The sequence below is a fragment of the Microcaecilia unicolor genome, unplaced genomic scaffold, assembly GCF_901765095.1.
Source record: "Microcaecilia unicolor unplaced genomic scaffold, aMicUni1.1, whole genome shotgun sequence".
NCBI classification, from domain to species: Eukaryota; Metazoa; Chordata; class Amphibia; order Gymnophiona; family Siphonopidae; genus Microcaecilia; species Microcaecilia unicolor.
The window spans coordinates 1,265-145,443 of record NW_021963161.1 but is presented as its reverse complement, the minus strand read 5'-3'; the positions used below and the strand labels follow the sequence as shown (position 1 = coordinate 145,443).

The 144,179-nt window shown below is 43.8% G+C and overlaps 2 protein-coding genes across 2 annotated transcripts in view; both read left to right on the top strand.

Moving 5' to 3' along the window:
• Positions 1-1,179, top strand: part of LOC115459025 (proton channel OTOP2-like) — a 13,139-nt gene extending 11,960 nt beyond the window's left edge. Inside the window, exon 5 of the mRNA XM_030188886.1 lies at positions 162-1,179. Within this exon, the coding sequence (XP_030044746.1) occupies positions 162-1,179 (1,018 nt within the window). The remainder of the gene's footprint in view (positions 1-161) is intronic.
• Positions 1,180-41,351: 40,172 nt separating this feature from the next.
• LOC115459024 (PDZ domain-containing protein 7-like) lies at positions 41,352-142,295 on the top strand (the record flags this gene model as incomplete). Its single annotated transcript, XM_030188884.1, has 13 exons — positions 41,352-41,553; positions 43,513-43,653; positions 50,780-50,954; positions 54,514-54,690; positions 56,206-56,353; positions 62,084-62,144; positions 65,231-65,731; positions 72,114-72,296; positions 74,981-75,022; positions 79,751-79,932; positions 99,602-99,693; positions 128,119-128,210; positions 142,224-142,295. Coding segments are annotated over exons 1-13 (2,068 nt in total), but the record flags the coding sequence as incomplete, so codon positions are not given.
• Between the last annotated feature and the right edge of the window lie 1,884 nt (positions 142,296-144,179).

Below are 144,179 nucleotides of genomic sequence, written 5' to 3'. Positions count from 1 at the left end.
ATTCAAGTTAAAATTTTCCCCATTTTTTTTAGGGGAAAAATGTTATCGCAGCTTATATTTGGATGGGTTTATATTCAAGTATATACAGTAATTATATTTTCTGGTAGCAGAAACCTAACACTTCCTTTATAAACTGAACAACTCATCCTTACTTAACTAACTTTTATTTCCCCAGGTGCTAGTTCAAACACAAGTAATTGTATTTGCACTACGAACCTTTGCCACATATTCCATGAAGGAGCAGATTATTTGCACCCATTCAATATAGAGTTCAGTCTCTTTTCTTCCACCATGCTGTATGTTATATGGAAGAATACTGGGCAAACCACCCATGCTGCTGAATCCAGGGGACACATCAAGGGCAGCTTCCACATCAGTGGGGTCTTTATTGGTCTGATTTTTGGAGCTCTTGCCATTTCAGCAACCTTCGGCGTGCTAATCTCTTTCGGTGTGCTTGCCAAATCATCAGAAACTGTTCCTCAAGCATTACGGACCTACTATATCTTCAGCTCAGTACTGCTTTCTGCTATGTTCATTGCTTCTCTGATTGGCATTGTTGCATACAGATTCAAGAAAGGTCCATCATGTGTTGATAATTCCAAGAGTGTGGTCAGGAGTCTGGACATAACTCTTCTGTTGGGGAGTTCCTGTGGGCCCTTAATGGTGTCGATTTTCTCCTTAGTAGCCATCTTCTTCTTGCACATTGATGGACATTTCCATCCGTTGGACCTCTCCTTTTCTCTTTGCAAAACCATCCAAGTACTAGGACAAAATATCTTCATAACCGAAGCTCTGTATTCTGGGCATAACAAGAGGCACCGTAGCATGGCCAAGGAATGGGTCTTCTCCATCTCCGAAGAACCCGCCAACGATTGTTTACCAACTAGGGTGAGCAACATGTCTGAGTGCAACAGCAGTTACTCCTGTTCAGTCAACGAGAGCAATCTACAGATGAAAAATTTAGTGGACCTAGAAAAAAATGACCAGAAGAACTTGCTAGCCAGGGGCAGCGTCTCTGACATTTCTCTGAAAGAGCACTTCTGCACACGTGAAGGAAAAGAGGAAAACCTGAGCACTCGGAAAAAAATATTGCAAAACATTTCAGTTCTCTTAATTTTATACAACATATCTGTAAGTGTTGACCCACTTCTTTACACAATGGACATAGTGATTTTATGAGAAGTATAACAATTGTTTTATCTTTACTACAGCTGCTGCACATCCCATTTAATGATCAACTATTTTGTACATGGCCATGAATTCAATGCCTCAATAATACCAGTATAGTATGATTCTAGATCTGTGTTTAATATCAGACCATGAAACATACAAATGGTAAAATCAGTCTATCTGGTACCAGAACCCTGGAACATCTCGCCATTATAGTGTAATTAGTCTGAGCCTCAAAACCAGCATTTCTAATGAGTTGAAACTGACAGCATGTCAATGGTTAGTGTTGTTTTGATGATATATTAATTTTTTGTACAGCAGGACACATAAGAAATTTAGAAAGTGCATCTATTTTATATAGGTGTCAAACAGAGGTTGCCCAAAGTTGGGAATGGAAATTTGAGCACAGATCACAGATCTGTGTTCAAACTAACCCCCTTTTTACAAAGTCAGCATTACTGCACCGGCAGCCGCGAGCGTGGTTTTGTAAAAAGTGGGGTAATTAGGTAATTACGTGTAGCCTAGTGGTTAGTGCAGTGGACTTTGTTCCTGGGGAACTGAGTTCGATTCCCACTGCAGATCCTTGTGACTCTGGGCGAGTCACTTAACCCTCGCTATGCATATTCTGTAACGCGCAGTGCCTAAATTCTAATGCATGGTGTGGTTATGGGTGGGGAAATGGACATTTTATAGCTTATTTTCGAAGGAGATCGCCGGCCATCTTCCGACACAAATCGGGAGATGGCCGGCCATCTCCTGAAGCTGACGAAATCGGTATAATGGAAAGTCGATTTTGGCCGGCTCCAACTGCTTTCCATCGCCGGGACAGCCAAAGTTCCTGGGGGCATGTCGGAAGGGTAGCGAAGGCGGGACAGGGGCGTGCTGGGGCGTGCTTAAGAGATGGGCGCCCTCGGCCGATAATGGAAAAAAGAAGGGCGTCCCTGGCGAGAATTTGGTCCACTTTATTTGGTCCCTTTTTTTCAGGTCCAAGTCCCAAAAAAGTGCCCGAACTGACCAGATGACCACCGGAGGGAATCGGGGATCACCTCCCCTGACTCCCCCAGTGGTCACTAACCCCCTCCCACCCTCAAAAAAACAACTTTAAAAACTTTTTTTTACCAGCCTCAAATATCATACTCAGGTCCATCGCAGCAGTATACAGGTCCCTGGAGCAGTTTTAGTGGGTGCAGTGGACTTCAGGCAGGCGGACCCAGGCCCATCCCCCCCCTACCTGTTACACTTGTGGTGGAAAATGGGAGCCCTTCAAAACCCACCCGAAACCCACTGTACCCACATGTAGGTGCCCCCCTTCACCCCTTAGGGCTATGGTAGTGGTATATAGTTGTGGGGAGTGGGTTTTGGGGGGGGTTGTGGGGCTCAGCACCCAAGGTAAAGGAGCTATGCACCTGGGACCAATTTGCACTACGAATCCTGGCCCCTCCCACGACCAAATGCCTTGGATTTGTTCGTTTTTGAGATGGGCGCCATCGGTTTCCATTATCAGCAAAAACCGAGGGCTTCCATCTCTAAATCCGGCGATCTCAGCATTTAGGTCGACCATCTTTAATGTTGACCTAAATGTTGAGATTTGGGCGCCCCCCCCAACCGTATTATCGAAACGAAAGATGGACGCCCATCTCGTTCGATAATACGGTCGGTCCCGCCCATTTGCAACGCCGTCTTCAGAGATGGGCGCCCTTAGAGATGAGCGTCCCCAGTCGAAAATGCCCCTCTATGTGGGCGTTCCAAAATTTATGCCCACTGTTATAGAATATGGCCCTTTGCACCTAAATCTACATGCCAATTATTTATGCCACGTTTCCCATGGTATAAATGGAGGCACGAAGTTCTAGGTATTGGGATGTCAACTAAGCATATTCTATGTGCCGCGCCTAAATCTAGGCGCCGCTTATAGAATATGCTTAGGCAGAAATGTATTCTGCATGGATTTTTCTGGCGTCATGTATAGAATCTGGCCCTCTATGTACAGGTGTTCTTGAGGGCATAGTTTTGGTAGTGTGGAGGCAGAGCTGTAGCCCACGCATCTACTTTATAAAATACACACGCAAGTGCACATTACATGCACATACTCCATGTTCAGTGCAAATTTGGGCAAGAGAATTTGTGTACAACTGGTGTCATTTTAGCAGCCTGTGTTACTTTTATAAAGCACAGTAAAGAGAGGGAGCAAAGTACAAACAAAAGTCCAAAAAATAAAACAGAGAAGTACCAGGAGCCTTCAAAAACAGGAAAAAACAACTTTAATCATGCGTTTAGAGGAACATATCTTTGAATGGACCCGACACGGTCCGTGTTTCGGCACGTAGCACCTGCGTCAGGGGTCGCAAAATGTAGCAGAGTGCGTACGGTTATGTTATAAGTCAGTACGTTTGATGGAAACAATATGCTCAGCCGCCATGCTGTACCCAGTGGCGTTCCTAGGGGGGCTGACACCCGGGGCGGATCGCCGATGCGCCCCGCCCTCCAGGTGCAGCACGATCCCCCCCCCCCCCGGCGAAAGAACCCCCCCGAGTGCACGCCGCTGGGGGGGGGGGTGCCGTGCGCCTGTCCGCTTCGTTCGTTTCCATGCTCCCTCTGCCCCGGAACAGAAAGTAACCTGTTTCGGGGCAGAGGGAGCACAGAACGAACATAGCGGACAGGCGCGCGGCACCCCCCCCCCCCCCAGCGGCGTGCACTCGGGGGGGGGGGGTCTTTTGCCGGGGGGGGTCGTGCTGCACCCGGGGGGCAGGGCGCATCGGCGATCCACCCCGGGTGTCAGCCCCCCCCTAGGAACGCCACTGGGCACTAGGAACTATGGCCGGCGGCCACATTGGGCTGGCGGTAGTCCCGATTTAGCGTTCGGCAAGCCCGCGTTGGGCTTACCTACATTTTGTAAAAGGACCCCCTAAGTGTTTATTTAAAAAGTAGATAATGCGAAGTATTTGGCTATATTGGCAAGAGAATGGATTACATGAAGCTGAAGCTTATCCTGGTCTAAAATTACTATATACTAGAGCAGCCAGCAGAGCTAGCGTATGAAGGAAAGGAAGGACCTCTTAAAAATCCTATCACCTCTGATTTCTGAAGGTCATTTTATTGTTTAATGAAATGCCATATTCTGACATTTAAAGGTCTCATGCCTTGAATACACATAGGATTAGCATTACATTTTTTATAACTAATGAGGCTTTGACCTTTCCCTGTATAGGGCTAAACTTGTGGATGAAAAGCAAAAAAAAGTAAAAAAATGCTCTTGCTGGTTTTCACATGAAACTTGAAAGAACAAAACCAAGGAACCGTCGGGTGCAGCTATGTCCCGGTCCTTGATCAATAACATTTTCGAACAAGAAAAGGAGTGCACAGAAGATATGAATATAGAATTCTGACACACAGCCTAAGGATGTAACCGTAGCAGTAGAGATGCTCTTTTCAGCCTGGTGACCTTCTTAAATGCAACTAGTAAATTGCCCATTTTTGCTTTTTATTCAACTCTGTGATCTTTCCAGTCTAAGAAATTCCCTCTTGTTTCAAAGACCAAAAATACCAGGCTTTGGAACTGACATTCTGCTTAAATGTTCCCAAGAGGGTAAATGATGATTCTTGTGTTAATCACAGAGCGGTAGTGGAAAATTCTTCATAAGAGAGTGTGATATCATGGATATAGCATAGAGGACCAATATTCCACCTGGTTTGTTTACATAAAGTCATCCATGCAACTTTGGATGATTTTCAGCCAGATGTTACTACTACTACTATTAAACATTTCTATAGTGCTACTAGACTTACGCAGCGCTGTACAAATTAACGGCTCTGGCACAGACCCCCGTATAAATCTGCCCTCCCCTATCCTAGCCTCTCAACCACCAACCCCTCTTCCCCCCCGCCACCCAATTTCAGCTAAGCTTCTGTGGATCCATTCCTTCTGCACAGGATTCCTTTATGCCTATCCCACGCATGTAACTATGTTACTATGGATGATTTTCAGCCAGATGTTACTACTACTACTACTATTAAACATTTCTATAGTGCTACTAGACTTACGCAGCGCTGTACAAATTAACGTGAAAAAGACAGTCCCTGCTCAACAGAGCTTACAATCTAAATTGGACAGACGAACAGACAGCTAGGGGTGGGGAAATTGCAGTGGTAGGGGTGATAAGTGAGGGTGTTGAGTAAGAGAGTCATGGTTAGGAGTCGAAAGCAGTAGCAAAGAGGTGGGCTTTAAGCCTAGACTTGAAGACAGCCAGAGACTGAGCCTGACGTACCGGCTCAGGGAGTCTATTCCAGGCATAGGGAGCAGCGAGATAGAAGGAACAGAGCCGGGAGTTAGCAGTGGGGGAGAAGGGGGACGACAGGAGACATTTACCCAGCGAACAGAGTTCACGGGGAGGAGTGTAGGGAGAGATGAGAGCGGAAAGGTACTGAGGAGCTGCGGAGTGGATGCACTTGTAGGTCAAAAGGAGAAGTTTGAACTGTATGCGGAAGCGGATAGGGAGCCAGTGAAGCGACTTGAGGAGAGGGCTAACGTGAGTATAGCAATTCTGGCGGAATATAAGACGCGCAGCAGAGTTTTGGACAGATTAAAGAGGAGATAGATGGTTGAGCGGGAGACCAGCGAGAAGCAAATTGCAGTAGTCTAGGCGAGAGGTGATAAGGGTGTGGGTAAGGGTTTTGGTAGCATCCTCGGAGAGGAAAGGGCGAATTTTGTTAATATTATAGAGAAAGAAACAACAGGTTTTGGCAATCTGCTGAATATGAGCAGAGAAGGAGAGAGCGGAGTCAAAGATGATTCCAAGGTTGCGCGCAGACGGGACAGGGAGGATGAGAGTGTTATCTACCGAAATAGAGAACAGGGGGAGAGGAGAGGCAGGTTTAGGGGGAAAGAGGAGAAGCTCGGTTTTGGTCATGTTTAGTTTCAGGTGGCAGCGAGACATCCAGGCAGCGATGTCAGACAGGCAGGCCAATACTTTGGTGTGGATTTCAGCTGAGATATCCGGTGCGGAGAGGTAGATCTGGGTATCATCAGCGTAAAGGTGGTATTGAAAGCCATGGGATGAGATCAGAGCACCAAGGGAAGAGGTATAGATGGAGAAGAGGAGAGGTCCTAGGACAGATCCTTGGGGTACACCGACTGTTAGCGGGATAGATGTGGAGGAGGAACCACCAGAGTATACGCTAAGAGTACGTTGGGAGAGATAGGAAGAGAACCAGGAAAGAACAGGGCCCCGGAATCCAAGAGCGGATAAAGTATCAAGGAGTAAGGTGTGATCAACAGTATCAAAAGCAGCAGATGTTCAGCCCAAATCCTACTACTACTACTACTACTTAACATTTCTAGAGCGCTACTAGGGTTACGCAGCGCTGTACAAAATAAACAAAGAAGGACGGTCCCTGCTCAAATGAGCTTACAATCTAAAGAACGAAATGTCAAGTTGGGCAGTCTAGATTTCCTGGGTAGAGGTGTAGAGGTTAGGTGCCGAAGGCGACATTGAAGAGGTGGGCTTTAAGCAGAGATTTGAAGATGGGGAGGGAGGGGGCCTGACGTATGGTCTCGGGGAGTTTGTTCCACGCGTGGGGTGAGGCGAGGCAGAAAGAGCGGAGCCTGGAGTTGGCAGTGGTGGAGAAGGGTACTGAAAGGAGGGATTTGTCTTGAGAGCGGAGGTTACGGGTAGGAACGTAGTCCAAAGTGTAAGCACTCCCCAGGAATGCCCACAGTACTGCTTTTTATTTTTTTTAATCTGTCTAAAATTTGGTTGGGTAATAGTTTGCCTGGATAAAATGTACTCAGTGAGTGCTAGGAGAAAGGGAAATGATGAAATGTTTAATATTGGGTTGTTTTGTTAATTCCCAAAGTTAGTTAGACAAATCTTTTGAATATGGACTACTTTGTGTGTCTTTTGGTTTGCTCTTGAATGGTTGTACAACCATTTAAAGATGAACAAAAAGCCCCCCCCCCCCCCCCCCCCCACACTGCAGGTACTATGTTTAAACCTGATCTTTGGTGTATGATACCCTTGGAAACGTATTTAGAGGCACATAAAACTACCTGCAGTCTGGCAAACCCTGGGGATACTTTTTACCACAGAGATTTGCGGCAATAATCGATGCAAAACTATTCAGTCTTCCATGGTTACCCCCTTCAGAAGCAAAATTTGTGTCTGTCTTTTCTTTCAAAGGCATATAAAGGTATATAAAATATTGAGTGGAGTGGTACAGGTGGATGTGAAGCGTCTGTTCACGCTTTCCAAAAATACTAGGACTAGGGGGCATGCGATGAAACTACAGTGTAGTAAATTTAAAACAAATCGGGGAGAAAATTTTTCTTCACCCAACGCATAATTAAACTCTGGAATTCGTTGCCGGAGAACGTGGTGAAGGCGGTTAGCTTGACAGAGTTTAAAAAGGGGTTAGACAGTTTCCTAAAGGACAAGTCCATAAACCACTACTAAATGGACTTGGGAAAAATCCACAATTCCAGGAATAACATGTATAGAATGTTTGTACATTTGGGACGCTTGCCAGGTGCCCTTGGCCTGGATTGGCCGCTGTCGTGGACAGGATGCTGGGCTCAATGGGCCTTTGGTCTTTTCCCAGTGTGGCATTACTTATGTACATATATTTACCTCCACCCAATCTATCCCTGACTCGAAAACTGATGGGTACAAGCGCACAACTTGTTGAGATATGCGCATACATTTACCCAGGCACAGGGTGGGTAGTGCTCAGACGTTATATTACATTACAATTTTTATTAATTTGCTGCCCCCTTTCATAAAGGACCAGGGCATTTTACAAGATAGCAGCAAACAGAATAATATATTTGAATAACATTAAAATACAAAACACACTCATTCTCCCCCCCCCCCCCCAATATTCACAAAAGACAGTGACAACTAAACCCAATACCATCCTCCCAAGTCCCCAAAATACTCCTAACCTCATTAGACCTCCTTCAGCAGTGTCACAGCCCCATGGTGAAACTACTTTATAACTGGCCTCTGAAAACAGGGTGGGAGAAGGGGAGACCAAAACCAAAAAAGAAGCAGGGAAAGCTAAAACTGAGGATATCTCCAGTAATACTGGGAAGGAAGGGAACATAAGTGACAAAAAGCTTTTTACCCATAACATCAGCAGCTGACGTCTTGCCAACTGGAGATAACTCAAATTCTCGGTTGCTCCAAAGGGGCAACACCCTTTGGTTTGCCCCTTTGGGAACAACCAATCCCATGCGGCAGTCTAACTCTTGTGGACAGCCTGCAGTGATACCAGCTGGAGGGGTGGATACGAGGAAAGCCTCTCATGTAAGGGCCAGGCATGTCCTTCACATAGGGTGAATAAAGATGGCAAATGTAGAGGCCCTTTTACAAAGGCGTACCAAAAAGTGGCCGGCAGAAGTTTGGGCATCTGTATTGGGCACGCGCTGGACCATTTCTCCAGTGTATCTGGAAAAAAGGTTTTTTGGGGTGGGGGGGAGAGGCAGCAAATGGATGTGCGTCAAAATGAAACCAGCACTTCTATTTACGGCCTGGGCCCTTAACGCCACCCATCAACTTAGCGGTAAGGGCTCATGCGTTGTCTGCGCATAACCGTCCAGCACGCACCAACTGCTGATTACCGCTGGGAACGCCCCTGCGGTGGAAAATTATTTTCTACCGAGCGTTTTCAGCGCACACCAAACTTGGAATTAGCGCCAGGCGCACATGCTAGCTGGGTGGTAATGACGATTTGATGCACGCTGCATGTGCGTAGGCCCTTATACACCTTTGTAAAGGAGCCCTGTAGCCTGGGTGGCACAGAATTCTTTTTTATTAACTAAACTCCTAAGATTTTTGCAAGGCATTAACTAGCAAAAATTAAATTGTATTAGCCACAGAAGTGGCTTACATTATTGAACTCTCATTTATTATACACGTGGAAAGAAGGGTTAGCAACAAAAATATAGCTGGTAGCACTAACCTGATGTTGGGAGCACAACGTTTGAGAGTTGATCAGCAGATGTATTAAATTAAAACCATATTTATTGAGTCTTGCCTCTGCATATTCATGTGAGCTAACAGCGATCTGAAAACTTTGCTCAATGTGTTAGACAGAATCACCAGTGTTTCAGTACTTAAATGTGTCTTTTATTTTAACAGGTGTGGATTCTCAATGCCTATGGGACTCGTCCGCATTTGGTGAGCCAGATAGAGCAGACCTTCTACGGTTTTACCCTTTGGGTTATTATTGTAAAAATTTCCCTCCCGTTAGGAATATTCTACCGTATGCATTCCGTTGCCAGTTTATTTGAAGTTTACTGTAAAACCTGTTGAACCCTGCAGCACATTTTTTCCACATGAAAAGATGGGATCTGTTGACAATGGCACAGAAGTGACGTGGTCTTGCTTTAGCACTGACATTGGCCACTGTGGCTGTAAGCAAGTCACTTCTCTTCCCTGTAAAGACTTCACTAGGTCACAGTACCAATGAGACATTTTAACTGCAGCTCCTTATATAAAGTGATCTACTACATTAAAGCTCAAATTAGTTTCTCTTTATTATCAACAATCATAAAAAGAATTAAAGAGGAATAAAGGAGGCAGTCGGATAGCTGAGTGGCAGCGCACCACCATGCGGGTGGACGTCGATGTGCTTATCTTTAATAAACTCAATATACCACTTATGTTGTACACAATCAATAAATGATAAATAAAAAAACAAACATTATATGTGAAATGCCATAATTCGATAGGAAAGCCTACCACAAGCAAAAGACAACACTCATACCCAACTGTGATTCCTGGTTAGGGTTTTCTACTACCCAGGTCAGATGGGACTGGGCCTTTTGCAGATGCAATGTTCATAGCACCTGGCAGAGAGGATGCCACAGTCATCATGAAATGGCAACACCTAGTGGCTGAATTTAGGTTCAATGATTGGAAGGTTAAATCCCTGGGTAGCCACAAATGAAGGCTCCTGGTGCCAGATCACAGCCCTGGTTCCAACTGATTTGGAAGGCCACAGATGCAAGAGCAAAAAACTATTGGATCAATATTTAAAATCCATACTTGGCATTTTTTTAATGCCAGCTGCAGTGTTTAAGTGGGGCTGCTAGATGATTAAAATTGCAATTAATCTCACAATAAAAAAAACAACAATCTTGAGTTAGCTGTATTACTTGCCTGGGTCGCGGGCAACATCTGCAATGCGAGCAGGCTTTCTCTGCCCACCCCGAGAGCCTTCCTGCAGTTGCATCCCGCCCTCCTAGAAACAGGAAGTTGCAACAGAGGCGGTGGGACACAGCTACAGGAAGGTTCTCGGGCTGGTAGATGAAAGCTGCTTGTGCCTGCAACCCAGGCAAATTAAAGAAACAGCTGGAGGAGGGAAGGGAGATGCCGGACTGCTGGGGGTGTGGGGAAGGTCAGAAGTACAGAGTAAGATGCTTACTAGGTTGTGCCAGCCCTAGTATGATTAAAATTTTTAATCCCACACAAACTTAACATGTTAATTGCATCAGTTATGATGATAAATCCACAGCCCTAGTTTATAGAAGCTGAAATACAGCACCACTGTCTGGATTGTGAGCTGCACTGAACATTTGGATAAAGCACTGAGTACTGCCACTATCCAGGTAGTGGGTAATTCTATAAGGGGTCCTTTTACTAAGGTGCGCCAAAAAGTGGCCTGCACTAGTATAGATGCGTGTATTGCAGGGGTGTAACTACGTGGGGCCACGGGGGCCTGGGCCCCTATAGATTTGGCCCTGGACCCCCCTGCCGATGACCCTCTCGACCCTCCTCCCACCATCAACCCGCCGTCGCTGTCTGCTACCTTTGCTGGTGGGGGACCCCAACCCCCGCCAGCCGAGGTGCTCCTCTTCCTTCATTCTGTTTCCGAGTCTGGTCCCCCGCCAGCAAAGGTAGGCAACGGCAGGGGAGGGTTGGCGGGAGGGAGGGGTCACGAGGGTCGTCGGCAGGGGGGGTCAAAGTTGTTGTTAGTGGTGGCGGTGGGGGGGTTGGCGGGGGGGGGCTAAAATGTGCCCCCTCACCTCGGGCTCTGAGTCTGGACCCCCCCTCCCGCCAAAGTCTGGCTGCGCCCCTGGTGTATTGGATGCACACAGGTCCATTTTTCAGCGCACCTGCAGAAAAGGCCCTTTTTTTTGGCCAAAAATGAACGTGCGGCAAAATGAAAATTGGAACACATTCATTTTGGGTCTGAGACCTTATCGCCACCCATTCACTTAACGGTAAGGTCTCATGCATTAACCGGGCGTTAATCATCAGCGCATGCACATTGCCAATTAATGCCTGGTTAGCACCGCGCGCCGGAAAATAAAATATATTTTCCAGCGCATGTAGTGGACAGGCGTAAAAAATGAAATTACCACCCGGGCCACTTGGTAGCCAGGCAGTAGTTCCGAATTGGCGTGCAAAGCGCCTACGAGGCTCAGTAAAAGGGCCCCTTAAGTAGGTCCTAATATATACATGCTAGTTGCGCAATAAGTGTTCAGCGTACTAGCATATTTTCCATATACGTAAGAGCCCGAAAGTAGATTTGTGTTAGGCTTATCCTGTGGTTCTTGCTCACATTTTCTTGTAAATCATTTGTAAATAAGACATAATGGTTACAGCATGCATTATTTTACATAAGAGTAGAGACGGAGGAGTGGCCTAGTGGTTAGTGTGGTGGACTTTTGTCCTGGGGAACTGAGTTCAATTCCCACTTCAGGCACAGGCAGCTCCTTGTGACTCTGGGCAAGTCACTTAACCCTCCATTGCCCGCCACATTGAGCCTGCCATGAGTGGGAAAGCACGGGGTACAAATGTAATAAAAATAAATAAAAATGTGGTACATTCACAGTAGGGGATTTAGTAAATTTGCTGGTCTGACAATCAGCCAGTCGGTGACCTAGGACGCACTAGGGCAGGGATTCCCAAATCCAGTCCTCAAGGTCCACATTCCAGCCTGGTTTTCAGGATTTCCACAATGAATATGTATGAGATTTATGTGTATGCAATGGAAGTGGTGAATGTAAATAGATGACTAAAATAAAAATAAAAAAATGATGACCTTGTAGAAATCAATTTTTAAAAAGTTTATTGATTATAAAATTTTAAAATGTGATCGGGACTCGACACAGCTGTGTTTTGGCCTCTCAGGCCTGCATCAGGAGTCTTTTCACCATACAGAAAAACTTGTATTCAATCACAAATAATTATATTGAAAAACTCAGACTGAAGCTTCTGCTCGGGCTATTCTTCCGGTTTCTTGTAAGAATCTATCACGTTGAAAGTGAAACTGAAGTTGTATAGATGAAGTAAGCTCCAGTCAGCATCTCATTGTACGTGCAGGACGTCAGACTCAGAAACAGAACAGAGGAAGAAGAGGACCTCGGCTGGCGGGGGTTGGGGTACCCCGCCAGCAAAGATAGCAGAAGGTGATGGCAGGTTGACAGCAGGAGGGGAGGTCCAGGGCCAAATCTATGGGGGCCCAGGCCCCCGTGGCCCCACGTAGCTACGCCCCTGCTCTTAGGGCCCTGTTTACTAAGGTGCACTAGCGTTTTTAGCATGTGCTGTGTAGACACCCATAGGTATATTATAGGCATCTACACAGCTAGACATGTTAAGCGCTATTCTACAAATGGCACTGAAAGTTAGGTGCCGTTTACAGAATATGCTTAGTGCCCAACTTTAGACATGAGGATTTACACCTAGAGGGGCATAATTGAAAGAGACGTCCTCGCAAAACGTCGCCATCCAGGGGTGGAGAAACCCATATTTTCCAAACAAGATGGACGTCCATCTTTCGTTTCCATAATACAGTCAGGGACGCCCACATCCTGAAATTTGGTCGTCCTTAGAGATGGTTGTCCCTAGACTTGGTCGTTTTTTATTTTCGGCGATAATCGAAACCAAGGACGTCCATCTCAGAAACGACCAAATGCAACCATTTAGTCGTGGGAGGAGCCAGCATTTGTAGTGCATTGATCCCCCTGGCATGCCAGAACACCAACCGGGCACCCTAGGGGGCATTGCAGTGGACTTCATAAATTGCTCCCAGGAACATTGCTCCCTTACCTTGTGTGCTGAATCCCCCCCAACCCCCCTAAAACCCACTACCCACAACTGTACACCACTACCATAGCCCTTACAGGTGAAGGGGGCACCTAGATGTGGGTACAGTGGGTTTCTGGTGGGTTTTGGAGAGCTCACTGTTTCCTCCACAAACATAACAGATGGGGGGGGGGATGGGCCTGCCTGCCTGCCTGCCTGCCTGAAGTACACTGCACCTACTAAAACTGCTCCACGTACCTACATACTGCTGTCATAGACCTGAGTATGACCTCTGAGGCTGGCAATAAATATTTTTAAAGATGTTTTTTGAGGGTGGGAGGGGGTTAGTGACCACTGGGGGAGTAAGGGGAAGTCATCCCTGATTCTCTCCAGTGGTCATCTGGTCATTTTGGGTATCTTTTTGTGCCTTGGTCGTAAGAAAAAAACAACCAGGTAAATTCGTCCAAACGTTCATCAGGGACGTGCTTGTTTCTTTTGATTATGGGTCGAGGACGTCCTAGTGTTAGGCACGCCCAAGTCCCGCCTTCGCTACGCCTCTGACATGCCCCCTTGAACTTTGGCCGTCCCTGCGACGGAAAGCAGTTGGGGACGTCCAAAATCGGCTTTCGATTATACCGATTTGGACAACCCTGTGAGAAGGACGTCCATCTTCCAATTTATGTCGAAAGATGGGCGTCATTCTCTTTCGAAAATGAGCCCACTAGTAAACCCTGGCATAAATCCTTGCATCTAACCCCCCTCCCCCCCCCCCCCCCCTGTTTACAAAGTCGTGCTAGTGGCTGTTGGTGCAGTAATGCCAACCCAGCCCATTCACGTTAAATGGGTTGCATCGGCATTGCCGTGCAGTAGTTGCTAGCTCAGCTTTGTAAACAGGGGAGTAAATTAGGTGTGGATTCCCGGTAATCTATAACAGAACACACAAATTCTAGGAATGCCCCTGATCTGCCCTTGACCCTACCATGGCCAAGCTCCCTTTTCAGAGCTGCACGTAAAATTTATGTATGGATCTGCATGACTGAAAATGCACACTTAAATTTCAATTATGGCCAGTTAGTACTGGAAATTGATTATTAGCACACAATTATCAGCAGTAATTGGCTCATTAATCAGTTAAATTGCACGCGAAAATTGGGTAGGCTCCTAAATTTGCACGCACAATTTTAAGTGCCGTTTATAGAATTCTGGGGTTAGTCTACTATGAAAAGTTAAAGCAGCTCATTTAACTATGAGTGCAGAGTAAAATTATAGGTATAAACAGCTTTGCGTATGTTTGTAGCAAGCTAGTGTGTGCTGTTCTGCTGCCAACCTTATTTGCATAGACATCCCAGTCAAAAAAATAGCATGCACTACTTCTTATAGTCCATTCAAGGTTTAGCGCACTTTAGTATCCCAGCCTCAAAGTCATTGAACTGTCAGCAAGAATATAAGTACATAAGTAGTGCCATACTGGGAAAGACCAAAGGTCCATCTAGCCCAGCATCCTGTCACCGACAGTGGCCAATCCAGGTCAAGGGCACCTGGCACGCTCCCCAAACGTAAAAACATTCCAGACAAGTTGTACCTAAAAATGAGGAATTTTTCCAGTCCATTTAATAGCGGTCTATGGACTTGTCCTTTAGGAATCTATCTAACCCCTTTTTAAACTCCGTCAAGCTAACCGCCCGTACCACGTTCTCCGGCAATGAATTCCAGAGTCTAATTACACGTTGGGTGAAGAAAAATTTTCTCCGATTCGTTTTAAATTTACCACACTGTAGCTTCAACTCATGCCCTCTAGTCCTAGTATTTTTGGATAGCGTGAACAGTCGCTTCACATCCACCCGATCCATTCCACTCATTATTTTATACACTTCTATCATATCTCCCCTCAGCCGTCTCTTCTCCAAGCTGAAAAGCCCTAGCCTTCTCAGCCTCTCTTCATAGGAAAGTCGTCCCATCCCCACTATCATTTTCGTCGCCCTTCGCTGTACCTTTTCCAATTCTACTATATCTTTTTTGAGATACGGAGACCAGTACTGAACACAATACTCCAGGTGCGGTCGCACCATGGAGCGATACAACGGCATTATAACATCCGCACACCTGGACTCCATACCCTTCTTAATAACACCCAACATTCTATTCGCTTTCCTAGCCGCAGCAGCACACTGAGCAGAAGGTTTCAGCGTATCATCGACGACGACACCCAGATCCCTTTCTTGATCCGTAACTCCTAACGCGGAACCTTGCAAGACGTAGCTATAATTCGGGTTCCTCTTACCCACATGCATCACTTTGCACTTGTCAACATTGAACTTCATCTGCCACTTGCACGCCCATTCTCCCAGTCTCGCAAGGTCCTCCTGTAATCGTTCACATTCCTCCTGCTTTAAGGCAGGGGGTGTGGCTCACACGGCCCCTTGAGATTTGTTGATTTATAGGGCATCACCTCTTTCCTCTGGCCAAAGAGGTGGGCGACCTCCAGGTTCCATGGCACAGTTCTACTTGGGTTTCCAGCTTGGTTTTTATCTTCACATTTACCTACATGTTTTACGCATCAAATTTATTCACACTAATTACAACTTTTACCAACTTTAATAAGTATGAAATTATGCTAATTTAAAACATGGTTTATTGGTGTGATACCAAGTATGAGAAACTCTCCTCTATTGGAACTACATTAAAAAAAATATGTTGCCATCTCTGCTTGGGTAGGGGAGGGTGGATTTTTTTTTTGTTACATTTGTACCCCGTGCTTTCCTACTCATGGCAGGCTCAATGCGGCTTACATGGGGCAATGGAGGGTTACGTGACTTGCCCAGAGTCACAAGGAGCTGCCTGTGCCTGGCCCTTGCAGATCATCAATGTGGCCGCGCAGGCTTCTACATGGAATGTTGCTAGTGGAATAGCAACATTCCATGTAGAATCTCCAATAGTAGCAACATTCCATGTAGAATCTCCAATAGTATCTATTTTAGTTTTGTTACATTTGTACCCCGCGCTTTCCCACTCATGGCAGGCTCAATGCGGCTTACATGGGGCAATGGAGGGTTAAGTGACTTGCCCAGAGTCACAAGGAGCTGCCTGTGCCTGGCCCTTGCAGATCATCAATGTGGCCGCGCAGGCTTCTGCTTCTGTGAGTCTGACGTCCTGAACGTACGTGCAGGACGTCAGACTCACAGAAACAGAAGCCTGCGCAGCCTTCTACATGGAATGTTGCTAGTGGAATAGCAACATTCCATGTAGAATCTCCAATAGTAGCAACATTCCATGTAGAATCTCCAATAGTATCTATTTTATTTTTGTTACATTTGTTCCCCGCGCTTTCCCCACTCATGGCAGGCTCAATGCGGCTTACATGGGGCAATGGAGGGTTAAGTGACTTGCCCAGAGTCACAAGGAGCTGCCTGTGCCTGGCCCTTGCAGATCATCAATGTGGCCGCGCAGGCTTCTGCTTCTGTGAGTCTGACGTCCTGCATGTACGTGCAGGACGTCAGACTCACAGAAACAGAAGCCTGCGCAGCCTTCTACATGGAATGTTGCTAGTGGAATAACAACATTCCATGTAGAATCTCCAATAGTAGCAACATTCCATGTTGTTGTTACATTTGTACCCCGCGCTTTCCCACTCATGGCAGGCTCAATGCGGCTTACATGGGGCAATGGAGGGTTAAGTGACTTGCCCAGAGTCACAAGGAGCTGTGCCTGAAGTGGGAATCGAACTCAGGTCCCCAGTTCCAGAGTCCACCACCCTAACCACTAGGATGTTATCCTTTCAAAGATGACCTGGGGTCATAACAGTCCAGACACCAGGTCATCTCAGTTGTCCGTTTATGATATGGGTAAAGGTAGAGTTGAGGGGGGAGGGGCGATCCTGCATACAACTGTTAAACTTGAACGGAAAATAGGGTTGCAGGGTAGGAGTGTAGCGGGAGGTTTCTCACAAAAAATAAAAGGGATCATATGATACCCAGTTTTTTTACTGTAAGATGTTTTTGCTTGTTATTGTAATGCTTGCTCATTGTCATTTAACTGCTTGATGTCTTTGTCTAGATTTGTTGTTTCATTGTTAGATGTTGGGTGTTTTGATCCTGAATAAAAATCATTAAACCTTAAAAATATGTTACCAATGGTGTAGAAAACAGCTTACATTTGGGCTTTATACACAATATTATTCTTAATCTATTGTTTAACATTTTCATTTTATTGTATATTTTGAATTCTCTAATCTGTTTGTTCTTTTGTAAACTACCTTGAGCCATTTTATGGTTGAAGCGGTATATAAATGATTGTTATGTTATGATGTACCTAATGAATATGCATACCCTATTTTAATGGACTAAAATACTTTTCAATTGTTATTAAATACTAAACCTATTTTAAATCTCGTTTTGATGACTCTCATAGCACAATACTATATCTTATCATTCATAGAAATATTCTTATAAAATATATTATACATTTTTACAAAGCTCACTTAATTTACAAACATTTATCACATTTTTATTTTTTTTGTTACATTTGTACCCCGCACTTTCCCACTCATGGCAGGCTCAATGCGGCTTACATGGGGCAATGGAGGGTTAAGTGACTTGCCCAGAGTCACAAGGAGCTGCCTGTGCCTGGCCCTTGCAGATCATCAATGTGGCCGCGCAGGCTTCTGCTTCTGTGAGTCTGACGTCCTGCATGTACGTGCAGGACGTCAGACTCACAGAAACAGAAGCCTGCGTAGCCTTCTACATGGAATGTTGCTAGTGGAATAGCAACATTCCATGTAGAATCTCCAATAGTAGCAACAGAATCTCCAATAGTAGCAACATTCCATGTAGAATCTCCAATAGTAGCAACATTCCATGTAGAATCTCCAATAGTATCTATTTTATTTTTGTTACATTTGTACCCCGCGCTTTCCCACTCATGGCAGGCTCAATGCGGCTTACATGGGGCAATGGAGGGTTAAGTGACTTGCCCAGAGTCACAAGGAGCTGCCTGTGCCTGAAGTGGGAATCGAACTCAGTTCCTCAGAACCAAAGTCCACCACCCTAACCACTAGGCCACTCCTCCACTCATTTACCAATACATATCACATTCCCCCACAAAATGTACTCATATCACTTGTCGCATGAACGTCTTTCGCTAGAAATCCTTTTTCAAATATGATCAAATTGTCCCGCAGTTCTCCTGAACTCCAGGTTGTTTTAGAGTTTTCTCGATATGCGGTACCTAAACGGTAGCGCTTTCGCCATTCCAACTGTAGATTAGATGTTACAAATCCCTTAACAATATTTTCTTCTCAAAATTCTGTTGCCAGGACGTTCTTACCACAATTGACTAAGTTTAAAAAACATGAACTGTATCTTACCACAACATCACTTTGTATTTGTTTACACCGGAGTCTGCAAAGGCCTCTCCGGTACTATGTAAGCCACATTGAGCCTACAAATAGGTGGGAAAATGTGGGATACAAATGTAACAAATAAATAAATTAATAAAGAATCATACTATTGGTTCCATTCAAAAAAAAAAAAAACCATTCAATAGCAGTCCTCTCGCATGCAGTTTCTCATGGTCTCAACATTTATTTATTTATACTTTGCTCACACCTTTTTCAGTAGTAGCTCAAGGTGAGTTACATTCAAGTACACTAGCCGTTAAGCCCATTAAAGCTGGCGAGATTTCCAGCTACCCTCCTCGCCGCCGCTCTCTCCCCCCTCCGTGCCGGGCCCCCTGCACCGACCTGACTGGATATTTCTCTGTCCCAGGAAGGCTCACAATCTAACCTCTGCTGCTGCCTGCAGCGCTTCCATACGGAGGTGAGAGGCACTGTCAGGTCAGTGCAGGGGGCCCGGCACGGAGGGGGGAGGGAGCGGCAGCGGGATGGGGGGAGGGTGGAGGTTGGTGCGCGTGATGTTCGTTTCCAGGCTCCAGCAGCAGCATCCGACAGTCCGACTCCGTTTCCCTCTCTGTTCCGCCCTCTGACGTCATCACGTCTTGATGCGAGTACTGGACAGAGAGGGAAGTCTCTACTGCGCAGTTGCAGGTGAGTCGGTCACTTGCCATTTATATGTTTGATGTTGTACCAGTGGTGTTTCTGTGTGCTGTAATTTTATATTACTCAAATGTTGCGCTATACGTTGTTTGATCTTCTTAGTGGTTTCCCCAATATACCACTGTGTACAAGGGCACTGAATGCCATATGCCACCTGACCCATGTCACAATTAGTAAATGAACGCAAAACAAAATTCCTGTTTATCTTAGAAACCCAAATTTTGTCTGTGTTCATAGAATATTTACAATACACACAATGGTTACAACTGGTGCGACTGCACCTCGAATATTGTGTTCAATTCTGGTCACTGCATCTCAAATAAAGATATAGTGGAATTAGAAAGGGTACAGAGAAGGGCGACAAAAATGATAAAGGGGATGGGAAGACTTCCCTATGAGGAAAGGCTGAAGCTGCTAGGGCTCTTCAGCTTGGAGAAAAGATGGCTGAGGGGAGATATGATAGAGGTCTATAAAATAATGAGTGGAGTGGAACTGTACATTTGTCCTTTAGATTGTAAGCTCCTTTGAGCAGGGACTGTCCTTCTATGTCAAATTGTACAGCGCTGCGTAACCCTAGTAGCGCTTTAGAAATGTCAAGTAGTAGTAGTACTAGATGTGAATCACTTGTTTGCTCTTTCCAAAAATACTAGGACTAGGGGGCACGAGATGAAGCTACAAAGTAGTAAATTTAAAACGAATCAGAGAAAAAGTTTCTTCATTCAACATGTAATTAAACTCTGGAATTCATTGCCAGAGAATGTAGTAAAAGCAGTTAGCGGGGTTTAAAAATGGTTTGGATGGCTTCTTAAAGGAAAAGTCTATGGACCATTATTATAATGGACTTGGGGGAAATCCACTGCTTATTTCTCGGATAAGCAGCATAAAATGTATTGTACTTTTTTGGTATCTTGGCCACTATTAGAAACAGGATGCTAGGCTTGATGAACTTTTGGTCTGTCCCAGTATGGCAATACTTAGGTACTTATGTACTTAACTGGTATGCCTTCCAACAATTCTCTCATCCTTTATACTATCCCTCTGCCAACTAAATACTTCTCCTAAATTTGATTCTCTAGTATAAGCAAACCTTGGAAATTGATCAGACCCTGCATGAATAGATGAAACAGTGGGTTTCTAAGCCTGTGAATTGTAATAATAATTTCCTGAAGTGTATTTCTCCTAATTGGCCAGCAGATGGCATTTGTTTTCAGTTTTAAAGCTGTTGCAGAGAACATTACTTTTCTTTTTCAATTTAGCCTTGTGAAAAAGGGAATTTGCAGTACCATTGGCCAGATATTTTCAAAGTTGGTGCTCTGGGTTCTGATTGGCCCTGGAGTTCAAATCTAGCCAGGAGGTACAGGATTTTCTTTAGTCACAGTTTAGTAGTACAGAGGAGAAACATCTCTGTCCTGAGACCCTGTTTAGAACTTGTGAGCAGTTATTTCCTGAAATTCCCCAGGTGCTACCCAGGTAGTAACAAGTGTTAGATAGTTTTAATGTTGATCCTTGTTTTGGTTATCTGTTATTGCTTGCTGTACTTTTCACCTGTTTTTTTTTTTTTTTTTCAAATGTTCACTGTTTTACTGTAACAATAAACCTATTAGTTTATTGGCTCTGCTGTCCTGGACTGACTATGCGTGTAAGTGGATGCTTGACTGTGAAAATGCCAGCAGGGCTCCTAAGCATTATTCTATAATGGTGTGGCATAACACATAAATGTAATAGGGTGTATACAGGGGCAGATCAAGTGTAGGACATGGGCAAGGGTCCCACTTAGGCGCAGAACTTACACAATGCCTTAAGTTACATGCATCCCTGCCATATTTATGTGATCGCAGTTACGCCAGGTCTCTGACTGGTGTAACTGCAGGCATGTACAGTGGGGGAAATAAGTATTTGATCCCTTGCTGATTTTGTAAGTTTGCCCACTGACAAAGACATGAGCAGCCCATAATTGAAGGGTAGGTTATTGGTAACAGTGAGAGATAGCACATCACAAATTAAATCCGGAAAATCACATTGTGGAAAGTATATGAATTTATTTGCATTCTGCAGAGGGAAATAAGTATTTGATCCCCCACCAACCAGTAAGAGATCTGGCCCCTACAGACCAGGTAGATGCTCCAAATCAACTCGTTACCTGCATGACAGACAGCTGTCGGCAATGGTCACCTGTATGAAAGACACCTGTCCACAGACTCAGTGAATCAGTCAGACTCTAACCTCTACAAAATGGCCAAGAGCAAGGAGCTGTCTAAGGATGTCAGGGACAAGATCATACACCTGCACAAGGCTGGAATGGGCTACAAAACCATCAGTAAGACGCTGGGCGAGAAGGAGACAACTGTTGGTGCCATAGTAATAAAATGGAAGAAGTACAAAATGACTGTCAATCGACAAAGATCTGGGGCTCCACGCAAAATCTCACCTCGTGGGGTATCGTTGATCATGAGGAAGGTTAGAAATCAGCCTACAACTACAAGGGGGGAACTTGTCAATGATCTCAAGGCAGCTGGGACCACTGTCACCACGAAAACCATTGGTAACACATTACGACATAACGGATTGCAATCCTGCAGTGCCCGCAAGGTCCCCCTGCTCCGGAAGGCACATGTGACGGCCCGTCTGAAGTTTGCCAGTGAACACCTGGATGATGCCGAGAGTGATTGGGAGAAGGTGCTGTGGTCAGATGAGACAAAAATTGAGCTCTTTGGCATGAACTCAACTCGCCGTGTTTGGAGGAAGAGAAATGCTGCCTATGACCCAAAGAACACCGTCCCCACTGTCAAGCATGGAGGTGGAAATGTTATGTTTTGGGGGTGTTTCTCTGCTAAGGGCACAGGACTACTTCACCGCATCAATGGGAGAATGGATGGGGCCATGTACCGTACAATTCTGAGTGACAACCTCCTTCCCTCCGCCAGGGCCTTAAAAATGGGTCGTGGCTGGGTCTTCCAGCATGACAATGACCCAAAACATACAGCCAAGGCAACAAAGGAGTGGCTCAGGAAGAAGCACATTAGGGTCATGGAGTGGCCTAGCCAGTCACCAGACCTTAATCCCATTGAAAACTTATGGAGGGAGCTGAAGATGCGAGTTGCCAAGCGACAGCCCAGAACTCTTAATGATTTAGAGATGATCTGCAAAGAGGAGTGGACCAAAATTCCTCCTGACATGTGTGCAAACCTCATCATCAACTACAGAAGACGTCTGACCGCTGTGCTTGCCAACAAGGGTTTTGCCACCAAGTATTAGGTCTTGTTTGCCAGAGGGATTAAATACTTATTTCCCTCTGCAGAATGCAAATAAATTCATATACTTTCCACAATGTGATTTTCCGGATTTAATTTGTGATGTGCTATCTCTCACTGTTACCAATAACCTACCCTTCAATTATGGGCTGCTCATGTCTTTGTCAGTGGGCAAACTTACAAAATCAGCAAGGGATCAAATACTTATTTCCCCCACTGTAAATGTTAGGTGCACCTGATACCGGGTTATTATTCTATAGCAGAATCTGGGCGCACAAACGCTGGTAAGACGATAGGATAAATTTTAACATCGTCTACTGTTTTCCTATGACCATTTTCCACAAATTAATTATCTCATGCAAATTTCACACACACAGTTATTAGATGAGAATTTCAATGTGTATACAAGGTTATTCTTTTTCTCTAAGGTGCATTTTTCTACAGATTAACCTTCCAGTTTCACAAATAGATTATGACAATATTGGTGTTTTATTTACTGTAGGTTTTATAACTTCCTGCAGTTAGAGGTCTTTCTTTATCTCCAGACTTGAACTGCTGTGCTTCATCTGTCACATACAGAAGCAGAATAGATTAATGGGGCAGGAGATTCCTAGCTATAGCCCTGGATAAGTGTTTGTTTAAATCAGGTTGCAGGAAGGTGGGCAGCGCCCTCTGCTGGCCAGCTGCTGCTCTCACAGGTATGATAGTCTGTGGCCTCCAGGGTCAGCAGGAAGGTAAGAGAAGAATATGCAAATCTTTTACCTGATTTTGTTACTTTTTATTTGCTAATAACAAAAACTTTCATATTTCAGATGTTACGCGATTTTCTGTGTAAGATATAGACGGCAATTTTAGAAGCAGCCTCATAAGTTGTTGTGGCAAGTGTACCCATAAATAGCAGCAGTTTTTCGAAATTAAGGGGCCCTTTTACTAAGCTGTGGTAAAAAGTGACCTGCGCTAGTATGGATGTGTGAAATTTACGCACGCTGGGCCATTTCTTATCATGTCGGGTAAAAAGGCCTGGCCGTGCGCTAATGTTAAAAGTAGCGTGTGGCTATTTACTGCCTGAGCCCTTAACACCACCTATTTACTTGGCAGTAAGGCTCACGTGCTACTCGTGCGGTAATCAGGCAGTACTGGGAACACTCCCCCCCCCCCCCCCCCCCCCCCCCCACGGTAGAAATTAGACTGCTGATGTCAGAAAGAGGTTGAGAGTTTTCCATTTCTGAGAACCATAATGAGACCCAGGGATAGCAGGCACTGAAAGCTGCTCATATTTCCTGTACAATAAAACCCAATTCCACCAAAGAATGACATTGACTGGAGAGTTGTCTTTCCAATGCGATATTATTAATTTCAACGCAATAGAGACCAAGAAGTCAAAAAGCAGTTTATCTGTCTCTGCAAATAGAAATGGGGTGCAAATTGACTTCCAGATGACATATTTTGGTAGAAAAGAGTCCTGAAACCCCCAAATCCCTTGCAACTTATCCCAAACATCTGCCCGGAACAATACCAGATTTGGACATTCTAGCAAAAGGTGGGTAAGAGTTCCTGTGGTTTGCTTACAGGACCAACATAAATCGCAGCTTTGAAGACCCAGACAATTTGCTTTTTCTAGGTGTCCAAAGGGTCCGATGGTACATAAAAAAGAGAGATTGGGAGATGGCAGCCAACAGGGAAGCCCTTGGACCCCTTGACCACACATGAGTCCATTGAGCATCAGTGTACTTTCCCTTTCTAAAATTGTCACTTACACATGTATCTAATGGTGACAAGCACTATAAAGCACTTATATCTGTATTGAAGTGGGTGTACATACTTATGGGTGTATCTGTCAGGAATTATACATATACTTTGCTATTAAGTGTAAACCCTACAATCTGCCCAACTCTGCCCTATGTATACTTTTGTACATGTATCGGGGGTGCATTATATTTACATGTGGAAAACCTTTCTGAAATGACTTCTATATTAATTTATACCATGCATGTATTACATAGTAGATGATGGCAGAAAAAGACCTGCACGGTCCATCTAGTCTGCCCAAGATAAACTCATATGTGTATACCTTACCTTGATTTGTACCTGTCTTTTCCAGGGCACAGACCGTATAAGTCTGTCCAGCAGTATTTCCCGCCTCCCAACCACCAGTCCCGCCTCCCATCACCGGCTCTGGCACAGACCCCGTATAAGTCTGCCCTCCCCTATCCTAGCCTCTCAACCACCAACCCCTCTTCCCCCCGCCACCCAATTTCAGCTAAGCTTCTGTGGATCCATTCCTTCTGCACAAGATTCCTTCATGCCTATCCCACGCATGTTTGAATTCCGTTACCGTTTTCATTGTTTCAATTTGTGGCAATCCATATAAATTTCATAACTAAATCTAACTCATGCATATTCATTGTGGATATCCTGAAAACCCGATAGGACTAGCTGTGCCCCGAAGACTGGGTTGGGAATGGCTTAGAGTGATGAGGAGGGATCCCATAATTTTCTATGGTACCTTTCAATTAAGGAGAGGTGCTCTTAGGAACTGTCCATGGTCCTGAAGTGTCAAGTCCTTTGAGAAACAAACAGGAATATTTTCGGGCATAGCTATGTGCCCGCCCAGTTTGTCCTGCTCCAATCGGTGCGATCTTCTAGGTGCCGGTTAGGCAGCGGCTGTGCTGTGGAAGTGCACAGCCTTTTAGTTTGCATTTAGTCAATCGTCAGCATCTCCTCCTACCTGCAGTAGCCTGTGTAATTTTTTGCCCAACATTTTTTTGTGGCGGATCCAGGTCAGGAATGGCGGCTCCCTCCAGCACCGCACCATTGCTGCTACAGTCGCTGCTCCCTGACCGTTGGTCTCTCAGGGTACCTGCCTTGCATTATCTCCTATCCTCCGCGCCACGTGTGGGAAAATCTGCCGCCAGTGCTGAAGCTCAGGCTTAGCCTACTGGGTTTCCTTCACTGGTCCAGGCTGCCAGCAGTAGGTGTAGTGGGCCCTCGCCTTATCTGTCGCTCGATCTGCCTTCAGTTGAGCCCCCAAGGTTTCTGCACCTGCCTGCGGCCCCAAACAGGTGCAGGAGCCACCACACGGAGCACACTGCAATGAATCTGCATCTGCTACTACTTGCATACAGGTTTAGGAAACTCAAGCCCAGCTGCCAGGTAAAACAAATGGGGGTTTTTTTTATATGTACAGTGTAATGCTGGTGGTGGGCTCATCACTGGCTGGGGGGGGGAGGTATATTTATTTAATCATTAAATATACCTTTTTTTTCCTCTAGGCAGTGAAGAGCCCACCCCCACCCAGAAACCCACCATAAGTTGGTGGGTTTCTGGGTAGGGGTGGGCTCAGTACCCAGGTTAAATTTTTTTTAAGGTGTATTTTTCATGTTGGTGTGGATTTTTGGATGAGGATGGTTCTGCAATGCCCAAGTTAAAATTAAAAAAAAAGTTTTATATTTAATGTAGATGGGTATCTGGGTGGGATTGGTTTCTGCAGTGCCCAGGACATTAAAAAAAACAACAAAAGGTTTTATATTTAATGTTGGTGTGCTTCAGGATGGGGGGAGGGGAGATGCCAGACTATGGAGGGAGGGGTGTGGGGTAGGGTAGGGCTGATGCTTGGCTACAGGGAGGGGTGTGGGGTAGGGCTGATGCCTAGCTACGGGATGGATGGTAGGGAAGGGCTGATGCTGGGCTATGGGGAGGGATGGATGGAGGGTAGGGAAAGGAAGGGGTGATGCCTGGCTACAGGGATGGATAGTGCCCACCCATATTGGCTTTGGGCCCACCCAAAATGTCAGGTCTGGCTACGCCAATGCCCCAAACCCACCCCCACCGCAAATATTTCCTGTGGATGTCCACTTCATCTACCCCAGCAAATCTATGCTCCATTTTCTCCCCCGTCATCTGCACCAATGTTCACAAATCTGCTTGTGGAGGCTAATTTTAGAACATGTTGCCTGGCTAGGACGTAGGTGCCTAGTTTGGGCTTGCTTTATAAAGACAACATAGGCACCTATGGGTCCTATTGCATATTTTGTGAGGCTATGTTATAATCACTGGTAAATGCACCTGCATTCATGGGCACCTGCTTGGGACTTAGGGGGGAATTCTATAGAGGGTGCCGAATGTTAGGTGCTACTTCCGTGCCAAATTATTGGCACAGAAAATCTTTCTAACAGATACAAGGAACTAAAATGGGGAAGAAACAGCAGATCCACGTGAAAACACACTTATGCTCTTTTATAGAATAGCGCCTAAGTGTTTCTGCCAGGGGCGTAGCCAGATACCCAATTTTGGGTGGGGAGAACTCCTCCCTGTCCCACAAGTGATTTGGTCTCTCCCTCTCTCACCTGCATGCCATATGGCCTCTCAAACATCTGCCTTCCTCTGCATACCTTTTAAATAGAAGATTTTCACTGGCAGCGAGCAGCAACTAATACACACTGCTCATGTTGGCCCCACAGCCTTCTTTCTCTCTGATGCAACTTCCTGTTTTCACATAGGTGGGAATACATCAGAAGGAAGGCTGTGGGGCCAGTGCGAACAGAATGTAGCAGTCGCTGTTTGCTGCAGGTGAAGATCTGCTATTTACAAGGTATGAAGGAGGGACAGTTGTTGGGAGTTTTTGGCTGGTGGGGCTTGAGGATCCCTGCCAGCCACATCATAGGTGAATTGCTACTGGGCGAGCCTCAGCCCAAAGTGGGTGGGCCTGGGCCCACCCTTGGCTACGCCACTGGTTTCTGCACAGATCTGCAAAGGGGGTGTGGTCATAGGAGGAGTATGGGCAGGTCGGGGCATTCCCTTAAAATGCACACAGCGTTACAGAATTATGCACCTAGTTTCAGTTGGTGCAACTCCTCACACCCAATTTGTGTACTGATCCCAACGCTTTTCTTTAAAGGGCACCAATCCTGGAACACCTATTATAGTGCTGATGTTTTTTAACGCCGAATTTACTGAATCTCCTTGGTGTATTTTATAAAATATATGTCTACTTTGCAGCTCCACCCATGCTCCTCACAAACTCCTCCCCCAAACATGCTGACCCTCCAGCTGCATAAAAATAGGCATGATTCCTCAGCAAGCTGAATCGGGAGATAAGGGCAAGACAACTGAACAGGGGAACATATCTTTGGATCCTCAAGCACAACTGGACATTTCAGTTATATTAGACTCATCTCTATCTGAAATTGAACAGCGCAGAACTCTTTTGATATCATTTGTTTTTGAACAGGATTTGAATGCTGTACTGAAGTTATATTTCAAAAATGCCTTAAAAACTTTTTGTGGTCAAAGATTGTGGATATACCCGGATGTTTGCAAGACAACTCAGGATAGGAGAAAGTTATTTCTTTCATACAGAGAAGAGACCCGAGCTTTGGGGGCAACATATTTACTTGCTTACCCATGTAAATGTCTGGTTAAATATATGGGAGTAAAATATATATTTTTTGAACCGGAACATCTTAAAGCATTCTTAGCGATGAAAAAACTAGCCATTACACCTGCAGAATAATTGATGTTATCAGATTATCAATAGTAGTAAGGGTAAGGAAGGCCAGGCCATAAACGATTATTTCCTTTTTCTTCTTTGAGATCTCCTATAATTTAAATCATGCCTCCCTTGGAAGTTATAGTTGTGGTCTAATTAATTGTATAATCTGTTCTTACTTGGTGAATTTGTGTACTTGCAAACTATTAATAATATAAATGTTTAGATTATTGATCAAGGTATACAATGTATTACTATTTACATGTTTTACGTGTAACAAAATTTGAAAGCTAATAAATAAAAAAATAAAAAATAGGCATGAACCATCTCTATGCCTACGTGCATAACCCCTGGGGTAGTTTTCTTTTTTAACCTTTTCCATGAGTTAAACACGGTTTACATGTGAAAAAAGGTTTAGCAAGTTACCCTCATAGGACTATATATGACGCCAAAATAAGTGCTATGCTATAAGCCGTGCTTAAAGTTAGGCATAGTTTATAGAATAGTGTTTACGCCTGGGATTCACACCAAACTTTAGGCGCGGCCATTTTGCACCAACTGAAACAAGGTGCAAATGTATATGCCTACATTAGGTGCATATCCCTGTTATTCTATAACAATGACCATTCATTTTAGGAATGCCCCCATTACGTCCATGCCCCTCCCATCTCTGCACCCCTTTTTCCGATCATGTGTAAATGTTAGGCATGTAATGCCAATTAAATCCAATTAGTGCCAATAATTGCTTGTTAAAAAGTCAATTATTGGCATGAATTGGCTCATTATTCAATTAAATTGGGTGTGCCCCAAAATTTGCATGCATAATTGTTGGTGATTTTTATAGAATTAGGGTGATAATGTATGGAATTAGGCTTGGCTTTTTTTAAAAATATATTTCAACCCTATATTGTGGAATTCAATAAAGTGCTTTTGACTCAACAGCATAAAATAAAGTAGTGATAATATCCCAGAATTCTTAGTGGAGGAGTGGCCTAGTGGTTAGGGTGGTGGACTTTGGTCCTGGGGAACTGAGGAACTGAGTTCGATTCCCACTTCAGGCACAAGCAGCTCCTTGTGACTCTGGGCAAGTCACTTAACCCTCCATTGCCCCATGTAAGCCACATTGAGCCGGCCATGAGTGGGAAAGCGCAGGGTACAAATGTAACAAAAATAAAATAGATACTATTGGAGATTCTATATGGAATGTTGCTACTATTGGAGATTATACATGGAATGTTGCTATTCCACTAGCAACATTCCATGTAGCAGGCTGCGCAGGCTTCTGTTTCTGTGAGTCTGACGTCCTGCACGTACGTGCAGGACGTCAGACTCACAGAAGCAGAAGCCTGCGTGGCCACATTGGTGATCTGGTGATCTGCAAGGGCCGACTTCTACATGGAATGTTGCTAGTGGAATAGCAACATTCCATGTAGAATCTCACATAGTAGCAACAGTGGAGGAGTGGCCTAGTAGTTAGGGTGGTGGACTTTGGTCCTGAGGAACTGAGTTCGATTCCCGGCACAGGCAGCTCCTTGTGACTCTGGGCAAGTCACTTAACCCTCCATTGCCTGCCGCATTAAGCCTGCCATGAGTGGGAAAGCGCGGGGTACAAATGTAACAAAAAAAAAAATAGTTGCATCATTACTGGCCAGAAACCTCCCAGTGTAGGAATACTTTTAATTTTTAATCCAGTTAAAATGGGTCCCCGTCAGGAGATGGTAAAAGCTGGAAAAACTTTGAGATATATGCCTTATAGTATCAGTAGTGGACTTTTGATACAAAAGTCAAAGAACATGTGGTAGAAGATGCATGCTGAGGATTAGATTTTGAAGAAAGAAAGAAATACATAAAAGGAATAAAACAAAAAAAAACTGGATTAAAAATGATAAATATTCCTACAGTGGGAGGTTTTTGACCAGTGATGATGCAACTATTCTGGTTAGTACTAAGAATTCTGGGATATTATCACTGAATATTTTATTTTATGCTGTTGAGTCAAAAGCACTTTAATGAATTCCACAATATAGGGTTGGAATATATTTTCTTGGTTTTGTGGAAAAAGCTTTATTATTGGAAGTGATATTTGTTTTATTTTTTTTAATAGTGTTAATATTTTGTCAGTAGCAAGTTGCACCTATTTTAGGGGCCCTTTTGAGGTTTAGAGGGGCAGATCTAATAAAATCAAATGAACATAGAAAAATGCACCGGTACCGTGCAAAGAAACATCTTCCCTCGTGAATTGTACTCGGCAGAGATACAAACGTCAAACAGACAGGAACTGTTTGTATGTGTTAGAAAAGGATTATTACCCGTCATCTGGGGATCCAACAGAATATTCTAGGGAGTAGGGACCTCCCTCTCCCTGCTTTTCCCCAAAAGACCTCCATTTTTCTCACCCTGCCTCCAGTTGACCTTTCGTTCTCCCTCTTTAAGTTAAGTAAGCTTAGTAAACGGGCACCTCAAATATGCGTGCCAAAATGGAGTTATCGCCCGGCTACTGCGTGGCTCTTGTGGTAATTTCATTTTTGGGGGCGCATCCAATACGCGCATTTGAAAAATAATTGTTTGGATGCGCTTATTGGATGCGCGCCAAGTGGCATTTGATGAGCGTAGGTCATTACTGCCCACTTACCATGTGAGACTTTACTGCTAGGTCAATGGCTGGCGGTAAGGTCTCAGACCCAAAACGGACGCATGGCAATTTTCATTTTGCCGCACATCCATTTTTGGCAAAAAATTTTTAAAAGCCATTTTTTTTGCAGGTGCGCTGAAAAATGATTCTGCGCGTGCCCAAAACATGCGCCTACATTACGGCAGGCCATTTTCAGCGCACCTTAGTAAAAGGACCCCTGAGCTTCTGAAGTGGCATAATTCTAGGTGAAAGAGGTACTGAAATTCTACTACAGGTCCCAAGAGTCACCAGTGCTTTAACTAGTTTTACAGAAGTCCTGTGTGAAACAGGCACCCATAACGTGCTCCTTTTACCATGACTTTTGTTTTATATAGTGATATAGTGTGGAGGAGTGGCCTAGTGGTTAGGGTGGTGGACTTTGGTCCTGGGAAACTGAGGAACTGAGTTCGAGTCCCACTTCAGGCACAGGCAGCTCCTTGTGACTCTGGGCAAGTCACTTAACCCTCCATTGCCCCATGTAAGCCGCATTGAGCCTGCCATGAGTGTGAAAGCGCGGGGTACAAATGTAACAAAAAAAAAATACCTCGGTTTTCGTTGATAATCCGTCTGAAAACAATCAGCGAAATCCGAAACCGACAAAAACCGAGGCAATTATTTCCATATGCTCACACAACGAGAAACAACGCCACACTGAGCAGGAGAACACAAAATTAGCATCATCACATGGGTGCGCCGACGAAATCCGAGGCAACTGACGAAAACTGAGACAAATTTTCGTGGAAAAAAATCGACGAAAACCGAAACCGACAATATCCGAAGTCAACGAAAACCGAGGTATTACTGTATATGTGTTATGGATTTTTACAGATATTTTTCAGTGGTTTTTACTTACTTGCTTTGCTCTGCTTCTGACAGGACTCTGAGCTGTAAACTTTCAGCTCTGCACCAGTTCTCTGAGGCTTAGGGACCCAGTTTAAGTTCCCCTAGCAAGGGAATGCATAAAGATGCTGGTGAATCTCATTCCTCTGCAGTCATTGCCAAAGGAAACCTCTAGCAACCTACAGTCCTTCTTTTACGTCTCTCCTTACTGGTTTAACAGACCTGTAAAGCTTTCTTTCCTCAGGAGGAATTTATGCAGACACTCTCACTTGCCTCCTTCTGAAAGGGGTTGGGCTTCTTTCGAAAGGCAACGCCACTTTTTTTTTTTTTTTCTGAGACTTGGCAAGACTGCTTAGGCTACACCTGCAGCCGGCTACCATCTGTGCTGTACTGCCAGGAGCTTCCCCTGTTTAGGTGAGAGAGGGAGAGGGGAGGGGAGGTCTAGGAAGGTGGCAAGGGGGGGGGGGGGGGTAAAGGTCTGCAGTAGAAGGGGAGAAGGGTACAGAGAGAGGAGACGAGGTCTGTGAGGGATGTCCTTGGGGAGTCAGGGGAGAAGCAGAGGTATGGGTGGGTAAGGAGGAAGCAGAAGAGCTGAATTGGGGGGGGGGGACTTAAAGAGGGAGAAAAAAGGTCAACTGGGGGCAGGGTGAGAAAAATGGAGGTCTTTGGGGAAAAGCAGGGAGAGGGAGGTCCCTACTCCCTAGAATATTCTGTTGGATCCCCAGATGACGGGTAATAATCCTTTTCTAACACATGCAAACAGTTCCTGTGTGTTTGTATCTCTGCCGAGTACAATTCAGGAGGGAAGATGTTTCTTTGCACGGTACCTGTGCATTTTTCCATGTTCGTTTTGATTTTATTAGATCTGCCCCTCTAAACCTCAAACATTGCAATTATGAACTTATTTTGTGTGTGTACTGTTTGCTTTGTGTTATCTAATTTGTAGCAGGCAGTGTACTTGGAGATCTCAGGAAGTGTTATCATTTATTTATTGAGGTCAGCTGGCTCAGCGCCCAGGTTGCATTTCAACTAACCGGTAGGTGAGTTTCCTTGCGTTACCTGTCACTTGTATTTCACTTTAAACAAAAAAAAAAAGGGGGTACGTAAGGAGAGGAAACTCAGGAGAAAACTCCCCAGCGCTGTAGAATAGCTGTTGATTATGCATTAGAATTAATAATTTATCAGGATAGACACTCATAAACAAAAGGTTTTTATATTTATGTGGTGGGTCCCAGACAAACAAGCAATGTTTTTGTTTGTTTAGCGATTATCAAAGGTTTCAGGAATTTTTTGGTTCTATTCAGATATTTCATTTTTTTTAAATGCGCCATTGCAACTTACAAACCAAGGGTCAATTGATTTGTTTGCACTGAAAATGTAAGTTGTGTTAATGAACCAAACGCATTCTAAAAAATCATATCTCTGGTGATTTTATTTTATGTTCATTTGTACCCCGCGCTTTTCTCACTCATGGCAGGCTCAATGCGGCTTACATGGGGCAATGGAGGGTTAAGTGACTTGCCCGCGTCAAAGGAGGCCTGTGCCTGAAGTGGGAATCGAAAATAGTTCCCTCAGGACTAGTCGCCACCGCCCAGAGTCACAAGGAGCTGCCTGTGCCTGAAGTGGGAATCGAAATCAGTTCCTCAGGACTCAAGTCCGCCACCCTAACCACTAGGCCACTCCTCCACTGTTGATACTATTTGAGATTCTACATGGAATGTTGCTATTCCACTAGCAACATTCCATGTAGAAGTTGGCCCTTGCAGATCACCAATGTGGCTGCACAGGCTTCTGCTTCTGTGAGTCACAGACTCAGAAACAGAAGCCTGCGCAGACTTCTACATGGAATGTTGCTAGTGGAATAGCAACATTCCATGTAGAATCTCCAATAGTAGCAACATTCCATGTAGAATCTCCAATAGTATCTATTTTATTGTTGTTACATTTGTACCCTGCGCTTTCCCACTCATGGCAGGCTCAATGCAGCTTACATGGGGCCATGAAGGGTTAAGTGACTTGCCCAGAGTCACAAGGAGCTGCCTGTGCCTGAGGTGGGAATTGAACTCAGTTCCTCAGGACCAAAGTCCACCACACTAACCACTAGGCCACTGTGAACGAAGTTGCTACTGTACAGTTGCAGGGGTCTCTGGATTTTGTGGGTCCAGTAACAGCCTTATTTTCGAAAGTGATGGGCGCCCAGATTTTGACCCAAATCAGGAGATAGGCACCCAAATCGGTATAATCGAAAGCTGATTTTGGGCATCTTCAACTGCACTCCATCGCGGGAATGAACAAAGTTGACAGGGGTGTGTCAGAGGCATGGTGAAGGCGGGATTGGGGTGTGTTTATCGGCCAAGGAGAGATGGGCACCTTCAGCCGATAATCGAAAAAAGAAAGGCGTTTTTAGTGCGAATTTAGGTCACTTTTTTGGGACCCTTTTTTTCACGAACAAGTCCTCAAAAAGTGCCCAAATGACCAGATGACTACCAGAGGGAATCGGGGATGACCACCCCTGACTCCCCAGTGGTCACTAACCCCCTCCCACCAACAAAAAAAACAACTTTAACAACTTTTTTTTCCAGCCTGTATGCCACCCTCAAATGCCATACCCAGCTCCATCACAGCAGTATGCAGGTCCCTGGAGCAGTTGTTAGTGGGTGCACTGCACTTCAGGCAGGTGGACCCAGGCCCATCCCCCCTACCTATTACACTTGTGGTGGTAAATGGGAGCCCTCCAAACCGCCCCCAAAACCCACTGTACCCTCATGTAGGTGCCCCCCTTCAGCCATAAGGGCTATGGTAATGGTGTAGAGTTGTGGGCAGTGGGTTTTGGGGGGGATTTGAGGGGCTCAGCACCCAAGGGAAGGGAGCTATGGACTTGGGAGGTATTTAAATTTTGTTTTAATTGTTACAAGTGCCCCCTAGGGTGCCCGGTTGGTGTCCTGGCATGTGAGGGGGACCAGTGCACTACGAATCCTGGCCCCTCCCACAACCAAATGCCTTGGATTTGTTCGTTTTTGAGCTGGGCGCCTTTGGTTTCCATTATTGCTGAAAAACGAAACCGCCCAGCTCAAATCCGCACAACTCCGATGCATTTGCCAGGCACAAACCGTATTATCAAGAAAAAAGATGGGCGGCCATTTTTTTCAAAAATACGGTCTGTCCCGTCCCTTCACGTACCCGTTCTCGGAGATAGACGCCCTTGGAGATGGGCATTTGCGTTCGATTATGCCCCTCTAAGTATGCTAAAACAACACACATCCACCCTAAAATGCAAGAGTTTCTCCTTTTTAGACCATAGGGTGTGGAGTAAAGAATGACATAGGGGCAAAGCTTGCCCCCCCATCCTCACTCCATCCCAGCAAGCTTTGGCCCTCTCCCCACCCCATCCCCACAAACTGAAACTCCACCACACTAGTTCCATCATTCTTGGTAAAAGTCAATTGCTTGCTTTTTGTACAAATGAGACTGAGATTTTGTACTTTTCCGGAATGGGTACAAACTTTGTCACTAGACCACCAGGGCAGATAGTAAGTAAGGGGAGGGGAGACCCACGACGCTGCCCGCCCATTTGTCCAGAAATACGGACAAACAGGTGGGCGGGCAAAACCCGCCGGACGCCCCGGACATGTCCTCAAAAAGAGGATATGTCCGGGGAAATCCAGACATAAGGTAACCCTAGTTATGAGGCCTCGCTCCTGGTCCAGTTGGTCAACTGATTCCCAGTTGAGCAGACATACCTGGTGGTGCTGGGTCCCTGTCATGCCTTCCCCCTGGGATGTTCTGTGCCTTTCCCCTGTTTTTCCTCTGTGTGAGAGTCTGCTCAGATGAGGAGTCGCAGGCAACACAGTAAGTCTGGCAGGCCGGTGCTGCTGCCGTGCCCTGCTGTGGCAGAGGGGTGACTGTGTCCCCGGGTAAGGTGGTCCCAGGGCGGTGGGTCCTTTTTGCTGTGCTTCAGGCCTCGGGACATTGATGGGACCACTGCGTGTTGGTGCTACAAAAAAAAAAAACCATGGAGGAAGTGGAGGAGCAGTTTTAGTGATTGGATCAGTGGAGTGAGAACCAGGGGACCCTGGTGAAAATCTCACTACTGCTCCTTGAGGTCTTTGGCCGATACAATCAGACTGTGATTCCTCCTAAGACAGAAAGTGCCTAATCTCCTGATTCTATAAAATAAAAATGAAATAAAGCGGGTGGGATTACGTGGTGTGCCACATGTTTTCCCGCGCAGCGTCAGTCCCTGGCCATGGCAGCCCCTGCTTAGAGTGTGACCTGTTGCCCGTCATCGGGCTGCTAGGAGCAGTGGGCGGTGTTCTCGGACCGCAGCACGGTGTGCAGTCCGGTTTCCGATTGGAGGAGCTGATTCAGGGCTCGAACATATAGGGTGCACTCGGTCACAGCAGTGCTTTTCTTTCTACTCCGGTCCCCGATGCAGGGCCTCGGCGCTTCGCCTCAGAAGGAGGCGGGAATGATGGCCATTTTGTTTTTCGGCAGAAGTGAAGACCCCGCGCAGCAGGTTGTTTGATGGGGGTCCCTTTGGGGGGGGCCCTGGGTCAGGCCATCCCTTCATCTGCTCCACCAAGCCTTGGGCTGGGGCTAGGAGCCTCTTCTCCAGCGGGCCTGAGTGTCCATTGACCGAATCAGCTCAGCTAGTGGCTTGAGGGAGATATTGAACAGAATAGGTGACAGTATCGATCCTTGTGGTACCCCGCAGGTCAGTGTCCATGGTGGTGATGAGTTGCTGCCAATCATTATGGATTGTTGCCTGTCTGATAGATAGGATCTGAACCAGGCAAGTACTGTTCCATTGATACCTGTTTCTGTCAGTCGTTCTTGCAAGATATCATGATCTACAGTGTCAAAAGCTGCTGAGAAATCTAGCAGTACTAACATCGCGGCAAATCCCTTGTCTCGGTTTCTGTGAAGATCATCTAGCACGGATACGAGTACCATTTTTGTTCCATAACCAGGTCTGAATCCAGATTGACCTGGATCTAGCCAGTTACTCTTTTCTAGCCATTCATTAAGTTGCACACAGACTGTTTGTTCTATGAGTTTCCCTAGAAACGGGATGTTGGATACTGGCCTGTAACTTTCAAGTTTGTCCTGGTCAAGGTTGTTTTTCTTCAGCAGAGGGCGAACCACTGCCCTTTTTAATGCTGTTGGTAGTTGCCCATTAGAATTTTGTTGTGGGGGTTGCAGTGGGCTGTTTACTATACTGAACAGCTGCTTGGTTGAATTGGCAGCCTGTGCAATGCATTGAGAGAAATACTGTTTTTTGGTTGCTGTTAAGGCTTGGTGATACTTTGCCATGTGCTTCCTGCAGTTTTGCCTGTCTTCATCCAGGTGAGATTTGCGCCATCTCCTTTCCAGTTTTCGTTCTTCGCGTTTAAGGATCCGAAGTTCTGGAGAAAACCAAGGTGAGCGTTTGTGAGTGGGGCATAAGACCTTTTTTAGTGGTGCTGTTTTCTCTAAGGTCTTGGCTAAGTGTGTATTCCAGATGTCAACTTGTTCTGACACTGTTGTCTTTTCATCTATATGCGGATAGTCCAAGGCCTCTAGGAAATTCTCAGCGGTCAGCTTTTTTTGTCTCTGATCTCCTTCCAAGCTCTGGGAGGTGCCATTTGTTTCAGGTGGTCACTTAGGGAGAATTTAATTAGAAAATGCTCTGACCATGATAAGGGTTTTATTTCAATCCTGTTATCCCAGAATTCTAGGATACCCACGCCTTTGTAGAATACCAGGTCTAGTATGTGACCCTTTCCTCATAGGTCTGACCATTTTAAGCTGGATTTCAACCTCTGTCTGAAAGGGGAGACAAATCTGGGTCTAAACAATGTCAAAACGTGCTGTTTAGGAATGCAGAGAAAACTCAATGTCTTGTCCTCACCTCACAACACAACAAAAACAACTACTCCACAATAACCACACCATACTGTTCTCTCCCCGTCACACAAAACCTAAAAATTCTTGGAGTTACCATCGACCGAAACCTCACACTCAACACTCACGTGAAGAACACAAGGAAAAAGATGTTCCACTCCATGTGGAAACTCAAAAGAGTAAAACCTTTCTTCCCGAGATATATCTTCCGTACCCTGGTACAGTCAATGGTAATAAGTCATTGCAAAGAACAGACTATCAAAAAACTCCAAACAGCCCAGAATACCGCCGCCAGACTCATATTTGGAAAAACTAAATATGAAAGTGCAAAACCCCTAAGAGAGAAACTTCACTGGCTCCCTCTGAAGGAATGCATTGCTTTCAAGATCTGCACGATAGTACACAAAATCATTCACGCAGACGCCCCAATCTACATGCTAAACCTTGTGGATTTGCCTCCCAGAAACGCCATAAGATCATCCCACCAATTTCTCAATCTGCACTTCCCCAGCTGTAAAGGACTAAAATACAAGCTGATACACGCCACCACCTTCTATTACATGAGCACGCAGTTGTGGAATGCATTACCTACAGCCCTGAAAGCTATTGACGAAACAACTAACTTCCGCAAATCCCTGAAGACACATCTCTTCCACAAGGCCTACAAAGAGAACCCATAGTCTTACAAAACTACCTCACCAATCCACACAGTTATTACAGTCCACCTTCTACCCTGCCTAACACCTTCCTTCTCTCTTCCCTTACCTAATCTTTGAACATTACTAATTGTAACTGATATCATGGAATGATTATGTCATAACCAAACTCTGTAAGCCACATTGAGCCTGCAAATAGGTGGGAAAATATGGGATACAAATGCAATAAAATGCATAAATAAATTTGATATACAGGATTTTTAGGTTCAAGCTAGTTTAGTTTTTACTAATCCTGAAAAAACAGATTTGAATGCGATAATTTCTTTTTGGAATTCTGAATTGACCAATCTGGCTAACTCAGTAGCCCCTCTCAAATGGGTTACTTTGAGACATCATCATTCACCTTGGTATACTCTTGAAATTGCTACACTTAAAGTGCCATAGGTTCAAAACTTTATGGATGAAACATGGCAAAGTGGGCTGGAAAACTAGTATGAAATTCAACAAATCAAAACTTCAGTTTGAAAAGAAAAGTTATTACTCTAGATGGATTCACTCAGAAGGGAATGAATCTCAAAACTTATTTAGAATATTTCAATCTGTCTTTTCTAGTCCTGCATATGACTCTACTTTTAATCCTTTTTCTTTAGATTTTGGGAAGCTATTTTAAGCAGAAGCTAGCTAATCTCAGGTCTGCATTACAAGTATTAGTTGACTCTTACTTGAACGTTAGTGATGGTTCAATAAACAAGAATAGTTTAGGAACAACAGCTGATTGTATCTGGCAGCACTTTGTTCCTGTTGATCTAGACCAACTAACTCTTGAAGAAGTTTTCTAGGATCTTGCGATATGGACCCTTGCCCGACGACTATGCTTCAAATTTTGCCTTTGGAAAGTTTAGAATGGTTGTTGCTTCTATTTAACCAGATGTTTGCAACTGGAAAGTTCCCTACTGAAATTAGCACCATTATTTTGACACCAATTTTGAAAGATTCCAACGAGCTTAAAACCAATTGTTCCAACTATCGACCAGTTGCAAGCATATTGTTTTTGGCCAAGATCTTGGAGGCCATAATTACACTTTAATTCCAAGAATATATGATTTCCTTTGAGTTACTTGATACTAGGAAATCTGCCTATCGCAAAATTTTCAGTACAAAAACCTGTCAACTGCCACTTTTCACAGAATTAAGAAAATCACTCGACCAATGAATTCTGTCTTTGCTGATGCGATTGGATCTGTCGGCAGCATTTGATCTTGTAGATCGTGATTTGCTATTATTCAAACTTGAGTCAGCTGGAATTTCTGGCCAGATTTTGAAAAATCATAATTACATGGTTAAAATCCATGACAATCTTTTTACCTACTGGTTTCCAGGTTACGGAGTTACACAGGGATCTCCTCTCTAACCAGTTCTCTTCAAATTCTTTTTTCTTTAGTGCTCAGGGCAAAGAATTGCAGTTTATGAAATTGTTCTATCATATTTATGCAGACAGTGTTCAAATTGTATTTCCAGTGGAGCAGACTACTGAGTACATTTCTAATTGTTTCAGATGTTTCACTTTGGATGAGCAGTCATGGTCAATGAGAAGACTTGTTGTGAGTAAGGGCAAAAAGCCAATTCACTCCCTTCCATCACCCTTAAAATAGATAATGCTATCGTTCCACTTCAAAGTGCATCATTCGGTGTCTATAGTGTTTGAGGAGTGTGGTAGCCGTGTTAGTCCACTCTTAAGGTTATCAATAGAAATCAAACAAAATAAAACATGGAAAAGAAAATAAGATGATACCTTTTTTATTGGACATAACTTAATACATTAATGTATTAAGTTATGTCCAATAAAAAAGATATCATCTTATTTTCTTTTCCATGTTTTATTTTGTTTGATTTTTATTGATAACCTATAGTGTTTGAAAAAGCATGATTTCCTTGCCAAATAAGGGCCTTATTTTCTTTGGATGATTTGCAGAAATTGGTTCATGCCTTTGTTTTTTCACACATTGATTACTGCATCTGTATATATTTAGACATGCTGCAGTTATTGATATCAAGAAAACGGCAGGGTAATTTTGCACTAATCAAAGTTAGATAGGGCCACCCTACTTTTAAAATCTTTGCATTGGCTGCCCTTATGGCTTGAATCCAGTTAAAGTTTTATGTTTGGTTTTTAAAATACTTAGGGCCTCTTTTACCAAATGGTGGTCTGCAGTAGCGTCTGTGCGTGGGATTGCAGTTGCCGAGGCCACCTTTTACCGACGCCGGTAAAAAGTGTTCTGTTAAAAGGGCCAGTAAAGGCCATGTGGTAAATAAAAAAAAATTCCACACAGCCCATTTACTGCTGGACCCATTACCACCTCCTATTTAGGAGGTGGTGAGGGCTCTAGTGCTAACCCAGTAACCCACGCTGCCCGATTTTCCACCGGGGACGCCTCTGGCGCTAGGAAATTTAAAAAATTCCCTAGCGCAGGAAACGGTATGCGCCAGAAGCTAGATCTACTGCTGGCTCCGGAACGAGCCTGGCAGTAGGGCTGATTTCCTGTGCGGAAACCCAGAGGTAGCCCTACCACTGGGTAGTAAAAGGGCCCTTAATTATGATTGTCCTTTGTATTTATCATCTCTGTTAAGGATTAGATATACTTGTGTTTCCACCTGCTCGATCCACATCAATAAATCTGAGCTGCCGTTGGTCTCAGAGACATGTTAGTTTCTACTACAAAAGGCTATATAATATAGCTCTTCCAACTTTGTGAAATTTTTTTGCCATCGGAACCGAGATGTGGAAATGATTTTTTGAAATTCAGATGATTTGTTGAAATTCTGGTTATTCACCAATAATTTTTGAAATTTCATGTAGTGTATCTATTCATCTATGTTAATGATACTGACTCTCTTTTGTAAACTGTCCTGAGCTGTGACATTGAGACGGTATAGAAAAACTTTGTTTATTATTAGTGTTGTTATTATACGTGATTTTGTCATTAACCATTTTTTCATTTGTTGGTTTCATTCTGACATCTTCTCTAAAGAGTCGTCCAATCCAGTTGAAGTGCAAAATACAAGCAAGACACAATGGATGAAAGCTGCAACCTCAAGATTTTTCACCGGGACATAAAGAAATCCCTTTGATTCCAATATGCCAAACGTACAGATGTATTGGTGGGAAACAACTTGAGTGGCCAAAATGAGACCACAAACCTAGCCTGTAAAATACATTTTCCAGCACTGCTTTCAGATATTTCAGAAGGGAGAGGGGGCAAAAAAGTTACACCAGCTCCTGAGATCTTCATGACCAGCTACTGCTCTGCTTTGCTATGGCTCATGCATTCAACACTGTACGAAAAGAAGCAACCACTTCCACCTCTTCACCCTATTTCAGAAATTCAGCAGGGGATGTGAATGCATCAACACGGCACTTAGTCAGAAAACAGAACAGGCAGATCAATGGTCATCCTAGGGGGCTTCGTGCCTCCTCTCCCATGGGAAGGGTCATTCTTATAAATTCTCCTTTGGAAGGTAAGATTGCTGGCCATTCCTTGTTTGTTTCCTCTGGGCTTTATTTTGGGTACTTACTGTTTGTTTTTAATATGTTCCTGCTTAAGAATTATGCTATCAGTAAGTGATTTCCATAACTCACCCTTGTCTTGATCTGGAAGAGGAACATACGTTGAGTAAGTACATTTTCCCTGTATATTATCTTGGTATTTTTAGTGTTCTGCAACAAGCATAAAACAATTTTCTAAGCCATTTAGATGGGTTATTTTATCACAACTTTATTTTAGCACAGGTTTCATTTTATGCAATAAGACCATTTGCTAAAACAGCCCAAGTTGTAGTAAAATAACCTGTCTTAATTTGTAGCCCATGTTAATAACTTCCGCCCTTAGCTAGGTAAATTGACCTGGTTGAAAATTGCTTTCCTCTGTGCAGCCAAAAGTGCACATGAATTTGATAGTGTATGTACTTTTAACCAGATTAGAAAGAGGTATTCCCAGAGCCATGATTAGATTGGGGGAGGGGAGGAGGAGGAAGATGGTGTGCAACATTCCATTTTCAAATGTATATGCACTATTTCCCCTAATATGACAGGCAGCATGTATTATTTTGCAAAAAGCACAGATGTTAAAAGTTGCTAGGTACTCTACATCTCTAGGACTTATTGCCCTGATCAGACATGCTCAAATAATAGATTTGTGCAGAAGTGAAAATTAGTCACAATCTTTGACATTTGACATCAAGTAGATATAGGACAGGTGGGTCCAACCAGCAGGCATGTCCAGGGTAACAAATTACATAATTTATAGGGTTAGCCTACCCCTAGTCCATGTGGACAGCAACCACTTGAGTCTTCAGGATATCCCTAATGAATATTCATGCTGGAGGCTTGTATGCACACTGCTGTAATCGTATGGAAAACCTATTGCATGAATAATTATTAGGGCTATCCTGAAAAACCAAATAGGTTGATGTTCACGAAGACTGGAGGTTGTCTATCCCTGATAATTTGTTTCCTCACAGAAGTACAATTTCAAGAAGAATTGACTGTCATGCCACGCAGCTTATATCACTCCACCGTCCCATTTTTTTTTCCCATTTATACATTCTGCGAACTGCCACGACCCCTGAAGAAGGCTTTTAGCCGAAACACAACCCGTGTAGGGTCAGGTTACCTAGGCAAATAAGCTCTTGGATTCTCTTACTCTCCCTTTTCCTTGGTTATTTGAAACTCTCCTCACTTTCACCCACGTTGTGCGTGCTTGACTTTCTGTGGAAGTTGTGAGGACCCCTCTTTTCTTGTTTGGACAGAACTTCTTAGCACAGGGATAACATGGTTCCAGTGGTATAAATTCCACTCGAGCAGTCCCTGGAGTGCAGGTGACTCAAAGAAGGAAGGATACACTCCTGTATCTTCTTGAGGTGGTGGTGGATCCCCCTCTACTGGGAGCCATTTCTGATATTCTTGGGGGCCTTTAATTTGATCTTCTGCCACTGTGTGGTTCACTGAGAGCTTTTACCTGGTTATTCATCAGAAGTTATTGTACAAGCCTGCCACTGAATATACCCAGATAAAGATATCCAGAACATTTTAGGACAGCCAACCACAATTGGTTAGTGCAGTGGCCTGAGAACCAGGGAAACTGGGTTTGATTCCCATTGCAGCTCCTTGTGACTCTGGGCAAATCAGTTTAACCCTCCATTGCCCCAGGTACAAAATAAGTACTTGTATATAATATATAAATCACTTTGATTATAACCACAGAAAGGCAGTATATCAAATTCCATCCCCTTTCCCTTACAATTATTTAGTAACTTCAGCTGGTCAGCATTGGTAAGCAATGATGACATTAAGAGTGATAAACTACAGCCATTAAGCTTTATTCAATGAACAAGTAAGCAATTCAATAGTGTAATTACTCAATAGAAAAGGTTTCACTAAATAAATTGTTTGTTATGCTTTGTGTGTACATCGAACAGCGAGCAGTGATGAAAGTGACTCCATCCTTGCCGTCACCGTTGATAAAAGTCCTGATGGCAAATTAGGATTCAGCGTTCGAGGGGGCTCAGAGCATGGACTCGGGATCTTTGTCAGTAAAGTTGAACAAGGCAGCAGTGCTGGTAAGAAAATCAATTGTTTTTAAGAACCTCACAGCTATAAACACATTAAGATGATGAAGAAAAGTTGAGCGAGGTGTTTGATGGCTCTCACTTAATTGCTGTTATAACCAGTTCTCAGTTTTACTATTTGATCTTAGCCTTAACAAGTAGGGAAAGCAGAAGAACTATGGCTTTGGGAATGCTTTCCAACACAGAAATAATATGGGTATGGAAGGGAATGAGAGGTGTAGGTAAGTGTATGAAAGGGGGGGTTGTGAGTGTGGGGGAGGTATGTGGAGATGTGTGGGACTGTAGGAATGTAGGTTGTAGATTTGTTGGAGGGTGTGGATGGGGGTTACACACCCGTGCCTGCACAAATCCAAAACCCTCACGTGTATGTATATGTGAGGGGCATGTGTCAATGTATAAATTTGTGAGCGGTATGGTAGGTATATAGCTTCAGAACTTTTAATACAAGAACAGTGCTGGGCAGACTTTTACGGTCTGTGCCCTGAGAAAGGCAAGGACAAATCAAACTCTGGTATACATATAAAGTATCACATACCATGTAAAATGAGTTTATTTTGTTGGGCAAACTGGATGGACCATTCAGGTCTTTATCTGCCATCATTTACTATGTTACTATGTCTATATGAAGCGTGTGGCTTGTGGGTTTCTTTGTGTGTTTTTGTGGGTGTGAAAGAATATTTAGGGAAGTCAGGAGGGTATGGGCATGTGGGGTCTGTGACCATGGGAGTGTGTGTGAACATTGTGTGGGGGTCTGTTTAAAGGTATATAGAAGTATGTTGGTGTCTAGTTCATAGGTGTGGGATTGTAAGTATGTGTCTGAGGGGTCATGTGTATGTTGTTGGTTTGTAGTAATCTGTGAGGTCCACAGGTAGATGTGTAGAGGGAAAATAAGGGAGTAGGGAACATGTTATTGTAGGGGTGTATGTATGCAGTGTGTATTGGTGGGTGGTGCATAGCAGGTGTCTGGGAGTATATGGGGAATTTGGGTGGAGGTATGTGGTATGTGTGGGCATATATGACATGTATTGTGGGGATCACAGTAGAAGTATGTGGATGTGGTAGATGAGGCAATGTAAGATATGGGGGTTGAGGTGTGTGTGTATGTGTGTGTGAGTATGGACACGTGTGGTGGAGTATGGGTGTGTGGAAGTAAATGTTTGCATGGGGAATGTGTGGAGCATATATATGACTTGGAAATGTTGAGGAGGTGGCTGTTAAGGTGCTTCAGTGATTTTTCTGGTATTGTTCTGTGCCAAAGTGCTGGAAGTAACATAGTAAGTGATGGCATGTAAAGACCTGAATGGTCCATCCAGTCTGCCCAACCGTGGTGGGTATATAGCTTCAGAACCTTTAGTACAAGAACAGTGCTGGGCAGACTTTTACGGTCTGTGCCCTGAGAAAGGCAAGGACAAATCAAACTTAGGTATACATATAAAGTATCACATACCATGTAAAATGAGTTTATCTTGTTGGGCAGACTGGATGGACCGTTCATGATTAAATCAACAATGAACATGATATTATAGGGATATAGTTATACCTGGCTATAATCTATTCAGGAAGGACAGGGTAGGAAAAGAAGGAGGAGGAGTGGCATTACATGATAAGAATAATATTAAAGTGACAGAACTGCAAGACATATGAGGTAAGGAAGAGGTGCTGTAGGTTAAACTAGTAAGAGGGAAAAGAAAATGTATTTATGTTGTTGTAATATTTAGTTATTATTTATTACATTTGTACCCCGCACTTTCCCACACATAGCAGGCTCAATGCGGCTTACATAGTAAAAAAAAACAATACAATTTCTGTAAGAGAATATTACAAGCTGTAATAAACATTATAATGATAAGGTTTTAAGAATAAATGATTTGGATATGGGAAGGTAAAGGATAGGATAGGCAAAAGGAAAGGAGATTGGGTGGGGTATGGTATGGAAAATGGAGAAGAAAGGATTGGAGGATGAGTATGATAAGATTTGGGAGAAGGTCAAAGGTGTAATCGGTGTCAGTGTCAGAGCAGGAGTAGTGTGGGTGGGGTTATAGGATTAAGTAGGTTTGTTAGGGTAAACTAGTTTGAAAAGATGTGTCTTCAACATTTTCCTGAAGGGTAGATAGTCATTAATAGTTTGGATGGATCTAGGTAGAGCATTCCAAAGCTGACTACCCAAGAAGGAGAAACTGGATGCATAGTAGGTTTTGTATTTAATTCTTTTACAGTTGGGAAGGTGTAAATTGAGGTACGTACGTGAGGACATTGATCTATTTCTGATTGGAAGGTCGATCAGGTCATTCATATAGCTAGGGGATTCTCCATATATGATCTTATGAATCATTGTATGGACCTTGAAAAATATTCTCTCTTTGATGGGGAGCCAATGAAGCTTCTTCCGAAGAGGTGATGCGCTTTCAAATCTAGATTTGCCAAAGATAAGTCTGGCTGCTGTGTTCTGGGCAGTCTGAAGTCTTTTCAGAACTTGGGTCTTACAGACTAGAAAAACACTGTTGCAGTAGTCTGCATGGGTAATAACTGTGGATTGTACCAGGTTCTGGAAGGTGTCCAAGGGAAGATATGATTTCACTCGTTTCAAAATCCACAACATATTGAACATTTTTTTCGCAGTCAGAAGAAATGGACAGAGACTTAATTGAAGACATCCACAATAGCTAGGAAAGGGAAAGTGCTACTGATAGGTGACTTTAATATGCCTGATGTCCCTGCTGTGGGATCATCTAGAAGCAAAGGGATCTTGGATTCTCTACAGGAAGAACTGCTTCAGCAGCGGGTAATAGAACCAATGCGGGATGGAGCTATTCTGGTGCTTACAAACGGGGAGAATGGAAAATGGAGGCAATGTCCTTCCGTGGATTAGGAATTGGTTACTAGACAGAAAACAGACGGTAAGGTTAAATGGCCATTTTTCTCAATGGAGAAGGGTGAACAAAGGCAGTGTTTTTTCTAGCAAAAAAGGTGCCGGTACTCAAATGCTAGGCCACCCTTCAGGAGTAGGGTGATCACTGAGGGACCCACCCCATAATAGCCAGACCCCCTGCAACTAGTCACAGAATCTATTACAAGACAGAATTGGTGTGTAGAGCCTGAGCTCTATCATTAAAACTTGGGGTCCATGGGTCAATTTTAGCAGACAATGGAAAAGGTGCCGGTACTCAGTACCCCCAAGTACCCCCTCAAAAAAAGCCCTGGACACAGGGATCTGTACTGGGATGGTGCTATTTAACATATTTATAAAAGATCTAGAAATTGGAACGACAAGTGAGGTGATTAAGTTTGCATCCAAATGGCAGATGAAATTTAATGTGGACAAATGCAAAAAGTAATGCACATTGGGAAGAATAATCTGACTCATAGTAGAAATCCAAGGGAGACGTATGTGTTAGGCGGGGAGAGTCTGATAGGCACGGACGAGAAGAGGGGGTGATAGTATCTGAGGACCTGAAGGCAACGAAACAGTGCGACAAGGCGGTGGCAGTAGCTAGAAGATTGCTAGGCTGTATAGAGAGAGGAGTGACCAGCAGAAGAAAGGAGGTTTTAATGCCCCTGTATAAGACGTTGGTGAGGCCCCACCTGGAGTATTGTGTTCAGTTTTGGAGGCCGTATCTTGCGAAGGATGTTAAAAAAATGGAAGCGGTGCAAAGAAAAGCTATGAGGATGGTATGGGATTTACGTTCCAAGACGTATGAAGAGAGGCTTGCTGACCTGAACATGTACACCCTGGAGAAAAGGAGGAACAGGGGTGATATGATACAGACGTTCAAATATTTGAAAGGTATTAATCCGCAAACGAATCTTTTCCGGAGATGGGAAGGCGGTAGAACGAGAGGACATGAAATGAGATTGAAGGGGGGCAGACTCAGGAAAGATGTCAGGAAGTATTTCTTCACGGAGAGGGTGGTGGACGCTTGGAATGCCCTCCCACGGGAGGTGGTGAAGATGAAAACGGTAACGGAGTTCAAACATGCGTGGGATATGCATAGAGGAATCCTGTGCAGAAGGAATGGATCCTTAGAAAGCTTAGCTGAAATTGGGTGGCGGAGCAGTTGGGGGAAGAGGGGGTGGTGGTTGGGAGGCGAGGATAGGGGAGGGCAGACTTATACGGTCTGTACCAGAGCCTGTGATGGGAGGCGGGACTGGTGGTTGGGAGGCGGGAAATACTGCTGGGCAGACTTATATGGTCTGTGCCCTGAAAAGGACAGGTACAAATTCAAGGTAAGGTATACACATATGAGTTTGTCATGGGCAGACTGGATGGACCATGCAGGTCTTTATCTGCCGTCATCTACTATGTATATGTCCTGTTTAGAAGGAATGGATCCTAAGGAGCTTAGCCGAGATTGGGTGGAAGAGCCGGTGGCGGAAGGCGGGGATGGTGCTGGGCAGACTTATACGGTCTGTGCCAGAGCCGGTGGTGTGAGGCGGGACTGGTGGTTGGGAGGTGGGGATAGTGCTGGGCAGACTTATACGGTCTGTGCCAGAACTGGTGGTGGGAGGCGGGGCTGGTGGTTGGGAGGCGGGGATAGTGCTGGGCAGACTTATACGGTCTGTGCCCTGAGGACAGGTACAAATCAAGGTAAGGTATACACAAAAAGTAGCACATATGAGTTTATCTTGTTGGGCAGACTGGATGGACCGTGCAGGTCTTTTTCTGCCGTCATCTACTATGTATATGTCCTGTTCAGAAGGAATGGATCCTAAGGAGCTTAGCCGAGATTGGGTGGAAGAGCCGGTGGCGGAAGGCGGGGATGGTGCTGGGCAGACTTATACGGTCTGTGCCAGAGCCGGTGGTGTGAGGCGGGACTGGTGGTTGGGAGGTGGGGATAGTGCTGGGCAGACTTATACGGTCTGTGCCAGAACTGGTGGTGGGAGGCGGGACTGGTGGTTGGGAGGCGGGGATAGTGCTGGGCAGACTTATACGGTCTGTGCCCTGAGGACAGGTACAAATCAAGGTAAGGTATACACAAAAAGTAGCACATATGAGTTTATCTTGTTGGGCAGACTGGATGGACCGTGCAGGTCTTTTTCTGCCGTCATCTACTATGTTACTATGTTACTACAGCAGTTTTATAGAATAGTAGCATAACTCCGCATTTCCGCGCTCAACTTCAGTCATGAGCATTTACATCAGCCTCACAGTTGGGAGCGGTAATGATAGTATTCTATATTGGTGTTTCCTAAGTCCAGTCCTGGAAGCCAGTCAGGTTTTCAAGATATCCACAATGAATATGTATGAATTTGGTTTTCTCTCATACATAGTCATTGCTTGCTACCCAAAGTAATCACTATTTTCTATATATATATAATATTTTGTTTTATTGAACATATATTGTTTAAAATAATATTTTTTACATTATTCACATTTCCGAAATTCTATGTTCCAAATCTTACCTCATTCATGAAGGGATGAGGGAAGATGGGACATTAGTCTATAGCTGGTTACATTCAAATACGTGGACACTTTGGGACTTTTACGTCATTATCTTCCAAACAGAAAAAGTGACTTGAATTCAAGATAATAGGACCAAAATGTAAAATTGGCTTAAATTGGGGGAAATAATAATAAGTTGTAATATGTTTATATATTTTATAGATATGAAAAAAACAATACTGAACATGCCAACAAGGAAGTATAGACTATATAAAAGGCTCCAAGCCCTTATTTATGTGTCAGTAGTTTAATCTGAAATATCTCCTACATCCTCCTAATTCTAGGAAGTTGGACTCCCACATTTCCGACTAGCACCTAAGTTATAGAATAAGGTTAGTTGTTCTCACAACTTAATGCTGCCAATTGGCCTTAACCACCAATTATTGGCTATAATTGTTAATTGGCACTAATTAATAGTTTTATGTGTAACTGCCCATAGTCAGTATTCTATAAGATGCACGCTCAAATTCTAGAATGTGCTACTTCAGGGGACGTGGGCCCAGGGCCGCCGATAGGGGGGGCAGGGGGGGACAAAATTCCCTGGGCCTGGGCCTCCAAGGGGGGCCCGGCGTTGGAGTCCCATCCGCCCTCCGTCGTCGACCGTCTCCCACCGGGCTGGCCCCCTGCATTGAAATCACAGCGCCTTTCACCTCCATGTGAAAGTGCAGCAGGGCAGCAGATCATCTCCCTTCGGGTCTCCTTCCCTCCCTGTGTCCTGCCCTCGTCTGACGTAACTTGCGCGAGGGCGGGACATGAGGGAAGGAGGGTCGAAAGGAGGCGATCTGCTGCCTGCAGCACTTTCACAGGGAGATGAGAGGCGCTGTGATTTCAATGCAGGGGGCCCAGCCTGGTGGCGGACGGAGGGGGGAGGGGGAGTGGCGGCGGCAGCGGCTGCGGCGACCTCAGGGGGGCAGCGGAGGCAGGGCCCCGGGCCTGACCCAGTCTCTCGGTGGCCCTGCATGGGCCTTGGAAGGGCTTCAGTGCTACAATACATGACTGTTTCCTGGGTTGGTAATTTCATAACAAATCAGTACCCGGTCCTTTTACTAAGGTGCGCTGAAAAATGGCTTGTGGTAGTGTAGGTGCGGGTTTTGGGCGCGCGCTGATCCATTTTTTTTAGCATGCCTATAAAAAAGGCCTTTTTTTTTTTTTAATGCTGAAAATGGACGTGTGGCAAAATCAAAATTGCCATGTGTCCATTTTGGGTCTGAGACCTTTATCACCAACCATTGACCTAGCAGTAAAGAATCCGGGCGGTAATGACCTACGTGCGTCAAATGCCACTTGGTGCACGTCCATTATGCGTGCCAGAAAATAAAATATTTTTCAGACGCACGCCAAAAATGAAATTACCAGAAGAGCCATGTAGGAGTCGGGCAGTAACTCAATTTTGTCACATGTTCGGCACGTGTAGATGCTTACACGGCTTAGTAAAAGGGCCTCTTTATTAGGTAAATGGGGAAAACAGGTGTAAATGATCAAAAACTGAAAAAGTTCAGTAAAATATTAAGATATCGTTTTGGTGAAACTTGGAATTCCAGAACAATGTGAAGTCAATTTGTGAAACAATTTATGCGGTTATATTCGGAGTAATCGCCTAAATCATTGGCTTTTAACATCCAGGGCTACCAAAAGAATACATTTTAGCTGGACTCTTGTGTTCCTTCCTGTTTACAGAACAGGCAGGTCTGAGTGTGGGGGATAAAATCACAGAGGTGAACAGCATCAGTTTGGAAAGTATCACCATGGGAAGCGCTGTGAAAGTGCTGACCGGTAACAATCGCCTGCGGATGATGGTGAGACGAATGGGAAAGGTTCCAGGGATTAAGTTCTCCAGGGAAAAGACCACATGGTAAGCAGAGCTGCCCTTGCATTCTCCTGACTGGCTGTGGGTATACAAAAACCACAATGCATCTCTTCTGTGGGTCAAAGCGAGCATGTCAAGTTCATTTAGGAGCAAAGCATGAGTTCTCTAGTACTTGTGCTAGGGTGAATATTGACCCAGTGAAAACATTTTAACAAATGATGATTGATTGGACTGCATTTTACAAACTAAAATCCTAACCTTCTAATTATTACTTACATGCTCTGCTGACCCTCTCTCTACCCCCCCCCCCCCCCCCCCCCCCCCCCCCCCCCCCCCCCCCAGTTTCCCTCTTAGGCGCTGGTGCTGAATCCATTTCCTTTTTGCTTCTAGAAGGAGGTGAGAAAGTGACAGCGACTAGAAAGCTGGGCTTAGCTCAAAATTTTGGTTCGCCTCTGTAGCACACCCATTCTAACACCTATGTGCCCCTCCCCCTAAAGTTCTCTCTTAGAGAGGGATATCACTCAATTCCAGGGCTGTCTCATGGACATTGGCCAACCCATGGTAGGAATTCTCCACTTCAAGGAAGAAAAGCATTTGATGAACTAGGTCAAGGTGAAATGTCGGACATAGTTTTGGTGTTCTAAGATAGTCTTTCACGGGACAAGTTTCTTCAAAGTCAGAGTGTGAAAATGGTGCCAGTGTAAATTGTGGAACAGACTTTCTCATCCTGACTGCTACACTCTTCTAGGACACCCTCCTTCTCTTTCTTTGGGCCTGAGGTTCCCTTCGAACTGGGAAGCGTTACTCTATGTGTGGAAAATACTTTATAATACTATGTTTTACATGTGGAAAATAGCTATTATAAATTTTGAATGGGTACATAAGCATAAAAAGGGGGTGCACTGAAAGACAGCACGTTCATTCACACTCTCTGTGCATAGTCATTCCGGGGGGGGGGGGGGGGTCTGGGTGGAGTGTGGATGAAGTTGCTTTATAAAATATTCACAAACATGCATTGGAAACGTGCATATGTGTTTTGGAGCAGATCTAAATTTATGCAACAGCATTTATGCGCTACTGAGGGTACTTCTGAGAGTCTTTTATAAGAAGTACCGACATCTCTATAAAGTAAGCATAAAATAGATCCATTTCTGACACTTTTTAGGCACCCGTCTATGACTGGGCTCCCCTGACTGCTTAAGGACCCTTGTAGTACCTATTACTCCAAATGCTTGAATCGCTCCTCTTTGCTTCTTTTCACCTCTGTATTTTTTTTTTAGGGTACATTTATCCCTCCCAATACCTAGGAAGAAATAAATCACCCAAGGCTGCATCAGTTTGCTCTTTATTAGATACCTTATTGCTTATCAAGTATTTGTACAATTAGCAGATCAATGATATCTCACTGGGAGTACAGAACATTGCTATACGAAAGTACTGCTATATCTGAGACGCCAAAGAATATATAAGTGATCAAATACTTTTATTATTCTTCAAGTATATGTGCAATCAATTGCTTATGGTAGTACAGTACCACAGCTACACGTAAGTGTTCTTCTGGGTCTGAGTCTCTAATGTTTTATTTTAGGGTCTTTTTTCGCCCTCACCCCAAATTACCAGCTAAAGCCAATTTGCAGATATAAAAGATTCAAGACTACTTATGAGAAAGCAATAGGATTCAATTGATTGGTTTCTCATGAGAGAGAGCAGCCCTACTTGCACAAAGGTACTGGCTGTAACTGTCTCTCTCCATTGAAGTAGGAAGTACAATCACTTATATACACTCATTAACATAACAGGTCATACATAGGTAATCTGACAATAATCCCATTTATTGGATATTCTAATATAATGGTTAACACTGATTGGTTATGGTAATGAGTTGGTTAGTATTTACTGGAAAAGCTAACAATAGACTAGCTGTTCCTGGAAGACTAAGTCATCTTCCTGAGGAGTTATCTTGTTCTGTTTTTCACTAAAACATCTGTGACCACCATGTTGCTAAACGATGTTACTCTGTTTTTCCACCTACGTCCATTCCTCTTTCTGCTGCATGAATGTCACAACAGACCATGAGTTCTGCAGTCACACTGAGGTTCAGATTAAAGTCATGGGCCTGTAAGGTTTTCTCTCATTTTAGATCCTGAACCAAAGTCTCAGGCCTTGAATCAAAGCTCTTAGCTATGATGATAATATACACCTCTCTTCTTCTGGACTCATTTGGACTTCAGGTACAGCATACTGTTCAGTTCCCACTTGGCTGAGTACCTCTGGATAGACTCCCAACACACATTTCTTCCCACTCCTGCATAGACATTTGCTGTCTCCTGGACCTCAGATCAGGGTCTCTTCTCCCTATAAGAGACAAACCCAGAGTGTGAGATTTGTACCCTCAGAGCAGAAACACTTTCCACTCCACTGATGGATCCCTAAGGAACAGCTACTAACAGTTCAGTATCAGAAGCATCACCACAGGGACTCCACTGTGCGGCCCCCTCTACTCATTATAGAATTCTAGAGACACAAGGGAGAAAAGATAGGTTCTCTTTTTTTTTTCCCAAACTTCCAACACCTTGAGAGAAAAACAAGATTGACCTTCTTCTCAAAAACTAAACACTCAAATTGGAATATTCCCGAGATTCACTCAGCAACACCCTGTAGAGTACCACTGTGGTCACTCTTGGAGGGGATTACCATAGCAAAATGGTTCAATCCACTACAGTCTGTCAATCTCAATAGGCCTTCCAGTGACTGGAACATAAACCTTGATCCAAAGGCCCCTTTCCAACATTCAGTGGTGAGGTGGAGAATTATTTTGGCACTCTTGAGTTGTTCTAATTTGCCAAACTACTACTACCATTAAAATCCCCTTTGCTTGAGGAGTTACAATAGAGGAGCGATAAAGGGAGGGAAAACAATAAGCAGGAAGGATGAGGGAGAATAAAGCAGTAGGAGTAATGAGCTGGCGTGATTAGCAATCGTATTACATTTATTCCGTTGACAGTCATTCCCAGGACTGTACTGAGCTGGAAACCCCCACCCACCATAGTGGCCATGAAGAAGAGACAGTGTAAAATTCTGTACTCTGCAGTCGTACAAAATTCCAGCAGGAGCAGAAGTTGTTGTACGGATGGGAAAATAAGTACCTCATGGATAAGAGAAGGCCAAAGCTACCTTATTTAGATTTTTTTTTTTTTTACTACACTAATGATAAAGATTTTCTCATTTTTATGAAGTGATTGTGGTCCCAGAGTCCTCTATAAAAGACAGCTAGAAGGAAAAGTTAGACAGACTGAACCTATTATACCTGCCCTGCGAGGGGAGGGGAGCGCTATATCATAAAGGCCAAAGATACCTTCCCTTGGGCCCAAGAGGACAGGAGTTGGTGCTTGCCTGGTGATCCACTGCCTGGGGCCTAGGCAGAGACAGCAGTATGACATGCATGGGGAGCACCTCCTGGGGCCTACGAGAAGAGAGTGTTATGAACCTTGGATTTTCTTCCCTGGGCCACAAGAAGTACACATTGAGCACAAATGTTTGCAAAATAATCACTTCTTCAATTGTAATATACAATGATAGGTATTGCTGTTTGTATTTGTTTTAGGGTTGACATATTAAACAGACGACTCATAGTGGAAAAGGGAAGATCAACTCCATCTGAGAGCGTTTCAGATTATGGTGTAAGAAGAATTGTTCATCTCTACACAACCTCAGATGACTACTGCTTGGGGTTTAATATCCGAGGAGGGAAGGAATTTGGACTTGGGCTTTTTGTTTCCAAGTAGGTTTAACTTCTAACAGAAATCATTGCCACTTGCTATTGAAAAGAATCCTATAAACAACCTATCACAGTGCAGTAAATCATAAAAGGCCTTTTGACACTGGTTGGTAATTATCACAAGTTTGTCTCTGTCCAATAAATTGTGTCATGTTGTGAACAGCATTTTTAAAACCATTTAAGTGTCTTTTTGTTCAAATGTTCAACTTGTGATCACGGGATCCCTCAAAAGAAGCATCCAAAACACCCTGAAAAGTACCTAAGGAAGTCATTTACTATGAACTAGGACTTAAAATGGTTTTCAGATACAATGGAATTTGAGCGTTGGATACAGGCACAAATGATTTTCATTGCTAGGGAGATATGATCTATACATTGGGAGAGGGGGAACTAATTTTATATAAAAGTGTTTCCATATGTGAAGCTTGTTTTAAATGCCGAAAAAGCTATAGAATTTTATAAAAGTAGACGCAATTGCAAGGCAGCACTTACTTATGTTCGCTACCAGTAGGCATTTCCTGTTGTGGAGTGTGGCTGAAGTTGGACAGAGTTATGATGTCCATACTTATAAAATATGTCAGTATTTGAAATTGAAAATAAAAAGTGTTTTTTTTTTAATGTGCAACTTACTGAACACAGTACAGCCTCGATTATCTGACATAAATGGGACCGACCCAGTCGGATAAATGAAAAGTCGGATAATACAGAAAACAATGCATAAACACAGGCCATAGAATTCCCGATTTTCAAAAATTGTTCTAAAACAGAGATTTTTAATAGAAATAAATATGATGATGTCACATGGAGGTCTATTGGATATGTCAGATGCTTGGATTAGTGAAGGTCAGATAATCAAGACTGTACTGTACCTTTAATACCCTGACACTGACTTTTTTAGAATTTTGAAAGGATCCCCTCCAAAATATCTTCTTGAAAGGGTCTATCAATGTACTCCAAAAAGACAGTTATAATCTAGCCAAAACTTGGCTACAGATCCCCTTGACCCATGAGATCAAGCTGATCCCAGCTCAGGCCTGGACATTAACTGGAAGAGCACCTCAGCTGTGGAATGCTGTACCTAGCAAGTTAAAATTTGTGACTTGCTACTTATATTTTCATTTGATGCTGGAGACTTGACTTTGTACCCAGATAGGCATTGACTAACATGGGGTTATGATATTTTGAAATAAAATCAGAATGCTGAGAAAAGATGACAGCCTAATAAATAAGAGATTTAGAGAGAGACAAAAACAGGAGCAGAGCAAGAGAGTTTGATTTCTGTTATGAACGTATATGAATTCTTTTGTAATGGTTTTATGATTTATATATATGTTGGGATGGTAATGTATCTTTTTAAACAGGTTTTTAAGGATATTTACTTCCTTGTTATGTTTTCTTATTGCTCATGATGTATACTAGCGTAAAGGTGTAGTGATTTACCTCAAAATAAAACGCATTTGTAAAATGCAGAATATAAATGTGACATTAAATTCTAATTGGTCTTCTGGTTGTTGTTAGAGTGGATCCAGGAGGGTTGGCGGAGCAGAATGGAATAAAGGTTGGAGACCAAGTCCTTGCAGCCAATGGAGTCAACTTTGAAGACATAAGCCATAGCAAGGCAGTGGAAGTGCTAAAGGGGCAAACACATATCATGTTAACTATCAAGGTAAGACAAAGTTGTTGTAGTTTCATGCCGTCAAGTCCATGTTGACTCATGGTGACCATGAAGACAATGTATTGCATTATTATATACTCTTGTGTGTTGACTTTATGAACCTGATCCCTGGGCATCTAATATCTACAGAAGAGATTGGACAGATAACAGAAGAAAAGACAAATGTTGAATCAAAAGTGCCTCGTCTAGATCCCTTCTGTCAGGCAATAATGCAATAGAAAGAAAATCAGATTACTTTGAATAAGAAGACTGAGGAGTGCAGCATGAATATATAGTGGTGTCTGTCAAAATATCTCATGGTCTTGTTCAGCAGACGTATATCTGAAGGATGAGCAGTCATTTGAAATGACATAGGAAACGTCAATGATATTTTCATACTGTTTTCTAAATGGAACATTTCTAATCATTGAAAACTCATCTCTTTGATAAGATTTACTGCAAGGATGAAAACACATGAAGTCCACACACACTGTTAGTAATGCAACAATACACTCCCTTCTGAATTTCCCATCCCCCGTAATTTCACCACATTTATACCTCTAATCACAGAAAAATGTTATACCGAATGTTCTCCTACTATTGTTTAGCTGCCCTATCAGTTTCCCGTTATTTCTTTCCATTGTTCCATTGTTCTTCTCCATTGTTCTATTGCCTTAACGATACTTTGACTTTGTTTTCGCATAACTCTTCACAATGTAATCCATAACCAAGTTGTAACAAACTGTATTTCCACCATTCACAATGTATTGTAAGCCACACTGAACCCGCAAATAGGTGGGAAAATGTGGGATACAAATGCAATAAATAAAATGGAACGATAAGAGGAAAAAAACATAATTCTGGTTTCTACATTGTGTTACCAGTAATGTGCACAATTCCAACACCGCACTCGGCATTCTTGCTTGGTGTTCACTACTCCTTACATAGCTCGTACTTCTTAATTAGTGCATGCTGTTTAACAAAGGTGAGACCTAAAAATGAAGAAAATACCTGAAACAAAAATACTTCTAAAATGAAATCAAATACAATTTTTTTACATTCAACAATTTTTATTGAGGTCAATACAGAAGATAACGTCCACAGCAGAATTACATACAGACTCAAATAACAATAAATTCGAAATGTGGGTGAGCTATTACATTCCGTCAACTTTCGATTTTTAAGCAGTGCATCCCCACTCCGCACCTTTATTCTATGCATAACATTAAACACAGACCCTCATCTAGTCCCAGCTACAGTGAACTTATTTAAGGGACTTTAGTCCTTCCTTAGTCTCCTACTACAGAGAGCTTCCGTCCCTTTGTATTATATTCTATGTGTTTAACTGGAAACAGTTTGATTGGATAGCTGCTTAAGAACGAACAACATACTCCTGCACAGACTTTGAAACAGATCGTAAGCATCCCAACATGCAACAACTACCTCTGTGTCCAAATACAATTTTTAAAAAACTAGAAACAATATGAAATACCAAAATAAAAGAAAATGCAAAGCTCTAATACATGGGATAATTTCAGTGTGTTTGAAATATATGCAATGGTGTGCTGGTAAATGTTTAACAGCAGGCTCTCCCCCCCCCCCCCCCCCCCAAATTGCAGAGCTGGCTATAGCCGGGGAGAGAGCCTGGAGGGGGGCAGGGTGGCGGCAATGCATTACTCCAGGAAAAAAAATTAAATGATCCCAGGTTCCAATCTAATTAATGTTTAATGTGCGATAAAATGCCATAAATAAGTAAATAAATATAAACTTTTAATGTTCAGCACCTGATTCTCAAAGTGAACATATTCCAAACACTATAATGAAAATAAAATTATTTTTTTTCTACCTTTGTTGTCTGATGACTGTTTTTCTGATCATGCTGGCCCAGTATCCGATTCTGCTGCTATCTGTCCTCTTAACTCCGTTTCCAGGGCTTCCTTTCCATTTATTTTTTTCTTCCTTTCTTCTTCATTTCTGGTCCTCAGCTTCTGCCTATTTTCTTCATCCATGTGCAGTTTTTCTCCTCTCTTCCTTTTCCCTCATCTCATCTCCTTCCTCACTCTTCTCTCCCCTCCATCCATGTCCAGCATTTCTTCTCTCTCCCCTTCTCTCCCCCTGCCCTGCATGCACCCATACCCAGCGACCCTCCTCTCCCCTGCCCTCCATGCATCCATGCCCAGTGACCCTCCTTTCCCCTGCCCTCCATGCATCCATGCCCAGTGACCCTCCTTTCCCCTGCCCTCCATCCACCCATGTCCAGCGACCCTTCTCTCCCCTCCATCCACAAATGCCCAGCGACTCCCTTCTCTCCCTTGCCACCCCCTCCCAAGTTGTTCGGCGAATTCTCCTCCCTCCCTCCCCCTCCCTCCCCCTCCCTCCGGATCCGGTCCCTCACATCACCGACCCGACCTGACTCTTCGAATTCTTCGGGGCAGGCAGTCTTGCCTGCCTACTGCCAGCGCTGACTCTCCCCCGCTGGCGCTGCCGGTTCGCACTTCAAAATGGCCGCCGAGACTTCAGCAGAAGTCTCACGAGGCCGCCTCTGGAAGTCTCAGCGGCCATTTTTAAAGCACGAACTGGCAGCGCCAGCGGGGGAGAGTCGGCACTGGCAGCAGGCAGGCAAGACTGCCTGCCCCGAAGAATTCGAAGAGTCAGGTCGGTGACGTGAGGGACTGGATCCAGAGGGAGGGAGGGAGGGAGGAGAGCCGGCTCGCGCATTTCAACAACCAGCTCGCAAGTCGGAAGCAAAGTTAACAACCGGCTCTTGCGAGCCGGTGCAAGCCAGCTCCAGCACACCACTGAATATATGTCTGTTTTATCCAGTGGCTTACTCATTTTTAAAGCCTCACAGGAAAGGGATTGATATAGAAATGGATTTAGCTCATGTCTTTTCAGTAGTAGCTCAAGGCAAGTTACATTCAGGTACAGAAAGTATCTTCCTGTCCTTGGAGAGCTTACATTACTGCTACTACTGCTACTACTACTTATTATTTCTATAGCGCTACTAGACGTACGCAGCACTGTACACTTGAACATGTAAGAGACTGTCCCTGCTTGACAGAGCTTACAATCTAATCAGGACAGACAAACAGGACAAATAAGAGATACTGTAATTGCTTAAGGTGAGAATGATAAAATAGACATGGGTCCTGAACAAGTCAATAGGGGTTAGGAGTTAAAAGCAGCCTCAAAAAGGTGGGCTTTCAGCTTAGGTTTGAAGACGGTCAGAGATGAAGCTTGACGTACTGGCTTAAGGAAGTCTATTCCAGGCGTAAGGTGCAGCAATAAAAAAGGAACAGAATCTGGAGTTGGTAGTGGAGGAGAAGGGTACAGATAAGAGAGGTTTACCCAATGAACAGAGTTTCCGGGGAGGAGTGGAGAGGTACTGAGGAGCTGCAGAGTGAATGCACTTGTAAGTCAATAAGAGGAGTTTGCGTAAATGGATAGAGAACCAATGAAGTGACTTGAGGAGAGGGCTAGTGTAAGTGTAGTGACACTGGTGGAATATAAGTCGCGCAGCAGAATTTTGAACGGATTGAAGGGGGAGAGAGATAGGTTAGTAGGAGACCTGTGAGAAGCAAGTTGCAGTAGTTTAAGTGTGAGTTGATAAGAGTGTGGATAAGGGTTTTGGTAGTGTGATCAGAAAGGAAGGGATGAATTTTGGTGATATTATAGAGAAAAAAACAACAGGAATTAGCAGTCTGTTGGATATGTGCAGAGAAAGAGAGAGAGGGGTCAAAGATGACCCCAAGGTTACAAGCTGATGAGGAAGGATAAGAGTGTTATCCAGAGAGAGAGAGAGAGAGAGAGAGAATGGGGGAAGAGCAGAGGTGGGTTTAGGGGAAAAGATAAGAAACTAGGTCTTGGCCATATTTAGTTTCAGATGGTGGTGAGACATCCAGGTAGCAATGTCAGACAGGTAGGTTGAGACTTGGGCCTCAATTCCTGCTGAAATTTCTGGTGTGGAGCAGTAGATCTGGGAGTTATCGGCATAAAGATGATACTGAAAACCATGGGAGAAGATTAGACCACCAAGGGAATAAGTATAGATGGAGAAAAGATGAGCTCCCAAGAGCCCTGAGGTAGACAAAACCAAAACCTTACTGCTTACTGACGGCGTTCTTTATTCTGTTGGACAATCAATACAGCTGCTTCTGTCTTCTGTGAAGCAGATGATTATATGAAGACTGAAGGTTTTGGCTTCATCAACCAAGGATTTGTCAGCAATATTTATCAAAAGAATCTGGACTTTTCTATTGACCCCTGATGCAGGTGGACTCGTGCCGAAGCATGGCCTTTGTCGGGTTTTTCTCGAATAAACATTCTCTGATTGTCCCAATTTTGAAGACCCTTGTGTACTTTTTTTGTTGCAAAACTATTGTAAAACAACTATAGGGCATCAGTGGTAAACATTGGGGATCCCCCCCCCCCCCCCAGCACAGGTATTTACTGTAAAGTTTTGACTTTGTATGGGGGAGGGCCATGGAGACTAAGGAACATGTGTCCACCCAGTTTGCCCAGTGGCCTATCCAAAATTTGAGGTCTGGCTATGCCTGCGACCCATACTGCACCCAAACACGCCTGCGTACAGGTTGTATACAAATGCATACCTTCTTGTCATAGTGCATTCCTTTACGTGCACGCTCTGTGGAGTGATTTTGTAATAAGCCATTTAGACACACAAAACAACCTTTCAACTCCAAAAGTCCCTTATGAAGTTACCCACGTGGAATGAGAAAATGCATACAACTTCAGCAAGTGAAATTCAAATATTGACTTGCAAATAGCGCTCTTTTTTTGTTTTTTTATAGTTCTGCTCTTGTGAAATTTCATTCAGTTCACTGTTATTGAAAAACTGAGATGAAAAAGTGTAATAAGTAGCTCACTAGCTCTGAATACGTAATTACTAAGTGCAAAGAGTGATCTCCATCTCAACGAGTCATTAGAAAGCATATACACTATTTGCTACCAGGCTTATTTGCATAGAAGTCCTTGTAGCAAAAACCAAAATGATGGACACCGTTCTGTGCATGTTAAATTATTCGACAAGGCTTATTCTACTGGCAACTCCCATGTTTAACCTCTCTCTTTTGTTGACTGTGCACGGTTATTCGCCGGATGCTATGCCCCTAACATTCCCCCTGTGTTATCCCATGTTCCTTCCCCTCCTGTCATAATCCGTAACTGTGCCATCTCTGTCCTGTATCGTTTCCTTATGAATTAATGTAAGCCACATTGCGCCTGCTCTTGTGGGAAAATGTGGGGTACAAATGCACCAAAATAAATAAATAATACATCGATCTCACTCTAGTTCAGCTGGAACTGCTCTGGTTTGGAATCTAGAGCTCTTACATCCCTTTAAACAATAAGGGCAGGAGAAAGCCAGGGTGCTTTTTTTTTCTGTTTTTTAACGTGTTTACATTTTCCAGTTAATGTCATTTAACATCTTCACACAATAAAGGAGCTTGTCCTAATTACATCAGTTCCATGGAACCGAAGAGAATGGCGGGCAAGCTGCCTTTTCATTCGGAGACATTGCGAAGCCACTTACTCGAGGCATCACATATATAGTTTCTGCTGTAAGCAGAGCTAACAGGAATAAATTATTTATTTAACAACAACAGAAAAAAAAAGCCTCTGATCAGATTCTGTCTTGAGGTGAATGTCACTGTCTTGTAACTTGATGAGTAATTTTGTGTGCCTGCGTTATATATATTTTTTTCTACCTGTATTTATATTTAGGAGACGGGCATGTATCCTGCTTACAAGGAAATGGTGGCTGAGTATTGCTGGTTGAACAAATGTAAGTTGCACAGGTTCCCTCATGGACTTTGTTCTTGCAGCTCCAGAGGTTAGATCACTGCTACCGCAGCTTATCATTCCCAATGAGCCATAACCCCCAGGCCCATCCTGATAGCAGCATCCAGCCCTCCGTTCCCTTGGGCGGGCTCTCTGGTGTCTTAAGGGGCCAGGAGTGATCCTGAGATGCTCCTGTCCCATCAGAACATGGGTTCAAAAGGATGCTTCTGGCTCCCTAGTCTCATAGTATTACCACTAGGCTCATGCTTCCAAAAAATGCTGGCTCTTGTTGTAGAAGGGGATTGGATGTTGCTGTCAGGGGGGATAGGGGGCGAGGGGAGAGGTTGAGTGTTGTGGTTCCTTTCCCCAGGGGGTTGGATGGAAGTGGGGTACCTATCCTATCATAGGCTCCTTTAGAGATAGTGGGCCTGAATTAGGTTGGAGGAGGAACCTGTGATGTTCCCTGCTGCACAACACTCATTGAAGAGCTTGTGGTGGTCTTTTTCTGCAGGGATTTTTGCTGGCATCCTTCTCGATATTTGACAACAAGCTCCACATTGGGATGTGGACATCTCCATTCCCCTCTCCATGGCCCATCTAAAATGGGCTTTAAAATGTCATTGATGAAAATTCTAGGAACACTTATTTTTCCGTAAGCAATGGTTCTGTAATCTGGCCCTTCCCCTCTGTCCCTCCTCAGACTCAAGTCTGAACTCCAGGTAGCTGAAATGTGAAATGAGCCTTGTTCTCACTATGAACATATGCAAATATCTTGTGAATATTACTGTTGGGCATGCCTGTTTCGAGGGGTTCTCAGAACCAGATTTGAACCACTATTCTAACTTCAAAGAGAGATGGAGAGACATTCAGGCAGGTAGACAACCTCATAATATCTTCATGTGGTAAATCACCCCTTTTTCTGGCCTCCATTTGAATCCTTTCTGAGGAAGACCAATTTCCATAGGCTCCAGAGAAACTCAAGATACAGTTGACGTTGTATAAATATTTTCCCTGCAAAGGAAAGAGGATGTCATTCATCTCCAAAAGCAAACTGAATAGAGCCGTAGGACATGTGTTTGTGTCCTTAATAAATTACCCACTGTGAGACTTTCCACATATATGTTCTTGATCAGCAGCAGCTATAAAGTGCTACACCTACTGCATTGATTTAACAAGGTAATGACTTCTGGGGTTAGTCAGATTTGAACAAGAGACCTTGAGGTGACAGACTCATATAATCCTCTTCCAGCTAGTTCTTTGCATCTAAACAGTGGGCTATTTTTCATTCATTTGTTGTCCAGGGTGTTTGTAGGTGAAGTGGTGGCATTTTATTTATCACAGAGAAAACGTAGTGAGAATGACCAAGTGGGTGAACCAGGAATTCCTCAAAGGATGTCCTATATTAAGCAGTGGTGTACAATTCACAAACGTTCAAGAAAATCCGTTATACAGAGGGAACAGACTCAACACAGGCTGTGTTTCGGCATTAAGGCCTTCATGAGGAGTCCTGGTTGAATTGTTTCATGTGTTTGCAAAGTTGTGAAAGAATTTCACTGAGTGAGTTATTACCATAGGAGCACAATCTGAAAAATCATTAGCACAGAGACACCTCTTTTTTTCGGAGTTGTTGCTAGGACTCCTGATGAAGATTTTAACGCTGAAATACGACCTGCGTTGAGTGCCATTGCCTGTCTACAACAGATTTTCTTCAATGTATGTAAATTGTGCACCACTGCTCAAAAAAGAGCATCCTTTGATGAATTTCTAGTTCACCCCTTTAGTCATTCCCACTGTGTTTTCTCTGCATTTGTGACATATGGGTCTACTTTGGTGTTCTTCTTTTTTGGGCATTTTACATATGTCCCCAGAGTCAGCTGGGTTTTCATGATGTCCACAGTGAATATGCATGGAGTGGAGGAGTAGCTTAATGGGTAGAGCAGCAGACTTGAGAGCCAGGAAAACTAGTGGCCCTTGTACTAAGCCTTATAGGTGCCTATGCGCACCCAACATACGCCAATTCAGAACTACTACACGGCTACCCCATGGTCCGGGCGATAATTTCATTTTTATGTGCACCCACTACGCATGCCGGAAAATATATTTTATTTTCCGGCACGTGGTGCTAACCAGGTGGTAATCGGCATTGTACGTGCACTGACGATTACCACCCAGTTAATGCGTGAGACCTTACCACTAAGTAATTGAGTGGCGGTAAGGTCTCAGGCCCAAAATGGATGCATGTCAATTTGCATTTTGCCAAACATCAAATTTTGACCAAAAAAAAGGCCTTTTTGCAGGTGCGCTGATCCGATACACGCGTCTACATCCAGGAATAGCATGTATAGAATGTTTGTACATTTGGGGAGCTTGCCAGGTGCCCTTGGCCTGGATTGGCCGCTGTCGTGGACAGGATGCTGGGCTCGATGGACCCTTGGTCTTTTCCCAGTGTGGCATTACTTATGTACTTATCAGCGCAGGTCACTTTTCAGCGCATCTTAGTAAAAGGACTCCCTAGTATTCTAATCCCACTGATGCTCTTTGTGATCTTTGGTGAGTCATTTAATTTTCCATTGCCTCAGTTACAAACTTACTCACTAATATCCAGCTTGTGGCTGTCGGAATATTTGACTGGATAATGCCATGGCACTAAGTGATAATATTAAGTGGCACAATCTGATTAATTGCTGCTAAATATTAGCAATTGAGCCAGCCAGCTCAATTGGACAGCGCTGCGCAACCCTAGTAGCGCTTTAGAAATGTTAAGTAGTAGTAGTTTCAGGCCCTTAGATTGTAAACCCTCTAGTGATAGAGAATTGCCTACTTTACCTGAATAAGATACTACTGAAAAAAGTATGAGCTAAATCTTTAAAAAACACCTATATGGGCATTCCTAGAGACCTGGTATATGCAAATTTATTTCATGCATATTCATTGTGGATATCATCAAATAAACCGAACTGGCTGTGGGGATCCCACGACACTCTACAAAACCCCTGACATATCCATTTCCTGCTTAGTGTTCTTTTGTACGTATTTGAATTTTTATCCCATCAAGACCTAAACAACTCTCTCTCTTCCTTCCCTTTTCAGTAACAAATGGCCAACTGCAACAGCTGTCACAAGCTTCTGAAACCAGTTCTTCCATATCCTCCTACTCTTCCGGAACGCCCTACAGTTCCATGAACGGATTTCATCAAGCCCTCGTCTCTAGCACGGCAGAGTTTGAAGGAGGCATGGTGGATGTTTGTATTTCCACTGAGGACACTCTCCAGGAGGGTTTGCTGGACAGGGCAGAGACGGCCATTCAGACAGACCTACAGCTGCCACCAGCTGGTCCTTTAGATCTTGATGCAGTTCAGAAATCTGGGAGATTTACACCAGAATCCCAGAGAACTGTACGACCAACTGTACTATTGAAAGACACGGCCATTAGGTCAGAAAGCTTTAAGGACTCCCCACCTACTATGAAGGAGAGTCAGCCCTCAAATGGGGAGGTTTCAAATTTTGGCTCTCTGAAAACGTCATTACTACTAGCACTCAGCAAGCCAACTAAGCCCATCAAGAGATCTCAGAGCTATCTCACTGTGTGGGGTAGGTACTTTCAATTCCAGTTTTTGTTTCTTTATAGGAATCAATGGTCTTACAAATATTAACGAGAGAGAAAATCGCTGTTTGCTCACGAGAACCACCAAGTAATCTCCATTACTAGGCAAACTGTGGAGGAGTGGCCTAGTGGTTAGGGTGGTGGACTTTGGTCCTGGGGAACTGAGGAACTGAGTTCGATTCCCACCTCAGGCACAGGCAGCTCCTTGTGACTCTGGGCAAGTCACTTAACCCTCCATTGCCCCATGTGAGCCGCATTGAGCCTGCCATGAGTGGGAAAGCGCGGGGTACAAATGTAACAAAAAAAAACAAAACCTAAAGTGATGGATTTTGGCTTTTCAGCCCAGCATAGAAATGGGCACCTGTATCTTTCGTTTTGATTCATTTAATTTTTTACATGCATAAGTTGATTTTATGTACTTAAAAATGAATTGATTTGTGTAAAGTCAAATATTCACACAACAATATTAAATTTTATAATGTTAGTGACTTTTTTTTTAAATTTAAAATAAATTGAAACATGTAGGAGGCACTGAAAACTCCTAACCTAGAATTGGCAGAACACAAACAGTCCTATTTCCTAAACCACATTAGCAATTTAAAGCAAGTTTAAAATGCACAGTAAAGTTATAACATGTATTAGAATTTTGCAGTTATGCATTAACATCGATGTTAAATCACTAGTGCATAAAATTATACAAATGCAGTCGGGGAGTAGGGATGAGTTGAAAAGTGGAGGTCAAAAATGCAAATGGTCTTCCTACAGCATTAGCTGACTTGACAATAACATACGTTAGCTCAACTGAAGGACTGTACCATGGAAATGACCTCCAGAGGTCTAGTTAAGTGCTTCTACGCTGATGATGTGATGTGAGGTGGCAGGAAGATTGAGCTTATGCAAGTGGAGAGAATGTCAATGCAACTGGTGAAATGCCAAGTAAGAGAGAGATATGCGGAGGCATGAAGGCGCTTCTTTCAACAGCTGTCAGATGAGGCACCCAGAGCACTTTCATTGCTAAATTGTGTGGCAGATTAGGGACATCAGCTCTTAAGTACAAAGCTTTAACACATTTTGGTAGCAAGTGTTATAATGCAGGATTTTAACATGCAGCAAGCCCAAAACTAACACCAGATCAAGAAGAGGCTTTGGATACAGCTATTAAACTCATTTTTTATTTATTTATTTGCTGCATTTGTATCCCACATTTTCCCACCTATTTGCAGGCTCAATGTGGCTTACACTATGTTATAACGATAATCACTTTAATGGGATAAGAATTTCAGAATATTGTTACAAATAAGGTGCTTAAGAATACCATGGCAATCATAATAATGGAATAAAATTTTCAGAACTGTTACAAATGAGTTGCATAAAATATGTAGGGTTAAAAGTAGATGAATAGATAAAGCATAACATAATGAGATCAGGCAGTATATAATCATTAATGAAGGTGTAATTAAAATGAAAAACATTAGAAGAGTTCCAAGTAGTTGTGTCTGGTGAAGTTTAAGAATCAGTTCCTTATGGAGGATCCTTTTTGTACGTCTTTTTGAACAGGTTAGTCTTCAATAATTTCCTGAAGGTTGTCAAATCGTGTATTGATTTTATGGTGGTCGGTAGTTCATTCCATAGTTGTGTGCAGATGTATGAGAAGCTAGATGTATGTGTAGATTTATACTTAAGTCCTCTGCAGCTGGGGTAATGGAGGTTTAAGAAGGTACGTGATGAGTTTTTGTTGTTTCTCTCTGGTAAATCTATCAGGTCAGACATATAAGATGGGGCATTTCCATAAATGATTTTATGAACCAACGTGCAAATTTTGAATGTGATTTGATCTTTCATATTTCGCCTTTCCGAATATCAGTCTGGCTGTGGTGTTCTGGGCAGTCTGGAGTTTCTTAATGGTTTGAGCCTTGCATCCCGCGTATAAGGAGTTACAATAGTCTAAATGACTCAATACCAGTGATTGCACCAGTTTGCGGAATGTTACAATTAATGTTGCAGTTAGGGGGAATTACTCAAAGCATGTGGTCACAGCATGTGCTGTATTTAATAAATATGGGGAAATTATATTTATTGATTCTATATTTTATTCTCCACCAATTACCTATAAGGTAATAAGATTTACAATTGCAAGAATAAAGGGGAATTAAATATTATATCTGTTGAATTACATTAACCTGCACTGCAAGATTTAAGAACATGTGCAAAGACCATATATTTAACTTTAAAATGAGTTTATTTACAATAAAGGTAATGTAATAATGTTGCAAGCAAGAGGTAATAGCTTTAGAATCTTTACAGGAGAAATATGCTACAAGGTAACAGATCTGAATCATAAACCATAAGTTAACTTACAAAGTCCTTGTTTGTTGTCCAGCTTAGTGATGAGCAACATGTGGTAAGAGGAGCCCAAGAATTCTTACAGCAGTCAGCGGTGGGGGAGGGGGAAGAGGAGAGCAGCAGAAGAGAAGAGTCTGTCTATGGGGAGCAGCTCCTGCTTTTGTCTCCCTTGGGAAGAAAGGTTTCACTCTTCTAATTCTCCACATTGCATAGAACGTTTTCTTTGTAATAATTTTCACGTGGCTGTCTAGGTTAAGATTTCGGTCAATTGTTACGCCTAGGAGTTTCAGGGTGTTCGCAACAGGAAGAGTATGGCTTGGTGTATATATATTGGCATAAATCATTTTATTATACTGCGATGATAGTATAAGACATTGTGTCTTTTCTGCTTTGAGCTTTAACTGGAATGCGTCCGCCCAAGAGTTCATAATTTGGAAGCTGAGGTTAATTTTATCTGTAATTTCTGATGTCGTTTTTGAATGAAATATATACCGTCACATCATCAGCATAGATATATGGGTTGAGGTCTTGGTTGGATAATGATCTGGCCAGTGGTAACATCATCAAGTTAAAGAGAATCGGTGAAAGCGGAGATCCCTGAGGCACACCACATTCAGGTCTCCATGGCGATGATATGATAGATTTAGATATCACCCGGTATGTTCTTGCCGTTAGGAAACCATAAAACCAATTCAGAACATTTCCTCCAATTCCAAAATATTCTAGGATGTTTAATAGAATATCACGGTTAACCATATCGAACATGCTGGACATGTCGAATTGTAAAAGAAGAACATTATTACCAGTAGCAATAATTTGTTTGAATTTGGTCATAAGTGTTATAAGAACTGTTTCGGTGCTGTGATTAGCACGGAATCCAGATTGAGATGCGTGTAATACTGAGAAATTACTCAAGTAGTTGGTAAGTTGTTTAGTTACCAGGCTTTCCATTAACTTAACTATCAGAGGGATGGATGCCACTGGACGATAATTTGTTATATCATTTAGTTTTTTCTTCTGGTCTTTGGGAATTGGTGTGAGTAGGATATTGCCTTTATCTGTGGGAAAGAATCCATGTTGAAGCATGTGGTTTAGGTAGGAGGTTAGATCTGTTTTGAAACGCCGGGGGGCAGATTTAATTAAGTAGCTGGGGCATACATCCAGTTTGCAGTGGGATTTGGTGAGTTTGTTGATCCCTTGGGCAACATTATCTTCCGTTAGTAAATAGAAATTTGTCCATATTCGGTCTGCTGGGTATTCATCAATAGTTGGGTCTAAGCAATTGATGAGTTTTACATAGTCGGAGGAATTAATTGGTAAGGTGGATCTTAGTTTGATGATTTTCTCATTAAAGTAAGTAGCTAAATCATCTGCTGATGGGGTATCTGTATTAGTTAAGTTGACTGGTGTGGTGTCTAGAAGATTATGTACAAATTGGAATAACTTGTGTAAGTCTTTGTAGTCTTCCCCTATTTTTGAATTGTAATAAGACCTTTTAGATTGTCTGATAGTATATTTATATTTTCTTAACATTAGTTTCCATGCAGCGAATGTTTGTTCATCTTTCTTTTTATTCCATGCACGTTCATGTCATGCCCACTAATTTGATCATGTTTCCCCTTTGTTTCAAAAGCAGCATTGGTTACCTATTGAACAACACATTAAAAATAAACTCCTAACTCATACTTTCTCTACTTCTAGGCATGGATCCTCTGAATATTTCGTATCTTTGACAATACCTTACCCTCAGGCTAGATCTCTTTGTTATTTGAATGATCACCTCCTTGTTCTTCCCAGTACCTCATCTCCCCTTACGCTCCCGCCTGAAACCTCCGCTCACAGGACAAATCTCTCCTCTCAGTACCCTTCTCCACCACCGCCAATTCCAGGCTCCGCCCATTCTGCCTCACCTCACCCTATGCTTGGAATAAACTTCCTGAGCCCTTACGCCAAGCCCCCTCCCTACCCATCTTCAAATCCTTACTCAAAGCCCACCTCTTCAATGTTGCTTTCGGCACCTAACATTTATACCTTTCAGGAAATCTAGACTGCCCCAGTTTGACGACCACTACTTGTCTGACTGTACATTTGTCCTTTAGATTGTAAGCTCTTTGAGCAGGGACTGTCATTCTATGTTAAATTGTACAGCGCTGCGTAACCCTAGTAGCACTTTAGAAATGTTAAATAGTAGTAGTAGTACCCAAGTAGCACAACTGCAGTTCACATGTCGCTGTGCTTTTTTCTTTATGGCCCCTCACTATTGGAATTCTCTCCCCCTCTCTATGCGCTCTGAATACTCTTTTAAGAATTTTCAAGTAGCTTTAAAAGCCTAATTATTCAATGAAACCTGATTTATTCAATGAAACTTTTCATTTGAATATCTAGTTATCAAAGACACTTGTGGTTGATTTATCATCTGTTCCTCCTCCTTACTACTACTTTGACCTACCCTCCATTCTAGTTATTCTCTCCCTCCTCCTCCTCCCCCCCCCCCCAATTTGTTGGTTTCCCTTAGACAATTTTCTGCAATACTATGCTATGCTACACAGTTCTTCTATTCTGCGATACCAAAAATAGTCCAATGTGGATTACAATAACAAGATAAACGGATAAATAATCCGTGAATTTACAAAGATACAAAGATACAGAGAATAAAGTAATTGAAATAAATTACATTATGAAAGGTATTTGTTGAAAAAAATGTTTTAATTTCCTTTTGAAAAAAAGAAATAATCAGTAGAACAGGGATCTGTATTGGTAACGAGTTCCACACCAATTTAGGCGCAGAGGGGCATATTCAATAATAGTTCAGGTAAATTTTGGAACACCCATGAAACACCCATTTCCCCACCATAACCACACCCCTTTTTGGCTCTGCACATTAGAATTTAGGCGATGTGCGTTACAGAATATGCTTAGTGAGTTATGTGCGTAAATTCTAATTATTGCCAATTAGTGTTCATTATTTATTGCCTGTTAAGTGCTGTTAAACATGCTGATTGGCTTGTTAAGCCAATTAAGTTGCATGCGTTGTTATAGAATATGCTTGGATTTCTTGCCCTACATCCATAAGTAAAAGCTGGGTGCTCCGTGGAATTGACTGGAGGAGGTATAACGTGGATCCAGCTTTTGCCTATTTTCTCCATCCATGTGCAGTTTTTCTCCTCTTTTCCCTTTCCCTCATCTCCATCCATGTGCATCTTCTTTTTTTTCTCTTTTCTCCCCTCCATCCATGTCCAGCATTGCTCCTCTCTCTTCCCTCCCCTGTATCCATATCCAGCAATAATTCTCTCTCCCGTCTCCTCCATCCAAGTCCAGCATTTCTCCTCTCTCCCCATCCACCCCTCCATCCATTCATCCATCCATGTTCAGCAATTCTCCTCTCTTCCCTGCCCTCTCCTCCCATCCATATCCAGTGATTCTCCTTTGCCCCCTGTCCTCCACTCTCATCCATGTCCAGCGATTCACCTTACCCCTTCCTCCCCTGCCATCCCCTCTCATCCATGTCCAGTGATTCTCCCTCCCCCCTGTCCTCCCCTGCTATCCATGTCCAGTGATTCTCCCTCCTCCCACCCATCCTCTTTCTCCTGCTGCCTGCTTGAGAGTCCGAGCCCCAGCATCAGCCAGTGCAGTGATTAAGAGAGGCTGCCAGTGTCGGGGCCTTCCTTCTGCAAATCCTTCCTACTTTGTTTCAACTTTCTGTTTCCTCTTAGATGGGACTCACAGAAGGAAGGCCCCAACACCGGCAGCCTCTCTCAATCGCTGCACTGTGCTGCCGGGGGTAAGGAGGGTCACAGGGAAGAGGGGAGCGAGAGGAAGGGTGCAGGCCAGCGACTTGCTGGGAAAAAAAAGGTGCCGGTACGCCGTACCACAGCGTACCGGCACAAAAAAAGCCCTGGTTTTGACACATCTTTGCATCACTTGGCCTTGCACTGCTTGTCACAATCTCTTTGCACATTTTATAACCCAGGGGGAAAGTAGTCTGTGCCAAATCTATTTCATTGCATTTTTTGTTTTGTTTTTCAGAGCATAAGAAAAAGAGGAAGAAAGAGAAGCATAAGGCCGCTGACGGTGAAAACACCATACAGCGATCCAAAACATTTATGAATCTGTTCTTTAAAGGCAGCAATGCCAGTGGGAAAAAGGAAACCGAGACTGCAGAAGCAAAGAGAAGATCCAAATCTCCATCACCTTCTGACACGGAGAAGGGTAACAAAGGCCTATTTTTACCTTTTGGTCAGGAAGTGTAATTGATTTTTTAAAAAATCAGTCTGACTAGTATTTTAACCCTGTGGTCAGCATTTGTTCAGAAGGTCGGCCGTGATGTTTAAGTAGCTTGTGTATATTCTGCACCGCTATCCACAAAGCGGCAGCATCCCGTGGATTCTATATATTGCGCCCAAAGTTGTACGTCAAAATTTGGACACGTGCCCAAGTAACGAGCCCTCAACTAGCAATAATTGGGAACTAACAACCAATTATTGCAGTTAATTGGCTTTGATTAGAAATTATGCATCTAGCTGTGCGTTATTCTATAAGGTTCGGCGCCCAACTTTTCTAGCGCTTATCTGGAAAGGGGGTGTGACGGGGGAGTGTTCCAAAAAGTTATACGTGAAATTACAGAGTTTGGCCTAAGCGCACCTAAGTTGGGTGCCAGCATTTACACCTGTTTTTTCAGCAGGTGTAAGTCCAGTGCCCAAAATTTAAGCGCTATTCTATTTAAAGCATGCCCTTTATAGAATAGCACTTACCCCCAATTCTCTAAAAGTTGGTAAAAATTGCCTTGTAATGTAAATGAATAATGAGCTAATTGGAATTTGCGTGTGTAAATTTAGGCGTGAGTTAAAAAAGGGGACACAGAAATGGGAGGGTCATAGGCAGAATGGGGCATTACTAACTTGTGCATTTTCATAGAATGAGGGCGGATACACACCTAATGTAGGCTCATACATTTGCACCAGGTTTCAGTTGGTGCAAATTAGTGGCATAGCTACAGGGGGCCACAGGGACCTGGGCCCCCCAAAAAATTCGCTCTGGGGCCCTTGGTTTGGTTGGCAGGGGTACCCAACCCCCACTAGCTGAAGTTTCTTTTGTCCCACTCTGGTCTGGCTACATTGCCAACCCTGCTGTTCTCAGTTGTGCCGTTCACGCTCACTGAGCATGTGCAACAGTTTGCACATGCTCAGTTTCATTAAAACAAGTGTGCACAGTGTGATTGAGAATAGAACAGGGCAGGCAATGCGAGACTAGCATGGGACAAACGCTTCAGCTGGCGGGGGTTGGGGACCCCCGCCAGCCAAGGTACCATCATGCGGTGGGGAAGCACGGGGAGGGGCGCAGGCAGGTGGGTCAAAATGTGCCCCCACCCCCACTTTGGGCTCTGCCTCCCCCCCCTCCCCGTCAAGGTCTGGTTATGCCTCTGCTGCAATGGCCATTCCTAAAGTTAGGTGCAATTCCTGGGCATAAGTGCTATTCTATAAACCAGGCTTAAGTTTAAGTGCAGCCTATAGAATAGCATTTTTTTCGGTGCCATATGTAGAATTCAGCCTTTTGGCACCCAAGTTTCAACACCATTTATAGAATTTCCCCCATTATGTGCTAGATTCTGTATATCGCGCCTAAAAAATTGGCATGGAAAAAAAATACACCTAGGCATATTCTATAAAGTACACCTAAGTTTAGGCGTACTTTATAGACTATGCCTAAATTTTGGCTTGGTTTATAGAATACACTGAGCGCTTGTCTACTTGACTAAATTTAGTCACGGGCAGTTATGCCAAGTTAAACTTATTATAAATGATGCCTAAATTAGTTGCAGACTGGGTGAAGTTTATAATTTTTTATGTATTTTGATTTTATTTGTTAAACTTTATTTCTGTACACCTATGATCCTGGTTTACATTTTTTTTTATCTTAACAATCTTTGCACTGCTGGAAGGAAAGTGTAATGTTGAGAAGAGAACTAACAAGCTGAAGATCAGCTATACACCAGACTTCCAATCTGTGTTTCACCAAATGCTCTGTAACTGTCCAAGGCTTACATAAGTATTGGCACACTGGGACAGACCAAAGGTCCATCAAGCCCAGCATCCTGTTTCCAACAGTGGCCAATCCAGGTCGCAAATACCTGGCAAGATCCCAAAAAAGTTCAATATATTTTATACTGCTTATCCCAGAAATAAGCAGTGGATTTTCCCCAAGTCAATTTAATAATGGTCCATGGACTTTTCTTTTAGGAAGCTGTCCAGACCTATTTTAAACCCTGCTAAGCTAACTGCCTTTACCACAATCTCTGGCAACGAATTCCAGAGTTTAATTACATGTTGAGTGAAGAAACATTTTCTCCAATTCATATTAAATTTACTGCTTTGTAGCTTCATTGCATGCCCCCTAGTCCTAGTATTTTTGGAAAGCGTGAACAGACGCTTCACATCTACCCATTCAACTCCACTCATTATTTTATAGACCTCTATCATATCTCCCTCAGCCGCCTTTTCTCCAAGCTGAAGAGCCCTAGCCGCTTCAGCCTTTCCTCATAGGGAAGTCGTCCCATCCCCTTTATCATTTTCATTGCCCTTTTCTGTACCTTTTCTAATTCCACTATATCTTTTTTGAGATGCAGTGACCAGAATTGAACACAATATTCAAGGTGCGGTCATAGCAGCCAGCCATAGGCATGGGAGGCTGGATACGTTCATTACTGTGGGGTTTTCCCCACATTTTATTTTCGCTTTCACCTGGAGGAGAGCATCTGCACCTTTTTGCCATAGCTTGTCACTTCCATTTCTTCAGAGTATCTCTCCTGAGTGCACAGTTCAGGAAAAGGTTAGTGTGGAAAAAAAACTCTGGTTCACATTTCTGTTCTAATATCTGTTCGTGTTCTTTGGTTTCAGATAACACCAGCCAGAAGTTTTCCATCAGGAACCTGAAAAGAGGTAAAAGAAACATACATTCTTCTTCTCTTAAACTTGTTTTTCCTCTTTCCGTTTCCATCCCATGTGGGACTTTACTTCATTGGGGGATTGTTGAAGTTTTTCCCATTCTTCGACCCTCAGATAAATGAAGTCCTAAATCTGAGATTTCCAGCCAGGCAGAGATGCAGGCAGCTCTTAATTTAGCCTTACAAATTCCGTTCAAGCAACACAAAGTTTATCCTGGCGTCCAGGTCCAAATTCCTCTATCCTCACCGCCTGCTGTATAAAAAGAAACCCTGACTGGCCCATTCCCTGGGGTGAAGCACTCTGAGCTCTTGCCTTGTGAGATAAGAAAAGGTTTATGTGAGAATTATTACTGTAGCTCTTTCGTCCTGAGAGGCAATGCTTTTGTGCACAGTTACAGCAAAAACTGTGTCAAAGACTGGGAGTTTCATCCTGTCGTTGGCTGGGTTGCTGCATCTCCACACTCCATTCAATCTCACAGTGTAACTAGACATAAAAATTAAGGGTCTGATATTCAAAAAGGGAACATAAGAACATAGCATTAGCCATACTGGGTCAGACCAATGGTCGGTCCATCTAGCCCAGTATCCTGTTTTCCAAATAGTGGTGAAGCCAGGTCACAAGTACCTGACAGAAACCCAAATTGTGGCAACACTCCATACTACAAATCCCAGGGCAAGCAGTTGCTTCCCATGTCTCTCTCAATAGCAGACTATGGACTTTTCCTCCAGGAATTTGTCCAAACCTTTTTTTAAACCCAGATACGCAAACCACTGTTATCACATCCTCCGGCAAAGAGTTCCAGAGCTTAACTATTGGTTGAGTGAAAAAAATATTTCCTCCTATTTGTTTTAAAAGTATTCCACGTATCTTCCTGGAGCTGTACTTGTAAATTTAGGAGTCTAAAACAGGCTCCTAAATTTCTGTCCGATTTTCAGGCAACCTTAGGAGCTTACCTGGGTAATTCTGTACCTCCTATTTAAGCACCCCATGGACATGTGGTAGGAGCCTAAGGGTTAGTGCAGTGGCCTGATAACCAGGGAAACTGGGTTTGATTCCCACTGCAGCCCTTTGTGACTCTGGCCAAGTCACTTAACCCTCCATTGCCCCAGATACAAAATAAGGAGCCCTTTTATTAAGCTGCAGTAGCACTAGCGCGTGGTTACCATGTGCTAAAAAGCACTATCGTGGGACACACTGAGGTGTACCGTGGCAGTGCACCACTCGGCGTGTGCTAATCTCATGCTGAAATATATTTAGTGCGGGAGGCATGCCTATGGATGGATCAGTGGTGTTCCTTGGTCGGCTGTCACCCTGGGCGGATCCCAGGTGCAGCAACCCCTGCTGCATTAGGGTCTAAGATACCGGCTAGAACAACTAGCCAAGTGTGAGCAGCCAGTTGCTTCAGCTCTCTGAAAACACCTCGATATCTTGGACCCTGATGCAGGAGTAAAGAATTTGCCTATGCGAAACGCTGGTCATCGTTGCTCCTGTGGAGTTGAGAAACTGGCTGGGACGCTTGCCAAATTAAGTGTGCCTTTTTGAGAATTGTTTTGGATTGGCTTGTTACTGATAGTGAACACTGTTATGTTTAAATCATAAGGAAGGTTTTTTTGCCGATGGTGAAGAGATCATGATTTGATGAGCTGTATAAGTTGAATGGCTTGGAGCTCTTTTGAGACTTTTTCCTTCCTATTTTTGCTTATTAACAGCTATATCTACTGTAACTTAGCCAGCAATGGTAAGGATTTGAAAAAAAATAAATAAAAGCCCACTCACCACCACGGGCTGAATATTGACTGGTTAATGTTTAGTGTTTAAAAAGGCTTGATATACTGCAAAATCCGATGCATGGGTCAATGCGGTTTACATTATACTAAAAACATATAACATAGAACAGAAAATGGAACTCCAAAAAATCCAATAGTAAAGTATACGTTCGTTCAGCAAAAGAAGACAGACAAAAATAAAACAGAATGTAAGTCCTCTGGAGACAAGAAAATAACTACTGTATCTGAATGTAACTTGTATTGAGCTAAATGCAAATAAACATGGGCAGAGAAGGGATGAGGACTGCATACTCCGATTAAGGTGCTGTAATTACTATGTGCTAACCATCACTTTTGCAGTTAAAACAAGTTCACTTAGCACCTCCTAAATAGGAGGAGCTAAATGCAGCCATGTTAATTGCAATTTTACATGTGCTAGTCCAGTTTTCAGTGCAGTAATAACTGAGGACATATTGGGCACAATTACCACTCAACCTTTGCACGTGCACGTTTTAATTTTTGCTGTTAAGGAAGTGCAAAATGTAATGAATTTCAGTTAAATACCCACTCCCCCCCTGTTACTAATAACTGGGTTTAACAGTAAAATATTGCATCTTAATGGTAGCCATCTTGATAACTTCCCCCCTTGAGAATTATTTTTAAAATAGTCCACATATAAATGGCCAAGTAACAAAAGAAGGATCCAAAAGTATACAAATCAAGATGACAAAAAAAAAAAAGCATAAAAGGGCCTCTAAGTCTGGAACAATGGTACAATCTTTAATGAAACTAGACTTTGAGCCCGTAAAAACGGGCTATTATAGGAAGGGGGGGTTGAAAGGCCCGCCCCCACCGCCGAGTTCGCCGCTGCCCCTCCCCCTCCGAGTTCGCGCCCCCCCACCGAGCCGTCATCACCCACCTTCCACCCGGCCGGGCCCTCGCTCCGCTATTGAAACAGCGAGGGTCCGGGAACGCAGCACTGAGCTCTGCTGAGCTGCCGACGTCGGCCTTCGTTCTTCTTCTCTGCCTGTCCCGCCCTCGTGTGACGTAACGTCGTCGAGGGCGGGACAGAGGCAGAGAAGAAGAAGGAAGGGCGATGTCGGCAGCTCAGCAGAGCTCAGTGCTGCGTTCCCGGACCCTCGCTGTTTCAATAGCGGAGCGAGGGCCCGGCCGGGTGGAAGGTGGGTGGCGGCGGCGACTCGGGTGGGGGGAGCGTTAGACGGCGGTGTCCCTCCCTCAGCAATGCGCAGTACAGACCCTCTGTGTTCCGCCCCCCGTCATCACGTATTGACGTGGGGGCGGGGCAGAGAAGGTCTCTACTGCGCATTTGCGAGTGAGTACGGTCACTCGCCGTTTATATGTTTGATAGGACCCGACACAGTTCATTGGAATCAGCTGCTACCTTCAGAAGTGTTCGGTACAGTCTGCTGTGGAAAGTCTTCCAAAGGACGATTTGAGTCTTTTTTTTTTTTTTTTTTTACTTTAAAGGATATTGGTTTGACCCCCTGAGGCAGGCGCACGTTTGTGCCGAAACACGGCCCGTGTGGGGTCCTATTTCATTGAAGATTGTACCATTGTTCCAGACTTGGAGGCCCATTTATGCTTCTTTTTTTGTTGTTGTCACATATAGATGGCCACATTTACACCCATAGACTGCATACACATGTAAATGGTGATTTCAAAAAGCTGCTATTTGCACATGGAGATTCACACCATGAAGAGATTTCAAGGGAGGGGGGGCATGGTTTGGAGGTGCATTGGGCAGGACTAGAATCTATAGGGGTCAGTGGCGTTCCTAGGGGGGCAGACACCCGGGGCGGCGCCCCGCCCCCCGGGTGCAGCACCCCCCCAGCGAAAGAAACCCCCCCTGGGTGCACGCCGCTGTGGGGGGTGCCGCAGCGCGCGCCTGCTCAGCGTTGGCTGAGTTCGCGCGTTCGCTGCAGCCTGCAGCTCCCTCTGACCCGGAACAGGAAGTAACCTGTTCCGGGGCAGAGAGGGAGCTGCAGGCTGCAGCGAATGCGCGAACTCAGCCAATGCTGAGCAGGCGCGCGCCATGGCACCCCCCCAGCGGTGTGCACCCAGGGTGGACCGCCCCCACCGCCTCCCCCTTGGTACACCACTGATAGGGGTAATCCCATTTTACAAAGGGAATGTACGTTTATGGTGGATTAAAAAATTCCCTGTTGAGTTTCATACCAGCTCCAAGCCAGACTCATTTCAGCTAAGCTTTACAGGAGTGATTAAGGGAATAATTCTCCTTAATGTCCCATTATTTCTGCCTAAAAAAAAAATTGCAGCCTCACTATTTACACATCTAGGTTTGTAAAACTGGCAGTTGCAGTGGAATATATGCCGCTTACATATGGAGGTTGTGAAATCACTACTTCCATGTGGAAGTACCAAGTTTTTGCCCCTTATTTTTGCATATTTGTAAACTGGCTGCTCCCGCTGCGCATGCTGGAAAAATGTCTGTCCCTGTAGGAAGTTTCAGCAGAGCTTTTTGCAAAATGATGCCTGAATTGAGCCCATCCCAAATCTAGACATCTGAATTCCAGTCTCAGCGTTCTATGTAAATGGGCCTCCATGAGCCTTTTGTAGAATATACTGGAAACTGTGAACATCCTGACTTCAGTGTCCCATTTCTTATCCAGATAACCTATGCAAAATTTGAAAATATTGTGTGCAGAAATTTATTTTTTTTTGCACAGAAATTTAAAATTTTGCGACCAGGATCCTTCCAGGAGTAGTATTATGTAGAAAATTGGTTTAGAAACAGAAACTGAAATCAGATTGGCACCCACTGGAGCAGCAGCCAGATATGTATTCTGTGTGTTGCACATATATGATGAAGGGAAAAGGTCTGCTTGTGCTGATCACCTCTCTTCCAAAATCCACCCCTCAGTCTTGCAGTCTCTTGGGCTTCCATGGGTTTAAATATTTTTATTATTCATCATAGACAAGGACAGAAGCTGTTCCTTCTTCATCTTCAGCGCACATAAGGACTCCAGTCGGAATTCTTCTCAGCATAACGGTAGCCCACAGGACTCCATGGAGGACAGACTGGCAGCCACTGAGAACATGGCACGCAGGCTTCTTACAGAAGATGAAGTGTCCGCCATCCTGCGTCACTGCAGAAGGGTAACTGGCCATTTAAAGAAATGCATTCACTGTCTGCAACCTGCTTTTTCAAGCAGTATTTTATTACCAAAGTTGAACTTTGATTTGATTTTATTTATTACTATTCATTTTGACCATTTTTTAAAATTGAATATATTTGAGGTATCCAACATTTCTCTCCTTCCAGACTTTCTCAACCGCCCATCTCCCTGTGCTCACAAGGGGTCAAACACTGTGTATACTTTGTACCCGTAGGCTCTGCACCAGTTCTCAAAGTGAATGTATTCGTACATTTTTGCCTTGAAACATGTTGGGGTCCCTTTACTAAGGTGCACTGGAAAATGGCTTGCGGTAGTGTAGGCACGGGTTTTGGGCACGCATTGATCCATTTTTCAGCGCACCTGTAAAAAAAAAGGCCCCTTCTCTCGGATTCTTTTTTATGTAATGAATTCGATGAAATTGCTCCTCTTTGCCTTGTTAAAACCTCTGGACCATGCTGCTCTCTTTCTTCAAAAGCATCAGTTGCGATGTTCTGAATGTTTCTGTTGCAAGCACGGAACACCGGAACCTGCTCACATATGTAAGACATTATAGTGATATTACACAGTGCAAGAGCCTTACGTTCTAATAAAAAAAAAACTGTTCTCAGTTCAACACTCGGATACAACCCTGCTCTCCATCAATTGTACCAGATTCTCCTACAGTCAATGTTCTGGCTCAATATTTTTATACCAAGGTTAACTCCCTACAGCCAGCTTTTCCACTGGTAGCTGATATCCCAAATTCTAATTTTCGAACTTCATCCCTCAATGCTCAATGGTCATCTTTTAATCTGCCTTCTGAAGAGGCTATTTCCAGAATGCTTACGGGAATGCATTTTACCACCTGCCCACTAGATCCTATTCCTTCCACGTGGATAAAATATCCCTCTCTCAAACTTTTTTGCCCTTGATTCATTCAATCACTTTACATTCATCGACAGACGTCTCATCCCTCCCTTGTTAAAAATTGCATTAATCAGTCCAAAACCTAAGAAACCAAAAATTGATCCTGCTGACCAGCTCCCTACAGACCTTTGCCTAATCTTCCATTTTTAGGAAAAATCATTGAGAAGGCAGTTTTTATACATCTACAGACTCACCTTGAGTCAGTTTTGGCTTTACATCCCCACCAAGCTGGCTTTCAAGTAGGCCACAGCACTGAAACCATCGTGACTGCCTTGTTGAGTGAGTTTCATGCCCATTTCGAAAGTGGCTGCATTGTCCTGGCAGTCTCCTTCGATCTCTCTGCAGCGTTTGACATAGTAGACCACAATCTTCTTCTTTAAAGACTACTTTCAGTTGGCATTACCGGTACAGTCTACAAGTGCTTCGACTCGTTTTTTTTGGGGGGGGGGGGGGTTTTACAGGAGACAACCTTCAGAGTTACAATCAATTGATCATACATCAGAAACTTATCAACTCACCTGCAGAGTACCACAAAGTTCAATACTCTCTCCAGCCCTTTTTAATGTTTTTCTTAGTCCGTTAGTTCTACTAATACAGTCCCTTGGCTTCAGTGTATACGTCTAGGCTGACGATATTCTCATTGTTCACTATACCTCTTCTCACAAACTGGATTTAACTCTCCTACGTATTCGCCTTGACAAAGTTGCCTCTTGGTTGTCTGGCAATCATTTAGTATTGAATCCACAAAAAGAACTGTTGTCTATTGGCTTACGGGTCATGTCTCCTTCTCAACTCTTATACTAGTCCTTTTTGGACTTCCTGTGCCAACAGTAGATCATTTCATATATGTTGGAGTCATTCTAGACTCCAAATTAACGTTGTCATTTCAAATTTCCTCAGTTCTTAAATCCAGGTTTATAGCAATACAATTTATGCAGGAATCACTAAGGGGGTGTTTTACAAAGGCATGCTAATGATTAGCGTGCGTTAAACGCTAGAGACGCCCATAGAAATATATGGTTTGTTTCTAATGTTTAGCGCGCCTTTGTTAAAGGACCCCTAAGGCAGAATTGAAGCAACTTCAAACCTTTCAAAATACAGCAGCTAGAATCCTATGCCATGTTAAACGTAAGGACCATTACTACTACTACTACTATTTAGCATTTCTATAGCGCTACAAGGCATACGCAGCGCTGCACAAACATAGAAGAAAGACAGTCCCTGCTCAAAGAGCTTACAATCTAATAGACAAAAAATAAATAAAGTAAGCAAATCAAATCAATTAATGTGAACGGGAAGGAAGAGAGGAGGGTAGGTGGAGGCGAGTGGTTACAAGTGGTTACGAGTCAAAAGCAATGTTAAAGAGGTGGGCTTTCAGTCTAGATTTAAAGGTGGCCAAGGATGGGGCAAGATGTAGGGGCTCAGGAAGTTTATCACTCCCCTGCTTATTGGCTGCTAGTTGAATATCATATACAGTTCAAACTCCTCATGTTGACAGACAAAGCACGTACCATGGGAATCCCAGATTACTTGGCCACTATGACAGTTCCTTACGTCCCTCTCTGAGCCCTTAGATCATTGGATGGTCCTTCCCAATCCCACAAGAGCTCACTTAGAATCAACAAGAAAGAGTGCCTTCTACTTCTTGGCATCTTCTCTTCAGAGTGTCCTCCCTCTGGTTCTTGGCTCCGAGCAATCTTCCACCAAATTTAAAGTCAATCTAAAGAAGCATTTTTCACCCTGGCTTTTGGGGATCTGTTGGGACATAATTGTCAGTGACGGATGGGTTTGGCATCAAAGTGGTATCACAGCCAATCTGATTCTGTACAGTTTGTCTCTGTGGATGAATGATTTCTGTCCTATATATTATGGTATTCTTTTCTGTTCAATTTTAGATTTTATTGTAAATCACCTTGATGTGCTCCACAATTAAAGGTGATCTTTTCAAATACTAATAAACCATTGGGATTCTGACACTAAAGAATATCTTTAATACCCGTCATTGATAAAACTTCAAAACTGAACAAGATATTTTAGATAACTTTAAACAATTAAAGAAAATGATCGAATCCTTTTTTTTATATTTTAATTCTTATTCCATTCCTGGTATTATGTTCAGGTCTTTATCTGCTGTCTTCTACTGTGTTTCTTTTAACGTCTACGAAAAACTTAACCACGAATGGAAATAAGTCAGAATGTGGCTCTTCTGATCTGTTTCAGAACTGTATTGTCAATATCTCTGCAGCACATGTAAAGAATGTGATGAATATTCATTAACAGCAGCGAGTGGTTTTTTTTTTTTTTGAACACCGGCCACATTGTTTAAAATAATACATTTATTCAGCACTGCTATATGGATAGGTGACAACAGAGGATATACATGGAAAGTTCTTGCTGTCAGTGACTAAACATATACACCTGGATTGTAGAAATGTTGCTCCAAATTTGCATACGATCCTCAGATCCACACAAACATTAGTTCTAACAAGCCATCAACAACCAGTAATTGGTTGGTAACAATCATTTATTGACATTAATTGGTACTAATTTGCATTTCCACGCGGAGCTGGCCGTGCGCATTTCTATAACGGTCCGCACCCACATCCTCTCCTAAGCAATCTAAATGGCATGGCAATGGGAGGGGCAAGAGGCAGGTCAGGAGCATTCCGAAAAATCACGTGCAGTGTTATAGAATTTGAGAGATGAGCACCCCAGTGGCATGCCAGGATTTACCAGGTTTCAGCTGCAGTAAGTAAAGGGGTGCTTATCCTGGAATGCCCTTTATAGAATAGTGCTAAGTGCTGATTTTTCCTGGTGCCTATTTTTAGGCACCATTTCCTGAATCCGGCCTATAGCGGTGATATTCCGCCAGCAGCCCCCTCATTCCATAACAGATCACTTAAATTTACATGCTGGTTTGCCTGCCTAATTGCTATTCTGTAATTACACGCATAAATTGTTATTCCCCCTGCCTGGCACCTCCATATTTTAAAAATGGCGTCCGAGACTCCCTGTGGAAGTCTCGCAAGACTGTTGAGACCCACGAGACTGCCTTGGTTTCTAAATATGTCCTCAGGAACCCTCATCCTGTCACCCATCATGCATATTTATGAACTAGACATGCATGAGCTTACCAGCATCAGGGGTCCCTAAAGACAGGTTTGGCAAGTGCTGGTCTAAAGATTGTTTAAGTTGTAGTTCAACACTAGGTGGTACTATTGCATCAAAGATGACAGCTGTAGTAATTTTTGATTCTTGTGTCTCACAGTATCTTAAAACTGACTTGTGTATCACGTCATGCATTAGAATGTTATAATGTTATCTGTTTACATTAGTAGAATTCAATTTTATTTCAACAGTTTTTGACAGAAACTGTTTGGCGCTTCTTGGTCACTAATATAACAGATACCCATATATTTCTTAGGATCACAGATATAACTCCAGTACTTCCTAATCTTTTTGTGACTGTGACCCCATGATTGCAGCCAAATAAAATTGTGTGACCCCCCCCCCCCCCCCCGAGGTGCAGAATAATGATACACCTATGGAGAACCCATCTAGGTCATGATCCCAAAGGCAGCTTTAGGGGTCTTTTACTAAAGCCAATGCATTCCTATGGGTATCTCTAACGTTTAACGCATGCCCAATTTTAGCACGCGCCATAAACATGAACACGCCTTAGTAAAAGACCCCTCTTAGTTTTTTGTTTGTTTGTTTTAATTTGCAAATGATCTCGCAAGCAACACATACTTGTTACAAAAAAACAGAGATATACAAGAAAAAAATAAGTAAGAATTTAACTAAACAAATTCAATCTCTTCCTTAGACCTCAACATGAGGGGGAGTGTCCTAGATTACAAAGTGGAGAAAATAAAGGTGACACATCTAGATATAAGCTATAACACATTTTATCCTCAAGTTACAATACTATATTCCACTAGTTATTAATACCTCTAGAGATTTTCTTAAGGTTCTGAAAAGCTCTTAATGTTGCTACTAATTGGGTTTCTGCCAGGTACTAGTGACCTAGGTTGGCGACTGTTGGGAAACAGGATACTGGGCTAGATGGACCATTGGTCTGACCCAGTACAGCTATTCTTATGTTCTTATGAGCTGGAGCAAAAGAGGTGTACTTCTTACCTAAATAACGGACTAAACACTTGCACAGGTAGGCTAATGAAAAAGTAGCAGCCAAATTCTTTGTCTCAGTATGCATTGCCAAGAACTCAGTGGCGTACCAAGTGGGGGCAGTCCGCCCCGGGTGCACGCCGCTGGGGGGTGCCGCAGCGCGCACCTGCTCCGAATTCGCTAAACTTCTTTGCTCGTTCGCTGCAGCTCCCTCTGCCCCGGAACAGGTTACTTCCTGTTCCGTGGTAGAGGGAGCTGTACATAAGTACATAAGTAGTGCCATACTGGGAAAGACCAAAGGTCCATCTAGCCCAGCATCCTGTCACCGACAGTGGTCAATCCAGGTCAAGGGCACCTGGCACGCTCCCCAAACGTAAAAACATTCCAGACAAGTTATACCTAAAAATGCGGAATTTTTCCAAGTCCATTTAATAGCGGTCTATGGACTTGTCCTTTAGGAATCTATCTAACCCCTTTTTAAACTCCGTCAAGCTAACCGCCCGTACCACGTTCTCCGGCAACGAATTCCAGAGTCTAATTACACGTTGGGTGAAGAAAAATTTTCTCCGATTCGTTTTAAATTTACCACACTGTAGCTTCAACTCATGCCCTCTAGTCCTAGTTTTTTTGGATAGCGTGAACAGTCGCTTCACATCCACCCGATCCATTCCACTCATTATTTTATACACTTCTATCATATCTCCCCTCAGCCGTCTCTTCTCCAAGCTGAAAAGCCCTAGCCTTCTCAGCCTCTCTTCATAGGAAAGTCGTCCCATCCCCACTATCATTTTCGTCGCCCTTCGCTGTACCTTTTCCAATTCTACTATATCTTTTTTGAGATACGGAGACCAGTACTGAACACAATACTCCAGGTGCGGTCGCACCATGGAGCGATACAACGGCATTATAACATCCGCACACCTGGACTCCATACCCTTCCTAATAACACCCAACATTCTATTCGCTTTCCTAGCCGCAGCAGCACACTGAGCAGAAGGTTTCAGCGTATCATCGACGACGACACCCAGATCCCTTTCTTGATCCGTAACTCCTAACGCGGAACCTTGCAAGACGTAGCTATAATTCGGGTTCCTCTTACCCACATGCATCACTTTGCACTTGTCAACATTGAACTTCATCTGCCACTTGCACGCCCATTCTCCCAGTCTCGCAAGGTCCTCCTGTAATCGTTCACATTCCTCCTGCGACTTGACGACCCTGAATAATTTTGTGTCATCGGCGAATTTAATTACCTCACTAGTTATTCCCATCTCTAGGTCATTTATACATACATTAAAAGCAACGGACCCAGCACAGACCCCTGCGGGACCCCACTAACTACCCTCCTCCACTGAGAATACTGGCCACGCAATCCTACTCTCTGCTTCCTATCTTTCAACCAGTTCTTAATCCATAATAATACCCTACCTCCGATTCCATGACTCTGCAATTTCTTCAAGAGTCTTTCGTGCGGCACTTTGTCAAACGCCTTCTGAAAATCCAGATATACAATATCAACCGGCTCCCCATTGTCCACATGTTTGCTTACCCCCTCAAAAAAATGCATTAGATTGGTGAGGCAAGACTTCCCTTCACTAAATCCGTGCTGACTTTGTCTCATCAGTCCATGTTTTTGTATATGCTCTGCAATTTTATTCTTAATAATAGCCTCCACCATCTTGCCCGGCACCGACGTCAGACTCACCGGTCTATAATTTCCCGGATCTCCTCTGGAACCCTTCTTAAAAATCGGAGTAACATTGGCTACCCTCCAGTCTTCCGGTACTACACTCGATTTTAGGGACAGATTGCATATTTCTAACAGTAGCTCCGCAAGTTCATTTTTTAGTTCTATTAATACTCTGGGATGAATACCATCAGGTCCCGGTGATTTACTACTCTTCAGCTTGCTGAACTGACCCATTACTTCCTCCAAGGTTACAGAGAATTTGTTTAGTTTCTCCGACTCCCCCGCTTCAAGTAACGAACGAGCAAAGAAGTTTACCGAATTCGGAGCAGGTGTGCGCCGCGGCACCCCCCCCCCCCCAGCGGCGTGCACCTGGGGGGGGTGTCATTTCGCCAGGGGGGGGGAAGGTGTAATTTAGTGGGAAGGGGTGCGCTGCACCTGGGGGGGGGCGCATCGGCGCTCCGCCCCGGGTGCCATCCAGGCAAGGAACGCCACTGCAAGAACTTCTTCCTTCTATCCTGCATCACCTTAGTGGCATTAGGATATCTAGTTCAATCACTGGTATTAAGTCACCTAGACTACTGTAAAGGAATATACGCAGGATGCAAAGAATAACTTGTAAAGAAACTTCAGATTGCACAAAACACAGAAGAAAGACTAATCTTTGGCAAATCCAAATTTGAAAGTTCCAAGCCCCTTCGAGAGAAATTGCACTGGCTCCCAATAAAGGAACGAATTAACTTCAAAATCTGCACCCTAGTCCACAAGATTCTTTATGGAGAAGCCCCAGGATACATGAACACCCTAATCAATCTTCCAACCTGGAATACATCAAGCACATCCCGTTCATTCCTAAATCTCCATTATCCTACCTGTAACGGATTCAAATATAAATCCACTTACGCTTCGTCCTTTTCCTTAATCAGCACCCAATTATGGAATGCACTGCCAAAAGCTGTCAAAACTACTCAAAACCATCTCAACTTTAGGAAATTACTCAAGACCAGCCTATTCCGGAAGGTCTACCCCAGGCTCCAACATAAAACCCAAAGTCCTTCAAAACAGCATATAAATGGGCTATTTTGGACTCTCTTACCTTTACCCTTTTTCCTTTATACCCTGTTCTTTCTATCCACTCTGACTACCACAATCTATTTTGCGAAGACTGAGTGGAGGTTTGAGCGAAAATGTAGAGTTATACCAAAGAGACATATCAACGGGGCTTGACCATTTGGAATCTTGTTATTATTTGGGATTCTGGAATGTTGCTGTTATTTGTGATTCTACATGGATTGTTGCTACTATTTGGGTTTCTGCCAGGTACTTGTGATCTATATTGGCCACTGTTGGAAACAGGATACTGGGCTAGATGGACCATTGGTCTGACCCAGTATGGCTATTCTTATGTTCTTATTGTATAACTACTGGACTGGCGATAGCCTTTTTGGTCTATTGTAAGCCACATTGAGCCTGCAAACATGTGGGAAAATGTGGGATATAAATGTGATAAACAAAATTTTTTTTATTTTTATTACATTTGTACCCCGCGCTTTCCCACTCATGGCAGGCTCAATGTGGCTTACATGGGGCAATGGAGGGTTAAGTGACTTGCCCAGAGTCACAAGGAGCTGCCTGTGCCTGTGCCTGTGCCTGTGAACTCAATTCCCACTGTTCCCCAGGACCAAAGTTCACCACCCTAACCACTAGGCCACTCCTCCACTCCATATATCAACAGTTTCTGACTGCAAAAATGTCATTTGAGAGTTGCGTAAATACATTTTCATTAAAGCATTCAAATATAAATGACACTTATAAAGTAACTCTTTCATGAACTGTAGATAAATCTTTCAAGGCGTTATCATCTTGAACTTGTGCGTGAGGTCCCTCAGCAAGTCCCGTTGTTTCTCTTGAGGCATTTGGCAAATAATAAATCATGTTAAAAAGGAGGTATAGTATTTGGAGGAAACTTCAAAATCTCAATAAGGTGTTTCTTGACGTACTCAACAGGATCTAAACCAAGTGCCTTGTTCAAACCAACATTGTACAATAGTTAACTCATTTACTATGGTAGAGACAGTTCCCCCGATATTCAGCTAGCAGCGGTCAGCATTTTATTAAACTTTGATCGTTGCTGGCTAATTTATCCACTGATATTCAGTGCTGGGCCATGTCCGAGCACCGGCACTGAATATCGGGGAATAATTTGGGGTGGACAGGCTGCTGGAACTTATGCGGGCCTGGCCAATAGTCAATCAGGGACGCATATGAATTAAGCATGCCCCAGCTGAATATCGGGCCAGGGTCATATAACTTTTTTTTTTAATTAAAAAAAAAAGCCCCTTTGCGCCACTCCAACCCCCCTGACAATAACCTTCTTTCCTTGCCCACCTCAGCCCATGGCATGAACTCCCCCTGCCCCCCCCCCCCCCCACCCAGCAGTCTAGGTAGACCCTCCCCTGGGACAGCTTGTAGCTCTGGTGGTCATTGGGGACAGGAGTGCAGGCCCCTCGCTCCTGCCCCTTGCGGCCGCTGAATGAAAATGGCCACTGCAACCTCTCGTGGCAGCTCGTGGTACTACACAGTACCGTGAACTACCGCAAGAGGTAGTGGCAGCCATTTTCATCCAGCAGCCGCGAGGGGCCTGTGCTCCTGCCCCCAATGATCACCATGGACCACCAGCGCTTAGGCCTGGAGGGAGGTTCTACCTGGATGGCTAGGAGGTGTGGGGGGCCCTCGGGGAGGGGAGTTCATGCTGAGAGGAGTGGCGAATGAAAGGTTTATTGTCAGTGGCAGGAGGGGGCGCAAGGAGGCTTTTTTTTTTTTAATTAAAAGTTATGTAGCCCTCACCCAATATTCAATGTCAGGACCTGCATAGCTAGGCTGGCCAAAGTTAGGACAACTTTTGGCCGATTAGCTATGTGGGTGCAGGCACTGAATATTACCGGCACCCGCATAACTCTGGGCTCCTCCCTAATACCACCCCTGACCTGCCCCTTTTTTTTGGTGGCAGTCAGTGGCAACATTCAGCGACACTTTCTTTAGTGCTGCTGAATATGGGGGGAGGAGTGTAGGCGGCAATAAACGATTTAAACGAACTGGAGCCTCTTCTACCTTCTTAAATCGCTTTGAATGTCAGCCCCAGTATCTTTAAGTTCTTTCATTTTAGACAGAGTTTGCTGGAAAAATCCCATGCTTTCTTGATTGACTTTCTCAACAGTTTGTGATAGCAAGTCAACCTTACCAGCAAAGCCAGAAATCTCATTCGTCACTTTGTAGACCATCAAGTCCAGCTTTTTCAGGGCCCTTCAAATAACCTCCAGGGTCACCACTGCGGATTCAGACAGACTAACCACATCCCCTGGCATCTCTTTCACAGCAGCTAATTTCACAGTGCCCTTGCACCCCATGCTGCAAGGATCCAACTCAGCAACATCTGCTTCCGAAGGACCTGCGGACAAGGCACAAATCTCTGCTGGACAAGGCGGTGTAGTGGATGCCAGAGGGGACAGAGATACATCTTGCCCCAGTAGTACGGACACTCCCTTGTCCAGACTTGCAGCACGGCCCTCTTCTGTCAGCTGTTCTTGAGGCTGTTCAGAGGCATACCGCTGAAGCATTTGATGCACAGGGGAAGAGGTTCTGGCTGGCGCAGGAAAAGCCTTCAGAACATCCTTCCGCTTAGTATGAGGCATAATTGAACAAAGAAACAACAGGAAAAAGCAGAAACGCTAAGCAGGTATGTAGCTCCAAATTAATGTGCCACGATCTTGGACACTGTCCCTCCCAAAGGCAGCTTTAGTGATCCCAGTTTGGGATCCCAACCCACAATTTGGAAAGCTCTGCTGGCTTAGGGTTTGCCACGGCAGCAGCACCCTTGTTTGGTGTGCTGTTCGTTGAGCATTGGGGAGGAATAGTTAATGCCCTGTTTAGTATGCATATGCATGCTACTTGTGGTCAGAGCCAGCGAGCACGTGAAATAATGCCTCTCCACAGTGTCTGATGCTGTTGTTGTTCCTATATCATATTCTTCTGCCAAATGTTTCCCCGACACTCCCTTTCTTAACTTGTCCATGTCGATTTTGTCTTTTAATGATAAAACAACCCTTTATTCTTTGACACCATTTTACACACAGCACTGTACTGTAGGAAACTTTCTGCATGGGAGTCGAGAAGAAAAGGAAAGGGCAGGGCTTTTCTCTTCCGCGTCCCTGCTCTCGTTGATGTAATTTCCTGAGGGGCCTTCGCAGGCCACGCGGATGAATCTCTCAGATGGTACAATGTGGAAGATTTAGAGAAGGGAGAACGCTGGGCCACCAGCGGAGGAAATGGAGACAGGTGGATGGTACGCTGCTGCAGGATGGACCTGTTCCCACCCTGGCTCACCCGTACCTATGCCACCATGCGCCGGTCCAGATCATTGGACATCTGGTTAATCGGTGTTCCGCTGTACTTTGTCAGCAGATGGGCACAAGGTCAAAGTGCACATGTATGCACACAAATTATAGAATGCTATAACTTAAGAGCACTCATGCATACATCTAGGCGTCAGCATTTACACCAGTCATAGGACTGGAATAAGTGGTCCTGTCTAGATGTAGTCATGTTCTTTGCCCCTTGCGGTAGTCTGTTGTACAGAAATGTAGACATCTACTTTTATGTTTAGAATAGGCTAAAAATAGATGCTATAACCAATGCCTTTAGTAGGCATCCTGTTAGTGCCCAATGAGAGTTAATTCTCTATTTATGGAATCTAGCCCTAAGTTAGGCGCTGGGCTGATGTACACTAAGCTGGTATTCTGTAAAGAGTGTGCTGCATGGAGTGTCCTTTATAAAATACTAGTTTAGCACGTATTTCGTGCCTGACTTTGGGCGCAAACGTTTACACCTTCTAAAGGCTAGTGTATCATTTATTCATTTACTAGACCGTCACTTATTACAAAAGTAAGTCAAAAGTACATAAGTAATGCCACACTGGGAAAAGACCAAGGGTCCATCGAGCCCAGCATCCTGTCCACGACAGCGGCCAATCCAGGCCAAGGGCATCTGGCAAGCTTCCCAAACGTACAAATATTCTATACATGTTATTCCTGGAATTGTGGATTTTTCCCCAGTCCATTTAGTAGCGGTTTATGGACTTGTCCTTTAGGAAACCGTCCAACCCCTTTTTAAACTCTGCTAAGCTAACCGCCTTTTTTAAAAATCAGAACGGTTTACAATGTAATATAACATTAAAATATAACTTTAAAGTACTATAAAACATACTCTGAAATCCATTTATGATAGGAAACCACAGCAAACAAAGACAGTCAAATTAAGCAATTCATACGAATTACTTAAGCTATAATCATAACCATAAAAACATTTAATAAAATCTAAAATAAAAGAAAAAGAAAAGTATATTCTCTTATTTTTTTTCCAACCTTTCTTTCCCCTTTTTTTCCTATTCTCTCTCTCCCCCCCCCCCCTTCTTCTTTCTTCTCCTCTCTTATCCCTTTCTGTTATTTTATATTTAGTTTTGTATTAAACATTATCTTCAAATACATCTCGAAAAAAATGCGTTTTTAAAATTTTGCGGAAACGAGTATAGGAGTCTTCAAGCCTAAGTTCTTTAGGAAGGCAGTTCCAAAGGGTAGGAGCTAAGAAGAAGAATGCAGATGCTCGCGTTGATTCCCATCTGGCTTTAGATGGAGATGGAATTACCAATCTATTATCTGTCAACGACCGAAGTGTCCGCGCTGGTGTATAAGGGATAATAAGATTAGACAAATACGATTGGACTAGATAAGTAAAATGCTTTGAGTGTCAATGTAAGTAAATGCTCATGCCCAAATAACGGCAATTAGACATGCAAATGCAGGTATTCTATAATACTGCGCCTAATTTCTGGGAATGCCCCTGACCCACCCATGCTCCTCCCATGGCCACACCCCCTTTGGAGTTGCACACTGAAATTTAGGCAAGAATGTTATAGAATAGGGCAGATTTAACTAGAATTTAGGATTGTGCAGAGTAAACATTTTTTTTTTAAATAATAAAATTAAATCTCCTAGTTACTGCCAACTAAGTGCTTGTTAAAACCAATAATTGTCAGCACCTAATTTGCTCATTAGTTTATGTGCAGATCTGGCATCCATACCCAAACTTAGGTGACCTATTCAGAATCCAGAGATAGCTAGTTAAATGGCCAAAAGTTCTGAATGTATATATGGGGATTTTCTAAAAAAAAAAAAAAAAAAGCACTTGCTTCTGGCCACATACGTGTTTTTGAATATCAGGTTTCCAGAAGATATCGCAAAGATCCTGTAAAATTAAACCAGTGACCATCACCAAATCATATAAGACATTATTTTGTTTCCCACAGTACTCTCTACGCTCTTTGAGTTTACATAATTATTTTTTAATTTAAATGGCAACCTTGGCAACTTAGGGAAATCCAGCCACAAAAGTAGGGAATTCCAAGCTGAGGGATGTCCTACCCCCTCAATCCCAACTTCATGCAGTTTCACTTGGAAAGAAGCTGCCCCAAGTAGTGGTAATCCCAACAGGTCCAGGAATAAAAAGGAGTACTACTACTACTACTACTTAACATTTCTAAAGCGCTACTAGGGTTACGCAGCGCTGTACAAATTAACATAGAGGGACGGTCCCTGCTCAAAGAGCTTACAATCTAAGAGACAAGTGAACGGTCAGTCCAATAGGGGCGGTCAAATTGGGGCAGTCTGGATTTACTGAACGGTAAGAGTTAGGTGCCAAACGCAGCAATGAAGAGGTGGATTTTAAGCAAAGACTTGAAGATGGGCAGGGAGGGGGCTTGGCGTAAGGGCTCAGGAAGGTTGTTCCAAGCATAGGGTGAGGCGAGGCAGAATGAGCGCAGCCTCATAAGAATACATAAGAATAGCAATACTGGGTCAGACCAATGGTCCATCTAGCCCAGTATCCTGCTTCCAGCAGTGGCCAATCCAGGTCACAAGTACCTGGCAGAAACCCAAACAGCAGCAACATTCCATGCTACCAATCCCAGGGCAAGCAGATTGGTGAAGCAAGACCTCCCTTGGCCGAAGCCATGCTGACTCTGTCCCGTTAAACCATATTGGTCAACGTGTTCTGTTATTTTATTCTTTAAAATAGTTTCCACTATTTTGCCTGGCAATATTAACCCCCCCCCCCCCCCCCCCCCCCAGCAGAAGTCACCCATGAAACACAAGACTGTTAATTTTTTTTCCCTTATGATTCAGGGACCGGTAAACCAGGTTTTCTGTGCTGCTGTCAACCCATAAGACTGGCCCAAAGGAGTGCTATTGAAGGATGTTCTCACTAACGTGAACATCTTTGACTCAGAGAAGACACAAGCAGCTGTTTTGAGGAGATTTTTAGCAGAATGTGAAAAAAAAAACTGCCACAAGCTAGATTGATGCCAACGTGAAATGTGATTAATCTGGAGCTAATTTCAGAACTTGGGAAGTGAGAGTGTGATCATCCAGAATGATGACTCTTGTAAAAGGAAACAGCTGTCATCTAGGATTTAGTGGTGATGCAGAAAGGACAAGGATGCAAGAGCTGTTGGGGACTGGACGTTTTAAAAAAACATAAACCAAACTAAAGTTGGAGAAAAATGAAAGGAAGGGAGTTTTGTTGCAGTTGAATCTGGACGGGCTGCATTTCTGTGCTTGTTTTAATGCCTGGCATGTTACCCAACAGATACAGTGTGTTCTCAGTCCTGGAACTGGAATCTGAAGATCACAGACCCCTTAATGACAAAAATGTCTTTATGGCACCAAACTGCACTCCACCAAATTATTTCTCCTAGACCTCTGCCCTAGCCGGACTTTTTTTTTAATGTTCACTTAAAGAATTTTTAGAAAGACTCAGTGCACATCCTTTTCTCTGACTAGATTTATCCTACTAAGCTTGCTTGGTTTATGCAGCTCTAGGGGACAGCTAGCCCCCTTGAAGCTGGACAGTAATAAAATATTGATTCATGATCCCAAGATGTGCATTTCTTCGATGAACTGTGGACCATAATTTATGTATTTACATGAGCTTGAAATTTTTTGTTTGTTTGTTACATTTGTACCCCGCACTTTCCTGCTCGTGGCAGGCTCAATGCGGCTTACATGGGGCAATGGAGGGTTAAGTGACTTGCCCAGAGTCACAAGGAGCTGCCTGTGCCTGAAGTGGGAATCGAACCCAGTTCCCCAGGACTAAAGTCCACCACACTAACCACTAAGCAACTCCTCCACTAGCAACATTCCATGTAGAAGCCTGCACTTGCAGCCGCGCAGGCTTCTGTTTCTGTGAGTCTGACGTACGTACGTACGTACGTACGTGCAGGACGTCAGACTCACAGAAGCAGAAGCTTGCGCGGCTGCACAAGGGCAGGCTTCTACATGGAATGTTGCTAGTGGAATAGCAACATTAACATTCCATGTAGAATCTCAAATAGTAGCAACAGAATCTCAATAGTAGCAACATTCCATGTAGAATCTCCAATAGTATCTATTTTATTTTTGTTACATTTGTACCCCGCACTTTCCCACTCATGGCAGGCTCAATGCAGCTTACATGGGGCAATGGAGGGTTAAGTGACTTGCCCAGAGTCACAAGGAGCTGCCTGTGCCTGAAGTGGGAATCGAACCCAGTTCCCCAGGACCAAAGTCCACCACACTAACCACTAAGCAACTCCTCCACTAGCAACATTCCATGTAGAAGCCTGCACTTGCAGCCGCGCAGGCTTCTGTTTCTGTGAGTCTGACGTGCAGGACGTCAGACTCACAGAAGCAGAAGCTTGCGCGGCTGCACAAGGGCAGGCTTCTACATGGAATGTTGCTAGTGGAATAGCAACATTAACATTCCATGTAGAATCTCAAATAGTAGCAACAGAATCTCAATAGTAGCAACATTCCATGTAGAATCTCCAATAGTAGCAACATTCCATGTAGAATCTCCAATAGTATCTATTTTATTTTTGTTACATTTGTACCCCGCACTTTCCCACTCATGGCAGGCTCAATGCGGCTTACATGGGGCAATGGAGGGTTAAGTGACTTGCCCAGAGTCACAAGGAGCTGCCTGTGCCTGAAGTGGGAATCGAACCCAGTTCCCCAGGACCAAAGTCCACCACACTAACCACTAAGCAACTCCTCCACTAGCAACATTCCATGTAGAAGCCTGCACTTGCAGCCGCGCAGGCTTCTGTTTCTGTGAGTCTGACGTCCTGCACGTACGTGCAGGACGTCAGACTCACAGAAGCAGAAGCTTGCGCGGCTGCACAAGGGCAGGCTTCTACATGGAATGTTGCTAGTGGAATAGCAACATTAACATTCCATGTAGAATCTCAAATAGTAGCAACAGAATCTCAATAGTAGCAACATTCCATGTAGAATCTCCAATAGTAGCAACATTCCATGTAGAATCTCCAATAGTATCTATTTTATTTTTGTTACATTTGTACCCCGCACTTTCCCACTCATGGCAGGCTCAATGCAGCTTACATGGGGCAATGGAGGGTTAAGTGACTTGCCCAGAGTCACAAGGAGCTGCCTGTGCCTGAAGTGGGAATCGAACCCAGTTCCCCAGGACCAAAGTCCACCACACTAACCACTAAGCAACTCCTCCACTAGCAACATTCCATGTAGAAGCCTGCACTTGCAGCCGCGCAGGCTTCTGTTTCTGTGAGTCTGACGTGCAGGACGTCAGACTCACAGAAGCAGAAGCTTGCGCGGCTGCACAAGGGTAGGCTTCTACATGGAATGTTGCTAGTGGAATAGCAACATTAACATTCCATGTAGAATCTCAAATAGTAGCAACAGAATCTCAATAGTAGCAACATTCCATGTAGAATCAACAATAGTATCTATTTTATTTTTGTTACATTTGTACCCCGCACTTTCCCACTCATGGCAGGTTCAATGCAGCTTACATGGGGCAATGGAGGGTTAAGTGACTTGCCCAGAGTCACAAGGAGCTGCCTGTGCCTGAAGTGGGAATCCAACTCAGTTCCTTAGGACCAAAGTCCACCACCCTAACCACTAGGCCACTCCTCCTTCTGTAAATCAAACATCAAAGAAAGACCAGCGATACAAAGCTTAAAATCCCAACCCTTCCATCCTACACCCCCATCCCCAGCCTATGCAGGAGCAGCATCGAAACCCTCACGCCCCACATTACCATCAGAATCTTTAAAATATACTACGTAAAAAGGCATGTTTTCCCCTTTTCCTTAAAATACAAGTAAGAGTTTCACTCATCTCAGGAGGTAAAAAATGCCAAGAACGTGTACCCATATAACTGAAAGCTGCACTCCTAATACACAATAACCTTACTCTATCCAAAAATAGAAGGGACAAAAAATTCTGGCCAAAGGATCGTAATGACTGCAAAGTCTCATATGATGTCAATAATTCACCAAATATCCCAGGTGCCTCCAACCAAAATCCCTTTAAAACCAAGGGGCTAAATATTCAGCTGGCAGCGGTCAGCGTTTCTTTGGCCACTGTTGGCATTATGCCTAGGTATTCAATGCTGGGCCATATCTAGGCACCGGCATTGAATAAGTACATAAGTACATAAGTACATAAGTAGTGCCATACTGGGAAAGACCAAAGGTCCATCTAGCCCAGCATCCTGTCACCGACAGTGGCCAATCCAGGTCAAGGGCACCTGGCACGCTCCCTAAACGTAAAAACATTCCAGACAAGTTATACCTAAAAATGCGGAATTTTTCCAAGTCCATTTAATAGCGGTCTATGGACTTGTCCTTTAGGAATCTATCTAACCCCTTTTTAAACTCCGTCAAGCTAACCGCCCGTACCACGTTCTCCGGCAACGAATTCCAGAGTCTAATTACACGTTGGGTGAAGAAAAATTTTCTCCGATTCGTTTTAAATTTACCACACTGTAGCTTCAACTCATGCCCTCTAGTCCTAGTATTTTTGGATAGCGTGAACAGTCGCTTCACATCCACCCGATCCATTCCACTCATTATTTTATACACTTCTATCATATCTCCCCTCAGCCGTCTCTTCTCCAAGCTGAAAAGCCCTAGCCTTCTCAGCCTCTCTTCATAGGAAAGTCGTCCCATCCCCACTATCATTTTCGTCGCCCTTCGCTGTACCTTTTCCAATTCTACTATATCTTTTTTGAGATACGGAGACCAGTACTGAACACAATACTCCAGGTGCGGTCGCACCATGGAGCGATACAACGGCATTATAACATCCGCACACCTGGACTCCATACCCTTCCTAATAACACCCAACATTCTATTCGCTTTCCTAGCCGCAGCAGCACACTGAGCAGAAGGTTTCAGCGTATCATCGACGACGACACCCAGATCCCTTTCTTGATCCGTAACTCCTAACGTGGAACCTTGTAAGACGTAGCTATAATTCGGGTTCCTCTTACCCACATGCATCACTTTGCACTTGTCAACATTGAACTTCATCTGCCACTTGCACGCCCATTCTCCCAGTCTCGCAAGGTCCTCCTGTAATCGTTCACATTCCTCCTGCGACTTGACGACCCTGAATAATTTTGTGTCATCGGCGAATTTAATTACCTCACTAGTTATTCCCATCTCTAGGTCATTTATAAATACATTAAAAAGCAACGGACCCAGCACAGACCCCTGCGGGACCCCACTAACTACCCTCCTCCACTGAGAATACTGGCCACGCAATCCTACTCTCTGCTTCCTATCTTTCAACCAGTTCTTAATCCATAATAGTACCCTACCTCCGATTCCATGACTCAGGTTTGTGTGGCCAGCTAACCCGTATCTGGTTAAGTGCAATATTTAGCACTTAACCGTCTAAGCAAAACTGGAGAAAGATCAGACTGTGTCTGATTTGTCCAGTTAACTTAGGCAGCTAAGGGGCCCTTTTACTAAGCAGCAGTAGGGCTAGCGTGTGCCAAATCGGCACTAGTGCCAGGGTGCTTCAGGCACACAGTGGTTCATTCCAAATTTGCCACATGCGTGGGGGGCATTCCTGGTGGTAATCGGCAGCACGGCCACATTGCCACGCGCTGCCTGATTACCACACAAGTAGCAAAGGAGTAGCCTAGTGGTTAGTGCAGTGGACTTTGATCCTGGGGAACTGAGTTCAATTCCCACTGCAGCTCCTTGTGACTCTGGGCAAGTCACTTAACCCTCCATTGCCCCTGGTACAAAATAAGTATCTGAATATATGTAAACCACTTTGAATGTAGTTGCAGAAACCTCAGAAAGGCGGTATATCAAGTCCCATTTCCCTTTCCCTATTTGAGATTCTACATGGAATGTTGCTACTATTGGAAGTTCTAGATGGAATGTTGCTACTACTGAGATTCTGTTGCTACTATTTGAGATTCTACATGGAATGTTGCTATTCCACTAGCAACATTCCATGTAGAAGCCTGCCCTTGCAGATCAGCAAAGCAGCGGCGCAGGCTTCTGTTTCTATGAGTCTGACGTCCTGCACGTACGTCAGACCAATGGACCATTGAACGCAGCACCTGGTCTCCCTCAGTAGCCAATCCACATCATTTTGAGGTACACAGAAGATCCTAGTTGGCAAGTCCATGCTAGGTTCTTCACATCCAGAAGTTAAGTGGTTACCAACTCTTAAGTCTACCTGTCAAATAATTACTGTTCTCCAAGAACTTGTCTAGAACTTGTTTAAACCTTTCTTCAACCCAGCCTTATGCATTTGTTCCTTTCTGTGTCATCTGTAAAAATGTAGGTACAATACTTTACAAACTGAAGATCTCAGTCTGTAGCACCACTACCTTAATAATGTCTATTCTTGCCATTCACCAGATGTTGTATTATGTGTACTGGCCCAGAATAGCAGATGAACTGGGTTACAAGAGAACAGACGCCTTGTTATACTGTACTAGATATGTCTACTCTTTGCCTCTCCTCATTGGGTGCTCTCTTTTTTTTTTGCAGTATGTTCAGGATGGAGGTGTGGAGGATTTGGTGAGGCCATTGCTTGCAATACTTGATCGACCAGAGAAGCTCCTGCTTCTGAGAGACATAAGGTAAGAAAAGGAAATGTAACTTTAGATAGATAAATTATCTATTCAAAGTTGCACCTGCTATTTGGTTGCCACCACTTGGATGTATAAGAACGTAAGAATAGCCATACTGGATCAGACCAATGGTCCATCTAGCCCAGTATCTTGTTTCCAACAGTGGCTAATCCAGGTCACAAGAAAGTTATACAGAGGGTACCTGAATTTCATTGCTTTGCCTACAGTTCTAGCCCCTGCCACCTCAAACCCCACCTCCTTCCAAATGCATAAATTCTGACATTTCCATGATTTGATTAGCCAGAATTTATTCATTCCATGGCCCTTCAAACAGAAGCAAGACCAATTAAACAGTCAGCACTCACTACCAAGAGTATAAGCAGTTGTTAATATAGGCTGCATCTGTATAATTCAGTGTTTGGTATTGATGTTCCTCAGAGCTTGGTTCATTATTCCCCTCCTCCTCCTCCTGTGTTTTTCTTCTTGGCTTCAGGTCTTTCGCCTCTTGCAGCTCATTCTTTTGTGGAGAAAACTCAGCTCATCTCCTTGACTTCCCTATCCTCCCCATGTCTTTCTGTCTCCTTATGCTGAATGTTTCTTTCTGACCAGCAATCACATTCCTTGTTCACTCCCAGAGTTGATTTTCATTAACTTCCTTTTCTGACTTGGTGTCCTCTGTGATCCCTTCCTCTCCCTCCCTCTCTCTCTCTCTCTCTCTCTCTCTCTGTTCACATACCCATTCTCTGTTTTCTGTTAAGAAAAGTGCACCCTCTTTACACATGGGGTCAGTTCTGTAATTTGGCACCAAGATAGACACGGGATAAACCACTTCTTGCCCTGGGATCGGTAGCATGGAATCTTTCTACTCTCTGGGATTCCAGAATCTTGCTACTATTTGGGATTATGTTAAGTAGGCACCACAATGGGATGTGCCTAGCAGTTCTATAATGGCTCTTAAGTACATCTAATTTGTTCAAGCCCACTTTGTTGTGTCAAAAGTTAGGCCCAATGACTTTTGCTAGGTCAATGGCTGGTATAAGTAGGCCTGGGTATGTCAATCAGTGCATGCATCTGATAGTATTCTATAAGTTGTGCGCATTGTTTGGTGACATGCCTAGATGTCTTACTCATGCTCCGCCCCTATGTACACCTCCATGCAGTTGCACGCTATTCTCCTAATTCTATAAAAAGTGCTAAAAATTGTGTGCACAGATTTGGGTGCATTCCCAAATTATATGTGCAATTTAATTGAATAACAAGCTAATTAGTGCCAATAATTGGTGTTTTAACAAGCAATTATTGGCACTAATTAGAGTTAATTGACATGTTTGCATGTACATTTATGCATGGAAAATTTTGCATGTGGCCCGAAAAAGGGGGCATGGAAATAGGAGGTTCATGGGCGTTTTGAGTTACACGCATAATTATAGAATATGGGGGGCTCCATGAGTAAATGTAGGCATGGGCCTTTGCATCATGTTTGTGGAAATGGCAGTGCCTAAATTTATGCGTGTGCCTCCTGGGCATAAGCACTATTCTATAAACCACGCCTAACTTTAAGCATGGTTTATAGAATAGCGCTTTTTTGGCACCACATATAGAATTCCCTCCTATAGTACTTATAGAATAGTGCCTAGTGCATATCTGTGAGTTACTACCAATTACTGACGCAAATGATACACCCACGTGGCAAAACTATTATTGGTGAATGATGTTTCATCACAAACAACAGCCCATCCTTATTCAATACCATCAGGTGTTGCTTTCAGTATAAAGGTTGGCAGCCAATGCCTTCTGGTAATTTTTCTGTTCTCTCTCTCTTTCATTTCCATTATGGAAGAATTGCAGCCTATTAGGGACCTGAAATAAATAAATGATGTAAGATCAGCAAGGGTGAAAAGGTCATCATGGAACAGAGAGAATACTAAAGCTCCATTGCAGTGAGGTCACGTCCTAGACTTGAGGACGCTCTTATTTTGCAGCATGTTTACAATCGTGTCATTGTAAAAGTTCTGTAGATAATAATTGTTGAATTTAACCTACTTTTCCAAGTACTGTTAAAGGTGTATTATAGCATTTCTTTCAAAATCAGGTAGAATAAGTGCCAACAGGAGATTGAGTGTCAGTAGGGAAGTAGATGACACATACCATTTTCTGATATACCTGCTATTCCCTATCTAATGAAATTAGGTTCGCTTAGAAGGCACAACATACTTTGACATAGAAGGTTGCAAAGTTGATATGGCCTGGTTAGGTTTTTTACTGTTTGGTATCTAATTAAAGAATAAGGCTCAAAACACAGATTTTTCTGAAGTTTTCCAGGACTCAATGTCAAGGTTCCCTGAGATGCAAGAGAACGAGTAGGGACTCTGAGCAAGAATCTTTGAAAGATTCTTTTGAAGGAGCAACCTGTCCCGGGTTTCTAGCCATATGGGAGTCATCCAGACTTATGAACATTGTGAAAGAGTAGAAATGCATCCAAGAATAGCTCAGCCTTCTGGGAGTATGTGCCTACAAATTGAAGAGTTTCTATGCCCAGGAAAGAGGTAGCCGGCGGAGATATTTTTTCACTCAATGAATAGTTGAGCTCTGGAACTCTTTGCCAGAGGATGTGGTAACAGCGGTTAGCGTATCTGGGTTCAAAGAAGGTTTGGACAAATTCCTGGAGGAAAAGTCCATAGTCTGCTATTGAGACAGACATGGGAAGCAGCTGTTTGCCCTGGGATTTGTGTCACAGAGTGTCTCAACGATTTAGGTTTCTGCCAGGTACTTGTGACCTGGCTTGGCTACTATTTGGAAAACAGGATACTGGGCTAGATGCAGGGCCGCCGAGAGACTAGGCCGGGCCAGGGCAAGGCCGCCCCCCCCCCCCCCCCCCCCCCCCCCCCGTCGCTCCCCGCCGCTGCCGCCCTCCATCGATCCCCCCGCCGCTGCAGTCCCCGGTCTCACCTACTGCCTCCACGGCTCCGGGCCCCCTGCATTCAAAGCGGAAGTTGCAGGTCGCCTCTCTTCTGGCCTTCCCTCCCTGTGTCCCGCCCTCATCTGATGTAACTTCCGGTTTCCGTGAGGGCGGGACACAGGGAGGGAAGGCCCCAAGGGAGGCAATCTGTGACTGCCGCTTCGTATGCAGGAGGCCCGGAGCCGAGGAGGCAGGCAGGTGAGACCAGGAACTGCAGCGCCAGCGGCCTGACCCTGGCGCTGGGCCCCCCTTGGAGGCCCAGGCCCGGGGAATTTTGGCCCCCCCCTGCCCCCCCCCTTCTCTGCAGCCCTGGCTAGATGGACCATTTGTCTGACCCAGTATGGCTACTCTTATGTTCTAATATATTCTGCAGTGAATTGGCAGGCAAAATCTCAGAGAAGAGAAATCCCAGGAATGAGAAACTCTCATCATGGTGCAGGAAATCTGCCCTGTGAATTCAAAAGACAAGAATTCACTGGTTTGGATTTGGGTACCTATAAGAAGAATCCCCAAGAAAGTCAATGATCTCCTAGGACTAGAAGGGTTTGGAGCATAGGATTCAACTTTTCTAAACAATCAGAGGTACTAAATTCAATACAATTATCCCTCCCTGGACGTAGCTCCCCCGATATTCAGCTGGCAACGGTTAGCATTTATTTAAATGCTAACGGTCGCCAGCTAAATTAGGCTCCTATATTCAGTGCTGGGCCATGTACGGGCACTGGTACTGAATATTGGGGGCTACATGTGGGCGGGCTGGGCAACTGAGCTTATGCGGGCCCAGCCGCTATTCATCCGGAGCCTGCATAAGAGTTATGCATCCCCAAATGAATATCAAGCTGGGACCTGCATAAGCTTTTTTAAAAATTTTGAGCCCCCAATGCATCCCCATCCCCCTCCCCCTAGCTTGTGGCCACAAACCAATCCCTCCTCCCCCAAATGCCCCCCGCCCCCAACCCCTCAGTAGTTGAGGTAGGCCCTCCCTGGACCTACCTTGATCCCAGGTGGTGCAGTGGTGGTCGTTGGGGGCAGGAGCTTATGTGGGTTCCCTGTCCAATATTTAGCTGGGAATATCGGCGGTTGGGCAGCGACAGACAGTTTAAGCAGGCCAGAGCCTCTCCAACTTGCTTAAATCACTCTGAATATCAGTCCCTGTGAAGCAATTTGTTGAATACTGGGAGTGTTCAAGTATCCACAGAGTTGGCACCTATAGTTTGAACGTAGGTTTTAGCTAAACTTTGTATACAACCGTCTGAATTTTTGTTACGGACATTACTCATAAAGAACGTACCTACTGTCTTCACCAAGTACTTCAGTAAACAGTTCTATTTGTTGGAATGATGTGTACAAGAATGAATATTACTTTATTCCTGAATCCCCAAAGAGTGTTCTGAGCCCTGAGGGCCTTGAAACAAGTCTTCCCACCCTACTGGAAGATAACACTCTGAAGTAAGTTTAATCATTAAACAAAGTAGATGGTTTCCTGGGGCGGCAGCAGCTTCTGGAGGTCAACAAAGAGCAGCTACATTCAAAGCAAAAAAAAAAATAGGCCCTGACAATGACTCAAACTCAAAGAACCATCAGTGCATTCTTTTATGTGAAGAGGTGGTGGGTAATTTTCAAATATCCCATTTACCCAGATAAATGGCTTTTAGAAATTAACTTCATTTGCAGCCCCCAACATCTCTTCTGCTCAGGGCCGCCGAGAAGGGGGGGGACAAAATTTCATGGGCCCGGTCTCCAAGGGGGGGGGGGGCCCGATGCGGCTAAGCTTCTTCCGGATCTGTCTCTCTCTTGCTCCTGCGTGCCGGCCAGGACCCAGATAATTGCATTAACGTAATAACCCAGGTGACCAAGGATATCTTGTTAATGCGATCATCAGGGTCCCAGCACACATGAGCAGGAGCAGTCAGACACAGAAGGTAAGGAACGGCACGAGTGTTGAGGGGCTGCGCCGCCCAGGTGGGGGGGGGTCAGTCTTGCCCCAGGCCTGGCTGTGTCTCTCGGCGGCCCTGCTCCTGCTCTCTAGTTTTAAAACCACCTAAAAAAATAGAAAAACTAGAGTATCTCACTTAATTGGCTGTTCCTGGACACCCAGTTTTGTAAAATTTAGCATGCATGGGTTGTAAAATCAACGCCTATATGTGTAAGTACCAGCACTTATACATTTAAAAAAAACCAAGTGATGCCACTCTTTTTTTTTATTTTCTTTTTTTAACATGTTCCGGATGTGCATCCTGCAAACTACATGTGCATTTCCCTACGGGTTTATATGTATTTTACCAAAGGCTTCATATTGGGAAGGTGGTAGAACGAGAGGACACGAAATGAGATTGAAGGGGGGCAGACTCAGGAAAGATGTCAGGAAGTATTTTTTCACGGAGAGGGTGGTGGACGCTTGGAATGCCCTCCCGCGGGAGGTGGTGGAGATGAAAACGGTAACGGAGTTCAAACATGCGTGGGATATGCATAAAGGAATCCTGTGCAGTAGGAATGGATCCTCAGAAGCTTAGCCGAAATTGGGTGGCGGAGCAGGTGGGGGAAGAGAGGTTGGTGGTTGGGAGGTGAGGATAGTGGAGGGCAGACTTATATGGTCTGTGCCAGAGCCGGTGATGGGAGGCGGGACTGGTGGTTGGGAGGTGGGAAATACTGCTGGGCAGACTTGTACGGTCTGTGCCCTGAAAAAGGCAGGTACCAATCAAGGTAAGGTATACACATATGAGTTTGTCTTGGGCAGACTGGATGGACCATGCAGGTCTTTTTCTGCCGTCATCTACTATGTTACTATGTTACATTCAGCTCAGGCTTTTGTAAAATACTTGAGAGATTATGCGCGTCCAAACTTGGATGTCCCTTAGATCAGTGGTTCTCAAAATGTCCTGGGAGACCACTAGTTAGTGGGGTTTTCAGGAAATCCCTAATGAATATGCATTTATCAACTTATCACTGTGGGTTCACAATCTAAAGTAAAATGATGAACTCTACATAAGTTCAACAATACACATCACTTTATATCTATTAAATAAACTTTTACTAATCATATAAATGCATTAAAATCACCCTAAACACACACCATACTTCAAACATTCTTGTGTCTCTTTATCCCTTTCACAGTCCCTTTCAATAATAAATCTTGCCGTTTGTATCTCAAAAATAAATTTGCATGCACTCCACCAAACTGATCATCTAAATTGGAGCACTCCGTCTTTGGTTTGTATTTATGAGTTCGCTGTTACTCCCTATAACTCTTGTAGTCTATTCAATATCCAGTTTGCATTTCAAAAATTCTTGATCATATACCATGTGAGAGAAATTTGTATAATAAAGGTGTCCATGAATCAGAACTAGAATAAGAAGAGATCACCTGTGCTCAAATTCTGCTGAGCAATCAAGCATATTTCAATGGTATTGAGTGGAATAGTACATCCAACTTGACTTCTTCAAAAGGAGTAAGTTTCATGGCTTCTTAGACGTCTCAACTTATTTGACCCCTGATGCAGGTGCTGTGCGCTGAAACACGGCCCATGTTGGGTCATTGTTGGAAAAAAAATTGATGTCTAAGTTACATGATTAAAGAAATTGCGTCCTGATTTTGAAGGCTCCTGGTGCTTCTTTTTGCTATATAATAGAGGTGACAGGCATGCAAATCTGTCTCATGCATGTGCATTAGGGATAGCCTGAAACGCCGACTAGCTGGTGGTTCCCCAGGGCAGGTTTGCGAACCACTGCCTTAGAGGACCTATGCAAAATAAGCTTCAATGGGTTATGATGTATACCTGTATTTAGAAAAGAGTATATATATAAACATTAACCTCACCTTTGCAATAAGTAGAAATTTATGTTTATTTAAAATATTTTTATTCTGATCAATCTATAGTTCTCAGCTGATTACATAATCACATACATAATAATTTTTTTAAAAACGGGACATACGAACAACAGCAGAAATTAGCTCAGGAGTCAAAATCCTAATTCAGATGTTAAATCATCATTCATCGCCCCACCTGTAAGCCTGCATAAATAACAGTCTTAAGCTCTTATTTGAATTTCTTGAAATCCATATTATTCCTTAATCACAATAGCAACTTATTCTAATAAGCTGGACCTGCAGTATAAAAAAAAATCTTACTCCTATACTCATCGGAACGTATCACACGATGAGATGGGATATCCAGTAACTCAATGCTCGATTCGGCTGCTATATATGAAGCCTTGTTGCTAATATTTACCCTTCCGGAAGCTACTAAGCTACTAAAAACTTACCTCTTCAAGCAAGCCTACACAAATGACTTGACTTAATTAGGAATCCTTCAGTGCTACCCGAATCTGAGTAATGACAGAACCTGAATTATGCTTCCTCATTTATCCTTTCTGAATTCATCCCTCTTCCAACCATCATTATACATTTTCCTTAATTAATAATGCACTATCCCAATTTCACCCTCTTCCCACTCCCAACCTCTTCCACCTTCCTCATCTTACTTACCCACTTTTTATTGTCCACCTCTTTATATATTATATTCAGCTGTTTTCCATTTTCTATTATCTTGTGTACCTGTTATATTATGTAAGCCGCATTGAACCTGCTAATAAGTGGGAAAGTGTGGGGTATAAATGTTACAATACAATACAATATCTCTGATACGTGTCTTAAAATCTTAAAAATCAAACAAGCAACTTTAAATTGGACCCTATACTCAACGGGTAGCCAGTGCAAGTTTTTCAATACTGGTGTAATATATTCAAACTTAGCAATACTAGCCACTGAATTCTGTGCTGTTTTGCAAAGCTTTAATCTGAGTCCTCTGCATCCCCAGTAACAATACATTTGCATAGTCAAAACATGAGGTAATTAAACTCTGTACAATCGTTCTAGAATTCAGTGGTTTCAATAAATTCTTCTCTCGTCTTACCCACTGCAATTTAAAATAAACATCCCTGATAATCTTAAGTACATGTATTTTCATTGTCAAACCATTATCAAGCACCACACTTAAATCTCTCAGTTTGCAAATAGAAATAGATTCATTACCATGATGAAATACTGTAGGATTGTCAGATGAATCATAAGTTGTCAATAACAGAATCTGAGTCTTGTTAATATTTAATTTCAGACTATTTGCAGACATCCAACAGTTAATAGATTGCATTATTTGTTATAAATTGTGCAGTATTGATTCTAAGAGCCTATTTTATAAAGGTACGTAGGTACATTGTGCATTAAACATAGGCTTGCTGTTATAAAATTATATCTTGAGAACAGTGCATTGTGGAAGCCAAGCCCCATTGAATATCTATCATGGTAAAAGTGACACTATTTGTCCTGCCAGTAGGAAGTAGAGGAAAAGGGTTACTGGATCTTGGACCATCCCCCATGGTGACATCATCCAATTTTGCCTGCAGCCTTAAAAGGCCTTCTGACTGTGGCACACAGCCTCAGGTATGTGCCGGAAGGAGTGTACCCAAAGGGGTATGAATCTTTCGCGCTCCTTTGGTGCCCATGAAGGGCCCAAGAGTTGGTTGTGAGAATCTTGGAGGTAGATGACTTTGGGATAAGACTCAAGGGGAAAAGAAAAATCAAATCAAAATCTGCAATGCCTGGGGCCACGACTGGAGTACAAGGCCCTATGGATCAGAGTGTACACTTTGTTCAAGTAAAGAAAGAGTACTCACTCAGAAGCAGACCAGTCAGTTGAGGCTTTCCATAAATCTGGGTTTTCTCTGAATCTGGAGATTAAAAAATACTCCACTGCCCCTTCTGTAGGTAGGAGTAGACTGTTGGGCCTTAGCTGGTATGCCAGGCTAGGAAGGTAAGTCTATTCAATTGCATATGAAATCCTCCATCACAGAAGTTCATGCACCTGTTTTAAAAATCCTGCTCCCTAGAGTGCTTAACTTACCAGTTACTACCTTGGCTATTAAAGGTGAGGGGACAATATCTTATCAGGAGAACATTTTACTGCTGAGCATTTGAAGGATTGTGGCACAAAGCAAATCCCTATTACAAAAGGTTTGGCTTGCAGCTGGTTAATTTTTCTAAGGTAATGATAGCAAAGATGGAAGGTTACGATATGGAATATGCTCACGGGAGTACTCGGATTTCCAGAATTGAAACTCCGATGGGAACTTTGCAGTCTACTTCTGTGGCTAGCAGTAAAGAACGCTTGTCTTTACATTGCAGCCTGAGCAGATGGACAACAGGGCCAGGATGAAAAACATTCCTTACGTTTTCTTAAGACCAGATTATTGTTCCCAATTGACCTGTTAAAGAAGTATGTTCATGAAGTTCTACAATTTGACTCAGTCGATGGTATTTCTGTTTCAAAAGTGTATTATATATCTTCTTCGGAAATATAAGAAAGTCATGTTGATGGTGGCTGTGATGAGAACATATTTTCTTATAAGTTGGAGTTGTTTATGGCCAAGGATATATGTTTCCCGATGTGTCTAGAGTTTTGCAGGCTTGGAGGAAGACGTTCCTTCAACTTAAAGACAGAGTGGTGGCTCTGGGAGCAACATTTTCCTGCGATTTCCTTGTAAATGTGCACTTAAAGATATTCCTTTTTGAGCTTGAACAGCTTGAGAAATTTCTTCAAGCTAAATCTAAGGAGGTTAAGATTATTATTTCATTGGCTGACTGAGACAGAATGGTGGCTTTGGGGATTAGTGTTTGATTAATTGAATTCTTTTTCTTTGTATTCTTTCTTCGAAATATGAACTACATTTTGGCTGCTGTTTTACTTTGCTATATGAGTTTGGATTAGTACTTTTTTCTTCTGCTTCTCTGAATATTTTCTCCGCCCTTTCTGCCTCGCCTCACCCTACGCTTGGAATAATCTTCCTGAGCCCATATGCCAAGCCCCCTCCCTTCCCATCTTCAAATCCTTACTCAAAGCCCACCTCTTCAATGTCACTTTCGGCACCTAACCATTATACCCCTATTCAAGAAATGTAGACTGCCCCAAATTGATTGACTGCACATTTTGTCTTTTAGATTGTAAGCTCCTTTGAGCAGGGACTGTCCTTCTTTGTGGAATTGTACAGCACTGTGTAACCTTGGTAGCGCTTTAGAAATGTTAAGTAGTAGTAGTAGTAATTTATTATTTGTAAATTTATTGGTTATCAATAGAAATCAAACAAAATAAAACATGGAAAAGAAAATAAGATGATACCTTTTTTATTGGACATAACTTAATACACGGCTACCACACCTCTCTACTTAAATTTATTGGAAAACTCATTCATTAAACAATAAAATATCTCCCCCCTCCCCCCCCATGTGTCTAAATGTCAACATCAAAATAGCAGATATAACTTTAAATGGAGAACAACGACATGGCAAATGCCAGAAGAGCAACTCACTTTGTACAGATAGTCTAGAACAGTGATTTTCAACCTTTTTCAACTCACAGCACACTGATGCAAAAATTGTAAAGGCACACCATCTATTTTTTAAGGATATATATTTTATCATTTAACAAAACAAGTATTAAGATTTTGTTTAAAGTTCAATAATTACAGTTTTAATGATTGTGTTACCTTTATAGTTTAATGTTTTTTTATTGAAGACACAAGTTGGCAAAAAGCCAACAATACATTTGAAAGATAACAAAATTAGCAACAAATAACATGCATTCAAAAACAACAATTTTAAAAGCAAATACCCTTCTCCTCCCCCCACCCCCCCCCCCCAAACTGCTGGTGGTTATCACATCCCTTCACTGCATCTGATCTGTAGGTCTGTAGGCCTAAATTCCTTTATAATAGACTCCCACCAGTCACATGTTTATAGAATTACCCCCATAATGACAAAGTAATGAGGTCATACCAAATGGACACAATCTGAATGTCACACAGTTTTCACTGTGTAATAAGCTGGTTAAAATTTGTGATGAGAACTAGTAAACTGCCACAGGAGCACACACACCAAATCCAAGGACTCATTATAATTGAGCCAGTTAACAATGTATGGCCAAGTTAAAGTAGATTCAGTATGAAGGCTCCATTAACTTCTTCATGTTATCTGGATACACAAACTGGACAATTTAGCCTGTTTTTGTTTCCTGTAGTGGCCAGTGGCGGCAGTATTGAGCAGCAATTCAGACACTCTGCTTACGCCAACCCAAGCCCTCTTTCTAATGCTTCCCACCTATGCGGAAGCTGGAAGTTACGTCAGAGAGAAGATTCCAGGGGTTGGCGCTAGCAGGCTGTCTGAATTGCTGCCCGCTGACAGCAATGGAGGAAATCTTATAATATCAGGTTGCAGGCTGGGGAGGGGACAGGAGTAAGGTAAATTCCCACGGCACACCTGTGGAGCAGCTGTGGCACACCAATGTGCCACAGCATACTGGTTGAAAAACGTTGGTCTAGAGCTTCTGTGGTGCATTTGTGGTTTTTAAGATGTGTGTGCTGAGGAAGTGTGAACTGCAGTTGTAGCTGAGAATTGCTCTTATTATAGAGGTGTTATTTGTACTTTGGGCGTCTGAAAACCAGCACTTAGACATCCATCTTGCATGAATGTCCAAAACCTGATTTTTAAAAAGCCAGGATATGGACATTTAAAACTGCAGTACGCTCTTATGGTGAGGGGGTGTGGTCTGAGCATTTTTTGGATGGGACTAAGAGGGGTCAACTCCAATTTCAGAAGGGGAAGGGACATCTATGTCCAAAAAGATAGACATTGTTTATGTAGACCTGGTACTTGGCACATCCAGGTAGCAGAAATGTGCTCTGATTGAGCAGCTGTCCACAGAAAGAATTAAGGTACGTTATCTCTTTCATCCCCCAGTGACTACTTTCCTCCGCCGTCCACCAAATCTGAGACTATCAAGAGATATGGGGCTATATGACAGTTATAGGAACTATGAACGTTCATGTTACTAAACTCTTTTTAAATTTAACTTCTTAATAAATCTCAATTCAGTGCTGAGGAGTAGCCAAATTGTTAGTGTGGTGGATTGAGAACCAAGGGACCAATGTAATCTCACTTCAGCCTTTATACATTTTTTTTAAATCTTTTAAACTGTGAACCCTCCAGTATGTTATTTTATGTCCCTGGAGGTCTTACAATTAAAAAAAAAAAATCAGAAATAGCTAAAGTGGGATTTGAACTTGCATTCCCTGGTTCTCAGCCCACTGTTCTAACCATTAGGCCAGTCGTTCCCACACCTGGTCCTGGAGGCACCCTAGCCAGTCAGGTTTTCAGTATATCCACAATGAATATTCATGAGATATATTTACATGCAGTGGAGTCAGTGCATGCAAATCTCTCTCATGAATATTAATTGTGGGTAGCCTGAAAACCTGACTGGCTGGGGTGCCTTCAGGACTAGGTTTGGGAACTACTGGGCTGACTTCTTCCATCTCCAACACTGTCACAGTCCTCTCTTTGACCACTAACTAAAACCCAAAACTGAAACATTGGCACTATTCCTATGGCGAAGACCTTAGCAAATGGGTTTAGCCTACTCCCAATACTCTTCCAATATGTCCTCCCTTAAGCAGGTATATAGTTTCTATGGGTCCAATGGTCCCTTACACTGTCAAAAGCCCTTGTATAGAGCAGAGTGGGATAGTCTCATGGTTAGCGCACAGGGCTGAGAACCAAGGAAGCCAGGGTTCAAATCCCACTGTGGCTCCTTGTAATCTTGAGAAAATCACTTAGGGCCAGATGCACTAAACCTTAACGACCCTTAACGAAGAAATTTTCAACCGTAGCATGCATCAAAGGCCATTTTCCAACGAAGCTAGCAGCTAACGAAACCGGAATGCAAACGAGAAACTACCATTGAAATGTTGACAATTCGGAATGCACTAACCATACCGACAATAGCAACGAATCACTTACCATCAGAAATTTAATGTGAGCTCAAACCTGTCGTTAAGGCCTGAGCTGTCATCTCCTCGCTGGCCCCTGCAATATAAAAATCATGTTTAAAAAGAAAAGTGAGCTCCCCGCTTCCCTCTGCCTAAAATAAAAATGAAACTAACAACAAAAAAGAATCGGGAGGGGGCAAAGGTGCTCATCAGGAGCGTCCTTCACGGATGGCCTTGCCCTGCCCCGCCCGAATTCACCACTGCTCCCCGCTTCCCCCCCCCCCCCCCCGCCCGCTTCAAAACCAAAATAAAAATGGATGTCGGGAGGCGGGGCTGGGAAAGAGACAGGATGGAAGGGGGGCCGGGGCAGCCTTAAAAGTTAGTTTGATTTTTATTTTGGTTTTGAAGCAGGGGGGGGAAGCGGGGAGCAGCGGCAAATTCGGGCGGGGCGGGGGCAAGGCCGTCCGTGAAGGATGCTCTTGATGAGCGCCTTTGCCCCCTCCTGATCCATGCAACCTGTTTGTTTGGGTTTTTTTTTTTTGGTAGTTTTGACATTTGTGGCATGCGCAGAGCAGCCAGCATAATGCTTGGCTGCTCTGCGCATGCGTTAGGGGCCGATTACCGACGGGGATTACACAGGTTTGATGCATTGTACTTTACAGTACCGCACCGAACATGTGCGACTTTTTTTTTTTTTGGTGCATCCTTCGTTTTTTTTTAATTCGTTACGGACTTTAACATTTTAGATTTTTTAACGTTTGGTTGATGCATCTGGCCCTTAATCCTTCATTGCTTCAAGTACAAATATAGAGCCTCCTGATTAAGGTGCATTAAGCAATTAACACACAAATTAGCATGCACTGTTACTGCAATAGCATGAGAGCACGTGCTAATTAGTGAAGAGCATGCTGTTTTCAGGTCAGAGAATGGACATGGACTGTATTTAGCACATAATGTCCCTTGTATAGTTAGTACAGGTGCCCTTACTGCCTCCTCAAGGGTCAACACACAGTAAAGAATATTTCAGTGTGGTAACTGTAGCGGAAATGCAGGACATGCCCCCAACAATTACCACACAGCCATTACCCTCAACACACATTCACGCATGCTGTTAAAGCGCAGGAAGTACAAAAATGTACTGCAGTTTATATTCTAAGCCAAATGGGGACAGGAAGATACTGGCAGTACCTGAATGTAACTTGCCAGGAACTACTGCGAAATGTGTGAGCTAAAATCAAAATCCCTTTCACTTTACCTTGTCTCTAAAACCATACTAATACCTGAAATATGTGAAATGGCCGTTAAAATGAGCAAAAAACATCAATGCACTGCTTTTCATTCTGTTTGCTGGTTCATGTTTGTCTCTTCAGACAGATGAGGGTCATGTCTTTTCCTGGTCTTTAATTTGCATCACTTTGTAGCCTAAAGCCAAGGAGGTCAAGAAATAGAGCACTCAGAAATCAATTTACTTCAAAGAGGAGCATAAAATATTAAACAAGCAACTTCACGCTGTGCAAAACATATTCAAGGATTGACAATTACTTATTTATAAATGTGTAAAAACATTTGACTGACTAAGAGGCTGTCAGTAAAATATAGCCCAGTGAAGAAAGCTTCCGCTAGAGCGGAGAAGAAGGCTAATGGTTAGGGCATTGGCCTGAGAACCAGGAGAACTGGGTTTGATTCCCACAGTAGCTCCTTGGGATCCTGGGCAAGTTACTTAACCCTCCATTGCCCCAGGTACAAAATAAGTACCTGTAAATAATTTATTTATTTATTTACAGCATGTATATCCCACAATTTCCCACCCATGGGCAGGCCCAATGTGGCTTACAACAATCTACATAAAAACACAGCATGTCAGGGGTCAAACAATTAATGTCCTAGAAGTATAACGGGGAAAAAGGCAAAGCGGGGTAAAGTAAAAGAGAGAGAAAGAGCAGCGGTGAGTAATGTGACACCGGGGTAAGACAGATCAGAAGGTAGAGATGCCTGGTGGGAGTGATGCGTACGCTTTGCCAAATAGAAAGGTCTTGAGGCGCTTTTTGAAAGTAGGGTGATCAGTAGTAAGTTTCATCAGTTTAGGCAGTTCATTCCAGAGATGAGCACTAGAGTAGGAGAAAGTCGATGCATAGGTGCTTTTGTATTTAAGTCCATTATATACTGGGTAATAGAGGTTTAAGTACGTTCGTGAGGATCTGTGGGAGTTCCTTGGTGGCAAGTTGATTAGGGTGTCCATGTATGCAGGGGCTTCACCGTAGATGATTTTATGCACCAGAGCGCAAATTTTAAAAGTGATACGGTCTTTGACAGGAAGTCAGTGCAGTTTCTCTCACAGAGGCCTTGTACTTTCAAATCTAGATGCACCATAAATGAGCCTGGCAGCCGTATTCTGAGCTTTCTGTAGTTTTTTCAGAAGCACATCTTTGCACCCTGAGTAGATGCCATTGCAATAATCAAGATGGCTAATGACCAGTGATTGCACTAAAGTGCGAAAGACGTCTCTAGGAAAATATGGTTTTATGTTTCCAAAGAGTGAACTGTTTTGATTGTAACCACAGAAATGTGGTATATCAAATCATATCCCCTTTCCCTTTCACCAGGGACGCCGAGGGTGAGCAAAATTCCCCAGGCCTGGAATAATTCTTTCAGCCTGCTCAGAGATTCCCAGATTCTCGACTGAAAAAAAGGAGGTTCTAACCTGATGTACTGTACTCTTGTACTCCTCCAGTTTTCAAAAGTAGGACTCCTTACTATCAGAATCTCGAAGTTTCAACCCCTATGTTACTCCTTCCTCAACTGTCTCAGCACAGAGTTATACCAAGGTTGATAGCTCATATCCCACTTAATTGGCAAGTCTTTTAAGGGTGCAACCTCATCAAGCAAAGAAAACAAATAGAGAATAAAGCAAAGATTATTATAATGCCTCTGTATTGCTCCATAGTGTGACCTCTCCTTGGATATTATGTGCCATTCAGGTCAAGACATCTCAAAAAAGATATAGCAGAATTAGAACAGGTACAAAGAACGGCAACCAAAATGATTAAGAGGATAAAATTCCTCTCATATGAGGAAAGGCTAAAGAGGTTAGGGCTCTTCAGTTTGTGGCTGTGGGGGGATATAATAGAGATCTACAAAATCCTCAGTGGAACATGAATCGATTGTTTACTCTTTCAAAATGTACAAAGACTAGGGACAGACCATGAAGGTACAAAGTATTACTTTTAAACAAAGAGGGGAAAATATTTTTTTCACGCAACACATTGTTAAACTCTGGATCTTGCGGCCAGGAGATGTGGCATAGCTGGGTTCAAAAAAAGTATGGACAAGTTCCTGGAGGAAAAGTCCATAAACTTTTATTAAGGTAGACTTGTTGAAAGCCACTGCTTATCTCAGGGATTAGCAGCAACGAATGTTGCTACTTTTTGGGATTCTGTCAGGTACTTGTGACCTGGCATGGCCACTGTTAGAAACAGGATACTGGGCTAAATGGATCTGACCCACTATGGCAATTCTTATGTCCTAGGCAAGTCTTCTGTTATGAACACTCCCTACTACCCAGAGCAGCTCAAGTTCATGACCTTCATGGTTAGGCATCTCCCCTTCCTTTCCTTTCCTTTCCTTCCCTTCCCCTCTCCCCACACCCCATATTCAGCATCTCCCCTTCCCCTCCCTATCTATCATGTCCAGTGTTTCATCTTCCCTTTCCTATCCCACCTATATTTAGCATCTCCCCTTCCCTAACCCCCTCCCTCATGTCCAGCATCTTCCCCCTGTTCCCTTCCACCTCTCGGGCCTGCTGCCGGCACTCTACATCCGTTGTAGGAGAAAGTGGGATGTTTGACCACAGAAAACCAAAGCCTGGATAGATTGATCTTAAAAACACTTGTTTATTGATGAAAAAAGACTCAACACAACTGTTGTGTTTCGGCCGTTAGACCTGCATCAGGAGTCTCGGTCGGCAGAGAACATCTGTTACACACGTTTAAAAGTACACGGTGAGGTGATCCGTATAGTGGGTCTGTAGCTCAGTCACCGGAGAGCAGCTGATGCAAACGTTGAAAAACACGTGATGTGTTGATCTATGAGGTGGGTCTTTAAAATAACATTTTTTGAAGAAACTTGCTTGTAGACAATTGGAATGCCAGCATAAAGCAAAAAAGCTTACCAGGTTTCACCGGACCCGGAGAGCCGGCTCGCCGTGGCAGAACAACCGGCTTGCAAGATGTTAAAACATTTAACAACTGGCTCGTGCGAGCCGGCTCCAGCACACCACTGGGTTTAGTAAAAGGGGCCCTAAGTGCTGAATATCACACTTATGGCCCTGTTTACTAAGCCGCGCTAGCGTTTTTAGCGCGTGCTAAACACTAGAGTTGCCCATATGTTCCTGGGTGACTTAAGAGGGGCATAATCGAACGGAAACACCTATCTCCATGGGCGTTTATCTCCAAGAACGGGTCCGTGAAGGGGCGGGCCGAACCGTATTTTTGAAAAAATGGACATTTTTGAGCTGGGTGTTTGTTTTTTTTAGCGATAATGGAAACTAAAAACGCCTAGCTCAAAAACGTCCTAATCTGAGCCATTTGGTCATGGGAGGGGCCAGGATTGGTAGTACACTGGCCCCCCTGATATGCCAGGACACCAACTGGGCACCCTAGGTCAGTGCGGTGGACTTCAGAAAAAGCTCCCACATGCATAGCTCCCTTACCACGGGTGCTGAGCACCCAACCCACCTCCCCCAAAACCCACTACCCACAAATGTACAACACTACCATAGCTCTTAGGGGTGAAGGGGGCACCTACATATGGCTTCATTTTCAGTGTTTTAGTCTGGTGTATGTGTGTGGTTTTTTAATAGCCATAATGTGTATGAGATGTATATATGCAAATTAATATGCTAATGTGTGCTAAGCCCCCCCCCCCCCCCCCCCCCCCCCCCCCCCCCCAATGAATCAGTCAAACTACATCCATGGGAAAGGCTGTTAGGAGTAAAGCTTATACACTAAGCAAAAGTGATTGCATTACTTATAGGACTACATTACGCACAATGCACTGCTCATACGTTACAGCAGGAAGTAACTACAGCACTAAGAAGTAAGAACAGTATTAAATGCATTTTAGAGGTTTTTTTTTTTAAGGAATTCACTCAAGGCAGTGTACAGTAAGAATAAATCAAACATAAGCAATAGACAATTTACAGCAGTAAAAATATTCAAATAACAATACAAAGTATGGCATGCACATAGATACAAGGCATGCACACACTACTAGGGGCAGAACAACAAGCAGAACTAGCCCCCCCCCCCCCCCCCCCCCCCCACACACACACACACATGGAGCCTGAAGAATCTCTTATCTAGGCAGCAGAAGATCACTAGTTTAAAAGGCATGGTGCATGCCCTAGGTTCCTTTTTAAGTACCTAGTAAAGAATTTTATTTACTGTGTCTGCGTTGGTTTCCTTGGTTTTATGAGCGGTCAGTATCAAGGAGTCTTTGCAGTTTTGGCTTGATAAAATCAGGGGAAGAATGTACCATGCAGCTGCTTGGAAGGGTTCTGCACCAGCTAGTGAAGTAATTGGGAAAAATGACTTTCTCTCTCACTGAATGAATAAATCATGTCACTGCAACTCAAGCAGGCAGTGGATAATGACAAGTGAAGAATGCTCATTTTTCATTTTGGAAAGAATGCAGCCCTCCACCACCTCCTCGCCAAGCTCGAGGATCTCGCTACAGAAAGAAAAAGCTGCTTCTCCAGGCTTCTTTGTCTGGGTAGCCCTGATGTACTAAAGTGGTTTTCCCATTTTCTGCTTATGAGGGTGAGGACGTTGGTGCTGGTTGGTTTTCTGCAAGCTCCTACCTTTCAAAGATCACCTGCGAGCAAGCGCAGTTCTCCACATCAAGCCTAGATAACACCATTTTCTACTTTCAACCGGCCACCTTTATCCATACGTTTATTCATGTCTTCAAAAAAATGTAGTAAATTGGTGAGGCAAGACTTCCCTTGGCTGAATCCATGCCGACTCTGCCACGTTAAATTATGTTTCTGTGTTCAGTAATTTTATTCTTTATAATAGTTTCTACCATTTTGCCTGCAGGTACATCAGGTTTATCAGTCTGTACTTTTCTGATCACCCCCTGGAACACTTTAAAAATAGGCATTATGTTGGCCACCTTCCAATCTTCGGGTGCCATGGACGATTTTAATGACAGGTTACAGATTGCTAATAGTAAATCTGCAATTTTTCAGTGCCCTGGGGTGTATACCATTCAGTCTGGGTAATTTGCTGCTCTTTATCGTATCAGTTTGGCTTGCATCATCTTCCAGGTTCACCGAGATTTAGTTTAGTTCTTCGGAATCATCCTTAAATACCATTTCTGGCACCGGTATCTCCCTTACATCCTTCTCTGTAAAGACTGAAGCAAAGAATTAATTTACTCTCTGCTATAACCTTGTCCTTCCCGAATGCTGCTTTCACTCCTTGATGATCTAACGGTCCAGCTGACTCCCTCACAGACTTTCTACTTCTACTGTACCTTAAAAAGGATTTCCTGTGAGTTTTTGCTTCTACAACAAGTCTCTTGTGATTTTCTCTTGGTTGGCTTTCTTTTTTTATCAGTGCTTTGCATCAGTGGCCTAGCCACAGGTGGGCCTTGGTGGGCCAGGGCCCACCCAACAGTAGCACACGTTTGGCGCTAGCTGGTGGGGATCCCAAGTTCAGACACCTGAAGACGTCCCCCTGATGTTAACAAAAACACTACTCTCCATGGGCACCTGCGCATGCTCAGTTTTCAGTGCATGCCTGCTGCAGACTGCCAAGGTGGAAACAGGCGTTTTCCCGCCAGCTGAGATATTTTTTGGTGGTGGTTTGGGGGGGGGGGGAGAACACTTGGTGCCCACCCACTTCTTGCCTAGGCCCACCCAAAATCTGTTGTCTGGCTACGCCCCTGCTTTGCATTTAACTTTGCAGCGCTTATGCTGCTTCCTGTTTTCTTCATTTGGATCATTTTTTGAACGATGCTCTTTTTGACTTTAATTGCCTCTTCCATTCACCTTTTAACCATGCCAGTTGTTGTTTGGACTTCCTTCCACCTTTTTGATACACGGAATACATCTGGTCTAGGCTTCCAAGATGGTATTTTTGGTTTGATTTAATTACTTAATATACCGCTTAATACAGTTACGTTTTAAAACTGTTTACAATAAAACAGGAATAAGTACAATGAGTACTTCAATGCTGCGTTCGGCACCTAACCCTTACCGTTCAGTGAATCCAGACTGCCCCAATTTGACTGCCCCTATCGGACCGACCGTTCACTTGTCTATTAGATTGTAAGCTCTTTGAGCAGGGACTGTCTCTCTTTGTTAAATTGTACAGCGCTGCGTAACCCTAGTAGCGCTCTAGAAATGTTGAGTAGTAGAGTACTCTAACAAGTAAAACCAAATTATATAATTAACCAAAATCAAATTAAATAATCGGCAATCATCACAGTCAGAAATCGACTTGGTATGTTTTTAAACAATGTCTATGACTGATTTAAACTGCTAACTTTACAGCTGCATCTTTAGCTTCTTTTAACCATTTTCTTCATAGTTGTTCTTTCAAAAGTTAAATGCCAACGCAGTACATTTCTTTGTGTCTACACTTTACTACTACTACTTATCATTTCTATACTACTAGATGTATGCAGCGCTGTACACTAAACATGTAAAAGACAATCCCAGGTATTATTAGGAAACGTATGGAAAACAGGTGTGAGGATGTTATAATGCCGTTGTATCGCTCCATGGTGCGACCGCACCTTGAGTATTGTGTTCAATTCTGGTCGCCGCATCTCAAGAAAGATATAGTAGAATTGGAAAAGGTGCAGCGAAGGGTGACTAAAATGATAGCGGGGATGGGACGACTTCCCTATGAAGAAAGACTAACTAGGGCTTTTCAGCTTGAAAAAGAGATGGCTGAGGGGAGACATGATAGAGGTATATAAAATAATGAGTGGAGTGGAACAGGTGGATGTGAAGCGTCTGTTCACGCTTTCCAAAAATACTAGGACTAGGGGAGGGGGCATGCGATGAAACTACAGTGTAGTAAATGTAAAACAAATCAGAGAAAATTTTTCTTCACCCAACGCATAATTAAACTCTGGAATTCGTTGCTGGAGAACGTGGTGAAGGCAGTTAGCTTGACAGAGTTTAAAAAGGGGTTAGACGGTTTCCTAAAGGACAAGTGCATAAACCACTACTAAATGGACTTGGGGAAAAATCCACAATTCCAGGAATAACATGTATAGAATGTTTGTACGTTTGGGAAGCTCGCCAGGTGCCCTTGGCCTGAATTGGCCGCTGTTGTGGACAGGATGCTGGGCTCGATGGACCCTTGGTCTTTTCCCAGTGTGGCATTAGAGCTTACAATCTAATCAAGACAGAAAAACAGAATAAATAAGGGATGAGGGAATTATTTAAGGTGACAATGATAAAACAGACATGGGTACTGAACAAGTGAATACGAGTTAGGCGTTAAAAGCAGCCTCAAAAAGGTGGGCTTGTAGCCTAGATTTGAAGACGGCCAGAGATGGAGCTTGACGTACTACTGACTCACGAAGTCTATTCCAGGTGTGTGGTGCAGCGAGATAAAAGGAATGAAGCCTGGAGTTTGCAATGGAGGAGAAGAGTACAGATAAGAGAGATTTACCTGAGGAACGGATTTCCGGGGGAGGAGTGTAGGGAGAGATAAGAGTGGAGAGGTACTGAGAAGCTGCAGAGTGAATGCACTTGTAAGTCAATAAGAAGAGTTCGAACTGTATGTGGAAATGGATAGGGAGCCAATGAAGTGACTTGAGGAGAGGGCTAATATGAGCATAGCGACACTGGCAGAATATAATTCATACAGCAGAGTTTTGAACAGATTGAAGGGAAGAGAGATGGCTTAGTGGGAGACCTGTGAGAAGCAAATTGCAGTAGTCTAAGTTATTAACTCCAAATTTGATCATGCTCTGATCAATATTGCCATGCAACCCCAACACCGTTACTTTATTTATTTATTGCATTTGTATCCCACATTTTCCCACCTCTTTGCAGGCTCAATGTGACTTACAATACATCATGGATGGTGGAAATAGATAAGAAAACAGGCATTTAGTATTACAAAAGGATTTTGGGTACATGATAATGATAAAGCATGATGATAGTATAACAAGCAAGTTTTATAAGTCAATTCTGGATATATGTGGAGGAGTTCACATTTGTTGATCTTTGTGGTATGCCTTGTTAAAGAGATGGGTCTTCAGTAGTGTGCGGAAGTTAGTTAGTTCATACATCGTTTTCAAGTTGCATGGCAGTGCGTTCCAGAATTGTGTGCTCAAGTAGGAAAAGGTTGACGCATGCGTTAGTTTGTATTTTAGACCTTTACAGTTGGGGAAGTGAAGATTAAGGAATGTGCGGGATGATTTTTTAGCATTCCTGGGTAGTAAGTCTATCAGGTCTGGCATGTAGGCTGGGGCATCTCCGTGAATGATTTTGTGAACTATACTTCTTGCGCCAAGTCTTGTATTCCACTAAGGACAACATCTAAAATAGTTCCTGAACCATTAGCTTTATGAAGCAGTCATTTATTTCATCTAGGAACTTTATCTAGGAACAGTGAAAATCAAGAAATTTTGCTCCAAATATTATGATGAAACAGAAGTACTGACACTACAAACTAAAACAGTATAAAAGTATAGAAAATAGAGGAGAAAAATCTCAGCACAAAAAGTCAGTTGTTCCAAAACACGATAACAGTCTGACTATATTTCCATTACTAGTTTAAAAAAAACTCCACTACTACCATGCCACTTTATAAAGCTTATCAAAACTTCAAAAATACAAAAGCATATGGTGAACATCAAAGAAAGTTACTAAAGGGTTCTTAAATGTTCTTGAATATTTAAGCTGATGTAACAGTAATTCCGTTATTACAATAGTCTGTAATGCCCAAAAATTTGAAAATCACTTAACTAAATAGCCCTTTCTCCCATGACCTTTGCTCAGTCACAGTCTTGCCACATCATTTATTTCCATTGTATCCTTAAAACATAAAGGCCCTGATGTTCAGACCATGGGAGATAGGTGGGCTGTCTCCCATGGTCCGCTCTGAACCCGGATATTCGATGCTGGCCCATTTCCAGAGACCGGCATTAAATATGCAGTTTGTCTCTGGCCGGTTTCACCTTAACCAGCCAAGCCGTTTTTTTAGCACTGGCCAATTAAGTTGGAGCCAGCCATAGTTTTTCCACCAAACTAAGCTGGCTATGTTTAAGCCATAACTGGCAATATTCAGTGCTGGATAGCCAGTTAGATGCCGTTTCGGCAGTCATTTCCCTTTTAAATATCAGGCAGAAAATCAATACTGCCCCAAAAATTCAGGATCGGTACATTAAACTGCTCTATTGCCAATGAATACCAATATTAAGTAACTCTAGCACCAAGTAACATTTGGAGAGAAAAATGAACCATTACAAATGTTTGAAAAATGTTAGAAGGTTTTAACTAATTAGCACAAGACCCACAGTTATAACATAATAACGCAAAGGTCAATTCTCAAAAAATGTTGAATGCTTCACTAGAGGTAGGTCTTGTCAGACGAATCTGATTGATTTCTTTGACTGGATGACCAGAGAGCTGGATCAAAGGAGAGAGCACTAAATGTGATGTATTTAGATTTTAGCAAAGCCTTTGACATGGTTTCACATAGATGACAAATAAACTGTATGGGCCCTAAAGTGACTGACTAGAAGACAACAGATGTTACCAGTGGTGCGCTGCAAGGTTCGGTTCTTTTTTTTTTTTTTAATCTTTATTTATAAATTCTTAGACTCGTAGCGTAATACAACACATTATCAGTTTTTAACATATCTATATAAATAAAATCCCCCCTCAGACGTTCTGAAGCTCACTCCATCTGTCCTGAACTCCTGTCCTCCTGGTAGGCTAGGCTATTCGGACTACTCACCCTCAGTCTGAGCCATGCCCATCTGGGCTGTAGGCCACGCCCCATCTGCACATAAAAAGCACCCTCAACGTTCTAAAGCACACTCTGAGGCTTCAACAGTTTGTATGTTCGAAGCTCTGTAACCATTTTTAAGCACACTACATCTCTGCCCCGCCCTGACCTATCAGAGAAGGGAGGAGTGTCACAGCTGCACCGCTCTGACCTATCAAAGGGAACTGAAACAGGAAAAGGGAGGAGCGTCACACCGAATGACGGACCTATCAGAGGGAAGTCAAATAGAAGAAGGGAGGAGCGTCAGAGGCCAAGGGGACCCTATCAAAGGGAACTGACACAGGAAATGGGAGGAGCGTCACACCGAATGACGGACCTATCAGAGGCAAGTCAAATAGAAGAAGGGAGGAGCGTCAGAGGCCAAGGGGATGGCCGTATCTACCTCTCATAGGCAGTGTTGCCAGGTGGGCGGTTTTACCGCCCAATTGGGCGGTTTTCCGCACCCCGCCGCGGGAAATTTTTGCCCGCGGCGGGTTGCGGTTTTTTGGGCGGTTTTTTAGGCTTCCGGGCGGCTTTTTGGGCGGCTTTTTGATTTTTTTCGGCCGCGGGGGGCGGGGTTAGTGACGTTTTTGGGCGGGGTTAGTGACGTTTTGGGCGGGGCCGATGACGTGGGAGGCGGGGCCGATGACGTGGGAGGCGGGGCCGATGACGGGGAGGCGGGGCTGATGACAGGGAGGCGGGCCCGATGACGTGGGAGGCGGGGCCGATGACGGGGAGGCGGGCCCGATGACGTGGGAGGCGGGGCCGGTGACGGCGGGGGCGGGGCCGGTGACGCGGGGGTGGGGGTGTCAGGGGCGGGGTTTGTGTTTGGGCGGGTTTTGGGCTGGTTTCTGGCCCGGATTGGGCTGGAAAAAAAATTTCTACCTGGCAACCCTGCTCATAGGTTTCCTTGCTTTCTTTTCAGTGTATTGCAGCTGCAGCCACTTAGGTAAGTCTAGCAAGCCTGTCAGCTACTGAATACAGAAAGCAAAAGATAGCATGTGGGAACTTGCTCCATTTTGTTCTCTGGAATGCATTGATTATTATACAAATGGTCTTGCTTTCATTATTTTCGTAGGGGCTGTCTTCATGACTGTCCACAGTCCCCCCCAGTCCTGACACCTGACAGGGGGGACAGGGAAGGACACTCACTGTCTCACATACGCACTCGCACACACTCATTCTCACATACACACACACTCTCTCACAGACACACTCACACCCACTCTTTGTCACATACACACACTTGCACATTCTCACTCTCACACAGTCACTCTCACAGACACTCTCTCAAACATACACACTCCGCGCAAAACCTTGCTAACGCCCGTTTCATTTCAGCCAGAAACGGGCCTTTTTTACTAGTTTAACATATTTCTCAAACTATCTGATAACAAATACTTCTTTCACCCCACCTCCCTCCCCTCCACCCTCCCTATTGCCCTCAAATACCCTCCCTTCTTGTCTTCTCCCTAGTGCAGTTGTCCTGGACTCATGGTCTCTATTTCTATTGCCTTTATAAGAAAGAGTTTCTCAATATCCATAATACTCATGATGGTGGTACCACCAGTTGGGGGGGGCATCGAGCTCTACCCCGGCCTGGGACCTCCATACATTGTATTTGTCCCATATTTTAAAGAATTGGGTTATTTGTTCATTGTAAATGGCCGTCATTTTTTACGTGCAAGGTTCGGTTCTTGAGCCATTTTTTAAAAACATTTTTGTAAGCGATATTGCTGAAAAGAGTAAATGAAGGTTCTTGAATTCTTAGCCTGAGCTAAAAGAAATGTCTGAGAGTTCTTTTTTTTTATTTTATTTTTGTTCAAGGTAAGTCCTGCATATGAGGGGATAATAGTTAATTACTCTTGAGCATATGACAGCACAGTTGGGAAAAGGTTGTTCAGCTCAAGTCATCCATCAAAGAAAGGAGGCAGGAACCAATTCAGCAAAGTCATCTGGAAATCAGAGCAGGAAACGGATTAGATCTCTGACTATTTTATTAAATATCTGACATTTAAGAGGCGCAGGGCAATGGGCGGGAAAGGTGAAAGATTCCAGATAAAATTCATTCAAGAAAAACATGGAAGTTTTACTTAATGTGAGCTATACACTTTTATCTCTAAAGAAACTTAATTTCAGTTTTATGTGAACAGTGCTTCAAATGAAAGTTTTCCTGGTTTACCAGGCATCTCTAATCTAAAAGTGAAATTAAAATGGGTATAATTATTTACTATGTTTAAGTATGCATGATCCTTCATACTGGTTACTTTATTAATATGATCACAGCATCTACCAAAATATTTCTAGCTTAAACATCAATGTTTGTATCACATGAGATGTGGGAGGACAATTGTGTCAAGGGCATCTAGGTCAGGAAATGAACGTTTATTTATTTATTACCAGGGGTGTAGCCAGACTTTGGCGGGAGGGGGGTCCAGAGCCTGAGGTGAGGGGGCACATTTTAGCCCCCCCCCCCCGCCATTGTCGACCCCGCCGCCACCACCACAAACAACTTTGCCCCCCCCCTGCCGACGACCCTCTCGACCCCCTCCCGTCGCCAACCCACCGTCACCTACCTTTGCTGGCGGGGGGCCCCAACCCCCGCCAGCCGAGGTCCTCGTCTTCTCACAAAAGGCTTCCTTCTGTTTCTGACGTCCTACACGTACAACGTGCAGGACGTCAGAAACAGAAGGAAGCCAGGACCTTGGCTGGTGGGGGTTGGGGTCCCCCACCAGCAAAGGCAGGCGATGGCGGGTTGGCGGCGGGAGGGGGGTTGAGAGGGTCATCGGCAAGGGGGTCCAGGGCCAAATCTACGGGGGCCCAGGCCCCCCTGGCCCCATGTAGCTACGCCACTGTTTATTACAATATACTTGCTATACCACCTCACCATTTAGGCCACTGGGCCAGATTCTATAATGGCACAAAAAATATCAGTACCAGAAAAAACTGCGCTTAGCGCTATTCTATAAACCTCGCAAAGTTAGGCGCAACTTATAGAATACATGTATCAGGCCATTCCGTGACTAAAATTTAGGCGTAGCCATTTACACAAACTAAAACCTGGTGTAAATTGCCCATGTCTTATTTAGGCACAGATCGGGCATATTCTGTAACAGGGCACATAATCTTTAGGAATGCCCAAGATCTGCCATGCCTCTCCCATGGCCACACCCCCTTGTGTGATACACACATTGGAATTTCCACGCACCACTTTACAGAATACGCTTAGAAAGTTGTGCGCATAAATTCTGATTAGTGACAATTAGTGGCTTGTTAGTGGCCAATTATTGGCGCTAATTAGCTTGCTAGTTACTTTGCACGCATAAATTGGCTATGTGTGCAGCTTTGTGTATGCAGCTTTAGTTGCCATTTATAGAATCTGGGGGAATATGTGCAAAACTGAGTCGATATTTTAAAAAAGGCTCACCGAACACAGAGACTTTTATACAATACACTAGTAAACGAGGCCTGTTTCAAACAGAAAGGAAATGGGCGCTAGCAAGGTTCCAGGGCCTCCTCCCTCCTCCTGTTGCCCCCTCACCCCTCCTCTTCTCCCCTCACCCCTCCTCCTCCAGAATCTTGCTACCCTTTAGGATTCCAGAAACATGATACTCCTCCTTATCCCTTATTTGTCCTGAATAGGTTGTAAGCTCAGTAGAGCAAAGACTGCTTCTTCGTGTTCAAGTGTACAGTGCTGCTTACATCTAGTAGTGCTCTAGAAATGATTAATAGCAGCAGAAGCGCAGCCAGGTTGACGACGTGAGGGGAGCGAGAGCGGCGCAAGAGCGGACTTCCGCCGGTGCCAGAGCACATTTTCAATGCAACACATTGAAAAAAAATAGGCGCCAGCAGAACTCCGTTTGGGGGGGCGGCCGCTCCCCTGGCACCCCCCCCCCCCCCTGGCTACGCCACTGAATAGCAGTATTAGTCTTTGGGATTCTGGAATCACGATACTCTTTGCAAAGAGGTGGGAAAATGTGGGATACAAATGCAATAAATAAATAAATAAATTTGTCCTGTTTTTCTCATTAGATTGGAACCTCAGTCAAGCAGGGACTGTCTCTTCATGTTCAAGTGTACAGTGCTGCATATTTCTAGTAGCGCTGTAGAAATGATAAGTAATTTATTTTTATTTTATTTATTTGGTGCATTTTTACCTCACATTTTCCCACATGAGCAGGCGCAATGTGGCTTACATTAAATCAAGAGGATACAATACATTGATGGCACAGAATCAGAATGTGACAGGAGGGGAAGGTACATGAGATGACACGGGGCAAATGGCAGGGGTGAAGAGCCAACAAACGAAGAGGTTAAACATTGGAGTTGCCAGTGGAATAAGCCTTGTCGAATAAGAATGTTTTAAGGACTTCTTGAACAGTTGGTGGTCGACGAGCTCTTTAAGTGGTTTTGGAAGAACATTCCAGAATTTTGGACTGATGTAGGGGAAGGACGAAGCATAAAGGGTCTTGTATTTAACATTAGTAATAGTAGTAATTGTCCCAAAGGGACAGGGAAATCCCTTCTATACCTGAATGAAGCTTGTCTTGAGCTACTTGTGAACGGGTGTGAGCGAAATCTAAATAAATAAATGGCTGTATGACATGAAATGAAGCTCGCATTTCTGATTTCTCATTTTAGATATGTCATTGCTGCTGCTGACCTGGGAAGGTTTGATAGTATAGTGACGCCTGTGGAGCTTGAAGCTTACGAAGTCCTCAAAAGCAGAGCAGGTAATATGAAAATATGTGTAAGGTAATGTAAATTAGGAATGCCAGTGTGTGATTAAAAAATTCATTACCTTTGTCCACTACAATCCATTGAAAATTTAGCTGCACATAAATCTCAAGAGAATTATATTGGCTCCCCATCCACTTCTCTTATTCACTGAGAAATGTGTAAGAAGAACATAAAAATAGCGATACTGGGTGAGACCAAAAATCCATCTAGCCCAGCATCCTGTTTCCAGCAATGGCCAGTTCAGGTCACAAGTACCTGCCGGATGCCAACAAGTAATAAGACTAGCAGTGGCTTTCCCCAGGTCTACCTTAACAGTTCATGGCCCTAACTTCCAGGAACTTATCTAAACCTTTTTAAAGCCCAGCCATATTAACTTCTTTTCACCACATCCTCCAGAGATTATCTATGTGCTGAGTGAAAAAAAAATATTTTCTCCTCTTTGTTTTAAACATTTTACTATTTAACTTCATGACATGCCTCTCTAATGTTTCTGCTTTTTGAAAGAGCAAACAATTGATTCACATTTGCTTATTCCGCTCCACTCGGGATTTTGTAGACCTCTTTCATAGTATATCATAAGGAAAGAAGGCGTAGCCCAGTGGTGTTCCTGGCTTGGATGGCACCCGGGGCGGAGCGCCGATGCGCCCTCCCCCCGGGTGCAGCGCCCCCCCCCCTGCTAAATGACACCTTCCCCCCTCCGGCGAAATGACACCCTCCCGGGTGCACGCCTTTGGGGGGGGTGCCGCAGCGTGCGCCTGCTCCGAGTTCGCTAAACTTCGCTTCACTGCAGCTCCCTCTGCCCCAGAACAGGAAGTAACCTGTTCCGGGGCAGAGGGAGCTGCAGCGAACGAGCGACGGTTTAGCAAACTCGGAGCAGGCGCGCGCCGTGGCACCCCCCCAGCGGCGTGCACCCGGGGCGCACCGCCCCCACCGCCCCCCCCTTGGTACGCCACTGGCGTAGCCTAATGATTAGAAAAGCAGGTTGTCAAATCAGCGGAGCCCAGTTCAAGTCCCACTGCAGCTCCTTGGCTCTTGGGCATGTCACTTAACTCTCAGTTCCCTCAGGTACAAAGGTGCACCGAAAAATGGCCTGCACTGTTGTAGGCGTGTGTACTGGATATGCACAGGTCCATTTTCAGCCTTTCAGCACGCCTGCATAAAAGGCCTTTTTGGCTGAAAATGGATGTGCGGCTAATTAAAAATTGGCGCACGTCCATTTTGGGCCTGAGACCTTACCACTACCCACTGACTTAGCGGTAAGGTCTCGCTCATTAACCAGGCGGTAATCATCAGCCCAGGTACACTGCCGATTACCACCCAGTAGAAAATAAAATATATTTTCTGCCGCATGTATCGGACATACATAAAAAAAATGGAATTACCGCCCGGGGCATGCAGTAGCCAGGCGGTGGTTCCAAATTGGTACTCATTGGACATGCGTAGTTGCCTACGTGCCTTAGTAAAGGCTGTGAGCCCTCCAGGGACTGAAAAATACTGTACCTGACTGTTTTAGCTTTTGGGCTTGCAGGCAGGATATAAGAAATTAAGAGGACCTTTTACTAAAATGCATTAAGATTTGCAGGTAATGCAGCTTAACATGGAATTTTCCTGTGCACTGCCTGCAAATTTAGCACATCCATATTTTAGAGCATTTTTATTTTATTTGCATGTCATGTGCTAATATGCACATTGGCTAGCGCCTGTGACCTGTAAAATATCAAGAAGAGATGTCAAAGAGGTGGTGAAAGAAACAGTCAAAGGAAATACCACCTGGAGTGGCAACTCCAGGAGGACCAGCAAAAAAGACGCCAACAAACACCAGTAAGGCATCGAGGATAAAATGTATTAGCACATCAACCCAACGTGGCCACGATTAGGTATCTGCCTGCATCAGGGGTAATAAATCTCACTGGAGAAAAATACACTGCTCTGCTGCAATGCAGTGGATGCTAAAAAGTGGCCATGAAAAGGTCGATGTGCTAATACATTTTATCATGGTTGCCATACTGGTGTTTCTTGGCATCTTTAGTTCTGGCCCTCCTGCAGTTGCCACTCCAGGAGGTATTTCTTTTGACTGTATAATGTTAATGAGTGGAGGAGTGGCCTAGTGGTTAGAGCACCAGTCTTGCAATCCAGTGGTGGCTGGTTCAAATCCCACTGCTGCTCCTTGTGATCTTGGGCAAGTCACTTAACCCTCCATTGCCTCAGGTACCAAACTTAGATTGTGAGCCCTCCTGGGACAGAGAAATATCCAGAGTACCTGAATGTAACTCACCTTGAGCTACTACTGAAAAAGGTGTCAGTAAAATCTAAATAAAATAAATAAATAAATGCAGGAGCACCAAACACATCCTATGTGCATTAACCACTTACATAGTAACATAGTAAATGACGGCAGATAAAGACCTGAATGGTCCAGCCAGTCTGCCCAACAGTCACACTCGTCAAGCCATGATTAAACCAGCAATGAATGTGATATAAAATGCTTGATCATTGTCTCTCTTTGGCATTTCTGGGATATAGACCATTAAAGTCCACCCAGCCTAGTCCTAAGTTTCCAACTGCCGAAGTTGAAGCCCAGTCCAGCCTATTCAAATCCGTCTTGTCAATGCCTGGCACTGTCCTCATGTTCCAAATTACTGGAGTGTCTGTTGAAGCCCTCTCCAGCCCGTTCTAAACTGGACTGCCACATACAGATCTCAGACCGTACAAGCCTGCGCAGCACCAGCCTTAGTTCTTCACAGCCAGAGTCGCTATCTAAAGTGCCAATCGACATGCAAACACACATGCAACCATTTATATTTTGGGGGGGAGGTTTATACCATTCATTTTCTAATTAGAAATACCATGCCTCGTGTGTTAAAGGCTTAGTAAAAGGGCCCCTAATTAAACTTAACTATCATATCCCCTTTATCTGTCTCTTCTCCAAGCTGAAGAGCCCTAATCTCTTAAGGAGCTCCTGAGAAAATTAGAAAGTCATAGGATCTGACTTATTGTGGTTTAAGAACTGGTTAAAAGATAGAAAAGAAAGAGTAGTGTTAAATGGTCAGTATTCTCAATAGAGAAGGGTAGATAGTGGGTTCCCCAGGGGTCTGTGCTGGGACCTCTACTTTTTAGCATATTTATAAATGATTCTCGTCACCCGAGAAGCATCGGCACCGGGAGGATCGCTCAGCCTCCATTCAGGAGGTGCCAACGCGGCGGTCATCTGGCAGCCAGGTACCGGCTCTCGAACCTCATCTGATTCTACCACCGACTCCCGTACCAGCCCCACAGCTTGTTCCGATGGCAGCCCTCGATGAGTGTCTCCGGGCCATGCTTCCAGGCCTTCTGGAAGGGATGATGCGTCCTTCTGCCTCGGTACCGCAGGTGCTGAGACGGCATCTGGCCTATCTCCTGCACGGAGGTCCCCGCCCTCAGTACCGCTTGCAGTGCCTGAGCCGGTTCCCACCCGGGTGGACTCTCCCTCAACATCGGTGGAGGAAGCTTCGCCGGAGTCCAGGCAAGGGTCCACTTATCGATGCCCTTCATGAGGACATCGATCCTCGAGGTCGAGGCAGGCTCGGGTTTGGGCTGTTCTTCGAGAGCTATTGTCTGATACCGAACAGGAGCACTCATGGAGTAAGGAGGAAGACCCCAGATTTTTTTCGGAGGAAGATTCTCAGGGGCTTCCATCTGATCCCACTCCGCCTATTGAGGTTAGACAATCTCCACCTGAGTGTCTCTCCTTTTCATCTTCTGTCCGGGAAATGTCTAGGGACATTCCCTTTCCTATGGAGGCTGTGGATGAGCCCAGGGCTGAGATGTTCGAGGTCCTGGATTATCCTTCTCCACCGAAAGAGGTTGCAACGGCCCCCTTGCACAATACACTCCGGGAAGTGATGTTGCGAAATTGGTCTTGCCCTCTATCTAATTCAGTGGTCAACAAGAAGTCCGAATCCCAGTACAGAGTCCACGGTGAGCCTGTGATGGTGAAGGCCCGACTTCCTCACGATTCCATGGTGGTGGATTCTGCTCTCTGAAGATCCAAGAGTACTAGGGACTATGCCTCGGCGCCTCCGGGCAGAGAGTCTAAGACCAGTGCAGTGGGCTCTAAACAACGGGACCCAGGTACAAATCCCACCCTATTTCCTTTATATGTTATTTTATTCCCTTACCCTTAATTGTTCTGTCTGTTTACCTGTCTTATCTAGATTGTAAGCTCTTTGAGCAGGGACTGTCTTTTTTGTGTATGGTGTACAGCGCTGCGTATACCTTGTAGCGCTATAGAAATGATAAGTAGTAAGTAGTAGATGGAAATAACTAGTGAGGTGGTTAAATTTGCTGATGACACATGTTTGATCTATTCTTACTGTACACCGCCTTGAGTGAATTCCTTCAAAAAGGCGGTAAATAAATCCTAATAAATAAATAATATTCAAAATTGTTAAATCACAAAAAGATTGTGAAAACTTTATGAGGACCTTATGAGACTGGGAGACTGGGCATCCAAATTTTAGATGAGATGTGGTGGGGAATTCTACAAATGGTGCTTAAAATTGAAGGCGAATTTGGGTGAGTGTCCAATTTATATGCACAATTTACCCGAGTATTGAGCCTATTAGCACCAATAATTAAGTACTAACAATCAATTATTGGTGCTAATTGGCAACAATTTGGATTTACACCAGTGGCATTCCTAGTGGGGGGCGGTGGGTGCGGTCCCGCCCCGGGTGCACGCCACTGGGGGGGGGGGGGCCGCGCGCGCCTGTCCTCCGTTGTTCCATGCTTCTTCTCTGCCCCGGAGCAGGTACTTCCTGTTCCGGGGCAGAGAAGCATGGAACAACGGAGGACAGGCGTGCGCGGCACCCCCCCCAGCGGTGTGCACACGCGGGGGGGGGGGGTGTCCTTTCGCTGGGGGGGGGGTCTGCGTTGCATCGGGGGGGGTGCTGCACCCAGGGGGGTGGGGCGCATCGGCGATCCGCGCCGGGTGCCAGCCTCCCCAGGAACGCCCACTGATTTACACACATATCTTGCTAAGTGCTATTCAATAAAAATGTGCATATAAATCCTTTAGGGACCCTTTTACTAAGCCACAGCAAAAAGTGCCCTGCGGCAGTGCGAGTTCATCTATTGGATGCACGCTGGGCCAGTTTTTGCCACATCCTGGAAAAAGGGCCCTTTTTTAAGTGACCGGAAAATGGGCGTGTGGCAAAATAAAACCAGCGCTTGTGCATTTTCGCCCTGAGACCTTACCACCACCCATTGACTTAGTGGTAAGGTCTCACATGCTACCTGGGCAGTAGGCATGCAGCACGCGTCCCTTGCTGGGTAAGCGCCACGCGGTAGAAAAGAGAAAATATTTTCTACCTTATGTTTTCGGCACGCACCAAATTCAGAATTACCATCTGGGGCATGTGGTAGCTGGGTGGTAATGCCGATTTGGCAAGCACTGGATGAAAATAGTTGTCTCTTAATGTGCAACTGAAAAGGGGACGTGGCTAAGGAAAGGGCACGAGCAGGTTGAGGGGATTCACTAAAAATGTGCGTAGTGTTGTAGATTTCGTGGGACCTGCACCAGGGTTCACTTGGTGTAAATCCTCACATCTAAAAGTTTGGCGTGAATCCCAGTGCTACGTACTATTCTATAAACTGCTCCCAACTCAAAGCACCATTTATAGAAGAGCGCTCAGCATGCATTTTTTTCGGTGCCCAAACTTGGACGCCTTAATGCGAATGTACAAAATGATGCATGTAGGAAAGATGAACTATAGCTACATGATGCAAGGTTCCACATTAGGAGTCACCGACCAGGAAAGGGATCTAGGTTCCACATTAGGAGTCACCGACCAGGAAAAGGATCTAGGTTCCACATTAGGAGTCACCGACCAGGAAACGGATCTAAGTTCCACATTAGGAGTCACCGACCAGGAAAAGGATCTAGGTTCCACATTAGGAGTCACCGACCAGGAAAGGGATCTAGGTTCCACATTAGGAGTCACCGACCAGGAAAGGGATCTAGGTTCCACATTAGGAGGTCACCGACCAGGAAAGGGATCTAAGTTCCACATTAGGAGTCACCGACCAGGAAAGGGATCTAGGTTCCACATTAGGAGTCACCGACCAGGAAAGGGATCTAGGTTCCACATTAGGAGTCACCGACCAGGAAAAGGATCTAGGTTCCACATTAGGAGTCAACGACCAGGAAAGGGATCTAGGTTCCACATTAGGAGTCACCGACCAGGAAAGGGATCTAGGTGTCATTGCTGATGATATGTTGAAACCCTCTGTTCAATGTGCAGCGGCAGCTAAGAAAGCAAATAAAATGTTAGGAATGATTAGGGAAGGAATGGAAAACTAAAATGAGAATATTATAATACCTTTGTAACACTCTATGATGCAATAACACCTCGAATATTGTGTGACATTTTGATCACCACATCTCAAAAAAGATACATTGGAATTAGGCAAGGTACAGAGAAGGATGACAAAAATGATAAAAGGGATGGGACAGCTTCCCTATGAGGAAAGGCTAAAGAGACTAGGGCTCTTCAGCTTGAAGAAGAGATGGCTGAGGGGGAGATGTAATACAGGTCTATAAGTAATGAGTGGAGTGGAACGGGCAGACATGAATTGTTTGTTTCCTGTTTCCAAAGATACAAGGACTAAGGGGCATATAATGAAGCTACTAAGTAGTAATTTAAAACAAACTGGAGAAATATTTCTTCACTCAGTATGTAATTAAGCTGTGGAATTTGTTGTCAAAGAATGTGATTAAAAGCAATTAGCTTAGCAGGGTTTTTAAAAAGGTTTGAATAATTTCCTAAAAAAAAAAAGCCCATAAGATATTATTAAGACGGACTTGGCAAATCCACTGCTTATTTCTAAAATAAGCAGCATAAAATATGTTTTACTCTTATGGAATTTTGCCAGTACTTGTGACCTGGATTGGCCACTGTTAGAAACAGGATACTGGACTTGATGGACCTTCAGTCTGTCCCAGAATGGCAATGCTTTTGTTCTTACATTCCTCATTATCTCTTCCTTCTCATGCTCTGCACTCTTCCTCATGAATTTGACTCATCTGGCAGTCATTCTTATTTAGTGCCCTTCTCCTCCTTGGCTAACTCCCCTCTCTCCTCTTTCAGCTGTGCCGCACTTTTTGCCTGAGGTAGTGAATCATGCTCCCTGTATCATTATATTCAATTCTGATTAAAACTCACCTTTTGTAGGTTGCTTTTACATCTTAGCCATTTTTCTATAATAAATGCATTCTTGTAGACTCTCCTGATTGCCTTATATATTTGTTTGGAGCAGGTTGTAAGCTTCATGAATCAGGGACTGTCCCTTATGTGCGTCTGTACAGTACTGCAGACACTCAGTAGAACTGTAGAAGTGATAAATAGTAGTGACAATAAAAAAAAACTACACTTAAAGCCATTTTTAGGAATTTTACTTCACAAAAGACATATACACATGAGAAAATAGTCACCAGCATTACAAGCTTGGGATAATACAGGTCATACTGTCTGTGTCTGGATCAGTTCAGTAAAAACCTTATCTGCTTTTTATTGGACTATGTGTGCGCTGAGCAAATAGCAGCTGGATCTCCAGAGGACCCAGACAAGCCTGAGAGAACAAGGGAGGAAAGGCAAGGATGGGCGGGCCAAATTATCTGTGCAAGATAATTGAAAATTCCTCTTTTAGGTAACTGACTGTCAGCCAAAGGCTGATTGGAATCTCTGAAGGGTATCATCTTCTTACCAGGCTTTTTGCAATGCATAGGAAAAATGCGGAGGCACTGGCCTTTGACCGGTCAGGACTGGTTAACTTTGCAGAGATTAATTGAAAAAAAAGCAAACGAGAGATCAAAAGAGAGAGGCAACCGAGAGGCAACATGCATCCATCTCATTCAATACAATAATAGTAATAGTAATGGACGGCAGATAAAGACCTGTACGGTCCATCCAGTCTGCCCAAAAAGATAAACTCATTTTACATGGTATGTGATACTTTATATGTATACCCGAGTTTGATTTGTCCTTGCCTTTCTCTGGGCACAGACCGTAGAAGCCTGCCCAGCACTCTTACTGCTTTTAAAAATAGTGCCCCACCAATCGCCCTTTTACGTGTAAATTTTCTCCTTTTCTCCGTATGTTAAATATATTGTAACTGCCTAGATAATTTTGATGATACAGGGTATACCAAATTAAATAAACATTAAGAGGCCCTTTTATCGTATTCAGGTAGTCTGGGATCCAGTTTTATTCTATGAAAATCAGCAAACTATGGATGTGGGTCAGTGTATTCCCAGTCTGTCTCCATTCATTAGCCTTCAGATTGCTGTAGATTATTTGCTCTCTGTTCGACACAATGCACAACCGTTCTTGATGGTGGGTCTTTAAAGCAATCTTAGCTGCAGTAGATATGGGCATTGTTAATGCACATTCAGTTCACTAGCGTGTCTTAAAACACTACTACTACTACTTATCATTTCTATAGCGCTACAAGGCATACACAGCGCTGTACCACCAAACACAAAGACAGTCCCTGCTCAAAGAGCTTACAATCTAGATAAGACAGGAAGACAGACAGAACAATTAAGGGTAAGGGAATAAAGAGGTGAGGATAAAAGGACAGGCCAAGTAAGTAGTGATTAGGAGTCAAAACAGTGGTAAAGAGGTGGGCTTTAAGTTTGGACTTGAAAACGGCCAAAGAGGGGGCTAGACGTACAGGCTCGGAAAGTCTATTCCAGGCGTGTGGTGCAGCAAGATAAAAGAAGTGGAGTCTGGAATTAGCAGTAGAGGAGAAGGGGATGGATATGAGAGATTTATCAACAGAACAGAGTCCCGGGGGGGGGGGGGGCGTAGGGAGAGACAAGAGTGGAGAGGTACTGGGGAGCGGCAGAGTGAATGCACTTATAGGTCAGTAAGAGAAGTTTGAAATGAATGCGGAAACAGATAGGGAGCCAGTGAAGTGACTTGAGGAGAGGGCTAATGTGGGCATAGCGACTTTGGTGGAAAATGAGTCGCGCAGCAGAGTTTTGGACTGATTGAAGAGGAGAGAGATGGCTAAGTGGGAGGCCGGTGAAAACACGTGAAAAACAATTCTATAAAGGACATTCACATTTATGGGCATCCGTAAAAATGGCTGCACCAAAATGTACAATGTATTCTATAAAAGGCACCCTTTCCAGAACAGGCACATGTACCAATGTATACGTTCATCTGCCGTGGAGCACGCAGGACCGGTGCACACAATGACACGCGCGCATGTATACGTATGCAACAGATACATTGACATCACAGGCATGGAAACACTCACAAATGGCTGCCATGACTAGGCTTCTGAATTTTGGAGCAGCTCACTCCCTCCTCCTGGCTAGGCTGTTCCTGCCATGGAAAAGAGACCATCTGAGATTGAAGAGGGCCTGGAGAGGCACAGAAACTGCTAGAGCAAGGAAGCATCATAACCCATAGAGGTAAGTGCTAACACAGGGGCAGAGCAAGGAAGACAGTACTCGAATGGGTGGTGTCAGGTTTGGTGTTGTACAGGCTCTCCCTCCTCATTGCTGTTGGTGCTTAGCAGCACTGGCACCTCTAGTCTAGGACTCTGTGATTGAGGGCTACCATTGTAGAGCATGCAGCAGTCCATGAAAGTGTCACAGACTTTAGCTGGGGTGTAGAGTTCCCCTGACTGGTCCAGGCACCTGACTCATGATTTCAAGATGTCAAATGTTCTTTGATTTTCATGTCTTATTGTGCCTCTCTTCAGATGCCCTCCTGGAGTTGCCAACGGGGAGCTGCAACCAGGTCTGAGGGGGGATAGCCTCTATCACCTGCAGGGATGGGAACAAAGGGGAATGCTTGTTAATTATTACCTGCTTTTATGTGGATTGCACCTTACAGAATTGGTGGTCCCCAGGCCAGGTTGTGGCATATGGTGAGAGTCACCTGTGGGAGAGAGATAGCTTGTTAGTGACTGTAAGGGTGTGGAACTGATGTGGTTAGCCCACATAGTAGTAAGCCATCCCTTGATGATCTGGCCACTCTCAAAAACCTCATATTCCAGGTTGAGGCAGGATGTAAGCATCATGACTGGATTCTGGGTAGTATACACAACAGTTATATTGAGGCATTGCAGACCACCTGCATGTTAGCGAATGGTAAGACTTCCAATTCCTATAGACTTCCTCTTTCCCTGCAGGTATGTGGGTTGCAATCTATTGCCTAGAGCACAGAGAGGAAGTGTGTCAGTTGATAGAAGTCTGTCATGGTTTATGTTGATCTGGCTTTTGCTCAGGGAAGCGATATTATGTGTCTCTCTGGAGAATGACTTGGGAACCGAGCAATGCAGTGTAAGGCAGCTGCCTGCTGTGGCCCCAAAGAGTGTCAAATAAGGCTAGAACTGTGCTGGTCTTCAGGTGCACCAGCAGGGCTTGTCCCCTTCACATTGTGGGCTCTAGTTCTTCCTCCAAGTGGGTTGCACCAGGTATACTAGTATCTCATCAAATCTGAATGTGTGCAGACATTACGGAATACGTCATGCACCTGTGGTTTGTGGTCCACCTAGTGTATACCCTTTCTCCACCCCAAACACATTCTTTATGGGGGGGAGGGAAGACGTACATAACATGCCATGCTGTATATGCACATGCCTGTTTTGCCTTTATAGAATAATGCCCAAGCGTGATCCCAGCTTGTGGTAGCCAGATGTTGTCTTGGGGTGCGCCATTGATGTCTAACTTGATAGACGTGCCTCCTTACGAGTACGTGCAATCAAGAGAGTACGTGCAATCAAGTTAAAATATGTTAACCTGGGAATTGTATGTTAAGTTGGTTTGTTCATGCTAAAAAAGTTCTAATTTATGTGTCAAAATTTATATTGAACAATGTTTGAAACAAACTGAATAATGCCCAAAACCAGGAGGGAAAACCAGTTCTTGCTCTTTGTACATTCCTAAGCTGAATAGAATCAACTGCATGAACACAGGGACAGGCTGTGGGTCCCACTCACATTTCGTTGCCCTTATGGTTCGGTCTAATCTAGGCACACATTTCTGCAAGCCTACGTCTTCACTGGCTTCACTCGCAAATATAGAATGGAAAATAAATAGTGTTGCATGACTATGGAGGAGGACTACAGAATGGAGGAGTAGCCTAGTGGTTAGTGCAGTGGACTTTGATCCTGGGGGACTGAGTTTGATTCCCACTGCAGCTCCTTGTGACTGTGGGCAAGTCACTAACCCTCCATTGCCCCTGGTACAAAAATAAGTACCTGAATATATGTAAACCGCTTTGAATGTAGTTGCAAAAAAACCTCAGAAAGGCAGTATATCAAGTCTCATTTCCCTTTCCCTACTTGAGATTCTACATGGAATGTTGCTAGTATTTGAGATTCTACATGGAATGTTGCTATTCCACTAGCAACATTCCATGTAGAAGCCTGTCCTTGCAGATCAGCAACGCGGCTGTGCAGGCTTCTGTGTGCAGGACGTCAGACTCACAGAAACAGAAGCCTGTGCGGCCGCATTGCTGATCTGCAAGGGCAGGCTTCTACATGGAATGTTGCTAGTGGAGGAGTAGCCTAGTGGTTAGTGCAGTGGACTTTGATCCTGGGGAACTGAGTTCAATTCCACTGCAGCTCCTTGTGACTCTGGGCAAGTCACTTAACCCTCCATTGCCCCTGGTACAAAATAAGTACCTGAATATATGTAAACCACTTTGAATGTAGTTGCAAAAACCTCAGAAAGGCGGTATATCAAGTCCCATTTCCCTTTCCCTAGTTGAGATTCTAGATGGAATGTTGCTATATTGAGATTCTGTTGCTACTATTTGAGATTCTACATGGAATGTTGCTATTCCACTAGCAACATTCATGTAGAAGCCTGCCCTTGCAGATCAGCAACGCGGCTGCACAGGCTTCTGTTTCTGTGCGTCTGACGTCCTGCACGTACTCACAGAAACAGAAGCCGGCGCGCATTGCTGATCTGCAAGGGTAGGCTTCTACATGGAATGTTGCTAGTGGAGGAGTAGCCTAGTGGTTAGTGCAGTGGACTTTGATCCTGGGGAACTGAGTTTGATTCCCACTGCAGCTCCTTGTGACTCTCTGGCAAGTCACTTAACCCTCCATTACCCCTGGTACAAAATAAGTACCTGAATATATGTAAACCACTTTGAATGTAGTTGCAGAAACCTCAGAAAGGCAGTATATCAAGTCCCATTTCCCTTTCCCTATGTAAAGAATGTTCACCTAGGGTCAAAAGAAATAGCAGAGAACTATAGAACTCTTGTTTCATCCAAGTCCAGTTTATTCTGGTTTTCTTACTCCAAAGCAAAGGCTCATATTCTGTACTACATCGAGATCTAGAAGCTGTGTTTGGGGCTGTATAAATCTTGGTAGTTTAATTGTCACTGTTGAAAACAAGACGAATGTGACTGGCAAAGTTCTGCTGCTGTATCTTTGAATAACTTGTGTGATAGATCGCAACCTGCAAGGACTCCAGGGCTTCTCCAACCCTTATCTGTGTGCTTCCTCTGTTTTTATGTATGTTACTGTTGCAGCGCCTGTTTTCTAGCAAAAAAGGTGCTGGTACTCAAATGACATGCTACCCTTCAGGGGTGGGGTGATCACTGAGGGACCCACCCCACAATAGCCAGGCCCCCTGCAACCAGTCACAGAATCTATGACAAGGCAGAATTGGTATGTAGAGCCTGAGCTCTTCATTTTAGCAGACAATGGAAAAGGTGCCGGTACTCAGTACCCCTCAATAAAAGCCCTGTACTGTTGTGAACTGCTAAGACCTACTGCAGGACTGGAAGATTAAGTATTCTCAAATAAATTTATTTATTTATTATCTCATTTGTACCCTACAGTTTCCCAACAGTGTCAGGCTCAATGTGGCATAGTTAAATATACAGGGACTGATATTCAGGCCATGGCAGTCTGTGGTTTTTTAAACTGCTGACAGCCATGAGCTGAATTAAGCCCGAATATAAAATCCCTGTTTTACCACAAATATCAGCTGAATAGTGATAGGGAGAGAGAAAGGAGGAGAAAAGCAGTGGCATTGCCATAGGTGGAGTTGGGTCTCAAGACCAGCTGTTCGACTGATCCGCCTTAGAAGCGCAGAGGCTTAAAAGCAAGTTATTTCATCCATTTTGTTTGGAAGATTTTTTTGAATTATTATAAGCAAATGAATAAAAAATAAGAAAAGAAACATGAGAAAAGTTAGCAGGAGGTTTTGGTCAGTGATGAGCTATAGTCCGGTGTCCACTTGAAGATATTGATGGTAAAGTTCATCCTGGCACCCAGGCAGTTTGAGACCTTTTCCTCCTGTTTTGATTTTTAATATCCTCCTTCAACTTATAAATGCTAAGTATCTACAGTCTATTGTTGGTATTATTTTTTCTGAGATTCTGTAGAAGAATTTTTTTTTATCTGTGGAAGTTGCCATAGGTGGGCCAAGGCTCACCCACTTTAGGCTCAGGCCCACCCAAAATCAGTGTTCTGTTAGTGTGGCTGGTGGGGATCCGCAAGCCCCGCCAACCAAAGACCTCCTCCTATTAGAAAGAACACTTACACCCTATTCAGCCGGCAGCAGTGTGTACCCCACCCCTTGCATATGCTCAGTTTGCGCACATGCGCAGAGGCTAATCATGTCAGCAGCTCAGGGACACTGCCATTAGCTGCATAGGGTGTGAGTGTTCCTTCTGCCAGGAGGAAGTCTTTGGCTGGCGGGGCTTGCAAATCCCTGACAGCTCAGGTATTTCTTTTGGTTTGGCTTGGAAGCACAAGAGGGGCACGGAGGGCGGTGGAAGAGAGAGATTTTTGGGTCCACCCTTTTTGGGCTTGGGCCATCCTAAATCAGCCATCTGGCTATGCCACTGGAGGGACAGGGTACACTGAGAAGGAGAGAGGAAGAAGGGAAGAGGGCAGAAGGGTGTTTCAATACAAGTACTCATTTGACTGTAAATATTTAAAAGTTCTGTTGGTGTGTGAAATCATATCCTTCTGTTTCCTTCCAGTGACATCCGCAGCCCTCAGACCAACACGGCATGACACGCCTCCAAAAAGACACCTCATCACCCCTGTTCCTGGTCAGTACATTTCAGGGTTCACGTTTACTTTACTTTCAAACACATTTTTCCTGTTACTTTTCTGTATCCTTGGAAAAGTTCAGGATGTGATGATATGAAAGACTGGTGAACTGCTCAGGTGAGCATTGAGGTGCAGAGGTCACTGCAGCAGGCCAAGCATGCAGGAAAGAAATTCAGAAACCATGCACCCAGTTCAGTTTCTGCACTATCTCATCTAGTCCGAGAAAGCAACAGGGCAATCGATCCACAAACTCCAAGATGGCAACGGAAACAAGCAGATCAGAAGCAGGGTAGAACAAATCTTTATTAGTAACACACACACCCAGAGAGCCCGACACTGACCCCCTGTTTTCCAGCTCCAGTCACCTTTCATGTTCTTAACTATAGTGACACATCATTGTCCCCATTTGTCATTAAGGACATTATAATGTCATTGTGTATTGCATTTAATTTTGTGGATTTAATTTTGCACCTGTGGGAAAAGTCCTTGGTAACTTATGATCTATTTATTTATTTATTTATAGCATTTGTATCCCACATTTCCCACCAATTTGCAGGCTCAATGTGGCTTACATTTGCTGTAATGGCGATTGCCATTTCCGGTTAACAGAATTACAAATAAGTACATAAGTAACGCCACACTGGGAAAACTAAGGGTCCATCGAGCCCAGCATCCTGTCCATGACAGCAGCCAATCCAGGCCAAGGGCACCTGGCAAGCTTCCCAAACGTACAAACATTCTATACATGTAATTCCTGGAATTGTGGATTTTTCCCAAGTCCATTTAGTAGCGGTTTATGGACTTGTCCTTTAGGAAACCGTCTAACCCCTTTTAAACTCTGCCAAGCTAACCGCCTTCACCACGTTCTCCGGAAACGAATTCCAGGGTTAATTACGCATTGGTTGAAGAATATTTTCTCTGATTTGTTTTAAATTTACTACACTGTAGTTTCATCACATGCCCCCTAGTCCTAGTATTTTTGGAAAGCGTGAACAGACGCTTCACATCCACCTGTTCCACTCCACTCATTATTTTATACCTCTATCATGTCTCCCCTCAGCCGTCTCTTCTCCAAGCTGAAAAGCCCAAGCCTCCTTAGTCTTTCTTCATAGGGAAGTCGTCCCATCCCCGCTATCATTTTAGTCGCCCTTCGCTGCACCTTTTCCAATTCTACTATATCTTTTTTTTTTTAGATGCGGCAACCAGAATTGAACACAATACTCAAGGTGCGGTCGCACCATGGAGCGATACAACAGCATTATAACATCCTCACACCTGTTTTCCATACCTTTCCTAATAATACCCAACATTCTATTCGCTTTCCTAGCCGCAGCAGCACACTGAGCAGAAGGTTTCAGTGTGTTATCGACGACGACACCCAGATCCCTTTCTTGGTCCGTAACTCCTAACATGGAACCTTGCATGATGTAGCTATAATTCGGGTTCTTTTTTCCCACATGCATCACCTTGCACTTGCTCACATTAAACGTCATCTGCCATCTAGCCGCCCAGTCTCCCAGTCTCGTAAGGTCCTTCTGTAATTTTTCACAATCCTGTCGCGAGTTAACGACTTTGAATAATTTGTGTCATCAGCAAATTTAATTACCTTGCTAGTTACTCCATCTCTAAATCATTTATATATTAAAATGGTATTGCATTAAGGTGGTACATACATGGTAAAGAATAATACATTATATTGCATATAAGTTCCTGAGTAATAGATTGGATTGCAACATATGTGAGTCATCAATTATAGAGAAAACATTTTGGACATTAGGATTAAAGTGGTAGTGTTTGTTCATTAATAGCAGTGAGGTTAGTCAATCTATGTGAAACCAAATGCACACCATTCATTTTACGCTGACTGAAATACTAGGTTCATC